This window comes from Phytophthora infestans, genomic scaffold, assembly GCF_000142945.1.
Source record: "Phytophthora infestans T30-4 supercont1.75 genomic scaffold, whole genome shotgun sequence".
Classification (NCBI taxonomy): domain Eukaryota; phylum Oomycota; class Peronosporomycetes; order Peronosporales; family Peronosporaceae; genus Phytophthora; species Phytophthora infestans.
In genome coordinates this window covers 169,274-307,723 of record NW_003303684.1, presented here as the reverse complement: position 1 = coordinate 307,723, position 138,450 = coordinate 169,274, and the positions used below count along the sequence as shown (strand labels likewise).

Below are 138,450 nucleotides of genomic sequence, written 5' to 3'. Positions count from 1 at the left end.
ATCGACTACGTGCCCTTCGAGACGTCGAATGCGCAGGAGACGGGCTCCGTCGCGAACGCTGTCGGCGCGAGCCGCCGCGAATATCCGCTTGGGTGAACTCGGAGAGTGAGCGCTTATACTTCTCGATCCAAGCGTGTTCGGTCGGCATGAGCGGATAATCGACAATATGCTGATCCCACTCAGCTTGCGTCGGGCGTCGCCCGATGTCACACGAACTGCAACCTTCGCGTACGTTTACATAGCACAAACGGTCTTCGGTCCAAGCGTCGTCGCAGACTTTCAGGCGCAGATCACCGAGTGAATGCTCGGCTTGTAAGGCTTCGCGATCACCAAGCCAGCCGACGACACTTTCTCCAGCCTCATGCATCCGATTCCACCGTCGGATGAATGCGCACCATGATCTCTGCAAAGCTTCGTACGTCGCGCCGTCGAGTGTTTTGTTCCGGAGACGCCTGAAGCGCCGAAAGTGGTCCTGCATGGTGTCCAACTCGTCGCCCCGGACAAGTCGTACAGCGCCCACGGCTTCATATCCTCGTTCATTACGCCGGGCCGAACCCCAAGTCGACTCACGCTCTCAGGTGCGATATCAGCGGTCCACCCATTGTTCAGCGTCGTCGCCGACGCTGGAGCCGTCCGCGTTGTTCCGCTTCCTGCCTGGTTCGCCGCCCCCGTCTGCTGCGCCATGTTGTTCTCGTCCGCGCAAGTTGTATTGTGCTGCTCCTGGGCTTCGCAGGAGCTCCCGCCCGTCAAGTTCTCAAGCGTTCTCTTCTCCGCCATTTCCCAGTTTTTCCCGATTGTTCTCCGAAGCGCACCCCCGTTAGGTGATTGCTGTCTTAAGAGGGGGGTGATGTAATGGGCTCTCCCAAGTTGCATATGTAGGTAGTTTTATAGGTTCTTTGTAGTGGTTCACACCATTACATAAGTAGGTAGATTTGCATTACAAAAGTACTGTATAACATATGTCCATCCGGACACCACAACTTTCAATACAAACTAAAAAACCTCAGTAACTAAAATTGGCCATACAATTTGCAAATCATTCCCACCTAGCGTTACCTACGCATCTCCAGCTTCACCAATGCTGTTTTCGACGATATCATCGCTGTCGTCTACCGTATCTATGATCACATTCAGAGTCTCGAGACGTGCCACCACAGCACTTGTTGTATCCATCGTGATATCGGCGGACGTAGAGATGCTGTTGCGCTGCTCCTCGCTCTCGGTAGCTGTGGAGTGAGTTGAACTGCCACAACTTCGAGCCTTTAAGAGACCTTTAAACCCACTCCGTACTACTCCCGCCCCCAATTCTCGCCATGCAGTTGTCGCCCAAGTAATGGCAGTAGCGCGAGTGGGGGCTATCATCTTGAACGCAGCATCTGCACTGCTTGAGCTGAACATTCTAAGCTGCGTACTCAAATGATTGACCCATTCCTTTCTCAGTCGCTGCTTGAATGGTCTGAACCACGAGATATCCGCTGGTTGGCAAACCGACGTCAGTCCTGGTGGAACTTTGAGTAGGAACACATTGAGTGTGTTGGCATAGGCCTCGACTTCCTCCGTCCAAAGGCCGGAGAAGTCATCCCACAGTAGGAGTACCGGTTCGTCATCAGCTCGACTAGCAAAATGAAAATCCAGCCACGCAACGGATAAATCCGAGTTCCACCACGCCGCGCTGTTTCCGTAAATTTGTACGCCTAAAGACGCTGTAAGAGACTGCACCTCTTTCCACAGAGTTTTTCCAAAGCCATGTTGCACCGCAGTATTGTAAGCAGCAGTGTCAGGGTTCGCAGATGCTTTTGTTTTCATCACAAAAAACGGTGGATACTGCTTGCCGTCCGAATCCGCCAAAAACATGCCAGTAAAACGATCTTTATCTTTCCCCCCGCATCGGACTTAAACTGTTTTAGCACCCTTCTTTGAAATCGTTTGCTTCGGCAGATACTCGAAGCAGACGCCGCTCTGATCAGCATTGTAAATCTTGCTAACGTTAAGGTTGAGCCGCGTTTGATCTACCGTTGCCCAAAATTCAGCGGCTTCTTGCTCCATTGCACTCGGAGCTTGTTGTCCTTGCCGTGTTTTTGCCCTTAACGTCAGTCCATGACGCCCGAGAAAACTTTGTTGCCAAACCCAACTACCTTCAAACACCCCCTCTGCGACACCTTCGTCCTCTGCCACACTCTTTGCCCTTAGCTGCAACATCAATCGCGAGACAGGAATACCTTCTTCGCGCAGCGAATGAACCCATTCAACCAGAGCTTCCTCGCCTATTCTTAATATTGTGGTTGCTGAGCCTTTTTTTCGTGCCGACTTGAGCTGAGCCCCAGTAGTTGCTGACGCCATGCTCTCGATAATTGTGCGGTTGTTCTTCCACTCTAAAATACGCTTCCGTTTAGATTCGAGACTTGTATCTGCAAGATGGCTATAGTACTTAGCGAGAGTAGCCTGCATGCCATGCTGTGAATAGAAGTTTATTACGTCTAACTTCTTGCCGAATGTTTCACAGTCCCGCTTGTACGCGTTTGGACGCCTGCCTAGACTTCCTGGAGATGCCTTGCGTCCCCGCGCCATGGTCTGGAGTGTTTCTGGAAATGACGAGCGGCGCCTCCCACCATCCATCAAGGCTTCGCACAAAAACAGCACTGCCCGGATGAACAAATGGCTAACTGTAAAAAACCTTATTAAATTCACCTTCGTTCATTGGTAGAAAAATGGTGTCCGGTTGGACATATCGTCCGGATGGACATATGTTATACAGTAGGTGCGGCAGCACACGAGTAGCGTGTGCTGAACTGCCTTCACCTTATTGGTTGAAATATGGGAAGCCAGACCCATAATCAACCAATAATGAGTTGACGTGTATTTGAGTGGCCAGGGCAAGCTGCCCTGGACCTAAATAAAAACAGAGTTGATTTTCCTTCAGACTAAGTACTTGGTTTCAGTATCGCTGAACTTGTACGCTTCCTCATCACTACGTGTAAGCAAGTAACGGACACCCCAGGCCCGTTACACTATCGTTCTTACTACTGGTATCTAACACGTATAATGCAGTGTCTACTTGTGTGACAAGGTGCACCAAGGACATTACCCACATAACAAACAGACTTGCTTCTCCATTTGGCACCAACTTTGGCGCAATGGAAGCGAGCGCCCACAGCCGCGCCACGGCCGCGGTACCCAGCTGAGGGTCCAACCAAAAATGCGGACGGGGGGACAAGGGAGTCGTAAAGAGGAGGGACGGTGGGACGAGGAGGAGGCCGTGTGGGTTTGGTAATGAGGGAAGTGATGGTGGTGAAAATTCTGATAGTGATCAGAACGAGACAACGGAAACTGGGGGTGACGATGCGGTAGAGAGAGCACCAAGAGTAGAAAACAGTGAAGCTGCGTAAGTAATAGCCTAAATGACTTGCTTTTAGCTAACATATGCAATACAGAAATTTGCTTTCGTAGCCGTTCTGCGCGTGACTCCGTGAAAAACGATTCATTCCCAATAAAACAGCCATTTGCACATGCACGATGTCGCGTATAGGCTACGGAATCTACTCACCATGCTGGATATAAAGCATGTGGGTCCATAATACGTACCATTGCAGAATCCTGTACAAATATACAGACACCGATCTTTTTTTTCCTTTACAAATTTTTCGTTAAGACTTTTTTAACATGCTTGATATCAAGCACGTTAAAAACAGTCTGTACACTAAAGATTTCCTCTCGTAACGGAGGGGTTGATGGCTGCAGTCAAAGAAAAATATACAAAATTACAAAAGGCTACTTAATCGCGACTTTGTTTAATACGGTAGTGGACGATCATACATTATAAGAAACGTTGTTCTGCCTGGTGCATTTGCTAATTACTTATTTAATTGAAAGTTTTGATCGCTCGCGATTCTTGTGCAGTTAAAGACTAATTATATACCCGCCTTACTCTAAATTGGCTAAGTGACGCTTCTGGTTGTCACTCTTACTGTCCTCATCGTGATCGGCTCTTTGGTTTTTGAGACGCCAGTTGCTGATTTTTTTGTTGACTCGATCGCGGTGAAACTCGCACACCTTGTGAAGCGCGCCATTGACCTTCGTTGCACGAGGATTACTGCATTTTCCGCTTCGGTAGGTGCTCTCACCGGGGTCCTTGCTTACCATCATCTTACTTTTGCTTTTGCGCATTAATTTTCTCTCGCGTCGATTTATGCGATCGCGGTGAAACTGACATAGCTTGTGAAGCTCATCGTCACGCTTCGTTACGCGAGGATTCCTGCATTTGCCAGTCTTGTATGTGCGCGTATCAGGAATTGTGTCGACGACAACCGAACGTTCATATAACTGCGTGTCCTCTTGTTGGTCGTCGTTGGTCTGATCTCCAACGTTTGCACCTTTGGCTTGGCTATCAATCAAATCGTCACTTTCGATCGCAGCGTTTGAATCGCAGCCACTTCATCGTCACCTTCGTTGCTATTGGAGACGTGGTCGCCAGAATCCTTTGACTCCATCGCATCGTTTCTGTTATTGCTCGCAGTGTCAAAACCCGGGTCACTTGACTCATTATTCTCTGCATCCAGACGCCGAGCACGTATGTTGTCCGCCCGGTGCTTCTGTGCTTCCTCTCGTCGAGTCCTCGCAGCGAGAACGAATTCTCCTCTCATCCGACGCCTGTATTGCCGTTCCAAGTTCACCCGCGCTACCTCGGTGACTTCACCATGGCTCCACAACACACATAAGCGTCGGACATTAATAGTCATAGCACGCATTAGGATGCCGGCCTCATTGTCGGTGACGAACTCCACCTTTTCGCTGTGTCTTGTACGATAGTGACTTGATGTCGGTCGATGCACATCAGGCTGGCCAGCGTTGGCAGCCGAAGACGGTCGAGGGAGAATCCATTGCGAACAACGTGCTCTCCTTCCAGGCGCTCTGCCATTCTCCAAGGGATGCTCACGATAACGCTCCTCAGCTGCATCACTAAGCCGCCATAGGGAGCCGAGCTCTCTTGAGCTCGCTGCGCACTTCCTTCAGTCTTTCGAAGAATGACCTCGAGGTATACCCAAATTTCACTAGATAACAGCCGCGATATACTTCGGGATCAGTGCCAAGCCTACCCAAAGCCCAATTGCGGTGAACACTAGTCGTCCTGACGAATTCACTTGGGTTAAAGATAAGACACAGTTGGTACACTCCAAAACCTCAAACCAAAACGTAAAAGGATCCTCACAGCACTGCGACCAATACGTTGGGCCATGAGCAAAAATAACGGTACCAAAAGAGGGTCATCGTTATCGTCGATAACATCGTCGGGACGAGGATAGTCCTCACCACCACCTGCCACCGCTATGTCCTCCGGCACAAGTAGCTCTTCAGCTAGAGGCGGGACGTCATCTTCATCGGCACTACCAAAACCAACATTGTTAACCTGCGTGTCGCCGTCGGTGATGCTAATAGCGACAGTCTGCTAGCGTAGTCTGGAGAGCAGTTCGCGAGCTGGCGCGCTTAAGCGTCTTTCGCGAAACTCCCCTAGCCTTGCACGGAGTAAGGCAGACAGTCGGGCTCGATCCGCACTGCTAAGGCGGATCTCTTTTGGGATTTGGGCGCTCAGAAGTCTGAATTCGGCGTCCATAAGGTTTGCCTTCAGATCGGCCGTCCTACCGCGGCTCAGCTCGTTGGAGCTCGTGCTTCTTTCGCTGCCCGAATCGAGCTCGTCAGCGCTGTCAGCCCAGTCGCTTCCACTGTCGAATAACACGTCGGCCCTTTCTCCGTGACTGGAGGAGGCAATTTCAATGCCAGCAACATCGCCATCACTTCCTGATTCGAAGGACGCGTTGCTATTGAGATCGTCACTCACTAAGTAGTAACCGATATTTCTGCCGATATCAGCTCTATCGCTGCTTGAGTCGATTGCGGCATCAGTGGTTGACGTCGTAGATCTGGCCAGTCGAGAGATGGTACATATCGAAGAAAACGGCTTGCGTGTTTGGAGGCAATTTGCCAAGTGAATTTGATTTAGATGAAAGATTTCTCGCTTGGAAATAGAGAACGCACAGACACACTGCATCTCGAGCAACCACATTGCGCCTTTCTTACAAACGTCAATTATCGAGCGAAAGTGGCTGGCTCTAGACTTTACAGTCAACTATCGAACTGTGTAATCGTTGACCCTTACCAATAGACTTGATGTAAAATTATTATAACTCATGACCCCTTTAAGAAACCATGCAATCTGATTCGGATTCGAATTCTTTTTCATCATCTGCAAGGTGTCGTTCGAAAAAGTTGGCGCTGGGGTCGCCTCGGTTTCGATACAATGTCGCTCGCTCTCATGAACAGTTGGTAGTAACCATCGACCAAGTCGAGCGCGCTGTACAACCTACAACCTACCATATTGCTCTGCAGAATATCCTTGCGGGGTATCGGCATTTGCGCCGGGATAGTGGCCGCATTTAGCTTGTTAAGAGCATGAACAATGCACCACTTTGTGCTCGGCTTTCTGACACAGAACATGGGTGTCGAGTGCGAAGGCTTACTCTCACGCACCATCCCTGCCTCGTGCATCGCACGAAAGAATGCGTCAATGACGTCACACTGCTCTCTCGGCAAAGGTCATTGTCTTGTCACGCATTACTTGGTTCCAGGAAACAGGTCAATCTCATGACACACGCCTCGATCCAGGGTAGGCCCATCGGTGGGTCTTTCGAGTCAACGTCTTCATACTCCTTCACCACAAGATAGAAGGAGTCCGAAGGATCTTTTAGGATCGCCGATCCACTTCTTGCGCTCAGCGCCTTCTTCGTGTCCTCTTGGACCGCGTCGTCCACGACGGCCGCAGGTCCCAGCAGGACCACCTCGGCTAGATCGCCTGCCTTCAAGGCTTCGCCAAACTCGGCAATGGACATAGTCCAGCTCTAGCAGAGCGTCTGCAGTGGGCAGAGTGTCAAGGCTGATGTCGCCTTCGACCCCCCCCCTTCACTCCGTTCACGAGTGTGTACAGCTGCTCACAGCAATGACGTGGAGCCTCCCGGCTCGTCACGTTGGACACCTCGTCCGACGTCGAAGACGTCACAGACGCCCTGCGTCTTCTTCTCCTCTCCCTCCGTAACCTAGCATGGCCAGGTGAGGGTGGTGTGGCGACATCTCCATCACCACCACCGGGTGCAGCAGCACCATCACTCCTCAAAGCAGATACAGTGTCTCGCAAGACACTTGACTGAGAGCCAAGATGTCCTTGACCCTCACACAGTGAGCTAGGTGTCACTTCACATGCATCTCCTGCGCCGCGCACATGATGCCTCGACTCGCAGTCGACCGCGACCCTCGGGCCACGCAGCGGTAGGTCATCGACCAGACTCGTACCACTCAGTGGATTCCGCGGCACTCAGCGCTCGTCCTCACCAGGACCCAGCAGTTAGTCATTGACCTGACCTGCACCGCTCAGCGGATAACGTGCCGCACCACTCAGGGCAAACAGCAACCTCGTTGCTAGCAATTTCTGACATACCAATGCCCAGCACTACGGCCGCCTCGGCCTCGTGCTCGCACCAGAAGCGCTTCTGCTTCCTAGCAGGGGTGGGTTCATGACTCACCAAAGATCCACTAGGAGCAGGATGCGACGCACTCAGCGTTTTCGACTTCCAGTCGATCCATGGCTCATGGCGCTCCAGCCATGCCATGCCAAGGGTGAGGTCATACCTCGCACCCAGGTCTAAGACCAAACAGCGTTCCACGCTATCGAAGTTCTCAAACTTCACTCCAAGGTCGACAGAGACCGTCGACACAGTTACCAGTGTCCCCGTCGCGAGACGAACAGAGATCGTATCTCTCGTCGGCACTTCCAGTGCCTCAGCATACAGCTGAATCTTTTCCAGGGTGGAGCAACGGGTGTAGTTTCCCGAGGCCTCTGAGTCAATCAAGACCCTCCATGGCTTTGCAAAGCCCTTCACATTCGTTTGAACGACCAGCAAGCCCGGTTTGCACACACTCTTCTCGTAAGAGAGCTCAGCTCTTCAAGGCTGGGCCCCGTTGCCCTCTACCCCCTCGAGGCACTACAGAGCTCCGTTTTTCCCCAGTAGGCGCGGGGCGGCCTACTGGGAGTTGCCCTTTCCCGGTGATGACCCGGAGGGTTTGCTCGCCGGAGCCTCGCGCTTCTTGTGCAGTGGGCAATATGCCCTCAAGTGCTTAGTACTATTGCACACAAAGCATCGGCGGATGCCGGCACGCTGCTCCGAAGCGAATAGCTCCGCTTCTTCATCTTCAGCATAGTTGAGGTCCATCGGCTCTGGACCGCTCGAAGAGCTTGCGCTACTAGCGCTCCAACCAGGTCGAGCCGACCTGAAGTTGTGCTCGGCATTTGATGCCACATTCACCGCCTCTTCGAAAGAGTTAGGGTGTACACGGAGCACTTCCGTTCGAGCTGCGCTCACACGAAGTCCCTCCATGAAAACGGTCACGCTGATCAGTTCCGGAAGAGGGTCCGCCGCCATTCCGGCGATAAGAGTTCTCAACTTGTGGACATAGTCCAATACCTCCTTCTTACCCTAAGGAACTTTGACCGGATACGGTACGCCTGATTAGGCGGCGCGAACACGCGCAAAAGCTGTTGCTTCAGCTGATCCCAAGTGGGAAATTCAGCGTCAACAGACGTGCCGCACGTTAGTGCCCATTTGCGAGCGCGACCTCCAAGCCTGGAGAGAGCCAGCGCGCTGATGCTCAGAGTGGAGCAGGGCCGATCCCATGGCCATCTCGACCTCACGGGTCAAGAGAAGGAGATTCTCTTTATTCTTCCCCTCGAAGGTTTTTACGCTCACTATGCGCGGTTTCAGTCTCATAAACCCTTCACGCGTCATCGACGCCGCCGCCGTTGCGGCGCTCATCTTCTCTTGGACGTGCTCCAAGAGCGCGTTTTAGTAGCGGGAAAGCGATTCCAGCTTGGCGGTGACCGCCTCAGGCCTTGCGATACAAGATGAGCCACGCCCTCCGGGTCAAGCAAGGACATAAGCGTCCTGCTGCGCCGGGGACAAATTCGCGAACACGGGGTGCTCCATCCTCGCAGAGGATATAGTCAACCGACCCAGGAGCGGGATTGACTACAAGTGCTACCAAGTGCAGCAGGGCTGCTGTAGCTTTGGCGTCAGAGGAAGCCGTTCGACACAAAGAGTAATAAATTAAGTTCCTTATCGAAAGGAACTTACAGCCCAAGACCAGGGCAAAGTTAATACCTTAACTTTTATGCTTCAAAACCAAAAGTGTTTTATTTACTAATATTACGGCCAAGCCGCCTAGGGGTAAATGTACCGGAATTTACGGGGTTTCTGCAACCGGTGTAAAAGGTATCTTCAAGTCAAAACCGTAAAAACAGCGGAAGGCGTAAAATCTCTTACAATATACTCCTGTCCATTTGAACCGCCGCCTTGTCCACGATATTGAAAGAGAAGGCGCGCGTTAGCTGGGACACTGTTTTGATGCCAAACTGGCTAAATTTGCTGGTGCTGCAGACTTTTTACGGACCAGTGGTTGCAGAAAATTGATCGGTTGCAAAAATACCGTTAATTCCGGTATTTGTTTAACTATCTAGCATAGTTAAACTTGATCAAATGCATAACGTGTGGCTTTCAGCCAACGTACTGAGAGACCTTGTTAGCTAACCGACTATGTACTGAGAGTTTGTTAACTCTCCGGGTACTTCGGATCCCTGTGTGCTCCACACCATGTAACCCCCTTACATCTTTGCAAGCCGATCTTCAACGAGAATGACGATTGTGGAGGTTACTACCGCTACCGCTGCGGCGACGAAAACAGGATGTCAAATGTGGCAACACGAACCCATTCAACCACATTAACAGTCAACATCCTGATTATGAAGCTACGCTAGACAGTTATTAAGGCGGCAGCAGCGCTTCTGTCGTTTGTCGACAAAAAGAGCGTCAACATATTTGGATGGTTTGAGTGAGCTGTGTGTGCGAACTTGCCGCTTTCGCTCTGTGAGAATAGCCTGTCGCAATACTACACGTCTCTAGAGCCGATATGTGATAATTTCTCAATACGTTACATGGTAGCTGTCTACAAGGAAATGCTGCGCGCGATCAGTGACTTCATCCCTTACAAAGTTGGTATCGTCTTTGACGGGTGGACTTTCATAATCGAACATTATTTGGCGGTCTTTGCTGCTTTCGGTCATGATGACAAGTAGGAGACTGTGCTGCTGGCGATGGTGCCTCTCTTAGGCAAGAAAGCCTGCAGCAGTGACCTCCATCATGATGCTGATCCGCATATCGCCTCCCCCAAGACAATTCTAAAGCAGTGAAGCGGCACATTAAATGTGTCCGCTTTGTGGTAGGCGGTTAATGTGCCGTCAACGGCAGTATCGCGTCCAAACTGGGGATTCCGTTGGTCGGTTGTGCCAGCCATCGACTAAATCTCACTATGAACAATATCTGGGTGAGTATGCAAACGTCCTAGACAAGATAAACGAGCTGATAAAATTTCTGCGTGATTCAGTTGGTAAGGCTGAGGTAAGCAAATTAGTATTTGAGTTTTATTCCACATACTAATTTATACTAACCTTAATTTATAGTATTTAGACAACAAACGTCACTTTAGCCAAGTGACTCGATGTTCCTCAACATTCTCCTTGGTGGATCGCTATTTCAAGCTCAAGCCCTTGTTGGACTCCGCCGATGACGATTTAGCAGCGCACATGTCATCGTCGCTGGAAGAGAGGCGCCTACGCGCAACGCTGGACAACCTATAGGAGATCATGTTTGTGAGCAAGAAGCTCCAAGAGGAAGGTAACCGAACAATGGCAGATGTTCGTGCTCTGTTTGACAGCCTCATGGCGAAATAAGCATATCTAGGTAGTTATCTTGCTCCACAGGCGCCCACCTTCAAATTTGCGGTATTCGAGATGGCCTGTATACAAGCGCTGAATGAAGAAGCTTATCTATTGGAGCGAAGCTCCGCCGCATCTCTAGCTTCATTGGCAACACCAGGCTTAAGTCAACCGGTGCCTATGGCAACCAACAAGGCAAAAAAAGCTGAGCTTTGCTGAACAATCCTCAAAAATCGGAAGGTGGCTGAGCGACAGTATCCGAGGTAAGCGCTTTTAATAGTGTGATTTATCAAGCCTAATTCGCTTTCTGTAAAGATATGAGCTGGTGCAGTACACTCCTCCGACGTCTAATATAGCTTAGCTCTTTTAGGCAAGCTGGAATCGGTCTGTCTTCTGTACGGCAAGCTAAGGCGCCGGCCCAGCTCGAAAACGTCCTATTTCGCAAGATGAACCGCCGGTTTGGAACGTGAAGACGATGAGGACAGCCGTATGCAGATGTAAGTTTGGTTGTATGCATAACGTATTACAGCTAGATCGAGGATTCAATAATGTATTTCATGCTCGCTCTTGCCTGCACACCATTTTTTTTCCTTACCTTCCTAGAATAAAATTGCAAAATCTATTCTAGGAAACTGGCCACAGGACAGGGAGCTTCTGTTGCCGTGGCTATGAGAGCTGCAAAAACGGCTAGTTATGTACTGCGACTTCTGGACGTGCTTTTTGACGATTGCTTTGTAAATTATTTAAGCATACTGGGTACTGTGACTCCACGGACTGAAAACATCGCGTGTGGACGCTCCTTACCGCTCGAATTGCTCTGTGTCGGTCAGCTTACACACAGCGACTGTAGCACAATAATAGGCCGCGTAACTAGTTAGTTTGCACCGAGCCAAATATCACATCTTCACCGAATTTCATGCTGGACTTGGCATCACATGGTATAACACATGAGCGAAAGAAAGGAACATTCAATTCGATGGTCACCCTAGCTTTTCCCGTCATTCTTGAACTTTTCAGCTGAACACAATATCAAGTCAGATCCAAACATTTCCGCTATCTCGTGCATCTCGGACAACACCTGGGCAGTTATCAAACACTTGGCTTAGTGGTGTGAGGACATCTTCACTTGCATCACCTGTCCCACCTAAATCAGACAAAGAGGATAAAAGGCACCATCGTTTCTTTGCCCTGTACGTCTCTTGAGCACGTCAGCGCTTCTGTTTGAGCTTAATTCAATATCGAGCTGATTGGCGGCTTCCGGATGTCTGACGTGGTATTTTTACTTGGTATTTACTTGGTGTTGTATGTGGGCCCGACAAAGACCAAGAAGCTCGCTAAATAAACACAACTATCGCCAAGAACCTCAAGCGCTCGGGACTGATTAGCCAAATCGCGTTTGGACATCTCTCCCGAAGTAGATTAACATCAGCGTGTTTACTGTGAGCTAGGGTTTATCCGGTAGATCATATTAAAGAAGAGGCGAGGAAGTGGAGGAGCTTGAGTAGATGAGAGAAAAAAAGCGATGTGATTGAATTTATAAGTCTGTTTTCAGCGAGTTTCCTGGGCACCATTGCTTTACCTTTCCTGTACAAGGTGATGTATCGACTTATCCAGGATTGGGTACAGAATATATTTTGTATGGTAAGACATTTTGTACAATGACTTGTACGCTATGTCACCAATTAGGACAAATCATTGACAGCCTCTCTGTGTCCCAAGTTGGGGACAGTTCTTATCCCAGCTGGTGCAGTTGATTTGATTTCAAGACGTTGAGGAGTTTGACTAAAAATTACTACTTCGAGGATAATCGACTGTGTCTTGCGGTAGTGAGTTGTATGTCTACACCTTTCCGAAGGTCGCAAAGTTCTTTACCGTCGTGCAGCTCTAGTATCAGTGAATTAAGCTTGCTTTATCTTCCGTATTGTTCTCGTTGAGTGCATTAAGTGTTCATTTCCTGATCTTTCAACTTATGCACAGGTGCAGTTTTCTTCTGATTTGTATGCAAGTATTGAAGGCGTTGATCAAGTGCAATCCTCAAGGAAACGAGACTTAGTGCGATGCGCGCCTGACGCTGCAGTCTGGGCTAGCTCTGAGTGGACTTGATTCACTCGGTAGCGAATCGTCTCCACTGGTCTCAATGACCTTGAGCTTTGTCATATTGATCTACTGCACTCAAGCTTTTCTGCTATGGTTTATGTGATTTGCACAGTACTAAATATACTATCTTTTGTAAGCACAGATGCCTGTCAGTCTTCGTACATCAATTTTGTGCCAACATCAAGAGATGCTGCCGGACCGGTACTCAATGTGCGACCTCTTATCAATCAGCAGCGCTCATCAGACTAGAGATTTCATCACCCCAGCCATGTTGCGGCCTATTTTGGCTCGGTTGGTAGAGGTGAGTCCAAGTGTGGATCATGGCCATCCACGCTACGGTGCCTACATTATGGATGCGTTGCAGAAGGGCCTGCAGAAGCGGCAGAAACAGCTGATTTACCTGAACACAAGGTCGGGGTTCAAGAGCAGACCCAAGCGACCTGCCTCCATCGTGCGGAGTCGAAAAGCGGCTCTGCTGACTATAGGTAGGCGGCCTGGGCAACGAGCAGGTACATGGCATTGTATCGCTCGTGCCTGGGTTGGTAACAAGTTTGTGCTCATCGATTCCGACACCTATCACTTCTTCCCTAACCGGGAGGAGATTTTGACTAATTTCTTTGCGACAATAGATGGGATATACTCAATTGAGGACATTCCTCGTGCTAATCTTTAAGATTTAAATAATATGTATATTGTAACGGGCCTGGGGTGTCCGTTACTTGCTTACACGTAGTGATGAGGAAGCGTACAAGTCCAGTGATACTGAAACCAAGTACTTAGTCTGAAGGAAAATCAACTCTGTTTTTATTTAGGTCCAGGGCAGCTTGCCCTGACCACTCAAATACACGTCAACTCCTTATTGGTTGATTATGGGTCTGGCTCCCCATATTTCAACCAATAAGGTGACGGCAGTTCAGCACACGCTACTCGTGTGCTGCTGCACCTACTTTTGTAATGCAAATCTACCTACTTATGTAATGGTGTGAACCACTACAAAGAATCTATATAACTACCTACATATGTAACTTGGGAGGGCCCATTACATATATACTCTTAACAAAACTTGATGTTGTATAATTTTATTTTTATTTTTTTATTTTTGTATGAGTGTCTTACATAGGGACCCTCTTAGATTTATAAAAAAAGGCGTTTTGATAGTGCTTTTACAAAAATGTCTGCTACCATTGCTTTGGTGTGGCAGTATTTAATTTCATATTCTTATCGCTCTACTTTTTCTTGTACAAAGTCTTACCGAATGTCAATGTGCTTGCTTCTGCCATGCAGTTCTGGGCTGTAGGAGAGTTTAGTACAGCTTTGATTATCCTCAATAGAGTAAGAACATGTGACCTTTCGTGTTTGAGCTCTACTAAAAGAAGCTTAAAGAAAATAACTTCTTGCATGCAGTGACATAGGGCTATGTATTCGGCCTCTGTTGTGGACAGAACTACGGTGTGGTGCTTTCTCGATTGCCATGAAATTGGGCTTCCACACATATATGCGATATAGCCTCCCACAGATCGTCGTGTGTCTGGGGAATTGGCGTAGTCTGCGTCGGAGTATGCAGTGAGATAATGCTTTGACTCATACTGCTCTAGATTTTGCATTCCGCCAAGGGTGATGCCAAGGTTGCGCGTACCGTTCCAAGTAATTAAAACCTCTCTTAACGGCATTCCAGTGAGGTTTGCCTGAGTCTACGAGGAATTGACTGACTTCTCGTAGAAAGTATGCGAGATCAGGTCTAGTTCCCATCATTAAGTACATAAGGCTACCAACTGCCTCTCTGTACGGGATCGCTTTCATCTCATCTTTTTCTTCTGGCGTTTGGGGGCACATGGCCTCCGTCAGCTTCACACTGGGATCAGCGGGTGTACCAACCGAGTGTGCATCAAGATGAGAGAAGCGATCCAGGACTTTGGTCGCGTACTTCTCTTGGTGGATGAAAATGGTTCGGCCGTACGGTTGCGTACGATTGACCAGCCTAATATGTATTGAGCTTCACCGAGATCAGACATTTTGAAGCGCTGCTTGAGAGCGTTCTTCATGTTGATAATGATGTCAAGCGTAGAAGCAATGATGAGAAGGCCGTCCACATAGACTAGAATGTAGTATGTAGCTCCATCCACAACCCCAATGAAAACACATGGTCTTTAATGAGTTTGTGGAATTTTATGGTGAGGAGGAAAGAGCACAGGGTAAGATACCAGATCCGAGGCGCCTGCTTGAGACCATATAGGCTCTTCAAAAGCTTGCAGACTATGTGCTCTTTTCCACTAACAGTAAACCTTTCAGGTTACATCATGTAAATTTCCTCATCGAGGTATCCGTTCAGGAAGGCGGTTTTAACATCCATCTGATGGATCTCAAGGTCAAGGAGTGCTGCAATCGTCAGTAAGAGTCGCAGCACTTCCATGCGGATCACCGGAGAGAATATCTCATCGTAGTCAATGCCATACTTTTGCAAAAAAACTTTTTATTACTGGGCGAGCTTTATAGCGGTCAATACTGCCGTCTCCATTGTATTTTACAACGAGTACCCATCGACACTATAGGGCCCTTCTCCCTGTCGGTAGTTTTGTGAGGACCCACGTTTTGTTGTCAATCAATGATTTGTATTCGCAAATGGCTGCCTTCTCCCAGTGCTGAGCTTCTGGTGGTTTCTGAGATTCCAGGAACGTCTTTGGTTCAGATATGTGTCTGGTAGCCAATAGAGCGTAGATATGAGTGAGGTGCTCTTTTCGTTCGTTAATGTCGAGTGGATCATCAAGTAGACACGAGTGTTCATCCGCGCTCTAAGCGCTCGTGTTGTGTTTGACTTTCTTTACCATTACCTCTGCGGCAAGCGCATTGGCGCTGCGTTTTAGTAGTGAGGCGATCGGAGGAGCAACTGTGGTGTTGGTAGCGACGGCGGTAACTTCGGTGCGGGGCCATTTTGGCCCGAGATTGTTGGTGTACTGAGGAATTCCAATTGTGGGAACTCGTCTTCTCTAAACATAACATCCCTGCTGTAGATAACACGATTTTCTTTCGTGTCAAGGAGTTTATATTCCTTTTTGTTTGATGGGAGTCCTAAGTACATGCACTTCTTAGCACGTGGTTCTAGTTTTGTGCGGTGTATCTCAGGGATGTGAGCGTACGCAGTGCACCCAAACACTATGATGCAGTGCGCGGATGGTTTTCGCTTGAACCCTTTCTCGTATGGGGTGACCTTATCGATTACTGGGCTGGGAGTAATGCTCAGAAGATCAGCGACGTGTTTGACGTATTCTCCCCAAAAGAACCTGCGGTAGGTTATTATCAATGAGGAAAACCCTGGTTCGTTCGAGTAGTGTGCGCATGCGCCTCTCCGCAACTCCATTTTGCTGGGGCGTGTACGCATTTGTAAATTGTGCGTGCGTATTGTACTTCTGAAAAAAAAGTTTTCCAAGTTTCTCATATTCTTGGGCATTGTCGCTTTAAAGATGTCTAATTTCTTCATCGTGTATGTTCTCATTGAACTGGAGTTCGCCTACATCGGCGCGAAAAACGTTTTGTGTTTTCTTGCGAAAATCTTCATAGCATTCGTACAGCTCAGACTTTCGTTTGATAATGTAGATGAACATGTACCGTGAGTAGTCATCGATGAAGATCAGAAAATATTGGCACCCCGAAAGTGTGGAAACGGGTAATGCACCCATATCGGAATGAACCTTTTCAAGAGGGAACTTTGCCCGTTCAACGGTACGTTTATTGAATGGGTTACGATGGGCCTTGGCGTATGTGCGTGCAGGAAGAACAAAAGTAGTCTTCCTTGGAATTAAAGTCCTTCAGGCCCATGTCCATGACAGTGCTGGCTTTAGCCAGATCCTGCATAATGTGAAAGTTAGGATGACCCATTCATCTATGCCAAAGTAGAACATTAACAGGTTTACCTGAAGTGGCCACATGGGCTACCTAACTTGAGGTTGCCGGGTTCGCTTGAAACTGGTAGAGTCGAGTTCCTTCACCAATTTTGACTTCAAATTTGGTTCGGCTAGCGAAGAGCAGAACGCACTTCTTAGCGCTGAAGAAGTTGATTTTGAAATCATCTTCGACGGCTTGGCGCACGGAGAGTAGGTTGAACTTCAGCTGGGGCGCATACAACACGTTGGTCAAGGAGATCTCTCGTTCCTTTCCCTTCGTGTCCTTGATTGTCATCTTGACATTATCAGTTCCTTTGATCGGAATTGGTGATTGCCGCCGACATTGATTGACTTGCTAGCACTTGGGATCAGCTTCTCAAACCACTTCGGATTGGACGTAACGTGGCGAGTGCAGCCCGAGTCGACAGTTCACACTGGGTCATGCTCCGCATCTTAAGCGGTGAGACTTACAGCCTCTGTTTCTTGGCTGAGGTCCAGTGTGGTGATGGCAATGGTTCCATACTCGTTGTTGGAGTCGGTGTCCTTGCGGCGACCGTAAAATTCATTGTGACTCTTGGATTTTTCAGACGTATTCTTCTGGTTGCCGCTCTGGATTCTGTTTCGATTGCTGCTCCGCTTGCTCTTGTAGTCATTCCGATTCTGATTTCGTGACTTGCCGCCGAAACTGTCCTTGTAAGGATGCTGTCGAGCTTGATCGGACGAAGGTTTCAGCTTAAAGTTGGCGGGGAGCACCGCTCCTGCCTTTACCTGACCATTTTGTAGGTGGCGCTATAGAACGTAGCAATCGTCAGTATCGTGGTTGGTGTGCAGGCAGTATGTACAATTCATCGTTATGATGAGAGCCTTGCTCTCTTGAAAGGGAGCTGGAATCAAGGTTGGTTCGGGTGCTGCCTGTAGGGCCTGCTCGTTTCGGGTTTCCCTCGATTCGGATGCTCCTTGTTTGAGTGTGTAGCGATTTTTCGCCAGCTCATGCAGCACCTTGGCCTCGATGTGACGCTTCTGCTCTTCGTAGGGAATAAATTTCCTGCTACCCTTCCAGACCGATAGTTGCTGCTTCCATTTTCCAGGAAGCGCATAATACAAGCAGAGTGACTTCCGTTCGTCACTGAGCACACTGTTTGTGGCTTCGGAGGCAACCTTCATGGCGGATTCGATGTCAATTATGAACCCCGTAATGACTGAACCTTCTTCATACCTCATTGCCGTCAGGTATGATAGCACATGATACGGATCGACGTGGATGGCAGCACCTTCGTACTTGCTTCAGATCGTGTGGAAGATCTCAAACGCACAAGTCTTGTCCTTGACCATAATAACATGTTGGTCATCGATGGTCTTGATAAGGAAAGCCTTTGCTTTTGCCTCGTTGAGTCGAAGCTTTTTCGAGCTCAGCCTCTGGCTTTTAGCCTTCAGCCTCTCTGCTCGCTTCAGCTCATCCCGCTTCTGAGCAGTGAATGACTGGATAACGGGGGGATTCTCCTGCCCCATTTCCACATCACCGTCGTCTCCGGTTGTGGGTGCATCTGACTTGCGCAGCTGGCATCGGAGGAGGACTCTCTCGGTGAGGAGCCCACCATTTCGTCGGCCTTGGGAGCACCGGCAGCGTCAAGCGCGGCGGACATATTGTTCATGTCGGAAAGTGCCGGGTTGAGTTCTTCATCGGAGTCGAACTCGTAATTGAATTCACCGGTGTAGTCGATACGCTCGACGTAGCCGAGGAGGTTCTTCCCTTCGAAGGCAGCAGTGACGAGGTCTTCCAGATGAAGAAGTTCCGGCCATTGAGGCGCGGAAACTCGCGGTCATCAGCGGTGGAGGCTTGCGTTGAGCTCATAACCTATTGAAGAAGAGGCGAGGAAGTGGAGGAGCTTGAGTAGATGAGAGAAAAAGGAGATGTGATTGAATTTTATAAGTCAGTCTTCAGCGAGTTTCCTGGGCACCATTGCTTTACCTTTCCTGTACGAGGTGATGTATCGACTTATTCAGGATTGGGTACAGAACATATTTTGTATGGTAAGACATTTTGTACAATAACTCGAACGCTATGTCACCAATTAGGACACATCATTGGCAGCTCGAGTACCACAACATGTGAGCGATCTTTCTAGTAACGACTCAAATCTATGTGAAGCCTAGTTAAAACCAAAAATTGTCAGGAAGTTTTACTGTCATCCACGGTACTATTGAATTGTGTTTGAAACACATGCTATGTGATCTACACAGAATAGAGCGAGAGTCTGCTGGCCACCCACTTGGCGAGGCATACAAAGTTTAAGTGAGTGACGGGTCCTGAGCGCGGGTTTGATTTCTCCTCCAGGCATCCAAAACCGAACAACACGCACACAGAGGAAGACCGCGGAACTCGATCGTTCCGCCTGCCTTTCCTTGCCTCTCGCCACATCTACGCGCCGTATACAACAAACACTTATCAACCATGGCTGACGTGGAGGACCGCAAGCCGACGTAAGCCCTCCGAAACGGTCGTTTAACTGCAGTCCCCATCGCGTCATTAACGGTCTTGTGAATCTGTCCGCTTAAACAAACAGTGAGAACGTCGAGGAGGCTCAGGAAAACGAGCAGGTTCAGCTTAATGAGGGCGACATCGAGACCAACTGGGACGAGGTGATCGAGACCTTCGACGGCATGGACTTGCGCGAGGACCTGCTGCGCGGTATCTACGCGTACGGTTTCGAGAAGCCGTCCGCCATTCAGCAGCGCGCCGTCAAGCCTATTCTTCTGGGCCACGATTGCATTGCCCAGGCTCAGTCCGGTACCGGTAAGACTGCTACCTTCGCTGTGTCTATCCTGCAGAAGATCGACATCAACCTAAAGGAGACCCAGGCTCTGATTCTCGCCCCTACGCGTGAGCTGGCCCAGCAGATCGTGAAGGTCGTTGTTGCTATTGGTGACTACATGAGCGTTCAGGTGCACGCTTGCGTCGGTGGTACCGCTGTGCGCGATGACATCCGTACGCTTCAGCAGGGTGTGCACATTGTGGTCGGTACCCCCGGCCGTGTGGGTGACATGATCAACCGTCGCGCTCTGCGTACCGACGAGGTCAAGATGTTCGTGCTGGATGAGGCCGATGAGATGCTGTCTCGTGGTTTCAAGGACCAGATTTACGAGGTGTTCCGATTCCTGCCCGAGAAGGTGCAGGTGGCGCTATTCTCGGCTACGATGCCTCTTGACGTGCTCGAAGTGACCCATCGCTTCATGCGCGAGCCCATCCGTATCCTTGTGAAGCGCGACGAACTGACGCTTGAAGGTATTAAGCAGTTCTTCATCGCTATCGACCGCGAGGAGTGGAAGTTCGACACGCTTTGCGATCTGTACGAGACGCTGACCATCACACAAGCTATCATTTACTGCAACACGCGCCGAAAAGTGGACTGGCTTACCGAGAAGATGCAGTCGAAGGACTTCACGGTGTCGGCCATGCACGGTGACATGGAGCAGCGTGAGCGTGACATCATTATGCGGGAGTTCCGCTCGGGCTCGTCGCGTGTGCTGATCACCACGGACCTGCTGGCTCGTGGTATCGATGTGCAGCAGGTGTCGCTGGTCATCAACTACGACCTGCCCACGAACCGCGAGAACTACATCCACCGTATCGGTCGCTCGGGTCGTTTCGGTCGTAAGGGTGTGGCCATCAACTTTTTGACGCACAACGACGTGCGATACCTGCGCGACATTGAGCAGTTCTACAACACGCAGATCGACGAGATGCCCATGAACGTCGCGGATCTTATTTAAGAGCCCCTCGCAGGGGAACGTTCCTCAGCGCTGCTGCTGCGCTGCCGAGTCGTCGCTTTGTGACGACTGAACTTTGGAGATGGAACGGCGAAGTAAGTGAAGAGACGACGGTGAAAGTGTGTGGCGCACGCGGGGCCAACCGATGTAGAACCAAGTGCTAGGAGCAGTAGGGGGAACGGAGGGGGTCGACGAGAGTGGTGGAAACGAGAGGCGGAAGAAAAAGAAGAGCGACCAGGAAGAGAGTGAGCGAGCGCGCTAAAGAAAAAAAAAGAGGAAGGGGGCTGTGTGTCTTCTTGTTTTGGTTTTTGGGAAATCTTTCATGTGCTTAGTGTCGCTGACGTGCATTCGTGTTGACTCAATTTTATCTTAGTAAACGTTATCATTTTTGGCTGGCCTCGGTGCTTTACCCCAACAACATGGCTTCATGATATCAGGCTGCATAAAGAACTCTCCCGAGCGAAAGCTGAAGCTACTGTACAGCGGCAACAGGCTTCTGCTGCAAGCCGGTATTTTTAACACCGCAATGTGCAAACACACACCGTGCGACGAGAGCTCTGTATCCGCCGAACCCATGGCGAGTTGGTGAAGTCCAGCGTGATGATTTGTCGTGCGGTCTTTTAACCAATCATAATCAAGAGATACGCCCGACACTCGATATTCTTCAATTCAGCATTCTCCACCAGCAACTGCAGCCTTCCCCCTCTGTCCTCTTATAACCATGAGCGAGACCGTGCCTAAGCAGCCCGAGGAGAGCATTAATCTGTATGAGGTACTGGGTGTAGAGAAGTCGGCCAGTGAGCTGGAGATCAAGACCGCATACCGTAAGCTTGCGCTCAAATATCACCCGGACCGAAACGCCGGATCAGTCGAAGCTGCCGACAAGTTCAAGCAGGCCAGCGCCGCCTACGCCATTCTTAGTGACCCCAACAAGCGCCGCCAGTATGACGTCGCAGGTGACAGCGGCAAGGACATGGAGTTCGAGAGCGTGGATGTCGAATCCATGGGCGGCTTTGGACGCGTCGTGGGTGCGCTCTTCACCAAGATCGGTATGCCTATCCCCACGCAGATCTCGCAGACTGTGTTGTCTGCTGCTCGTGACCTGTGCGATGAACGCAACAACTCGACGCAGCTACCGCAAGTCACTCAAATGGTCTTTGGAATGGAACGCCACGCCAAGGTGGACAAGCAGGACGCACACTTCTACAAGCTGCAGGTGGATAAAGACCGCGAGTCCGTCGTCTTCATGTGCCGCTCGGCCAGTAAGAGCAAATTCAAATTGGTTCTGTTCGACCACCACGGAGCTGTGCGTATGATGCAGGAGTCGGTCAAGAAGGCGCGCTGCACCGCCGCTGACATGTATCTGTCCAGCACTGTGGAGCTCATGGACCTTAATCCCGAATTGTGGCCTGGAGCCAACAGCGACTCGGAATTACCCGAGATTTTCAGTAAGCTGTCTCTCTTTGAAGTGCGACGCACTGTGCCACTCGAGAAGGGCGAGCACTTGTTCTGTGTCTACGGAGACAACTGGCTGTCGGCTGTCAAGTACTCGATCAAGTGCTTGAAGATCGACGAGCAGTCTCCAGCGCTGCGTAACATCCAGCAGAGCGAACACGAACTAGCAGGCATTAAACACGAGCTTGACGGTCTTCAGAAAGAATATGTGGCTGCAAAGAAGGCGTTCGAGGAGGTTTGTGCACGTGTGGAAGCCAAGCAGATCCGCACGGAGGAGCTGTTGCAGGAGCGAGAGCAATCGTACGAGGCATTCCTGGCTGGATGCGACCCCAATCAGACTGTTGGTCCTTTCGACGAAGCACGTGGCTCCAACACGTCGCAAAATGGACAAAAAGGATCGTCGAACGACTCCGCCAGCCCTGCGGGTGGCATTCGCAATATCTTTGGCGGCTTCCAGAACCGCTTTTTCACTGGCAAGGAACGTACGGGCTCCATGGACTCGGCCAGCAACGCGACGTCGCACAGTCATTAGTGAGTGCAAAAGTAGATGCAGTGCAAGTCGACGGAGCAAGATGAAAGCTAACGTTACAGGTAGCAGTAGGTAGGATACGCTCAATTAGTGATACGACATTTTTAGAATTTAGTAGTTGACGCTGGTTTATGTTTTGCAACCTTTCTAAATCTTTAATTCTGATTCAGAAAATCTCTTTAGTAATCATCCAGAAGCCGTATGCGCTTGGGGTCGATGGGGTCGTCAAGTTTCTTGGCCATGCAGTAGGCGTGCGCGATCCAGGGCACAAAAGCTGCGGCAAATAAAAACTGGCCGATAAAGAAAGCGGTGCCAAACATGGGCAGCTCGACTGCAAGCGCGTTGTAGAACTTGGCTAGTTGCGTCATGCGGCAATGTGTCTGCAGCCCTCCAGACTTGGCTGCAGCTGCAGCGGCGTTGGCTGCCTCCTGTAACGTGCAAGGCACAACACGCCCCGAAGCGTCCGCGAACATCTGGTGGCCGAAAGTAGCGTACTGTGGCGCAAGAGTGAGCAGCGCAAACAGTCCCACCATAGCAAGCTGCATCAACACCAGCGACAGCATTGTCATCGTGGCAGCAGAGGTAAGGCGCGGCTGCAGGCGTCCAAGTCGAAAGCACAAAAACTGAAGACCGTGGCGCATGAGTACAATCAACGAAATCGTGAACAGGTACACGAAGAGCACTGCGAAGACCACATAGTCCAGCGGAAAGACGCGCGACGCAAGCACCAACAGCAGATCCATCGGATTAGGGAACTCTGGAGCGTTCAAGAGGAATCCACGCTCGAAATTGGAGTGTGCCATCTTGTCGATGCTTGTGATAAGCATAGAAACCACGATCAGCAGCGACAAGATGATCAGAACGACGCCAATCGGGATTTTCCAGCAAGATAACTTGCCGGTTAGAGCGAATTTCTGTAGATTGGCATTCAGCACCTCGCGACGTTCTTCCAGAAGCTTTTCACGCGTTTTTAACTGCGATAATCGCTCCTGGTCAGCTCCGCTCATTTGCTGTTCGACTACGTATCGCTGGAGTATTGTCTCTCTTGTTTGTTTCGTTGCTTGAGTCTCCATCGCATTCTCTTGAAGTAGATCTTCAAACGTCGCCATGTTTTCATCAATGCTATGGTCTTCCATCAGCAGCCCCACCAACGGCACACTAGCTAATCCTCGACTGCATACGAACAGCCAAAGGTACATTCCCGTAAGTGCCAAAATGCCCACTAATAGTCGTAGAAAGGTCTCTAGATCCGACGAAAACTTGAGTAACGGCCTTAACCAGTCGATATCAGAGTTAGCAGGCTTGCCGCAAAGCAGTACCACCATGAGCATGACCAGCAGGAACGAAAGACCTAATAGGAAGCACGCTGTGCGCTTAGTAGCGGCATATAGTCGGTCTCGGGTAGAGAACTTGAGCGTCAAGTGTGCAATTTCCGTTTGTTTGGCGTAATTGAAAGCCAGTGGCGCGCCTACGAAGGAATACAGCGCCAAGGCTGCAAAATATACCTGGTACATCACTCGAAGTGCCCGAATATTCGCTGGCACATGTGGTAGCGCATTCTCGAGTAAGTAAACGTCCACAGGGGCCGTGAATAGGCACAGCAGTGACACGTAGAGCGCCAAAATGCAGACACAGTTGACGAAGCGCGAAGAAACGGTGAGCGGCGCCGCACTGAGTGTGGAGGTGCCGGCGAAAGCTGCGAGTGACGAAGACGCGCCGTTCTTGGGCTGCGCGTAGAGAATAAGCGCCGTACTGAGGAGGAAAAGTACCAGCGCTACGCTGGCGTACAGTATCCAGACGAGTATCGCCGAAGAGTCCATGGGGACCGCGCTCATGGCCCGAGCAGTTAGGAGAGAAGGTGTTCCGCTTTGAGATTTTGGATTGTCAGCTTGATGTGGCATACACAACCATATTCTGTAGCGTGGGTTTGGTAAATGAGATGAGAGACGGAAGCCTCAGCTATCGGAGATTCTGTGCGGAGGCAGATCTGCTACAGAAGCGGTCACATGAGATAGCGAGCAAGCAACAAGTAGGGAGCGGCAAGGGTGTGGCGACGTGGGAGTGGAAACACGGAAACAGACAGGTGAGCAGCGTCACAAAGAGGATGACGAAGTTGGAAGGGTTGCTTTTTGATTTTGTTGCAACGTCGTAGCACTTGGACGGAGACTCGTATCTCGTCTCTACGGGGAATGCTAGGCAGTACCACTCCAACAGAGATACTGACATTGCGGAAACTATCATTGAGTTGGATGGAGATATTGACGAGCTCTTGCAGGTGGGTAGGATCGAGGTGGTAAATCACTTCAACCTGATAACGAAAGTATCTCTACATCATTGCAATGCGCAGCAATTGTGTCTGACTGACACCTATATTGCGGTATTTCTTAGGACAATTGGACGAGTGTGGATGAAGCCCAGACTATGGTGCAGCAATCCAGGAATGTTGAGACAGCGTTGCTCGAATTTCACATCGTCTATCACACCATCTACCAGACACCAGTGCTGTACTTTCGAGTGCAGGCTGTCGATGGAACACCGGTGAACAGCAACATAGTCACGCGTGACTTGCAGTTCCCTGGTTCCAACGGGCGATCTACATTCGTTGCAATGGAAGAGCATCCAGTGCTGGGCAAGCCGTTCTCGTGTTTGCATCCATGTGAAACTGCAACAGCCATGCAGCTTCTTCTGGCCCAACTCCAAGCTAGATCTACTGAAGCTTCATCGTATACGAACGTACCTCAATATCTCGTGAGCTGGCTCAGCTTGGTACAGCCGCTGACAGAAATCTCGCCGTTAGACTATTATTCCGTATGATAGGATTTTGAACTAATGCTTTGAATTTAGCGCCATTTTTTAATAACACATAAATGACCAGCAGGGAAGAGGACGCACCTCGTCCCCGCAAGAAGTACGCCTAGCTACACTGCACAAACTTGTCGCTATTGCCTGCTGAGCTTACGTCAACGTTGTATTCTACCACCCAGACCGCGAATTGGAGGCATCCCGCCGCTAGCGACAGCCAGAACCAAGTTCGCGTTTGGCTCGCGCCTTCCTGACGCTGGTACGAGCGCTGTGAGGGGCCACGGAGAGGCTAAACTTCATACTTCCAGTCGGACGCGTCACGAGCATGACGTGAGGTCTACGTCCAGAAACAGGAAGAGAAGAAGGCCCACATCACAAGACGAGGACGAAGCGGTATTCGACGCGAAGGCTGCGAATCGATCCCTAAGTGCTCGTCAAGGCAGCCACCTACCTGCACCGACGAAAGTATCAGGTCTGTTGAGCGTATCTCAGTTGCGTACGAGATCACCTTCGAACCCGGCAACCAGACACAAGATTCCTGTCAAGAACAAGAGATCGACAGAACAGCACGAACCGGTTGCAGATATGGGTGAGTGCGAACGAAATTGCATGCTGAAGCTTCAATTCTGACCTTGGTCTTGTGATGCGGTGAAGAGTCCACAGAACCTGAATTCTGGATTGCGCGCCGTCAAATGGTTGAGGCAGCGATGGTAGAGATGGACACGCTCGAGTACGTTTGACGCTCATTAAATGACAAATTCTGTCAACATGTAGATGCAACGTGCTGACTCGGGTTATTAATGCCAACGACAGGAATCGGATTAACGCGATCATCTAGCAGAATGGTAGCCTGTTAATTCTCGTAAATTCAGTGCTGCATTGGTCTTCATCAACAGCAATACTACCAAAATGCATCAAACCTAATGAGTAGCATACATGTGATTCTTCAATCGTCGAGAGCACACATTCACGCTAGCCTCATGCGCTGTCCATTGGGTGGGCAGACTGATCACCTTGTTATTATGGTTGGCTCGCAGAAATACCAATTGGCGCTGCAGACGAATCCACTAAGGTGCGTACAACAATATTATTGAGCTAGCAGTATTGAGGACTCGTGCTCTGTATATTACTGCGACCAGGACGAAGGCAGTGACGTCTGCAGGGGTGGCGATGTTAGGGGAAGTTCTTGGTACGATCAATCGCTAAACGCCTCGGTGTCACTGCACTCAGGCGCAGTACCGCATTCTGACGTTTAGGTCATGTGCTGAAGCATAACACGCTGCGGGTATGACCACAGATGCGTCTGCAGCTGTCATGGCTTCATAACGGAGTGTTGACATCTTTGATTTCTTGCACATGTGCACTGTAAAATGTAGGGCCTGTCACTTCGGCAAATGCTTGCGTTCTTTGCATTTGGGTGAGATTTTGGCTGAACGTCTGCTACTTGACTCATGTGTTTTGTTTGCTTGAATTCTAGTGGTATCATAACTGGTCCAATGCTGCACGTCTGGTACGGGTATCTCGAAAATCAACGCGTGACCAAGGAGAAATTGGTACCTAAAAAGGGTTAAGTGCAGATGATTCCTCATGTGAACAACAGCTTAAACGACCACCTTACATTGTACAGACTCCCAACAAAAACTACTACTGGATCGCCTTCTCTTCACTCCTCCAATGGTGGCATTCACTCTTTTCTCGGTATGTTACATATTTGTGTTGCCATCTATGCCAATCTCAGAGGTTCTTGTCTTCTCGTCGCAGCTCGGTGTTATGCGTGGCTCAAGTCCCAAAGCCTCACGCGAGAATCTCTCTCGTGTCTATTGGGACGCACTTCTGATGAACTGGAAATTGTGGACTGTGACGCAGTGGCTGTCCTTTAAGTATGTCCCGCCGCAGCTATGGGGTACGTTTTTAAATTTCTTCTGGTGTTGAGACGTCTCACTCTTGTTTTTTTTTTCCGTTGGGAACAGGCAACTGTGCTGCGCTTTGGTGGAATTCGTACCTGTCGCTCACTCAATAATATACTGGGAGAGACTGTACATGACACAGGAATTATCTTGTGTCTCTGAAATGGCTACATCCGATGCAACTACAATGACCATCACTCTTTTCTTTCAAGTCGCAGATGGTCTTCCCGAAAACACCAATCCTACATTGTTCGATACAATCCTGCAAAAGTCATTGTAACAGGAAATGTGATTTCACGCTCTCTAATGGCTGCACTCAATAAAGAGATCTCTTTTCATCAACTTTCTATATGATAGGCTGAGTGGATGCCACAACGCGGTCGCAAAACCATTCCATTTTCATTGTGGCATTCCTTCACTTGCCAACAAGTGCGCAGCTGATACTTCGTGACCTCCCGCCCCACCCACCCTCACCAAACCATGGCCGAAGCGGTGCCGTCGCTGGCTGCGCTGTGTGTGGCGCGTTTGGCCATGGGCGCTCCACAGCGTGCACTGCTCAGCATTCTTCGGTGAGTTTTCCGCTAACTTCTTAGATCTAAATGTGCTAAGCGATGTCTTTATGCAAATGGGCAGTCGTCTTCCCGAAGAGCTGGTGCTGAAGCTGTTAGCCGACATGATCGCATCAAAGACGCTGACGGACGACCGTCTCGCCGCCTTCTTCATGATCTCTCGTCGCGTGCTCAACCTGTCAGGCTGTTGCGCAATCCGTAACTCGATCCTGCGCCAGATCCCCTTCCGTTGCCCGGAGCTGGTATGAATGCAGTTCTGTAGACTGGCGAAGAGACATGCACTGACTTGTTGGATGATATGCAGCGCTGCCTGGATCTGTCAAACTGCCCTCAAGTCACCAATACGGTGATCCGCGCGGTGCTGCAAGGTTGCTCCAACCTGCAGACGCTGCAGCTGGATGGATGTCGCCACATCACCGACGCCGCGTTTCAGCCGGATCATTCGCCATTTTACGTGCTGCACGCATGCACGTCACTAAAGGTCGTGAGCTTCGCACGGTGCTCGCAGTTAACCAAAGACCTCGTCCTCTTTCTGGTCAAGGCCTGCCGATCACTCATTGATATTAATTTTTCGCGCTGCAAGGTGAGTCTAAATGAACGAAAGAAATCCTGGACGGTGGCTGACAATTTCTAATTATTTTTTTTAGCGCATTGACGACGACGCGATCCACCTGTTGCTTCGCTCGGCCACCGACCTGCAGCGACTGAACTTGTCGTTTATGGACATCTCGGATAAGGCGTTCACGACAGAGCCATCAGACCAGCGCAACGGCTTCTACGCCATGGGTCGGGCCTTGCGCGCCATTGACCTCACACAGAGCAGCATCACCGACGTCACTTTATTTGCTTTGGCAAAACACTGCCCGTACCTCGAGGAAGTGAAGCTCAGCTGTTGCAGTGAGATCACCGACGTGGGCATCGAAGCGCTCGTGCGCTCTTGCAGGCACCTGCGCGTGTTAGACCTGAACAACTGTGCACTTATCACTGACCGTGGTGTGGGTATGATCGGGGCCTACGGTCAGCAACTGGAACGTTTGTACTTGTCGTGGTGCATGAATATCACCGACAAGAGCGTCGTGGAAGTTGCTCGCGGCTGCAAGAATTTGCAGGAATTATTGCTGGTGTGGTGCACGCAGCTTACAAATGCGTCGATCGACGCTTTCCTGCCTGATGGAGACGCGACTTCCGAGGCAGCATTGAGGGTGCAAGGTCTAAAGCTAAACTTCTGCGGGTGCAAGGGGATCAGCGCCACTCAGATAGAAATTGCTCGCTTAAAGGGGTTGGAGATCGTCACCGGCACCTAACGCCGTAGCGCCGGTGTTCCCCCTTCAAGCAAGGAAACCCGCAATTTAGATGATCCACTGGCGTATAGGTATCTATTTAATATGCACAAAGTGCTTGAGCTATAAGCTGTTGCATTCCAGTTGCCTTTTCAAAAGATGCAGACAAAAATCTGTGACGTTGTATCTGAAATAGAAATATTGCTAAAGGAAGCTCACATTTCTAATGCTGGACTGGCGTCCCCACGTGGCAATTACTTTGAAGCTCTCGATCACAAGTTGTGATTCACAACATGTCTTGGCGGCGCTTCGATCTCAATGCCAAGGGCGTGGAGGGCATCCAGGAGCGCACCATTGGCGGGGGCGTTGTGACGCTCATGAGCTGCGTGGCGGTAGCCTTCTTACTGCTGTCCGAGCTTTCTGTCTGGTGGACTGTGAGTGTCACGCATCGCATGCACGTGGACACTGACCCAGTAAGTTTTGTTAGTAATTGCTGCGAGAATAATTGTATCTAATGCTCTGATTGTTACTCGGGAAGCAGCAAGACTTCCCAATCAACATCGAAGTGGATGTTTCCTTTCTCCACGAAGCCTGCAAAGGTGATATATTGATGTCTACAAGTGGTGGACTCAATGGATACTGAACAATAATGCGTACTACCGGTATTGACAGAGGTGGCGATGGACGTGAGCGACTCTAAGGGCCACAAGGAGATTATGCTCCAGAAAGACATCCAAGAGGAACCTTATGGAGAGAATGGCTGCAGACTTTATGGCACAGTGCAAGTGCAGAAGGTGGCAGGCGACTTGTCGTTCGCTCACGAAGGCTCGCTCACTGTCTTCTCCTTTTTCGATTTCCTCAACTTTAACTCTTCCCACGTCGTCAACCATCTGCGCTTCGGTCCGCAAATCCCAGACATGGAGACACCTCTGATCGACGTCAGCAAGATCCTCACAAAGAACTGTAAGGAACCACTGTCTGGTCGAGCGTTGTGGCGGAGCTAACGGTGACTATTATGTGGTTGTTGTGTAGTGGCAACATACAAATACTTCGTGAGTGTCGTGCCAAGTCGTTATGTGTATCTGAACGGCAGGTCGGTCACCACGTTCCAATACTCTGTAACTGAGCACGAGACGAGTTCGAGGGGTCCGAACGGCCAGGTGTCGTTCCCCGGTGTGATATTTTCCTACGAGTTTTCTCCCATTGCTGTCGAGTACATTGAATCCAAGCTGTCTGTACTACACTTCCTCACTAGTACCAGTGCCATCGTGGGAGGCGTCTTCGCTGTCGCACGCATGATCGATGGTGCAATCTACAGTGTCTCCAAGAAAGTCGATTAGATAAACTTACGTCGGCAATATACAGCTGCCACAAGTACACTGAATAGCTGGATATGTTGCCACTACTTTTGTCGATCAAAACACCGAATTGCAGTTTTGTTTCATGCTAAAAAATCGACACTAAACACCGATTTGTACATTTTCACAGCGCATTATTCCCACTTTTACACTATCTTCTGCGCATTGTTGTATGGTACCTGCATCGCGTTTTTCCTTACAGCATCAAGTCGCTGTTGCAGTTGCTCCTCTCGCGAACGAGCTGCCTTCTGTCCGTCTGATTCGTCGTCTCCTACCAGATCGTCATGGAGTGACGACACTAGCGCCATGGCTTGTTGATCAGGTAGCTCATTAACCACAGCAGCCACATCGGCGAGAATTTCTTGAGCGAGATTCTTCTTCTGGTCGCATGTATCAAACACAATGACAGCATAGGCTAACGCAGTTTTCTCCACGACACGGACAACTGCAGCTAGAGGCAAAAGCCCCAGCACATACAAGTGGAAGCTCGCACCGATATATGTGCGGAAAGAGTGGATGCCACTCTGGTTACACTCTTTTCCACGGTATGAGTGCTGGTTCAGGGGTTTACTTGTGGCATGGTTGCGAATCACGTCGTGGATCAACACAGCCGATACGGCATAGAGATGAGGATCCTTCAGCAACTCCTTGCCCAGATCGATGTCACCTTGGCCGTTGTCACCCACGAAGACAAAGCGATGTTCTGCAAACACGCGCTTGAATCGGACGAAGTTCTGACCACACAAGAAAACTTAGCACTTAAGAGGAAGCATGTGTGTGAAGCTTTGCGCACCCGAAGTTTTCCAGATGCAATGCGTTGTGACCCCCACATATTGGCAAAGCGACCCATTAAGACTGGCAGGATAATACCGTCCGTTAAGAACAAAAGAAATAGACCGATTTCGGATTGTTACGTACGTGTAAAGTGCTGGAAACCGCATGCACGAAGCTCTTGTACCGATCGCTTGCGAAGGAATTCGGGTCTTGCAGTAAGGAAGGCCACGCGCTGGACATCTTTTAGTTTCTTTGACCCACCAGAACTTCCAGTTTCTAGCTCGTCGTCGTCATCGCTGTCTTCGTGTTCGTATCCACTATGCCAGTCAGCTGTGTCAGCAGAGATTGTAGCTGAACGTCGAAGTAATTCCTGTGCAAATTGATGAACGCCTGGATACACTGTCAGCTCTGGGTAGCGTGTGTCGAAAAGGGCGGCCAGCATCGTGTCGTCGATATCACTTTAGAAATCATTCGACGATAGGCAGTTAGGTTGACAGCAAGTGCGAAATTAGCGAGAAAATACGCACCACAACAGCTTGATCGGTGCGGAAAAATTCGGTGAATTGCTTAGTGCCGCTGCTTCTGCCTCAAAATGCTTTAGAATTGCCTCACGCTCACTTTGTGACCGAATACGATGGTAGATCAAGTCAAACATCGGGAATTTGGTGTCCACCTTGTTCTTCAATTGCAAACACGCCATATTCCTTTTGGCGTAGAAGCAGTCCCGAATGCACGCGACGACGTCAGGCTCTGCCGCATACTTTTGCAAGGACAAGATGATCGTTGCCAATGTGTTGACACTTAGCACTGACAACTCCAGTCTCGTACTGCAAAAATGTGCAAAGTGTTGCGCCTTGACCTTCGAGTTGAGAAGTCGGTGCATGTCGATCACCTTAATGAAAGCCTCGGTTTCTCGCGGAGTTTCGCATTTCGCCAACTCCGCGATCGTATCAGTGTATAGCGGAACCTTGCCAGTATATCTCACCCCTGCCCACGCAGCTCGTTAGTAAAAAACCTTGCAAATAGCTTAAGCAATCATTGCAACATACGAGCTTTACGGTCGACAGCCAACAGAGCCTCGCGTTCCCCGTCCGAGCCAGAAACAGCGATGTGCGGCCGATGTGGCGCCTTGAATGACGAGCGCAGCATGCGTAGAGGGTCCACGCCGTGACAAAGAAGCACAGCGCAGAGGCACAGCAGCAAAATAAACACGATGATGAACGGAAGCGACAGCTCCAGCTCCCGCGTCGCGTTCATGATCTTTGTGTCACTGCAACGATTGTGCTGGAAACGGTAGAGTCGCTGCTAACTTTTTTTTTTACTTGAGCAACGTAAAATGAAAGTAAATTATTTAAATTACATTAGATAGGTAAGAAGTATGTGGAGCGTAGCTACTCGTCGCTGGGCGGCGCGTGCTGGTTCTCGCCACACGCAAGCGTCTGCATTGGTTTCGCACTTCTCAACGTCTGGAGAGTCGAAGGACGAGAAACTAGAGGCACAGGTGAAGAAATGGCAGCAGCAGAAGCCCGAGGATAAAACCAAATTCTTGTCCGTGCAGGTGGACCGCTCAGCGCTCAAGCAGCCGGGTGGTGCGCTGGCCAGCAACCTGCCCGTAGACTTGCCACAGGGCAAGAGCAAGGAAAACTCACTAGTGCACGTGCTACGCTCCATGATCGAGGTCAAAGGACCGCTTACGGTGGCCGAGTTCATGTCCCGCTCTCTGAGCCACCCGGACCACGGCTACTACATGAAGAAGGACGTCTTTGGCAGTCAAGGAGACTTCACCACTGCGCCCGAGATTAGTCAGATGTTCGGTGAACTCATTGCGGTCTGGTGCGTGGCAACGTGGCAACAAATGGGTATGCCTAGCCATATCAAGATCGTGGAAATGGGCCCAGGACGAGGCTCCCTCATGAGCGATTTCTTACGAGCTGCCAAGTCATTCCCGCCGTTCTACGACGCCATTGAGATCCACATGGTGGATATTAGTCCAGGTATGACTGCTGCATGGAGAAAATGTGATAATAGTGCTAACGTTATTGCAATTGCCATCGTCCAGCAATGCAGAAGATTCAGCAGGAGACGCTCAAGTGCGAGCCGGTTGAGGACAAGACAGCACCGGAGAATACAATGCGGCTTCCGGATAACGGACCCACTGTTCGCTGGCACGCAGACTTTGCCAATGTGCCGCATGGCCCGAGTTTGATGATCGCACAGGAACTGTTTGATGCTCTGCCGGTGCATCAGTTCGAGTACACGGACCGGTACGTTTCAAGTGTATTTTCAAGATCGTGGTAGTATATCTTGACGGTCTATTTGTTTCATTAGTGGCTGGCGCGAGCGCTTGGTGGACATTGACTTTGAGGACGGCGGCGATCATTTCCGGTTCGTGCTGTCGCCTGGCCCGACACCGGCGACGCGCGTGTATATTGGACGCGAGAAGCTGTTTGACCCGTCAACTGCTCTATCACACGTCGCTGAGACGCATATCTCCGGCGTAGAAGATCTTAAGAAGATGCAAGAGACGGTAGTGCAGCGTTTGGACGTTGCAGACGTGACTGGTACGCCGGTACACACGCCCCAAGCTCAGGTCGGTGACAAGATCGAGATTTCGCCTGTTAGTATCGCTCTGGTGCAGGACATGGCCAAGCGTATCTCGCAGTCAGGAGGTGGAGCGTTGATCGTGGACTACGGCTACGACCACCCGTCCGAGCTCAGTCTTCGAGGTATCAAGAACCACGAGTTCGTAAGCGTACTACGCGAGCCAGGCGACGTTGATCTGAGTATTGACGTGGACTTTGCGACGCTGCGGCGGTTCGCTACTGCCGAGTCGAAGGTCAAGAGCTACGGTCCAGTCGGCCAAGGCACGTTCTTGAAGAATATGGGCATCGAGCACCGTCTGGCTATGCTGCTTCAGAACACCGCGTCGGAGAAGGTTCAACAGGACTTGTTCTCGTCCTACGAGCGTCTCGTGGAGCCTGAGCAGATGGGAACAATCTTTAAGGCCATGGCGCTGACGCACACAGACGTCGGCCAACCTGTGGGCTTTGAAGAAACTCCGACAGAGCAATAGAAACGTGCAACTAGAAAGAAAAAGAGAATTTAAAAAGATTTTGCGCCAAAACAAAGTCGTAATTTATTTGGTTAGTAGCCTAAAACCACTAGAGCACCGTTCCATACAAAGCGATCTGCTTACAGCTTAAGAGGGCCACGGTTGGGGCAGTACTTCTCGTGGTTGCCATCGGACTTGAGCGAGCCGTTAGCACGCATCTCAGCGTACACCTCACGCTCGTACTTGGTGAAACCCCACTTCTTGGAGCCCAGCACTTTCTGGCGACCAGGGAATTTGAACTTGGCACGACGCAGAGCCTCCACGACCGAAGGGCCGAACGAGTCCTTGGAACGCACCGAGATAATAGGCTGACCAATGGCCACACGGGCAGCGACACCCGAGGGCTTACCGTAAGCGTGACGCATACCGGTCTGCAGTCTATCGGCACCGGCGCACGAAAGCATTTTGTTAATACGCAGAACCTGGAACGGGTGGCAACGGATGCGCATGTGGAAGTTGTCCTTGCCGCAGTACTTGGTCAGGTAACGGTTAGCAGCAATACGGGCAGCCTCAAGAGCCTCCGAGGAAAGCTGCTCCTTCTCGTCAGACACCAAGTGGCACACAAAGGGGAAGGCGTCGACCGAAGCCTTCTTGTTACCGACATCGTAGATGCGGATCTTCGGGTCGGGCACACCACGGCAGAAGCGCGACTTAATGAACGGCTTCTTGTTCTGGAAGCGGTAACACTTAGCAGGACGGCGACCCATTTAGACTTATTTGGCAAATTCCACAATGAGCGACGGAGTAGGCAGCTTCTTCAAAGGAGCTCCAACCACTCAGTTGGAGGCACTTCTTCGTGCTAGATTGGTTGAAAATCGATGAAAAGAGAAGGGAAACGATGACAATTGGCGGAAAAAGAAAAAAATTGATTAAGTCATCACCTGCTCTGACGCAAACGTACGCGACATGATTGGAAGAAATCAGAAAGCTGACGCCACCTGAGATTGGAATGTCCGTCTTAAACGTGAGTGAAGCTCGCTGAAAACTAATACATGTACTGTATGTGCACAATTTTGAAACGGCCCTAGACCGTGCGTGTCTTTTAGAGAATTTGTGCAATTACATGTAATACATGTACCGTATAAAGACTGTGAGATTTCACATTAGACCCTACCTACCAATTGATGAGCTACTGTGGCATATATAACAATTCTAAAAAACTAACTGTGTATTTAACGAAATATCCACAAAATGATCAGTTACCCCTGCCCTGAATGGAGCACTTTCCAAATATTTTGAGATTCATTATTGCTATCTGAAACACAGTAAATTGTCAACAGCTTCTTTGCTAGATCGAATGGTCACCAACCAATCTGTTGGTTGGTAGACAGCGCTCTGACGGGAGCGCTGGGCAAAATTACGAAGTCTCATTCGGAAACCTACTGCAAATGGCTCGAAGTACCATCCCATTCCTGCTGCAGAGCTTCTGCGGCGTCTCACCGAGGACAACGCCTTAGTCCACGACGATATCGCCCAGAAGGCGGTGCTACAATGCTGCGTGTGGTCCACCCCAAGAAAAAGCCATGCAACGGCGAGTTGACGTCGGATGAGCTCGCTCGCTATGCTCGGGTCTCGTCGGATAGAGTGCTAGTGGAGAACTTTTTTGGGTGCGTGTGCCTCCTGTGTATCAAGTTGAGCGAGTCGAACGACAACTCGCTCAACTTGAACGTGCTTTGCATTCCACACTGACATCAACACACTCCGGGCTAACGATGACCGGTTCTACCGGTCCGTGATGGGTCAATACGCCTCGATGGCGGAGCGAGAGCGCTCAAGACCTGCATCCATCCAGCGACGCTATCTTCGTCGCCGTGACGCACGCTTGGCTGCTGACCAAAACATCCGAGCGAGGATGTCGTTCTCGCCGTCGTTCTCACCGTCGTTGTCGTGAGCAAACTCGCAGTAGGGTTTTGAGGAGACTTAGTGAGACAGTAAGCGTAGCGAAATAATTAGTTTCACAGTTTAATCGCAAATATACTAATGACTGAACAATACCTATCCATTAGAGCTCGCCATCGATGAGCTGATAGCTGAATACCTACTGCTCAAAAGGACAAGCTAATCATATTTGACTCGTTCTATTGCAAACCAGAGCTGTGATTTAGTGAAATATCCACCACTTGGTTTTGTCACCTTTTGAAAACAAGTAAGCTATTGATATAGATATTTTAGGACGTATTTCGCCATGTTAAAGATAGACTCGTCTCTAACTCACGACTCATACAAGGTATAATATGCATTATAATAAGGGCAACTTGCCTTTCCGAAACGGTTGGCAACGGCCAACCTGTTCTGTGTTTTAGGCAGCAGTATAGATTTTTCTAGCTTAGTTTTCTTCTAACTGCTCTTTAAAGTTCACACTTCTTTCACCAACTCTTCGAAAGTCCTTCTACTCTACGCGCTAAAGCTTCCCCGTAATAGGTTATGAGCCCAAGCCAAGCCTCAAGTGATGACTTCCCTCGACTTTCCTGCTCAAGGAGCTACGACGTGTGGAAGACCCGAGTGACGGCATCGATTGATGGGAAGCACCTACTCGGTTTCGTCACGAAGAAATACTACGACAGGTTGAGCAGCGACGAAGATGACGAAGAATCGTCCGACAGCGAGTGGTCCGATGTCGAGGATGCACCCAAGACCTCGCCTCCAGTCGAATTTAACTCCGAGTCCGTCAACTACGAGCCAACCTCCGAAGAAGAAGATGAAGAAGAAGAATCCGGCAGCGAAGAAGATGCCAAGACCAGCAAGAATCCCAAGGCACCGTCGCCAATCGCTCGTTATCGCAGCGCAAGGTGCAGCGCCGAGTCAAGAAGGAGAAGTGCGTGCCACTGTCGTCCGGCCGCCTTCGTCGCATGGAGGCACAGACCAAGTCGTTCCTGATAAAGACGATGGACGACAAACACATTCTTCTGGTAAAGAGCTTCACCACGGCCTATGACATCGTCCAAGCCATCTGCAAAACGTACGAGGGTGCCGAATTCCATGGCGACCCGTACTATATCCTGCATTTCCCCACAGAGGCCAAGTACGAGGAAGGCAGTGATGTGAACGAGTTCTTCCTCGTTTTAGAAGACCGCGTCCAAGGCGACCGAATCGGTCCTCACAGATGGCCAGAAGTCTGTCTACCTGCTCAACTCTATGCCGGCGTCTTGGAAGGACGACCTTCGTATTTGGAAAGGTAACTGGAAGAACATCCCGTATGATGATCTAAAGACGAGCATCGAGGACATAATCCGCAAAAAGGGGGCCGAGACGCGCTACACTCTGGCGTCTGGTACCCCCGAAAGCCGCACTACTAAGAGCGAGCGAGCTCTCATTGCTCCAGCCCAAGCTCCGGTATATCCCGTGTCGTCTGAGCAGGTGTGCAGCTACTGCCAGAACCCCGCCACGAAATTCGCCAATGTTGCAGCCTACAGAAAGACCTGCTAGATGGCACTGCCAACGCTGGGACCGTCCTGCCAGCGAACGTTGAGTTTCGCGACGATAACTCTAGCCGGTCCCACCCCTACGAACGACGTGACAGCAATTCGGGGCGTGGTCTCGTGTGTTGGCAGAAAGGCGGGCGAGGTCGGAATAATGGCGGACGTGGCAACAACAATTGCGACAATAACAGCAAGGGACGCCAGCCTTCTCGCCGTGGAGATGGTGGCTACGACCAGTCTCGTCGTGAAGACGCTCGCATCGCCTTCGCCACGGTGGTCAAGCTCATGCCGCGGGCCATCAAGCTTACGGCTCAAGCCTCCTCCCCATTCGACTCCAACTGGACTGTTGAATCCGGGTGCACCGGCCACGTCACTCAACATGCCGAGTGGTTCATCTCCAAGACCGATGCTATTGGAACCATCACGGTTGGTGGTAAGTCTGAGATCCCCATTGAAGGCACCGGTGACGTTGTGCTTCAGGTGGCTGATTTCAAGGGAGGTCAACGCCAGCTAAAGACTGCCTGATGTGCTTGATGCATCCCAACTGCACTACAACCTTCTATCGGTTGCTGTAGCCGTAGAACATGACTTCCGCTTTACGTTCCAGCGAACTGTGTGCACGGCGCAAACCGACCAACGTTTCAATGTCAAGGCGAAGAAGTCGGCTACAGCGAAGCTATACCAGCTCACGGCCTCTCCGGTTCAGAAGCAAGAAGCTCACGTGGCCACCTCAGATAAGCCCACTTTTATTATGTTCTTGCACAAAAGACTTCGCCATCCTAACATTCGTGTCTTACAAGCAGTCACCAAAGACCCAGCATTCAAAGGAATCGACGCTAACACCGTATTTCCCAAAGGCAGTTTCTTTTGCTCGGTATGTACTTACGCGAAGTCGCACCGCGCTGAATTTCCTTCTAATAGACGTATTGAACGTGCTTCACAACCTTTGCAAAAAGTCCATTCTGATATTTTTGGGTCACTCCTCGTTCCTAGCCTCAGTGGCGGTCGCTACTTGTTGTCTCTATTGATAACTTTATGCGCTACATGTTTGCGTACCCTGTCAAGGCTCGCAGCCAGCTCTACTCATGCTACGGAGACGTTAGGATTAAGCCCCGAACATCTTTCGCTCAGATGTACATACGCTAGAGTATCCGGGATCCACCTCAGACATGGATGTTCAAGTGCTGCAGGCTGATAATGGAAAGGAGTATGAGAAGCTGAATCGCATAGTCTTTAAGCGGTACGGAACACACGCGCAATTTACAAATGCTTACACACCACAACAAAATGGTGTCACCGCGCGACGTATGCGTACGACCATGGAACGCGTCCGTCCTTCTTACTTGATCCAAAGCGACCCAAGACACTATAAGCTGACTGTATTATTCACGTGACAACACTTCTTAACATGACACCCAGTGAAAACACGTACACATGCAGTCCGTACGAGCTGTGGTACAATCGTAAACCAAGCGTTCAGTACCTGAAGGTCGAAGGGTGCGCGGCGTACGCCCACATCAATGACAGCTACAGGAATAAGCTAGATGCACGAGCAAAACTCTGTCTATACCTCGGTATTCGAGCCAGAAGAAGGGATATCGTCTCATGGACGTTTCGACACGAGCCATAGTTTACAGCCGTGACGTCGTCTTTCAGGAAGACAGCTTTCCAACCCTTGAGAATATCGACGACACACCCGATCTATTGCCGCTACCCGCTCATCTGGCTGGCACTTCCCCGTCTGGTGACGTCCAATACATGAACCAGTCAATCCCCAAGGGTCGGACCATACAGTCCCACCCCAAATAGCACCTACAGCGACGCCGAATCCGCAGAATGATGCCACTGACAGTGGCGAAACCATCTAGTCTTTTGTATCGGAGTCGCCTTCAACACCTCCAAATCCCCCTGCCAAATGCCCTCGATACGAGGAAGCAGTTAATCTTACAGAGCTTACATCAGCGGAAGATATATTTAGGAACATAAAGAGCGAACAACTCAAGCACTTAGCCCACTTGCTATTCGGAATGTACCTGAGCCTAAGTCGTACAAAGCAGCCATAAAGTCTTGCTACGCTAGACAATGGCGTATTGCTTCCGAGTCGAAATTTGCGTCCCTCATGGCGAATGAGACGTGAATTTGGGTTCCACCTCCTCATGGCCGCCATGTTCTTCAAAACCGGTGGGCCTTCGTTGTCAAGTACACTGGCACGGGTGAAATCGACAGGTTTAAAGGCACGCCTAGTTATTAAAGGCTTCCTACAGCAGTATGGCATCGACTACAATGGAATCTTTTCTCCTGTTAACAGGATGGAAGTCCTTCGACTCCTCCTGATCATAGCTGCATTGCTAGGCTACGAGGTCCAGCAGATGGACGTAAAGACAGCTTTCCTTAATGGTTTTCTTTCCGAGGAAATATTTATGGCCCAGCCCAAAGGCTTTGCTGCCGCTGGTCAAGATAATCTCGTCCGCAAACTCTTAAAGAGCCTCTACGGCCTTAAACAAGCGCCTCACACTTGGTATCCGCCACTGTGTGCCTTCCTTGAGAGCCTCAGCTTTCACAAGCTGATCAAAGATAGCTGTGTCTTTATGGCAATTTTGATGGCCAAGTATGCTACATTGCCGTCTATGTGGACGATCTGCTTATCATAGCACCCGCCGTAAGCCTCGTATGCCGTATTAAATCGGCCCTGAAACAGAGCTTTTTAAAAACAGATTTAGGGGAGGTAACGTACATTCTCGGCTGGTCCATTGAGCGGAACCGTGAAGCCCGAACGATATTTATCCACCAGCAAACGTACGCCACAAATGGCCTCGACAAGTATAAACATCTGGTTTCGTACCCTACTGCGATGCCCTCAGATCGCAGCATCAAGCTCACAAAAGCCATGAAGTCTCAGACCCAAAAAGCGAGGGAGGCAATGAAAGACATTCCGTACAGAGAAGCTTTAGGCAGTCTAATGGACGTCATGACTGGCACTCGCCCCGATCTGTCATGCTTCGTGCGTGACGTCAGCCGATTTCTAGTAAACCCTGGAAATGAACACTGGAAAGCAGTGATAAGAGGCCTAAAATATCTATCTGGCACGACTGACCAAGGTATGCTACTTGGTGGATCAACGTCAGCTGATGCTAGTAGCCTAGCTGATCAGTTGACAGCCTACATAGACTCTGACTATGCTAATTGTCTTGACACTAGGAGGTCCGTTGGCGGATACGTCGCAATGATCGGGACAAGTCCCATCTCATGGCTTTCGAGGAAGCACCATACTGTCGTGCTCTCGACCACTGAGACTGATTACATTGTCTTATGCCGTTGTATGCAAGAGGCATCTTCCTCAAACTGCTACTCAAAGAGCTAGGTTTCTTGACAACCAAAGTTAATGTTATCAAAAAGGACAATCAAAGCTGCATTAAAATCGCTAGTAATCCGGAACTACACGGACGATCAAAGCATATTGACATTCGTTACCATTTTGTTCAGGAAAAGGTAGAACGAAACGAATTCAGCGTCGCTTACTGCAACACTGAGTCAATGGTAGCAGACATCTTTACCAAGTCACTTGACAAGCATCAGTCCCGAATTTAAAAGGCAACTAGGAATGCAATTACTCAGTGAATTAGATCAATAAACACGGTCTAATACATTTTCATTTCACAATATCAATGAATCACATGATAGTGTGGGCTTTCCCCTACAATAGGTTTATTCACTGTATTCTATAGGTTTTACTCTCACTGAGGTTTCCCTGGTGCACAGCCACCGAATAAGCTTATTTGTCAATACCAATTTTTCCCTGCAGGTGCTAATTTCACAAGAAGGCAAGAATCTCATTGCAGTTGTATTATCGGAAGGCCTAAATCTGAGGAACATGTCCATGCATAATGGCCATTAATGGAAGCCACATTTGTGTTAGCCTTTAGTTACAAAAACTAGTATTAAAGTGTGGAGGCATACATTTTATTCCCATACATTATGCATTTTCAACCGCGGTTGAGCTCCCATACATTATGCATTAAAATAATTTACATTAATTAACCCCTCCGTTACCAACGTCGTAACTTACGACTTTGTTAAGGGCGAAAGCCGTAAGTTACGACGTTAAATGAGGCTTAAACAGCAAATGGCTAAAAAAACGGATACCATAATGAAAGCAAGTTAAAATTTACGAGAAAAAATTTAAGCTGGGAGAGGTCAAATCTGGACCGGATAAAGAAGAGGTGTGTGTGCTGCAGATCGCTATCATGTGATGAGTCCTCAGGTCAGGTCAGTGTCTGGTGGCCATTCCAGAATTAGCCAGCATGGCAAAATCCGGCCAAGCGCGGCTACCATAGAGACAGCGGTCGCCGATGCTGTGCGGGCCGTTGAGTTCACGCACCTTTGACGGCAGCTCCGGGCAGCGGGCTGGACGTCTAAGCGCCCTTCAGGGCTTTCAAATAAGCGGAGGTACTCCTCGCCCAGCGGACAGTCATTCGTTGGTATGTCTAGAATCCTTTATTTCACCGGCAGTATCACTACTAATGTCTACGCAGGTGAATGTGATGTAGTAACCTTCGAGATTGAGTCCGGGCTCTCTGTGGATAGCAGTGATGACAGCGGTGCGGAGGCCGACGGAGGTAGTGTGGTCGACGGAGAGATTGCAGCTGACGCGACGGTGACGGCATCCCAAATCAGCACGTCCATCATGCTATCGGCGAACACGATCGAGGACATGTTTGGCTCGAGCAGTGAATCCGACATCGAGGAGACACCCTCCCCGGTCAATGATACAGCAGATGCTAGCAGGGTCGCAGTGGGCGACAACCCTACGATACCGCTGACGACATCCCGAGCGTAGACGGAGAAGCTGGACTGAGTGTGGAGGATCGCAAGAGTGCTGAGGACAATGACCGAGTCGTCGTCGCCGCAAGTGACGTAAACGTGTTAGCGGCTGATGAACTGTCTGGGATATGAGTCTGTTGAATCAGATGTGAGTGACGAGAGGGACAGCAGCGGCGAAGAAGCTATCACGCGGAGGGAGTATCCGAGCAGTGCCGACGAATCTGAGGAAGTAGCAGCTGGTATGGACGCTGCCTTTATCCAGACCTTGGGCGGCCACTTGGCCCTGGACGCTATAAGCATGGAGGCCCTTCGTGAGATGGAATGGAGTGCACCGTCAGCTGAGCTCGAGAGTGGCAGATCAGAGTACCCTGGGTTGTCGTGCGATGTGGCGTCGCCAGTCCGTGAGCTACAAGATCTGGCAGACTCTCCGATGCTGCCCTTTTTCTATTTCGTGCTAAAATCTCTGTGGATTCGTTTAGCGAACGAGACCAATCACTACAAGAACCAGACTGTGCATATAAGAGATAAACGAATAAAGGCCAACCAGCGGAAGCGTGGTGTACCAACACCAGAGAGCCTGAAGCAAATTATTCGTCGGAGCCCAAGTATGAAGCGCACGAAATTTTACACGTTATCGGGCTACTGGTCGCGAGGATGCTGAACCCGATGACGCGTCGCTTCTCACGGCACTGGGGAATGACGGGGGATGGGGCGTTTCCTGCTGGAAACTTCGAAAGGTTTATGGCTCGCAATCGATGCACTTTAAATACTGAGAGACCTGCACTTAGTCAACAACGAGGCGCCACGGACACGAGACAAATTGTGGAAGCTACGGCCTGTTGTGGACGTTCTACAGGCGCGCTTTCTTTCCGGTTGGTCGCTTCCAAGTAGGTTCTCCTTTGACGAAGGTGTACTTACAGCAACTTCAAAGCGTAATACTACTCGAATGCTCATGCCGGACACACCCCGTCGATACGGGACGAAGATGTTTATGGTCTGCGACTCTATCACCGTCTATTGTCACTACTACGTATCAAAGTCGTTACTTACGCCATGCTAATTTGTTTGTGTACGTAACGTCGTAACTTCCTACTTTAGATTTGAGGTGTATGTGGGCAAGCGAGAAGCTGGTGATACGGGTCAAGAAGCATTTGACAACAAGCCCGGAGCTGTAGCGGTGGTCCGTAATATGAAGATTGTCCTTGGCGATCGTCCACAGGGATTCCGCATTGTCGTCATCGACCGATTTTATACATCGGTAGCGCTGGCTATCCAGCTTCTCACAATGAATCTACGTATTGGGAACGATCCATATCGAGCGTGTGGGGTATGATAAGCGCATTGTCGAACGCCGCAAGCCTCGCCCTCGTTGGATTGAGCGTGCCTTCTTCGTTGCGAAAGCGAAGGCAGGCATGGTGCGGGAGTCAGAGTCCCCGCACTCGACGCCAGCTTTCTGCGTTCGGAAACCGAACTAAAAGTGGCGTCTACTTCATGCTTATAACAAGCTGAGCAACGCGACGGTACCGGCCCAAACACCAATCTCACGAAAGGATGTGTTGTTAAGCAACATGGCCGGGAGCGTACTGTACAGTGCGCTGGATTTTGTAGACGGATAATACCAGATCCGGATGCTAGAGAGCGACATCCCGCTCACCGCGGTGAGCACTCCAAGCGGCATGCTTTAGGAGTGGCTCATCATGCCGCAGGGCTTGTCTAACGCCCCGGCGACGTTCAATCGCCTGGTGACGCAATTGCTCCGCCCTTTGCGTACCTTCGTACAGACGTACTTCGACGACATATTCGTCCATAGCCGTGCCGAGGGAGGCAGGACGGCCATGGAGGTGCATCTAGGACACCTCCGTCGAGTGTTGGACGTAATGCGAGCAAACAAGCTCTACGCCAACATGGACAAGTGCGTTTTCGCGTCACCAGAGATTAAAGCTCTCGGTGGCTTCGTAAGCAACGTGGGCGTTCGGGCTGACCCAGACAAGGTCAAGGCCATAGCAGCAAGGCCAACGCTTCAATCCCAGAAAGATCTTTGAAAGTGGTTGGGCTTGGCCAACTACCTTCACAAGTACAGCTCAGGGTACGCAGGCTTTGCGAAGCTCTTGTCGGGTCTCCTTTAGAAGAACGTCGACTGGCGCTGGGAGCAAGAGCACCAAGATGCCTTTGACAGCATCAAGGCCAGTCTCCAAGAGGCCCCTGTCCTGGCCCTGCCGGAAGAGACGAAGCCGCTTAGCGTCGTCTGCGATGCCTCCGACAACGCCATCGGGTGTGCACTGCTGCAGGCCGACACTGCTGGCCATGAACGAGTCATCTCGTTCCAGTCCAGGCAGCTCAAAGCCGCCGAACGGAACTACCCTGTCCACGACAAGGAGCTCCTGGCAATGAAATATGCCCTTGTGAAGTTTCGTGTTCCTTCTGGGCTCCCGGCTCTTTGTGATCTACACAGACCACGCGTCCTTGAGGACGGCGACTAACTCGCCTCACCTCTCCCAAAGGATGGCGAGGTGGCTGTCCTTCTTCGCGGAATACAACTTCCGCGTCGAATACAAGCCGGGCAAGCTCAACGTGCTTGCGGACGCCCTCTCTCGGCGTCCCGACTATGAGCTGGCCCACATCACGCGGGTGACAACGGATCTATATGATCGGATACGCATGGCGTATCGGGACGATGAGGCTGTCGCGCCTATCGTCAAGCTCCTCTTTGCAGGAACGAGCGCGAAGTCCGACTGGCCCTCGTCGCGACAGCGCTCTCGGCTCCACCGATATGTGTTGAAGGATGGCCTCCTCTATTACCGGGTGGAGCCCAATGAACCTCCACGGGTGGTCGTACCCAACGACGAGAATTTGAAATTCGATATCCTCGCGGAGGCGCACGACGCGCCCTCCAGCGGCCACTTGGGCCGCGAGAAGACTTTTCTGTCGGTCTCTCAGGCCTTCTGGTGGACTCACATGTACAAGTGGGTCGCTAGATACGTTAAGACATGTGACACATGTCAGCGGGTCAAACCTGCAGGGCACTCTTCGGCTCCACTAAAGAGCCTGCCCGTACCGGCTGATTGTTGGAAGTCGATGAGTCTTGACTTCATCTTTGGACTTCCCGCCGCCGGACACGACAACACCGGAATTTTGGTGTTCGTGTGTCGGCTGAGCAAGATAGTACATCTTGCTCCAGTTCCCGTCACTGTTACGGGTGAACAAACCGCAAGGTTGTTCGTCGATGGCGCGTTCCGCTATCACGGTCTCCCGGAGACGATTGTCCCGGACCGAGACCCGCGGTTCACTGCTGCATTTTGGAAAACGCTGTTTCCTTAACTGGGAACTCGTCTGCGGATGTCCACTGCGGATCATCCACAGACAGACGGCCAGACAGGGCACGTCAATCGAGTGCTCGAGGACAGTCTGCGCAGTGTGTGCGCGGTAGCATCACGTACGTGGGCGACGCAGCTTCTAGTTGTTGAGTTTGCGCTCAACAACGCGGTGCACGCGTCCACGGGGTTCACGCCGTTCTACTTGAACGGCTTCCGTCACCCCAGAGTGCCTCTCACTCTTCGAGGAGACACTGACTCCTCTATTCTAAGTGGGGGAGAGGCTCGGAAAGGCCTCCCTCCCAGGTCTCGGATGTGAGACCAGTTTCGCTGCGGAAACAAGTGGAATCCTTTATGGATACCAAGCAGAGTGATGTCAGCAGGGTCCGCGATGCCATGGCAGCGGCCCAAGATAAACAAAAGGAGTACTCCGACAAACATGGAAGAGGAAACTTAAGTGTATTTAAAGTGATGGAATTAGCGTTACTAGACACGAGGAGCCTACCTCTTGACACTATCAGCTCTGTCGGCAGCAACAAGCTGAAGCACCACTTCATCGGCCATTTGCAGACCTGGCCAGACATGGTACGTCGTACACCATCGATCGGCCTAAGTCAATGACGACGCACCCGACGTTCTATGTTGGACGTCTTAAGCGGTACTTTGATCCGCAGGGGGTTGCTGACTCGCAGACCCACCTTGGCCCAGCTCCTCAAAGCGAGGGCCGGTCACAGTCGTCGACGAGGGCGTCGGAGCAGGCACCCAAGCCTCGGTCGGGACGGCAAGGCTGCGGTCAAGACCGTACGCGGGAGGAGCTCCATACGAACGGAACCCGGAGCCATACGCCGAGTACGCTGAGTACGCCGGGTACGCACCATACGCGTACGTCTGGGAGTGCATCGAAGGCGGCTCCGGACGTGGCAACAGAGCCTCGATCCGTCGGATCATGCGGAAGGCGTCGTCCTTATCGGACGAAGAGGCCCGGCGATCCACCCGCAGATGCAGGCTCGCGACCTCACGCTCCAACAGGTCTAGGCGGCCCGCAAGACGAGCGAGCTCGCCCTGATTCCCGGCCTGGGCGGCAGCATCACCGCCAGCCCCCAGGCCAAATCCAATCTCAAGCACGAGAACACGTTGACGGAGGCGATCAACCTCAGGGCCCTGTGTCGGACCCGCAGAAGATGCCCTCGGACGTGAGTGGCGTTCAGGAGGCGACGAGTACTCGTACTCGTACGAGGGCACCTCCGTTCCTGCTTGAACGGAATAGAGAAGTCCACTTCCACGTGGAGCGGATCCTCCAGGAGCAAAGGCGTCACGGTAAGCGACAGCTCCTCGTGAAGTGGAGGGGTTATGCTCACTCCGAGAACTCGTGGGAGCCGATTGAACGGCTCCTGATTGACTGCCCGAAGGCTGTCGCAATCTGGGAACAGAAGCGGCGGCAGCTTCATAAGTAGTCCGGGGCTTCTTGCCCGAAGGGGGTACGGACGTTGAGGACACTCCGTACCCGCGCTCATCATGAGCGCTAGAAGCCGCGCGCTTCAGGATGTCCCTTGACACCATGCGCTTGCTGACCAAGTGAGCAAACCTCACACGAAGATCACGCTGGTCCAGGATGCGGGACAGCAGCTGATCTTCATGGAGTTCCCGTAACTCCGTGGGTGAGTACTTAAGAGACTTCACCCATGCCCACAACATGTCCTCACAAGAACTCCAGGTGGGACAGCTCTCGGGCATAACCCAGGGGTATCCCCAAAGTGGATAGAGACCACTCCGGGTCTTGGGCTTCTTACGACAAGTCGTGAAGTCCTTAAGAGGGATGCGGTGTGGCGCGAGAAGCACACACCGAGCAGCCTCCAAGTTGTCAGCGAACAACTGCTCCTTTTGAACAAGGGCACGTTCGTAAATGCCCCTAAGAGTGTGGCCGCCCACAAGACCACGAGGAGCGACAAAAGGCTCTAGGAAGAGGTCAGCCCCAGAGCTCTCCTCGGGAGGCCAATACCCTCTTGAGTTGATGGCAGCTCCCTGGCTGACGGGTGCCACCACCGAACCCCCGCGCACACGTTGGGCAGCTTGGAAGTCCTCCTGCTGCTGGTCGAGGTCATTCGTGACATCCCGGGGCTCAGCGATAGCACCCTCCTCCTCATCTTCCCCGTCTTCATCCGAGGAGTCGACGAGGCCCCGAGCCGAGTCTCCTTCTCCTCGCGGAGTGAGGACTTAGAGGCCGTACTCTTCTTTAGGGGCTTGGCGCCTTCGGCTTTAGAGACCCTAGCACGCGCAAGACCCTCGGCAAGCGAGAGACGTTTGCGAGAATTCATTTCCTTATCGCCACCAGCTTTGGGAGTGCCCTTAGCCTTGACTGCCGGGCTCTCAGAGCGCACAGACGTCCTGGGACGGTGATCATCTTGATCACTAGCGAGCGACTGCACGCTGTCGTCCTTGTGCTCGCTGGGCACTGGGCTGTGCGCTCCCGCAGAGCCCGCAGGAGCATCGTGCGTGCTCTCGGACTCGGCTTCGTCCTCACTGCCAGAGTCGAACTCACGTTCTACTAACCGACGGTTCGGACGATTGTTTGGAGAGGCCGAGGGTGACGGGCTGCGGCACTTGCTAGCTCGCTTGCCCACAGCCTTGTCGCCTGATGAACCGATCGCCTCGGAGGCCACCCGAGTAGCCTCCATAAGTACAGAGCCTTTGCCGTGAGGCTTAGTGCTCTTGGCTTGCGCCTTTCCGGCAGCAGTCTTGGAGCGTGTCTTCGCACCGCTCAATGCAGTGCCACGAGGCATGGCTAGCGGTCGAAGTGGAAGACCTAGAAGAAGGGCGCACAGACTGCTGCTCGAGGCTCTAACTGTGAAGTGAGCCTCTGCCGCGCTCGCGCGGCCAAGTCGATGGTTTTCGACTTTGAGAATGAAAGATTGTGACGAGCACCTCTTCATTCTGATTGGTCGGTAAACCGAGCCAAAGTGGGGGAGGATGTAACGGGGTACGTATCCCTAAGTGTACCCTGGTAACATGAAGTATGACACGTCATACTTCGGGATATTTGGTACAAAGTACCAAGGTCGTCAAAGCCAACCATTGGTTGATGACATTGCATTTCTATTGGTGACTTATAGTTTGTATAAAATCCAAGCTTTATCTACCTATTAATATACTCCGTTTACATTCTACCTTAAATAGGTCACTTCGCTCTCTTTAGGTAAAGAGGGGACCTGTGAACTGCCGTTCACTGAGAGTTTGTAAGCTCTCGGAAGCTAACTTCCTCTAGCGCAAGGTGCTGTGTGACCCCGTCACAGAAAACCTGAGATCTATGTGTCTCTTAATATGGGCTACTCTAGGGGCGCGTGCCGTCTGCTAACTTCCTGGCATCTGAAGGGTTCTCGCCTGTGTTAGATCGAATACTCAGCGTGCCTGAGAAAACTCATCTACTTGCAGGTATCAGTTTCCAAGAGCTGTTCGTGCACCATTCCATAGTATTGTCGATTCTGCAAGAGATTTCCGCTTCGATCAAATCTATAAACGGCTCCGCAACCGCTCGGTAGCATACTACTGGCTAAAAGAGGAAAGATGTGCTCGCTCGCCAGCAGCGCACAATTGGCGAAAACGGAGCTGGCCGCCACTAAGCAACATGCTCACCCAAACCCAGTGTTCCACTGCTTGTCCGCGTTCTACAATCTTGGCTACATTCACCAGCGGCTCGCTCATGTCTACAACAAGGACGTAAGAACCATCGGTAACTGGATACAGGTCTACGAGGACACAGGAACATTTCAGCGGGCGAACACAGAAGTGGACAGGAAGTTTACATCAGCGCATAGAGAATGGCTCAACAACTATTATCAGAAAAACCGCTTGCCTACTTGGACGAAGCACAAGCTGCTTTCACTGAAGCTCACCACATTTCGATTTCAAAGTCATCCGTTTGAGGCATTATCTACCACTTCGGACTTACTTGGAAGGTCCTTGAAAGACGTGCAATGCATATTAAAGAAAGCGATGTATTCAGATTCGTTGAGGAGCTCAGTACTGTTAATTGGAGTCATCAAAACCTTGTCTTCCTAGACGAAGTATCCTTTGATAACCGCGGAATGATACGAAAAAGAGGATACTCAATGAGGGGAGAAAAGGTTGCCGTACGTGGAGACTTTCAGAGGAAGCCAAGGATTTTAGTGCTAGCGTTTATTGGAGCTAACGGTTTACTCGACTACTACGATACACAAGGAACGTTCGACAGGTTGAGCTTCGTGAATTGCTGCAAAGATTTCGTGTACTCAGCACGTGGGCGCGTAAATCAATACCCGGGATCTAACTCGGTGTGGATTCTCGATGGAGCATCAATCCATCGCCATCCAGAGATTATACACTACCTGCGAAGTGTCGGCGTGGTCCCTATTTTCTTGCCGGCGTATTGCCCATTTTTTAATCCCATTGAATTTCTCTTTGGGTACGTGATGGAGGCTTTTATGCGACACTATGACGAATCTAGTGGCCGGGACCTGACTCCGTTCGCTGTGAAGACGTTCCAGCGCTTTGAATCGTTCGACATAACACGCGTGTTTGAGCACTGTGGTTGGATGAAACAAGGCATTTTTAATCCAGTCGGGCCACTCTCTAAGGAGAAACGACAGGTACCAGACATTTGGGACGGTGAAGCTGCCGTGAAGATGAGTTAGGATTTGTAACGCACCAGTAGTAAGGCTACTGAGTATCCTACAATTTACTATCTACTCTTCATGATCGATGTCAGCAATGTTTTTAATCTGTGGAACAGGATCGATGACATCACTAGGTGAGGGAGGCAGTAATTCGTCAATGAATGCCTCGATGATTGTCTTTCTGTCAGCTAGTCGATTCTTTTGTGCTTCAACCCGTCTTACTAATGCGTCAACATCACGACGGATTTGCTCATTATATGCAATAGCTGCGGCAACACAGTCCAGTGCGAGCCGAGATGATCGATTGAGGTTTGAGATGTGTTGCTCAAGACGCGAGTCCGCTGCGTTTAGTAAATATGCTACGTGCTCCGGAGGTGGATCTGAAATTGCATCAGTCCATGTCGATCGATTTAAGTTACGCGTGATAGAGTTCGCCCACATGCGCCAAACAATCGCCGACCCTTGAAATGTGCTCCCCCAGTGTTGCTGCAGTTGGACAACCACATCGTGCATGTGGTGCTCTCCGCAGCTGCACCAGCTCGATCGGTTTCCGGAGGTTGAATGCACGCCTCTTTAAATTCAATAGGTCTTGCGCCTTTGTTATTGCGAGGCCAAATTCGTACACAAGAAGCTGTACAGTGTGGCGGTGTGTACTTTTTACCCACTGTGCCCAAGCGTCTTCTGCCTTGGTGCTTTCGATCATGTGCCTTTTGAATCTGAATTGCATGAGTTTATGCCATTCTTCCTGGAAAGTAGTCTGCAGTGACCACTCGCCATTCGTCTTAACTGCCCGTCCTTTGATGTGACTACGAAGCTGTTCGAATAGAGAAGTGATAATGTCGTTAAACGTGGCTCCACACACGGTCATCTCATCTAGCGTGACGCCAGATGCATCTCGCTGGTCAATTGTAGCCTTGATAATTGGCTGGACCACCAGCGTTAGCTGCCGACGTTCTTCTGAGTGCGCTGCGCTTGGCGACCGTCGAACTGGAGTTTGTGCCCGCTCAGGATACGGAGAGACGCGCGTATGAGGCGTCGAGCTTCGCTGTGATCTCAGAGCTGTCGATCTGGCTGGTGTTGTTGCCTCTCGCTCGCTAGCACTAGTCGCCTCCATGTCTCCAGTCCTCGGGCTTGGGCTCGCCACCTCGACGCCCCCCCTGCTTGGTCTTGAGCTCGCCTCCATTGCACTCGTGTTGTGGTTGCTTGCAGGTTTCTCTCTGGGAATCTGGTCAGATACACACCATTATTTGGAATACCCTATAAGATAGGTAGGGCGAAACTCAGATCGAAACTCCGGAGCGGTTCAATCGGAAATTTTGACTAGAACTCACAATAAAATAGGCGTACTTAAGCGCGAGGGCGACGACACAGATAATTTTAGTGTATTTCATTAATTTAACACAACATGGTATTTTCTTTCTATCTTAAGGTATTTATATTCATTATATAATGGCTTTTTGGAAATGGTATATTCATACTCGGCTCATTAGTAGAAAATTACGGAAATTGAAACACCAGGCGGACCCCCCTTGCTCTGACATAAATTTTCAGATTAGACGGGTACTTTTATCTGTGGTGCACTGAAAGTGACAGTATTCTTGGCCACGCGACGGACCTGGAGTCAGAACTCTACTATTCTAACGACCGAAACACTAACAATGCGTATCAATCACACCCCTCTCGACATTTTCTCCGGCTGCCACTTTACAATGCTTCAGTGAAATCCCGTCATTAATTCACAATTAGCTCCTGGCGGCAAATGTACATGAACTGGCATCGCAGCAGCCAAATGGGAAATGTATTATTACATGTAACTTCTGCCGTGTTTCTGATAGCTTTACATCTTGGCGCAGAAGTTCACGCCCGCCTTCTTGTCTTCTTTTTCTGTATGTTTTCACCGTATCTCAAAGGGGATTCCTCAGTGAAAACCATCGCGGGTGTCTCTTGTTTTCAGCTTCAATCGTCGCTTACTTGGGCTGGTGCACGCGGCCCATGCGCGTGGGTTTCTGTCGCCGTCCTTCGAACGAGCGCTTAGGCGGCTGTCGCTGACGAAAACTATCCTTCTTCTTGAGGCCCTGTGGCCGCTCTTCTTCGTCATTGATCGTGCGTTCATGGTACTCGTCGTGGTGCATACGCTTCTGCTCCAGCACCTTGACGGTCTCGTGTAGATGCACTGAGTTCTCCACGTCGTTGATGAGGTTGTTGATGCGCTCCATTTCCTCCAGGTGGTGGCGCTCCTTGGTCGGTAGCTTCATGGAGTTAAGCGAGTCCGTGTGTTCGTACTCCTGCAGCAGTACGAATCCGTTTTCGCCTGGCTCGGCCGCCACCGGCATATTGAAGTGGAAACGGTTGTTCTTAGGGCTCCAACGGAGACGCGGGATCGAGTCCATTAGCATGCTGTCGCTGTCGACCATCATGGACATCGTCGCCATTGTGGAACGGGTAGAGGGGGAAAGTTGCTTGATAAACTTGGCTTGGGCTTGTTTGTTGCGCTTTGCAGAGTGAGATGAGACTTTCGAAAAACAGGAGCTGTTGAAGATGAAACAAGCTTTCTGATTGGTTGCATTTTTATCTTGCCTACCAAAGAAACGAAACATTTTCAGGATTTTATTTTTGAAGCGACGGCAACAATAACTTCAACTTCGGCGTGGCTACCGCGATCTGTCGAGGCAGCACCGGTGCGCTGTGCGAGGCACTGAGCGCTTCTGTAGCGACTACAGGGGCTGCCACGACGAACTCTGTCTTGGTGGCGACTTGGTGCCAAACTCGCGCTGGCGCGAGCTTCACACTGCCGCCGATCGCGGGTTTCTGGGAGCTGCTGCTCCTCTGTGGAGTCTCGACTCGAGGACGATCGCTTGCAAATTGATCGGTAGCAGTTGCACTATTAGAGATGCGATCTGATGCAGCAGTGAGGAAGCTGGAGGCGTCAGTGCGCGTTTGCAGGCCGGCGTCCAAATCGGTCAATGGCCGACTGTCGTTGCGTTCCAACCTGTCTGCAATACCCAATTGCGCCTGCATCGCCCGTCGGATCACGTGCCAATCGTTAGTGTCCGACAATTGAGGTGCATTTAAGGTACTCTGCTGTATGCGAGGCTTCCGGACCTTTAGGTCGTTGAGAGACGACGATCGAGTCGTCGTCGGTTGGTTGCTTAGGACATTGTAAGGTGCACTCAGCCTCATTGGGCTCCATAGACCTCTAGGCTGGCATCGCTGCAGAAGAAACGAATTAGCAGCACAATAATTCTGGGCTGAAATATGGTCAGGTGATGTGAGCACATAGTTGGCGTCCAACGTGTCGTTCGTACTGAAGATCTCGACCGGTTTCGTCTCTCTTGACGACGGGATCGAGCTGTTCTGCTCGCGGTTCATGTCTTCCAACATTTCAGCCGTCACAAAATGGTTGGGGAAACCTTGATTGCGAGCAGCGCCATGACGATGAAACGCTTCACTGTCTCGGTGCAACTTGCCAGTTCGTGTGTTGTTTGAATTGCTTGCTGAGATCTCCAACGCTTGTTGCTTTGTAAGGTACTTGACGCGCCATACAATGCTGGAGACTCGGGATAATTGCTCCATAGCGAGCGTAATCGAACGAGACGTGTTTGTGGGCAATACACCTACGACCAATAGTCCATCCACAGACGAGAACTGGATCTTCACGAACTGTTTCGAGTTAAGTTCGATCCAGTCTCCAGGCTTCGGCTTCCGTCTAGCTGTGGTTTCTGTTGCCGCCACTCGGTCCTCGTCTTGTGGCATTGCATTACGTTTCCATTTTGTATAGAGGCCACTCCTAGCTTTTGAGGAGTGGTACACAGCCTTGTGCTTGCAAACGGCAACATTCGGAATAATTACCTTGCGTCCATTATGAGAGGCAAGACTTGTTGACGCAGCCTCAGCTGCTCGGATCAAAGGTACGAGATCACGGAAAATAGCCTCCCGCTTCCCTTTCCCTTTAAAAGTTATCGTCTCCAGATCGGGGAACGAAGCGACATTGGACAACATCTTAATGACCCGGCGACACCGTATCGTCGTTGCTTGTGGGTCAAAGTCACTTGTCGGGTTTACAGAGGGAAGGAGGGTCGCAAAAAGCGGTGGGATAGCTCTGAGGAGTTCACTCTCGTCCTTAAAGTCAGGATTCTCCACTTCTGGCTTGCCCTCCTCCCGCATTTTCTCTTCTCTCTCAAGCGAAACTTGTCGAGCGATAGCGATCAGTGCCACCAGCGCGTATGGAGGGAGATTGATAATATCTCGGATAGCTTCGGATGAAAACTGGGGACTATCGAGGTGTTTAATTGCCAAGGCTTCGGATAGGAGTATCTTCGGGAAACGAAATTGAATAAAAGCAGCTAATAGGGCGATGACTTCAATCCGTGTACGACGTGAAAGTGCCAGCACCTCGTCCAGCCATATCTTAGGCATCCATCGCGAATTTGGCGCGTGCTTGGAGGGTGAGAAATGGCAATGCGAATTGTGCAGCGCGCATTCAGCATTGTGAAACGAAACGATAGCGTTTAATCTTCTCAAGTCCAGCAACTCGGTCGAGTTTGCACGTCTATGGGCGATATCAATGAGCCTTGCGCTTGGTGTCAACTCGGCAGTGTCTTCCTTCGCAACCCATACGTCAGTCGCAGAGCCAAATTTAAGGTCCACTAAGGATGAAGATCTATGGGGTAGGTCGAAAAGGTTTAATACGAAGTCATCAAATTCTTCGATCGATCGTTGTCTTTCATGTGTAGAAACGAAATGGGTATCGAGGATCCACACATTTGGTAGTAATGCCACTACCTTTTTCCGATATTCCTCAATTGTGTTGCCTTTGAGCAGACCATCATTCCCAGCTAATCGCAACTCCAGTAAATGCTGCTCTCGTAGGCAAACTAAATCCTTGAAACAGATGCGATTTCGCTCGAGATATAAGAAACCCAACGCCCGAAAAGAAGTCAACGCGTGGATATTCTTAAGTAGATTTCCATTGAGGTCGATTCGCCACAGTTTTTTCAGCTCGATAATCCCTTCGAGGTCTTTAATGTGGTTGCAGTCCGCATATAGTGACTGGAGCTTTTCACACAGCTCGAGATGCTTGATACACTCGATATCCGAGTTGGAGAGGTGAAGTACCAGAAGATCTGGTAGAGGTGCCTTGGCTCGTGCGCGGATAAGCGCAGCTTCGGGTGGTCTCATTTCGCTTACGCACTATGTAAGGTCCAAGTATTTTTAAGTAGCCCGATGGAAATTTCGTGCTTTATTTATCAATCGTACTTCGAAAACGTATCAGTGTTAACTTCGTTATCACACGTGAGTTCAACGCATGTCTAGCTGGCAAAATTAAACGCATCGATACTCTGTCCTTTGCGCGGCACAATAGTCGGACCAAGACGATGCGTTTTTTTTCTGGAAGTCTGACTCGTTGCAGCTCTAGCTGAGACCATGTCCAGAGCGGAGGTGGCTATTCGGTGCAGCTGCTCGATCGATTCGTCAGTACCTGATGGTACAATAGTCTCGCTTTCAGTTTGCTGAAGGACAACTTTGGCAAGTTTTTTCGTCTTCTTGTCAAATTTTTCGACAAATCCGATCGTCAAGTCGTTATGCTGGTTTGTTCGAAGAGCAAAAGCGTGACTCCACATTTCATCGTAGTTAATATTGGGGCCTTTGTCACGGGCAGAGAAGCTCATAGTCGGTGTTACATGCGGAGAGAACGCCGGCTGACTGCGCACTCGGATCATCGATGATAGCGCTGTGGCTGCTGCTGGGGCAGTCTGGGCACGTTGTTCATCTGTTCGTCGTGCGGCCTCTCGCTCCGTTAGCTCCATGCATCTTGACTTCCACTTGTTGCAACGTTTCTACAAAACAAAAACGAAAGAAGGTTACTTGAAGCTGCATAACTGTTAGGACAAGTCGGATGGGATACCAACCTGTGCTAGTTCATGTAGCTTGTGCAGATGTTGGTTGTCGTGGCGAAGGTCTTCAACCACTTTATTTGTGTGCTCTTTCCATTCCTGCTCCTCTTTATTCACATCTTCCTTGAGTTTGTCGATTGTTCGTGAAGCTGTAAGGTGAATTTTCTTCATTGCGGCCACCTCTTGTAGTCGAAGGTGACTTTCCTGCTCCAATATCTCGTTCTCTACTTTCTACGGTATCATGTCAATGAGTAATATTCGTACGGCTTCTAGTATGTACGCACCATTCTCTGAAAGTGCTTTGCCTGCTGTGTAAATCGATGCATCAGGTTGTCAACACCGATGCTCTGCAGCTGTAACTCATCTTTGAGTTTAGCATTCGCTACTAAAGCGTTCTAGTAGTAAGTAGCAGAAGTTTTGGTCTAAAAGGTCTGAACCCAACAAAGATCAGCTCATGCCAACGCACCTTACTTTCTTCCGACATAGCGTGGAATGCTTTCTTGAGGTAATCTGCATCGAGCTCTTGAAGCGCTTTCCGGAATGTCTACAGACAGTGTATAAAAAGACTGTTTACATAACAAGCCCTCGACCTCGTTTGTGCAAAATTTTACCTTTTCTAGTGCCATTTTGTGGTTGAACATGTCCAGACGCACTTTATAAATTTCTTCAGCGTGCGTCTTATTCTCCTGCTCCATCTCCAGCATCAATTGTTCCACACGATCGCGCAGCTTGCCATTTGCAGCTTCCAGTACGTCGTACGCCTCCACATGAAGTTCCAATTGGCAAACCTGACGACGCAGTACTTCGATTTCGTGATCAGCTTGATGTTTCTGCGTTGCGTGCTCGTCTTCCAGTAATCGCCGCATTTCTTGGTGTTTTTCAGCTTCACGTTGTAGCAGATTCTCCATGGCGTTGATCTGATCCTGTTTGCTTTTGTTGTCGCGTGTCATTCGTTCGATGATCTTGGCTTCTTCTCGCAATTGGGCCTCTGCCTCCTCTACTCGTTTACGAAGTTCATCCGTATGAAAATCATGGTTAAGGACCCTACTAACGTTATGTTTAATAGCTCGATCTTTACACCATGCAAGTGATAATTGTAGAGTGGTGAAAGGATATTCATTCGTGGCGATAGCTGCACTCGTAGTCGACGCTGATGGCTTCTTACTTCTACACCGAGCAGGTTAAAGATTAGTCAAAGTGACGAAACGAAGAGCAAGTCGAAAGACCCAACACGAGGAGGAGCCTAGGAGCTCTACTTGCACACGCACTTCTTTTCGGGGCCCATGCTGGAAAGTGTCACGAATTAGCAAATTGCCAAGAGCACCGACGAACCCCAAATAGTTTGTCGTTTTACTAGCACATTTATAGTAGACGCTGCCACTGGGTGTTATGAATTTGTAGCACTTAACCTTTTACTGAAGTATCAATCGATATGGAAGAATATCATCTTATCCGACTTCTCTAAAGTTTAGTATCATCATTAATGACCAATCATGTATTATTTGTTTTGGATAACCAATCATATCCAAGTAATATGTCAGTGCTGGCCAATAAATGCAAAAGGGGTTAGGTAGGTCATCTAAACCCCACATCGGTCCGAGGGGCATGGAAAGTATGCTAAAAAATATTATGATGTCGGCGTATCACACGCATATTTTCATTTTATCCGACCGGTACATGCGACTAAATTAGCGCTTTCTAAAAACGGTTAATCAGCTGCAATTTGTAGGAAGCAATAAAGTCACCAGGCTGGCAACACCAGCTCTACGGCGAGGGTTGACGGCAAAGTGGTGGATCGGCGTTATTTTATTAAGCGACTCTATAAAGACGTACTACGTGTATTAATACATGCAACATCCTCCACGTATCAGTACCACCGCTAGTAGATACTACGTATTACGTATTACGGAGCTTACTTCAATGCAGACTTCGTACAAGTACCGATACATGAATTGCATTTTCTTATTACCACAGTATTATCCTGTACACATAAGTACTCCCTGTCGCTCCGCCTTGCCTTATCCTCATGCAGCGGCATCCGGCTCCTGTTCCGGGCTATGGCCACCTAGCACCGGCTCCGAACGCTGTTCTCATCCTATATGCAACACTTCCGACTGGAGCAACGCCACGCTGATCCGCACGTATCCTTCTTGCCCTTGGTAGTCGCATCCTCCTTCTCCACGGCCCGCTTATTGACGTTCCAAAGTCCCTACCGTGAGCTTCCCCACCGATGCACCAGAGCTCCGTCGCACCACAGCTATGCCGAGCGACGCGCCGAACACGTCCATCTTGCTCATCATCACCGCGCCGCGTCGCCCTCTCTTCACCGCCAGCCACTCGCTTCCGCCATCGCTGCTGTCTCCGCTGCTGGTCACCCGCCACCCTTCTACTGTCGTCGCTGTCACCACACTTGGTCACCGCCACCCTTGCGCCCGTCTCCACGCTCGCTTGCCGCCGTCCTCACTGCTGCCACCATCTGCACGCCGGACTCTTTTTACTCATATTATAAGTCTTACCTTTGTGGCCCACAGCATCTAAACTTTAGATTTTATATATTTGTTTTGAGGGTTATTATTATTTTGTACCATCCATTTAGTACATGTCCGATAAGATCATTCGGTCCGATAAATTTTGGTATGGAAGTGCATTGATAGTGACGAGAGCGGAAAATGTTTGTGTGTGTGATGGATAAATTTGGTATGTATCTTGCGTTTAAGAAGGTAGAGAGAAAGATAAACCAAAAGCTCTCAACACTGTGATGCAGTACTATCGGCAAGACAAGCCCTGGCCGCTCAATCAGTTCCCTAAGCACCGAGCTTCATTGGAAGCTCAGTTGCTGAAAATGGGGAAGACACTAGACAGCTTCTGTCTCAAACGAGATGGTGGTGGGCTCGTAGCGAAGGAACCACCTTGTACGAAAGATGATTCGAAAAGAATGATGGTGTTTTTTCCACTTATGCTAACTCATCAAGATGCTGCTTTACTATGTCCTCTTTGGAACTTGTTCGGCCGCGCGTCTGACCTAGCCATAATCCGCAAACAACACATGTCAGTGGACGCAGGCGACATTTTCTTTCTGCGCTTGGTTCGCGTGAAGACGTCTGAGAAACATTGGCTATCGCTCTTTCCTGACACGGAATTAGCTATGAGTTCCTTGCTCTCCAGTGCGCTCGCCTTGATTCTCCAAGCCGCAGCTCTCGTCAGCAGCCTCGCAGAACAAACAGGATTATCAAGCTCCACGCTCTCCCGACATCTCGCTGATCGAGCTGCTGAACGCTCCGCAAGACATCACTGGTCTTGCCGCTCCAGCAGCCCTGCCACGCGCTGTCACGACCCCAACAGTATATGCGCACGTTATCCGGGTGCTAGACTGTGTGATGCCTGCTACTGGTGTGGATGCCGCCTTGACATTGCACTCATTTCAAAGAAGAGGCGCTAAACACGCGAACGGCTGCGACAAGATGATGCACGTTGGATCTTCGTCATAAGCTCCTAAAATCTAAGGACGACGAACAAAGGGTTAAATTACATTATCAATACAAGCAAAACATACCACAAGATAGTGAAAATAGTCAGCGGATACAAACCCAGAACCGCGGTGCCACTGCAAGTTTGACTGGCTTTCACACGCACACGCGTAAAACAATGGATCCGATACAGCGTGTCCTGTTTGCTACTGCGTTCAGCTCAGGACTGACAGCCTAAACATCAACAAGAAGGTAATGGATGTCCTCACCGCACGCATCTTCCGACACTTTCCGCCACCTAAAGACCTGAGCTCCACAAGTTCACCTGTGAAGACCATCGAAGCGGATGTTGCTCACGCTGGGTGCTCATCAGCCGAGCTGCTTGCATGGTCCTCGCACCTGGTACCTCCATCCACTACCTGTGAAGACACCAAGACAGGTAATGCACCCTCCCACAATGACGATGAACAGCCAGGAGAACCAATCGAGAACCAGAAGGCCGTCGACCGCCAAGCGACTGTGATTAATAACGTTATGGAGCACATCAAGCGGCAGAACGCTCGCATAGACGCACTCGATGAGAGGCAAAACAGCAAACTTACGCAAAAAACGAAGCTATCCAGATAAAGATACAGATGAAGTTAGTACGCTGAACAAGAAACAGCGGGGATCTCCGCCCCACCTTCATACCACGTGGCTTGAGTGGTACGCTCAAGATCCACGCTGGTACGCACTGGTGCCAAAACAAAAGCTGTCGAGAGCAAAGTTGCTGGTGGTCTTCATGATTTTTTCTTGAAAACGGCTTCTCTCTTGATAAACAGGCTGACGACTATCGTGACTGTGTTCTTGAGGTGAAAAAAAAACAGAGAAAGACGTACTTGTCTTCCTGGACAGCGAGAAAAATATCAGCTCGCGTGGGTCGAGCACCGTCCTTAAGGTGAAAGGGTTAAGCCTTTCGTCACCAGGATCTTATAGGTCTGTGTGGACCCGTAAGATAGTAAATAGACTGACGCAACTGGCAGAGAGGATGACTTGTGAGACTACAAAAGTTTACTGTACTGAATTATAGGTCTTGATAGACCCATATAATCATCAGCACAGTAGCAGACGCAATAGCGTGAGCTCATTGTTGGACCTCCTACAATCCATTTCTCCGAGCCCCCTCCTTCTCTTTGGCAATCCCTACCGTGCCTGCAGACCACTGCCTCTCGATCAGAGATGAAAGAGACTGGCGTACCGAGATGACGATAGATGATGTCAAACAAAGATCACCGCTGTATGGTCGGCGGTTGTTGAAGCTGCAACCGGAACAAGATGTACCATCGTACTGAATCTATCGATGAAGACGATAATACCAGTGTGACCATGGGAATAACGCATAACTTGAAATGAAGTCCATATTCACGGACGTTCACGCATCCCGAGCAACGGGGAGCGGACAAAACGGATCCTGCTTGGACGGAGCAGGCTTAACGCGCTGACATGCTATGCAGGGGCGCATCCATTTCCGTACCCACATGCGCATGGGGGGACAACAAAACAGCTCGAGACAGTGCTACAAACGTTTTGTCGCGCCCGAGGTGGAAGCCGCTAGGTGTATCGTGGAGCTCATGTAGGATTCAAGCTCGGAGATCACCATCGAGCGGAGCGACGATGCGCGGGCCATCATCGCGATCCACGTGACATGTCAGCAAACGCCTTCCATAGCTTAACGGCCGATGCGAGAGCGGATTCGCGGCGACAGCCAGCGCCGTGCTTTGTCCGACAGAGCCTGCCGATTACTGGAACATCTCGGAACACGCTTCAACTGAATCGTAGGCGATGGTTATAACATTGTAGAGTGGCCGATCGCTGCGACTTCGACCGCAGCAATGCACACAGCGCAGTCGCCATCGTCCGCCGTATCACCAATGGCGTGGCGATCAGTGTGTGAACCGGGATCGTAGTTCGGCCGACGCGAGAGCAACGTCGGCATAGATTTTAGTTTTGCCAGGATTGTAGTGCACGACAAAATGTCGCTTTTAGAACAGCGAGAGCCAGCGAGCCATGCTTTGAGAAAAGTGAGGACACTTCGTCGCAGTCCGCAGAGAGGCGTGATGCGTGTAAACTGCAAGTGTATGTTCACGCAGTAGATACACGCTAAATTTGATGAGTGCGTAGCACATTGTTAGTAGTTCCTTATCGTGGACGGGATAATTATTCTCCGCTGGCTTAAGCTGGCACGACTGGTAGCTTACCACCGGTTTGCGTCCCTCATCGTCGTGCTGCATGCGCACACAACCGATCGCGTTGTCGCTGGCGTCACACACCACGTGGAAAGGCTTTGTTTGGTCAGCTAGCATCAGCACTGGAAGTTGTTTTTGACCGCGTCGAAGGCAACCCGGTGCTCGAGACACCACTATCACGAAGCGTCTTGAGTAGCTGCGATAGCGGGTGTATGGTCGATGCGAAGCTCTTTGGGTAACGACGAAGGTATGTGGCGAGTCCGAGCCACTGACGAAGTTGCTTCTGACCCTGTAGAGGCGGCGAAGCGCGAATAGTCTCTACCTTCTCCGGGCCAGCATGAACACCGTCCTTGCATACATAGCTTCCGAGCACTGAGATCTTGGGAGCGCAGCAGATACACTTCTTCAAGTTGGGCGTAGACCTTGTTTTCTCGCATCATGGGAACACTTGCCGAAGGTGTTGGAGATGAATTACGACGTCAAAAATGCTGTTCTTGGCACGACAGTGAATGCGGATATCCTTGAAGTAGCTCGGCGCAAAGTCGCGGAATGGGCGGAGTTGATTGGAAACCATTTGATTAAATCCGTTGCGGCATCCCAAGCCATTAACAAAACATACCACTGGGCGTGCGGACAGCAGTAAGCGGCACGTCGGCTTGCGCATCATAATTTGTAAGAAGCCGTCCATCAAATCGATCGTACTGTACTGAGTACTACCGGACATGGTGTACCCTTCCGCGGAAACGGCGTCTGCGCAGAAATAGTGGCATCATTGAGCTTGTTAAAGGTGGGGACGATGCGCCATCCCCCCGTACACAGTAGGCTAGCCTAGAGTGTAGGGACATATATTCACGGACGTGGCCAGTTCAACGTCGGCTCTCAAACCGTCGTCGATAGCGTCGCCTTGGTCGACCACTGCCTCGTCACGCAGTACTTAGCACCGGGCGTAAGGCCGGTTCACCATCATCAGGTTTGGAAAAAAAATTCTCTGACGAGGTCGCAACTGGGTTGCGGGACACCTCAAGCGCTGGTAGCGAATGATCTGCAGATTAGGCTTCTCGAGATGATTTAGATACCGCTTGTCGTGGGCGACGGGACTGTATATCCGACGCAGAAGCTTCAGCGTCCGGTGTGACCACTGCGACCGACGCAGTGGTAATAGGAGCAATCATACAAATTTGCTCCCGTTCCTCACACTTCAGCTCGCGACGAAAGTGTTACATCGAGAGACCGGGAAGCTGCGTGATAAACACCGCGTCTGATGGAAGACGAACATTTTCGACATCGCGCACGCGCGGAATGATATCATCGCCGTCAATTGGTAACACTGAGATCAGTTGGAGATTGTGATCGTCTGTCTTTCCCAAAGGTCCAACGGACTTCCATCTTCAGTATATAATGGAGATCACCCACATATATTGCCTTCAACTAAACTATCAGTCCCCTGTCACGAAACATAATTGCTAGGTCATCCTCATAGACCACTTCAATGATCCATTGCTCTCCCATTTTTTGGACATTCTTTTTTTGCATCGGACACAAGATAGGCATGTGAATCATCTGTGGAGGACCTTTTACCAGGACTTTGGTGCTGACTTAAGCCCATAAATACTCTTCTTAGGCTCGCAAACTAGCCCTTCATGGCCTGCTTGTATATACCCGGAGGTTGGTGCATATACGTCTTTTGCTCTTCGTCCATAGCTCCATTGAGGAAGATCGTGTGCACATCCAACTAATGGGCATGGCAATTTAATACGGCTTCTATTGCTAACACAAGTCGAAGCGACTCAAACCGAGCTACTGGTGAAAACGCTAAATCGCACTTCACCTTAATTTCCTGATGGTTCTGTTTACGACTAATCGTGCTTCAAACCTCTATACACTCCTTTCTGTATTTACTTCATCTCAGGTACCCAGTGACATGGCCGTGCTTTTTGGCCTGGTGGTAGCGTGCTGAGCTTCCCTGTTCCGTGTTCCAGTAAGGACTAATATTTCAAATACTGTGGGTGTTGCCACGGCTTCCTTTGTGGTCCTGTTAACGCTTCTCTAACACTTTTGGAAATTGATTACCTATTGGCAATGCTATCGACCGCAGTGACCTTAGCAATGGTCGTTTTAAAGCATCCGTCGTCCTCAAACCCTACTGGACGTTTTTGGCTCCGATGTGGTCGTACTTCCCTAATACCACCTTCAAATGTTCTCTCATCAGATCACGCTTAGCTTCCACTGTCTGCGGCAACAGTTCTTATAGTTTCTTGGCTCCCACTCTTTCACTGTCTTCTGCTACGAGTGCTCCCTGTTATCCCCGAGAAACGCTTGTGGTGCTTTACCTCCGTGAAGATGTAGCTAACAAGAATATCCCGTCTTCCTCAGTAGCAGTTCACTTATCATACTCTGTACCGAAACCGCTTAATGGTGCTTGCACAGTTTGCTCTGTAAAACGTAACCAATCTGGCTACTGTGTGCTTGTTATTGTAGACATCTAGAAAACGACACGTTTTAACTCTGTTGGTCTTATAGCTGTTAATGAAGTGTGGTGTAGGGATTTCCAGATTTGGCCATTCGTCAACCTACTTTAGACCAAGAATCGGCTCGGTCTGGTGTCCCAGGACTTAGGAACAAAGGATCACGGTAAGTACTCAGCGATCTGTCCGGGTGATGTTATCCGGATGGCCGCTGAGCTTAACGGTCGCCTGAACCCAGCGGAAGGGTCGGTAGAGATCGGAAACGACTAGATTTCACTAGATATTTGTGAAGATAGGGGAAGGGGAGCCGAAAAGGCTCCCAAAAGATAACAAAGCAAAATTTTCCTAGTCCAAGACACATGTACACTCTTCCGGTAAGTCCCTGCATAGGGCTGGATTATGGAAGCCGTCGATACTCGAGAGGCATAGCTTGTAGGGTATTGACTGGTAACGCCAAGAGATTAAGTCGGTTCGGGTAGGACAAAAGTCTCGCTAGCGTGAAATAAAACCCCGCGAACTTAGCGGGCCGGTACGTCGGATAGCCTGGGTGCTGTGACACTTCTATCTGAGCAGCCGATGCGCTCGGTTACCTGTAAAAACACTCGCGCGCCGTCGTCGATCCTTTGGTGGAGGGCACAGGATTTTGTGAACGAGCTCAGCCGAGAATAATTCGGCAGAGCCTCTGAAGTGCTCTGACTTGGCTAGTCGGAACTCAGTGGAAGCGAATCACCTGTCTGTCCCGGCTGGGCCGAACCGCGAGGGGACAATCCTCTGCGCAGGCTAAACAAGCGCCGACTTAGCTCGGCGATTTGTTGTGGTTTGTGTAAGGAATCCACATCTGACGGTATTTGTGTGTTCTACTACACTACAGAAGCATAAATAACTGTTATCTAACATAACAATAAAAATAAGATGTAAAACACCCTTTCGTTCTCTCAGAGATCCCGAGAAACCAGCGCTTTATGGCTCGAGCTGATACCTTTTTATCCTTCCTGGCAGCTTCTTGTACGTATGCAAAGCACAAACCTACCAGACCTTCGTATTGAGGATCACAGCTTTTCTAACTCCTATGGTTTCCTATTCTTCGACCTGCTCTTAGACATGCAATTCTGCTCCTATGTTTTGGTATTTCAGGCTACCACTTAGCCGGCAAGTTAGCATCTCTAAGCCCCGCACACAAGCCATTTTCATCTGACGATCTCTTTCACCGCACCGCTTTCTTGTAGAGTATATAGAATCGACGTCTGAAACGTCCCATACTAAACGTTTTTAGAGCCGTGTTCACAAATTTAGTGCCCCGTCTGATCGAATCCTTCCAGTTGTGAGCTCTCCCTCCCGTTCTAAGTGTAGTAGCAGTTTTTTTTTCACATTTGGTTGCACCGTCTTTTTTTGTGGACGGCATATGTCCAACACCATGATGTCTGATTATCAGTGATGCTGCGAAAGTATCTTATTAATTTGGTAGTACCATTCACACCAGGCGTTCGCGCTGATCAATTCTTATCCATATGTATCGGGCAATATCACTGACTGTCTCAGGCTTTAATCGTATTCCGGTAATCGCATTGTGCGCATCTTCATTTTTATGCATGTATGACAGAAGAAATGGTACTTTATTCAGTGTTGTCCAGCTGTTCTTAGTCACACCTTGGATCAGATTCCTACTCATGACTCCAACCAGCTTACTTTTGTTCACATGGACCAATTTATCGTGCCATTCTTTGAGCGTAGTTTCCAATCGTGTGTTTCTTGTGCCTTTAATGGTTTGTCTTTTACTGCTGTATATTAGCTGACCCTTAGTGTGCGGCGTTTTGAATATTCACTGCAATAGCCCCAAACACCAGTTTGTGCCACCACAAAACAAATTTGTACCATCCTGTGGCACTCTTTACTATTTTATATCTACTTTGCTTCAGCCAAAACTCGCTCTGTAAATTAGCATTTGCGTATGGCACCATGTTATCAAAATGAAAAAATAAATGATTTTTCAGGACCCAAAAATGAACTGAGTCAACATGTGGATTACCAAGTTAATCCCCCTCTCCAAATATGAGGCTAAACCTCTTGCTTGACGGCTTGCGCACAAACAGCGGTGCGTCTGTCATTTAGGCCGGAGCCACAGCCAAAATCAAACACCAATTCAAAACGTGTTATGTCAGCCAAGTCTCTCTGCATTAAATCTGGGTACAAACGCCTTACCGTGTTTTTGTATGACCCTCGAGACCTCTACGATGCTTCCACATGCTTCCAGAACAATACGCGCTAGAGCACTTTCTTTCACAAAAAAACCGAACTCATCTTCATTGTCGTTCGTGCGGTTAGACGACAATGATGATAGCGGAGTTGAAGATACCGGAAGTGACTTCACTACCGCATCCGTGTCTATCTTGGCTTGCTCTGACGCCCGTGTCCAGCCGCCATTTGATTGTGTATCATCACCTGTCGCATATCGTGGAGTCGATCCTTTACCACGATGATACTCGACCCTCTCCGCCGCGAAGTCGCGGCGCTCGCCACTGCGACGGTAATATCCCTCCTCATTGTTAATATCTTGTGCGTGACTGGAGCCAATGGATAATAGCTGAGAACCTCGGTTTATCCTGCTCACCGAGGTTCCGGACTGTGTGGCGGCGTGCGAAGCAAGCCTCTTAGGTGTAGGAAGGTCCACCACGGGGCGCCTTGCGCGCGCGTGTAATCTTGACGCGCTCGCTGATATCTCGTGATCACACTGTGCTTGCTTTCGGATAACAGTGTCTCGATAAACTAGACGCCCCCATTCAACATCATCGGGCCGCGACATTTCATGATCTTGACAGCGTCCACAGCATTCCCAATAATGAGCGAAGCAGCTGTCCCGATGGGCGTCCCACGACAAGTCACAGATGTGCAAGGCTAGTGCGCCAAACAACATGCGTTGATGTGTCGCTTCATAAAACGCCAACGTTCGCACAAGCAACGCTCCAGATTCGGCGTTCCACCGCGTCACGAATGCAGCCCAAGCTCGATCAAGCGATGGGCGGTGTACGACTAAAGCGGCGTCAGGAGAGACGGAGCGAGGCTGATATGAAGGAGCTCTTTCACCGCTGGAGATCCACGATAAGCTAGCCTGCCACGATGACTAGCCCCGAGACCGCGAGGCCTTTCTAGCACTTCGTAAACAATGGTGACCCCCCCCCTCCCGCCCGCCGCGTCCATGCTGTCGCTCCTTGCGCTCTCCGAGCTCGATTGCAGAATGCCGAGCTCTCGCGTTCCCGCGAATATTTTCAAGATTCTTCTATTTCCGTGTATCTCACTTTAAAAAGGGATGATGTGATGGGTCTCCGTCACGTGGTCGCCGTCGTGCTATCAGGATGCCCATCGGATCTAGTAAGTCAAGCGATCTCACTGTTTACGTTCGCCTCAATACATTCAGAGCTAACTTACATCCCTACCTCCAAGTCGCAAGTGTTCGTCGGTAACAGTGTCTTCTAGCCTGTTACAGCACGAAGATCGTCTGTCACATCCCCCTGGTGCTGTGGGGCTCAACAAAGCCCAATTATCGTGGTTTCACTACGTGTGCACTTCGAGAGGCTCGTAACGAATAATCGGCCTCTATTCGCTTCGACTCTTCCGTAGTGCACAATTACTTCTTCAGTGCTACTTTGTGACTACTATTTGGCTGCATCGTTGGAGATGGTTCTGTATGTAAAATTCTGGTCATTTTGCGTAATTTGAGAAGTGTGTCCTGCAAAGTTAACAAAAGGAGGGGGTGAGAGTCTGGTCTGAGACGTAGCCGAGCTAATGCATGCGGATTAAGTTCCGTGTGCGGAGCACGCAGGCTTAAGGACCGTTCTTAACCGGGATCGCGATCCCAAAGTCGAGCTCTGATTGGTCACTTTCATCCCAATTATTTCCGAATGTGTAACCCAGTGTACCCCCACACGATCCGAGTCTTGGATCGCGCGCTGGGCTGGATCGCGCGGGATCGTGGATACAGAAATGAAGTTACCGCTGTTCATGGAGCGTTCTCTTGACGATGGCTCGCGCCGTCGACGCAAGCTTCGTCTCCGCATGCTAGCCGCTGCTGCTGTGCTGGCCCCTGAAGAGCGAGACGGGTGTGTCGTGCGTCACAGGTTGAATTGAAATGTGCACAAGCAGACATTGCTGTTGGAGGGCCAATTTCAGCGCTGCTACCGCATGAAGGTGGAGTCCTTCGAGCGCTTGCTGTCCTTTGTTCGGCCCTCGCTAGTCCGAGACGAGCTGCAGTCCCGCCGTCGAACCGGAGCAGGCCCGATCACACCCGAGAACATGTTACAGATGACAATTGCGTGGCTTGCAGGGAGTGGCTATCAAATGACGCGCTGTCTTGGCGGTACGTCGGCTCCTGGGATGTACCACGTTATGCACGACGTGATGGACGCCATTTGCAAGTGCCCAGAGTTGCGAGTCCGCGGGCCCACAGAATCACAGCAGCGCATGTTGGAGTTGGCTGACGGATTCGCGGCCATCAGCAAAGACAGCATTTTGACTGGGTGCGTCGGCTGTATCGACGGGTGGCTGTGCGATATTCGCGCCCCAAGCACCAACGAGGTTCCGGATGTCTCGTCGTTTTTCTCGGGTCACTACCAGAAGTATGGCGTAAATGTCCAAGCAATCTGCGACTCGCTGTCATGCTTCACGGCCTACTGCTTCAATTCACCAGGAAAAGTCGGAGACTCTATTGCTTTCAGTAAGTGGGAGTTAAGCAGAGCAATCATGGAGATGCCAGCAGGGTTCTACATCATCGGGGACAGCGCGTACCCGCTCTCTGACTCGTTGTTGGTGCCGTTCAACAAACTAGAGATCAAGAGCAAGGCACACTCAGACTACAGCTTTTATTTAAGTCAGCTTCGCATTCGGATTGAAATGGCGTTCGGCTTGTTGGTCAACAAGTGGCAGATCTTCAAGCGGCCACTCGTGGTCGACTTTGTCAACGTGAAAAGGGTAATTAAGACGTGCATGAAGCTGCACAATTTCTGTATTGATGAACGCACCAAGTACCAGAGCGCAGTTACGTCACTACATGCAGTTACTACCGAGTATCACAGTTTACCAGAAAGCTGGTACCGGCCCACAGACAACACCACCGAGACTGACACCTTGCGGCATGATGCGCTGGGACGTATCCTTCGTGATGTCGTCATGCATCACATTCAAAACTTCGATCTCCGTCGTCCTCGAGCTCGTTAGGAGCTCTCCGAGGTTGTCGTGAGTGCTGCTACTGGATTCCGTGAATGACTTCGCACTCAAGTTCGTTGATGTGGCGTTCCAGTGTTTGCTTCTTTGCATGTTGATTGGCTAGGGCTTCCCCGATTTCTGAAGCATCGATCCCCTTTGAGATGAATTCCTGACGCTTCGCCAAGAGATCCTGCGTCAAGGTGTTATTGCGGTCAAGCATGGAGTACAGAGTAGTGAGTTTCTGAATCGCCCGCTGCTCTTTAATTAACAGCTTCTGCTCATTCCACGTGTCTTCCTGAATTGCAGCAGTCTCCTTCGCCTCACTGTCAAGCAGCTCGTTCACACGATCAAGAATATCTGCTGACTGGGAGCTTCTTCGCCGCTTTCGGTTCACGAGCTGCATTGTCCCCCTCTGACCTTCCTTCGTGGAGTCGTCCTCATCTTCCGGGTAAAGGTTTGCAGAGCAAAACTCCCGCCCACCCTGCCGGTGTTCACACCATTGGTCCAGATAGTAAACGTCTGCGCGACCTCCACAGAAGTCCCAAAAATCGTGACTACCTTGCCCAGATACCTTTGACTTGGCTTCTGCCTTGGCGAAGTTACTGCTCACCTCTTTCCACATTCTCTTCAGCTTCGCAGCTGAATGCACCATCTATAATGACGCGGTGATGCCCTCAAACATAGCGTCGTTGGAAATCAAAGTGTTGTATTCGCCGGTGTCGGAACCAAACACTGCCGCAACGTCTGTCAAAAACGATGAGCCCCCTTGGTCGATCTCCTCGCGCGAGAGTTGATTTCCCGTGGCAAGGAGCGCCTCGTAGAACCTATCCGAGAAAAGCACATTCAGCAATCTGAACATGCAGCCCTTGGTGCGCTTGTCTTCGTCGCTCTCACCTTTTGATCGCTTGCGCTGGTGGCGCAGCAAGGATTCCACACCATCTTTGTTCGTGTCCCACGCTTCGAGAATGTTGGCGCGATCGTCCTTCTTGGTGTTTTTGGCGACGTTCAGCTTTCGGGCTGTGGACTCCAACTTCAGCTGCTCAAGACTCCAATCGTGGTAATTCTCCGACGTAGGAGGGCGCATAGGCCGCTTGAGCGACCCCAGGTCTATCGTCACGGTCCACTTCGAGCTCACCGTGGCGTCCGTGGCGCCTGCTGAAGCTGCAGTGGCGGTGGCGGCCTTGCTTTGGTTGGTGCGCGCCATGTTGCTTTTCGGCAACTTGATGCTGGACTGGTAACGGATCGCAATCCCGTTAAGAACGGCTGGGATCGCAAAATGTAGCCATCTCGTGTGGACGGTAGTCTTCCGGATCGCGATCCCCCGGTTAAGAACGGCCCTAAGACCAGGACCAAGCATGGCATACGCCTGCTCGGCCCTATAGCGTCAACGCCTTGGAAGGTTTGGTTTGGATTAAGGGTGATAGAATTTCGCGTCCTCCCTGAATTCAAGCTCTTACCTTAAGCGCTGAATTAAGTACGATGTTGAACTTAAACGCTGTCAGATATTTATTAGCGGAAAAAACGTTCTACGTAAGTACTTATTTAATACTTCGTAAGTTAAGAAAAGTACTTAAAGCTGTAGTGACATGTCACTAAGTCTCTGTCACCGATGGCGGACGGCGTTGCGCGGATGCGCGACCTGCTCGCACAGAGCCTGCGTGCGTCGGAGCCGCAGCGCTCGGCAGCCGAGAAAGACTTGCAGCAACTGCAGAAGGTACCTGTCACCGCTCAGTTCCTCGCTGCACTACTGGACATGTGCGTAGTCGCTCCCAATGCCGACGGAACGCCTCGTAACCTTACACAGCTGGCGGCAGAGGACGCGGACGTGCGTCTTCTTGCAGTTTTATGGCTCAAACACTATCTCAAGACTCAGTGGAGGGCACGCAAGACCACGAACCTTCTGTCGGACGACGAACGCGCCCATGTGCGTGGCGTTTTATTGTTCGCGGCGCTACACGAGCCACAGCAGACAGTAGCATTGCACTTGGCGCTGATTATCGCCACCATCGCGCGCGCCGAGTTTCCAGCCCAATGGAGCTTCGAGACATTATTCCCAATGATGGTACAGCCGCTGAGACGAGCTAATGGAACTGTGGACGTGCCTAGAGAACGACGAGGAGTGGACGTCTGCTACCGCGTGGTCAAGGAGCTATCAGCCAGACGTCTCATGCAACACCGTAAACAATTCGCTATGCTCAGTGTGGAATTGTTGCCTCTACTGCTTCAATACTGGACAGCAACGGCTACACAACTGAATAACTTCTTACTGAGTCAACGTGAGGCTGCTACATTGACAGCGTTGACAGCTACAGGTGCAGAGCAGCTCAACGTGCTAGTGACGACCACGAAAATCATCTCGACAATGTTACTTAACGCGTTCAGAGACCTCTCGGCATTGCAGGATGGAGAGCTCATTCGTTCAGCACTAGTGGAGTTCTACACCCAGTTTGAGAGACTAGTGAAGTTCCGACAAGCTTGTCTTGCTCGTATTGGACACACAAGAGCTGCAGATGTGGAGGAGGCGATGCTGACGCTCGACAAGTGCATGCACCGCATCGCAGCCATCGTCGTCGGTGTGCAGAACTCGTATCCGATGGAGTTCCGCGAGTACTTGTCGCCGTATCTTACGCTGTTCTGGAACGTCCTAAACGCATTCACTTCTGTCCACTCGACAGCGCTTCCAGCTCCCAGACGACTTCAGATCGATGCGCTTCAGTTCTTTGCTAATGTATTGAGCTGCAGATTGTACAAGAACGAGAGTCTCTCGGGTCCAGATGGCACTACACGGATCATCACGAAGGTTATCACGGCTACAGGAGACGTCGCATTGACGGACGCTATGGTTCTTGAAGCACAAGCAGCTGTGCAGATGTTCTTCACTCAGACTGAGGACCGCTTTGCAGCTATGTTGAATCTAGTAGTGATGCACTACATGACGCTGACAGCTAAGGACCTGGACGAGTGGCACAGCGACCCAGAAGCTTATTGTGCGCTCATGGAAAGTCTGACAGCGAAAGAGTCGGTGCGTGCGTGTGCTGAAAATGTGTTCCTGACTCTGGTGCAGAACTTCCCGGACCAGACGATCCCAGCACTGACGCAGATCACGTCCAGTGCCTCAACTTATCTGCTAAAACTTGGTCGTGGCCAGGTGTCTGCTGGTAATGACCCACGGATCCTCGAAATGGACGCTGTGCTGTTAGCTATCGGCTTGGGCTGCTACGATCTCCACGATTGCTTCGAGTTCGAGCCCTGGTTTCTGACCAATCTCGTACCGATTCTCGTCCACCAAGATGCTGCAGTGGGCTCGTTCCAGGGTCTGCCCGTTCTGCGCTTCCGTATCGTTTGGCTCGTCAGTTGTTGGCTCGCCCAGCTATCTGCAAGTGTACGCCCGCCACTGTACGATGCGTTGCTGAACCCGTCGGCTTCATTCCACCAAGCAGATGCCGACGTTGCCCTCAAGCTGCGCGTTATTCAGACGCTCGAGTCCATGGTGAATGACCGGGGCTTTGAGCACGATGCATTCGCCCCCTTCCTGCCGCGAGCACTGGAGTGTTTGTTCGTTTTCTTCCCACAAGCTGATGAATCCGAGAGTAAAATGAAGGTATTGGGCTGTCTGGAGGCGATTATTCAAGCCTGTGGTGCTCAGATCGCCAGCTTCTGCCATCAGATCAGTGCTCCGTTGCCTGCACTTTGGACGAACGAGAGTGACGCGAGCAACTTGGTGCGTGGGAAGATCCTGCAGCTCTTGGCTACACTTCTTTCCAGCGTGAAGGACGCATCATCTGTGGAGACTGCCAGTGTACAGACATTGCTGGACATGTGCGTGCAGGTGATCCGCTTTGCAACGGATGTGTCGAATCCGGACGAAGTTTTCTTGATGGAAAGTGGCCTGGAGCTGTGGAACGAGACGCTGGAGGTGGCTACAGTGTACACGGAAGAGCTCCATCTACTCTTTGGCAATGTGTTGCGTTTAATGGAGCGAGACTACGAACATGTAGCGCTAGTATTGAGTCTATTGGAGCACTACTTACGTCTCGGCAAGGCGCAGTTCTGGCAGACGTATCACACGAACATTTCGGGGCTTTTACAAAGTGTCATGGGTAACGTCAAAGCCGAAGCTTCGCTACAGATCGCCCAAGTGACGGAGACTATCGTCGCGACAGTTCCCATTGATCAAGTGACTGTGTTCTTGCCAGTAGTGAAGACTATGGTGGAAGCTTGTGTCGTTTTCCAGCACGGAGGGTCCAAACACGAACCGGACAGTGTGTTGGCTGGCTATCTGAGTGTCGTGGCTCGACTGATGATGACGAATTTGGACGTTACGTTGAAGAATCTGCTGATGAATGACCTTGCGACGTTGCGTATGCTTGTAGACGCCATGCTCACGTTGTTCTACACTGTCGGGTCGTCCCCGTTGACTCTTGTACGACGAAAAGTGTGGGCGGTCGCCTTGTGCTCGAGTTTGATGTTGATGGAGCAGAACATACTAGAGAAGACTGGACAGATCTTGGAGATTTGTGTCGAAGTGATAGAAGACGAGCGAGAGGAGCAAGCGCAGAAGCAGAAGGCAGCTGCCAGTAGCGACCAAGATGGCGGAGTGTATCGCGCGTTCCAAGCCCACCACAAACAGCAGCAGACAGCGAGCGAAGAAGACGTCCCTATATTAGTGTTAGACTTGAAGAGCTTTGTCTGTCAGAGACTCAACGACCTCGCAGCGAAGCTTGACATGGACCAGCTGCTGCAATCAGTAGACTCGACGGTACTGCGTAAGTTCCAGTCATAATTTTTTGTTGTTGGCATAATTATAGGGACTCTCGGCCTATAAAAAATAATGAAACTATTCTTCTGCCGCAACTCGCGCCAAATTTACTTGTCGTCTTCAATTCGAAGACGTGTGGACTAGTAACATTTTAACTTTTACCGGAAAGAGCAGTGGCATGCAGGAGCCTCCAGAGCTATTGGCTTACAGGGCTCTGCAGGCGGTACAGCGCGGAAATGCGGAAGAGTTATCAAAGTTAATCCAGGCAGGAGCAAATGCGCATGTCATCAACGCGGTTGTCAAGACGGGCACAAGCCCAAATGGACGCCCCGATCGTGTACGTTTGCAACTTTTTTGGTTTATTTTGCGTTTGAAACAACTGACGTAATGTGCTGGTCGACAAAGGAGGCAAAGGGAGATCTTCTTTATCACGCGGTGGATAAGGAAAACGTCGAGCTGGCTAAAGTTCTGCTGAGCAACGGCGCAGAAGCTAACGGCTCGAAGAATGATGAGGTTTGTTGGTGGATCAGTGAACCGCTTTGGTCAATTGAGGTATTTAAGTTGTGCTGTGGTTTGTTGTAGAGTCCACCTCCGCTTCGAGCTGCGGTGGTGCGCAATAATCTAGATCTGGTTACTTTACTTTTGAAACGGGGCGCGCATGTGAACCGAACTTATACGATCACGACCGGTTTCACTAAACTCGTACGGCATCTTTAAGCTGCTATATAGTTGACTGCTATACTCACGTGCGTTGGTCTTGGTAGACGATGACTGTTTTGTTCGAAACAACTTCCGACGCCATTTACAAAAGTCTTTTCCGAAGAGGAGGGGATGTAAATATCCGAGACTCCAGGGGTGACACGCCACTACACGTTCATGCGGAACGCTGGGATGCGACTGCTGTTAACGGGCTGGTAGAATACGGGGCGGACGTGAACGCGCTTGACAAGGTACAATGGACTTCACACTCTGAAAAGTGAACAATCATAATCATATTGTAACTTTGTAGGAACATCGCACGCCATTGTTGAGGGCAATACAGCAGTGGGGATTTCGAGAGGGTTGCCAGGAGGAGGAACATTTCATTGATGTGTGTCATATTCTCATGAGTCACAAGGCAACACCTCCTCCGGACTCCATTACGAGCGAGGCTGAAAATTCGGAACGTCTTGCTCGACGCTTACGGATTGTTAAGGAATGGGTAAATCAGCGCAATGTTGGGATGGTGGTGCTATCACATATACCCGTGGAGGTTTATCGTCGAGGTGTCACTGACATTGCGAGGTATTTTGCAGCAAATACGCTTGTTCCTGTTGCAGTTGAACACAATGAGTATCGAACCGAAGTCCTTCCGGAAGTTTCCCGGCGGCAATCCAAAACTGGAGTTGCAGCGTGGAAATCGGGGGAAGAGGTGCTACAGCGTCAGGTAGAGATCCTACCTGCTCTGAGCCGTTCTCCAAGCCAGCGAATACATGTTTCAAGTTGCGAAGATGTTAGCACGTTACCAGGATGTCCGGAACCCGAACCAATTCTGCGAGATTTGGAAATTAGACTGAAGAAAGGTGGCAGTTCTGCTTGGTTAGCTCAGGAAGACGAAGGCTCTCTCGGCAAATCGAAGCCAAACCAAGTCGATACCACTGCCGTTCAAGATGCAATTGAACCCATTTCCAGTGCCGTAAAAGGTGGTGCTGATAGCACACCAACCACAGCCAGATCTAGCGTTAGCGATGCAAGGCCAGCACTGCCTCCACTAGCAACTCGGTCCGAATCGCCAGCAGTAGCCCCATTGCTACTGTACCGCCTTAAGATACTGCGTGCAACTGGCCTCCGTCGTGTACACAAGTACCGTAAACAGAGCCCGTACTGCATCTGTCGACTAGTTCGTGGCGATGGCGACGTACTCACCCACGTCCAGACATCGGTGCACCCTGGAGGCGGGGAAGACCCAACATGGGGAGGTCAAGTCTTCGATCTGGCACTCACACCAGAGAATACGCGAACATGCACGCTGGTGTTTGTCCTCAAGCACTCGGGCATGATGACATCTCTTAAGTATGAGCATAGTACTTCACTTTCGTCTTATTAGAATCTAACCCTTTGCCTCTTTACTTTGCATTCTACAGCGAGCGGATCGCCACGGGCATGATGCCATTTCCTTACATCCCCGCTGGCCACTCGCTGACGCACAAGTTGCTGCTCTTGAACAATGACCAACCCGCTGGACGCCTGAAAATCTACATTGAAGCATACTAATATGGCTACATTTTCACAAGTCACATAAAACTGACATTTGGTACACTGTACCAGCTTCTAAAAGAAATGTTAAAGATTTCTCTCCCCCCCCTTTTTAGAATGAAAATAGCAACGAAGGACTAAGGATGCGGCGCTCGAGTCTGCGACCGCGGCAGATCGACATCCATGCGCGCATGCGGGTCATTCGCGAGGAAGATGATCTGGACGCCGATGACGACGGCACTGGGGGTGCGTCCCAGCCTCACGCGACGTTCCAGCAACTCGTGGCGGTAAGAAAACCAATAAATCTTCTTTTTTGTAAAACAAATATTTTTACATTTTAAACGTCCTAAAAATAGAATCTAGCAGCTCGTCAGAAAGCTGGAAGTCAATCTAAGCGCAACAAGAAAGACATTCCAATTCCCGTGATCCTGCCAGTGCCCAGCTACGACATTTCCGTCTCTGCAGACTTTGAAGTCCCCACCTCCTACGTGAGATTCCAGTCTCTACCCAGGGATGAAGATGCTGCAACATCTGAAGCGTTAGGTCCCGAGTCTCAAGACGTTGAAGTGGATCTAGACCTAGAAGACATGCGGTGGCTGCGACGTCATCCCAAATACGGTGTCGACGGAGATCCTAGATATCAATTATCACAGGAACGCTTCGCTCAGATGCTGGACGCTCTGGAAAAGGCGTCAGCATTGCTAAACCCCAACGTCATGACCCTGGCAGAAGCCGAAGATGTCTTCGCCAAGAGGCTGGAGATGCGCAAGACGCCGCTCAACCGCGTGACGTGCGACGTTTACGCATACTGGGCCGCCAAGCGTCAGCAGCTGCGTCGTCCGCTATTGCGACGCTTCTGGCCGCAGACTCCGCTGAACGATACGAACCCTCACGCGGTGTTTCGACCTCGTGAGAAGGAGCGGTACAAGCTACGGAAACATCGCAAGAACGATCTGGAAGGATTCCGCAAACTGCAGCAACTTCGTGTGGACTTTGAACGTGTCCGTCGATTGCTCGACCTCGTCCGACGTCGAGAACGAGCCAAGAGACTGCAATTGGACTTTTTGGACGAAATTCGACGTCAAGCGGAGCATGAGCTCACGCATCGAGGACCCAATGCTGGTGTGCGTAAGCCTGTTATTCCAGTGGATGAAGAACGTGAACGTCACAAGAAGAAGAAGAAGAAAAAGAAGAAACATCGCGAGGTCGAGAATGGCAGTGTGACAGATGGTGCAAGTGCTTCTGGTGATGCAAAATCTGATGCGAAGCCAGGCAAGGCTGGAGCTGTAGTTGAAGGACCTCAAATTGCACCGACGTTTATGGAGTACGACACGTCGGCGAACTTTGTGATGGAGGATACGACAGACACGGACAGTTCTCCGCGGAGTGGCCCAGTGTACCCGTCGTACCCTTTGTCTCCGCCTCAACTGATGGCGGCGATATTCCAGCAACCACCCAAGTACAGATGTCGTGGACGCATCGGTCGTGGCGGGAGGTTAGTCATGGACCGAATTCCGGTCCCGTCTTCGCGGTATTATGGCATTACCGAGACGAACGCACCCACACTGAAGTCTACGTCGCTGGTGGCCAGTGCGGTAGTATTGGGGTCAGCAACACCCGACCACAGCGTAGCCAACTTCCCCGGATCAGAAGTGGGTATCGCTGCCAACCACGGAGCTGTCCTCGTCCAGGAGCTGTCGGTTCATCCACTGATGCACAAAATGAACCAGATGACGTCCAAGCGACTGGATGAAATCTACGGCATGAGTGACAGTGAAGACGAGAGTCTAGAACCTCTGTCGTCGTCAGTGTACGAGGTGCCCACCCGCAAAGCGACAAGTGGTGGGAAAGGGGTGCATTCCACAGGACCTGGACGGAAGGTCAAGTTCACGCTTGATGTCTAGGACGACAGAGTGCAAGCAGAACTATGCAAAGAAATCCCACACCCGAGAAAGCGCCATGAGGAGTGTTTTCTGTTTATTTCTTTTGCAGGCGTTTGCCAGTGAGCTCGGAGAACGGACGCACAATCACCTGGAACACAAATCACACGACTCGATGAGTTTCTGACTGTAATTTGTTCTGAAAGCTTGAGATACTCACAGTAGACGAGGCTGTGCGTGTAATGATTTCCCCTCCAGATCTTCGTTCTAGCTGCGCTGCAGTCTTGGGACGTCTACATCAACTAGGTACGTTAGTGATTCTTCTCGACAGCAAGAGGCTACAGCACGTACTCGTCGTAGAGACCCAATTGTCTCTTGCGGAAAGCATTCGGCGTGATCGCAGGACCATAAATCACGTGCTCGGAGAGCTGCACCTTGCGTAGTGGGATCCGATTCCGGCCATCGTCGAGGTTTAAGAACGTGGGCTGTCGAACAACCCAGTCGTTGTGATCTGGCTGTGGACGTAGAAGCTGCATCTGCAACTGTTGTCGCTGTCGTCGCCGTCTCTCCAATGCGGAGGTTGACGCTGCGAACATTTCCTGCAGAATCTCCATGTTGATACCGAGGTCATTGTAGCCATCTGGTGTTTGTGAGGATTCGGGCTGCTGGTCATTGAACGCCATTTGCGTGGACTGTTGGTTGTGATAAATGATAGGAGAGCTCGTAGGAGAACGTGGCGGTGACCCAGGACGATGAGAAGTGGGAGAACCTGGCCGTGACGGACGCTCAGGAGACAAGCTCACGTCTTGAGGGGCTTGTGCGAACGGAAGGTGCTGGTCGCATGATAAACATTTTAGCGGCGACTTCGTGAGGTACGCTGAGGGTGGATGTACACCACCACTGGATTCAACGAGACTACAACATGCACGGGCGTAAAAGTCAGTCGTCTTGCTACGATTGGAAGCACTCGATCGTGGCTGTACCTTTGCAGACGATCAATCTCGGATCGATCAGCTTTCTGTCGTAAGTCGTGACTCAGTTTGCCAGTCGTGGTGTCCAAGTCACGTGTAAGGCGATCGGTCTTTGCGTGGAGGTCGTTGGCGAGGTGTTCGAGCATCTGAGCGTTCGGGAGGCCTGTCATCCGGTACCGTAAGTCTTCTACCGTGTCTAGAACGCGCGACGCCGAGTCTGCTGTCGAAGTCGCGAGCTGAACCAGACAAGAAATGCTGTTTGTTATCGCACAATTCGACAGGACGGGAGAGTAACGACACGAACCTGATCTCTCAGATCCTGGACAAGCCGCAGCGTGTCTTCTTTGCTTGGACACGCACTCAACTGCGTTCTAAGCCCCAGCTCCGCCTCTTGCTGTCTCCAAAGCTCCTTCTGGAGTTTGTCTAGGCCCGTTTGATGCTGAGCGAACGTCTGTTGGAAATGTTCCTGCTGGAAATCAATCGCGTCCAATAGGTTGGCAGTGCCCAATTCCATGCAATGTATCGCGTCCGCTAGGAATCCAACAGCAGGCAATGGGAACTCCTCGTGTTCAGTAGCTGCTGCTCGATAGGACGAGTCAAGTTTGGCAAGAAGCTGTCGAAGCGTGTACATGTTGTTCTCCTGCTCAGATCCGCTTGATGGATGCTGCAGCAATTGCAGTGCGCGATCGACGGCTTCATGAAGTGTCGACATAGCGGGAGATCTCACGGGGTGGGAATCAAGCTGCGACTTAAATTCCTGAAGATCTCGATGCAACGTGGACAGGGTTTCTGGGTTAACGCCATAGATGCAGTTGTCTGCTGCTGTCTTGAGCCATAACGCGCCTGCTTGTTGCAGTGCATCAGCAGACACAAATCGCTTCTCTAGATCGTCCACGAGACTCATTACTTGGACCAGATCTTGTCCCTGTGTGCTCTGTGCCGTGTTAGTAGCCGTGTGGCTGTCCAGTTTTCGATCAATCTCTTGCTGTAGAGCAGCAAACGCAGCCACACGTTGCCCTTCTTGTTGACGACGCCATTGCTCCTCTCGTTGGTGGTGAAGCTGGAGCTGCTCTTGGAGCTGACTCTCGAGAGTAAGAACCAACGTTTGGTGGTTCTGCGTCGCGTCGTCCTGATGCTGTCGCCACAGCTCCATGTGCTCTTGATGACGATGAGAGCGCGATTGAAGCAGAAGTTCGTGCATCCGACGCATTAGTTCTTCTTCAAGACGCTTCTGTTCTCGAAGCCTCTCTTCTTCTTGTCGCTGTAGATCCTGGCAACTCTGGAAGAAGCTTTTCCTTCGATGGCGAGAACCCTCTGGTAATGGCTGGAATGCAGATATATCTGCAGATAGCTGGTCTCTCTCTTCATCGCTGTCTTCATCTTCTTGCTCATCTTCTTTGGTTGCACCGTCCTGATTGTCTGGAAGCGTTCGACCTACCTCCTCATTCTGTTCCACAAGTGGTGAGCTCTCAGCTTCTTTAGTTGCTGATGACAGCGTTTTGGTCTCTGAAGAAGGAAATTGTGGTGTCTCTTGCGAAGATTTTGACAGTGTTGCGACGGTGGCAGTTGTTTGGTTCGGTTCCAATTGAGTCTTGGCTTCGTTTAGTGTCGAGTTAAGTGTCGTTTCTAGTGAAGTCTCAGCGGATTCAATGGGTATTTCGTCCGAGATGCTCCCATTCGCTGTGTTTTGGTGTAACTTTTCGTCATCGTGTTGCGCTGCTAGCTGCATGAGAATCGCCTCGTTCTCCGTCAACACATCTGAGATGGATTGCAGCTCTGTCTGCTTGGCCTGGACCGTTTCTACGGCGTTATTGCTCCCATGAGGCTGGAATAGTACTTCCAGTACCATGTTGAGTTGGCGGGACAGCGTCATGATGTGGTATTCGAGCTCTTCCCTTCTACAACCGCTATGATCCACGTGCGTCACATCTGGTTGAGTAGTTAAGGATATTTCAGCAGCGGAAGTTGGCGGGAGTGAAGCGAGGGCGGCGGAAGCGGCTGCAGCTGCAGCTGTCGCTGCCGTAGCCGCTGAAACCTCTGCTGCTTCCGCTGTGCTGGCATCGATGCGCTGGTTCACCAAGTTGAATTTGTTGGTGACGTCTGTGCGCATCAGCGCTACGCTAGACTCGATTACGGCCATGCGATCCATGAATGCCTTGACCAGTGAGTCATAGACTGTTCCCTGTGACACGAAGAAGGCCGTGACATCGCTCTCGATGGCGTCAAATAGCGGCATCTCGGCAGCGAACACAATCCGTCAAGTGTAGCCATGTCATGTTTTCGCGTCTCTTCGTATCAAAATGTGCACCACCTCAAGGTTAGTGAAGTCTGCCACCAATTGTACACAAATGTGACAAGAGGCTGTCACATTTCGTGGGTAAACATTTCTCTTACTGAAATCAAGTCACATTCCAGCAACGTCAAGCTCATTTCCAACTCTGATATGCGGCTCGCACTGCTGTCTGCGGCCTGTTTAGCCTCTGTGTGCGTGGCTCAAGACGCACTACCGGTATTCCACGAAAGCGTAGGGCTGCAATGTTCCCAGAGCACTGACTGCGGCTACGTGCTTGCGTTGTCTTGTATCTCCGGGTGCGTATCATTCTGCCAACCCGATGCATTGCTTATCATTTTGTGCTTGTTCCACTGCAGCAAGTGCGAGTACTGCCGTCCTGATGGTGACGATTGCAGTGCTGACGGGTCTAAGCGCTGCCAAGTGGCGGAGACTCGGGACGAAGATACGGGCGAGATGCAGACTCAATACGCGCTCAACTCCGAAGGAGAGACTGTGCCTGTCGCTTACTGCATCGAGAAGAATCTCTTCCACCCTTTCACGTGGAAGGACATTGTAGCCACCATCATCGCTCTGGTGAGTACAGCACTGGGATCTGGATGTGGCGTGGGCGGTGGTGGGCTGCTTGTACCCATGTACATCTTCTTCTACGGACTGAGTCCCAAACACGCCATCCCGCTGTCCAAAGCTACAATCTTCGGCAACGCAGTGTCAGCCTACTTCTTCAATTTTAACCGGAAGCACCCGAGTAAGTCAATTCATTGGGGTTAAACCGAAAAGCGCAAGAAAACTGACAATTTTGTTCCTGCATTGCCAGTGAATGCCAAGCTGCCACTCATCAACTACCAAGTTGCGGGTGTTATGGAGCCGACCACGTTGATCGGAGCCATCTTCGGTGTCATGATGAACCACATGTTCCCGGATTGGTTGATCCTGGTGCTTCTGGTCTCGCTGCTGTCGTATATCACGTACAAGACGGTCCTCAAAGGAAACACGGTGAGTCAAAACACACTAATCTCTGTTAGAACGCGCACTAACGCAGTATTTTTTTTGGCAGATTCGAGAGAAGGAGTCGAGATATCAGCGCGCAGTCGTCAAGTCAGTGCTCAAGGGCGGCCCTGAAGGTGGAATCAAGAAGCTTGGTCGCCAATGGTCCATTTACAGAGTACTCAATTTATATAATTTCTTTTTCTTAACTCTGAAGCGCAGTAAACTGACTCATTCACTCCACAGCGATTCGATGTAGAAATTGCAGCCCGTCGCTGGCTCGCAAAGACCCGCCGTAACAAGAAATTGCGAGCGATTCGAGCTCAAGATGAAGCCGACTTTGCGTCCTTGCCACCTCTCCGTGAGCACCAACCATCAAGCTCTGACCCACTGTTAGGTGGACACGAGACACACGATTTCGGAACCTTCGCGTCGGACGATGATCAGATGCTGGAGAGACGTAAGGCTATCGAACAACGCGAGATGCGTGTGTTCCCGCTTAAGTACGTCATCCCATTGGTGCTCTCCTGGCTCGTGGTACTGATACAGTCGATGCTTCGAGGCGGTCACGGTGCTCCTAGTATCATCGGAATCACCTGCAACTCGGCAGACTACTGGATGTTGACGCTTCTACCGTTGTTGATCCTGGTTGCCATCACACTCTGGGTAGGACACCAGCTACGTCTCCAAAATCGACTCAAAGTGCTCTGCAACTACCCATTCGCCCAAGGTGACGTCCACTGGATCAAACGTCGTGTCCTTGTCTTCCCAGCGCTGTGTTCTATGGCGGGTGTGGCTGCTGGTCTCTTGGGTATCGGAGGTGGCATGGTCAAGGGCCCCATCATGCTGGAGATGGGGATTCTGCCGCCGGTGCAGTCGGCTACTGCCAATTTCATGATCCTCTTCACCTCATCGTCCACGACGTTGCAATTCGCGATCAACGGACAATTCCCCGGTCAGCTTCAGTACGATTACATGGCGTGGTTCGCTCTCATGGGCTGCATCGGAGGCTTCTGCGGCCAGAAAGTGGTGGCGTATCTGGTCAAAAAGTACCGACGCGAGTCGATTATGGTTTATCTGTTGGCAGTGACGATTGGTCTTTCAGCGTTGGCCATGGGTATCATCGGCTTGAAGTCGACACTTCGAGACATCGAGAAGGGCGTGCACCTCGGCTTCAATGGCATTTGTGACAGCGAATAAGGGCGTCCGTGGAGCATTTTTGACTTCTACTACCTTGTAGTTAGCAATCGAGCGGTCGCCATCTTAAATTCCCTCGCCTACGTGGTGGTGAAACCTTGTGGACGATCTCTGCTTGCCAAGTATGACGTCGGGCTGCGATTGGCTTTTAATCCTGCAGCCAATGTAGCCATGTATGTTTCTCCTTATTGCAAAAATCACCATTCTTATTCTAATTCTGACCTAGCGTTCAACCCGCTCCAGTATGAGACCGTGGCTGCTGGTGGCGCTGCTGGTTACCGCCACAAGTGCGGCCACTACGCAGACGGATCCAGCCCACGCGCCATTCTACGACACTGTCGGACTGGTCTGCAATAAGCGCACAGACTGCGGCTACGTCCCAGCTCTTGCTTGCCTTAAAGGGTGAGAAACACCGTCGGAATATGTCAAAAATGTGGTAAAAACTAATGCGCTGGATTTAAACAGCAAATGCGAGTACTGCAGACCGACTGCGCATGACTGCAACGACCACCGAGACGACGTTGACTACGTTTGTCAAGTTATTGAGGTGCTTGACGAAGTTACAGGCAAGACAGAGGCACAGCAAGGTCTGACATCAACTGGAGACACCGTCAGCGCTGCTTACTGCGTGGAGAAAAATTTATTCTCTCCATTCACATACAAAGACCTGATCACGACCTTAGTGGCGTTCTCCAGCACGGCATTGGGCGCAGGCGGAGGTGTTGGCGGTGGAGGCCTACTTGTACCCATGTACATCCTCGGAGGATTAAACCCGAAACACGCGATCCCGCTGTCCAAAGTGACGATTTTCGGCAGTGCTGTAGCCATGTACACTGTCAACTTCCGACGTAAACATCCATGTGAGTATTCTAATTGTTACTCTAATATTGATAACACTCTAACTGGATTTTTTTTTTTACGTATTATAGTAAACAAGAACCGCCCTCTTATTGACTTTGGCTTGGTGGGACTCATGGAGCCCACGACACTAATCGGCACGGTGTTCGGCGTTATGCTGAACCACATTTTCCCGAATTGGCTGATTCTCGTGTGTTTGGTGACGTTGCTCACGTTTATCACATACAAGACAATTCTTAAGGGGAATACGGTAAAGTTTTTTTATATTCTGCTATTGTCACCTTGTTAGCGCTAAACTGGTATGTTTTATTTGGCGAATTCGTATTAGATTCAAGACAAGGAAGACAAATATCGTCTAACCCTTGTCATATCCACACTCAAAGGCGGTCCAAACGGAGGTGGACGCGGCAGGAAATGGTCTATCTATCGGGTATGTTTCAAGATTATTTACTCGCTATCATGCCACTGATGGTGCTTACTTGTATTGCAGCGGTTTGACGTGGAGGTTGCTGCACGCCGGTGGCTCAACAAAACACGTCGACGTCGTAAAGTTCGTCAGATTCGAGAGGAAGACGAAGCAGATTTCCAGTCGCTGCCCCCTCTAAACGATCGCAAACCTACCAGTTCGGATCCCTTGATCCGAAACAAGCGCCAATTCGGAACCTTTTCCTCGGACGAGGACACACAAACCCAGAGACGCAATGTTATCGAGCGTCGTGAAGTACGCGTGTTCCCCTTGGAGTATCTTTGGCCACTAGCGTTATCCTGGCTGCTTATTCTAGTGCAGTCAATGCTTCGAGGTGGTCATGGAGCTCCAAGTGCTATCGGAGTCAAGTGTAACTCGTCGAGCTATTGGCTTCTGACGCTGTTACCACTTGCAGTCCCAATCTCAGTGTCACTACGGATGGGGTATCGACTTCGGCTTCTAAACCGCGTCAAGGTGCTTGGCAATTATCCGTTCGTAGATGGAGATATTCACTGGATCAAACGTCGTGTGTTGATGTTCCCAGCTGTATGCACCACTGCGGGTGTAGCTGCTGGTTTACTTGGTATCGGCGGGGGGATGGTCAAAGGTCCCATCATGCTCGAAGCCGGTGTTCTTCCAGCGGTACAGTCAGCTACTGCGAGCTTCATGATCCTCTTCACAGCTTCGTCCACGACGCTACAGTTCGCTATCAATGGTCAGTTCCCGGGTGAATTCCAGTTCGACTACATGGCGTGGTTTGCGTTTGTAGGATTTGTGGGAGGCTTCTGTGGCTTGAAATGTGTCGGGTACTTTGTGAAGAAGTACAAACGCGAATCGATCATGGTGTATATGTTAGCAGCGACGATCGGGTTGTCAGCCGTGGCTATGGGGGCTATTGGAGTAAGGTCGACGCTAGTAGATATTGAAAACGGGGTCCATCTGGGCTTTCTCGGTATTTGTGACAGCGAATAGTCGATACAGAAAAATGTTTTTTCCGATCATTTCAACAAGTTCGTCAGTCATCTCACAATTGAAAAAATGATCTGCCGGGAATCCTGAACTTTGCAGGTGGGACGACATGTAGAATGAAGTCTGCATGGTGGCACAGAAGCTGTCGAGTCGACAATGTCGAGTGGCCCATGACCACCCATTTCGTCGCGGCCGATGGCGACACCATTGTCGAGGTGGGACGAACGTGTGCCCATCCGTCAGGGTCTTGAGTTTGTAAAGACATCTACACAACCACATTTCTTCTCGTGAGTCAGGACTTGACACAACGTACTAGCTAAGATCTTTTGACATCTCAAAGTGAAGGCGCTTTCATTAGCTTGACGTGATGACTTTAAAAAAGAATAAAATTCAAAATCTGAGTGGCTTGCTAGCTCTTCATACTGAATGCTCATTGCATGGCCAGTTTACAGTAAAATAGCGGTGTCACAACGTGATCCCACCACTGTATTAGGGAGTGTGCCCACCGCATCCTCCCTTGTTTTCTAATGCTGGCCATCATCCGTCTCACTTCTAGTTTTGCCACGTCAAAGATGCGAGCCTCTTCACGCTGCCTACCGCTGTTGCTATTGACTCTATTGGCTACTGCGAGTGCGATGCCCAAACTGACGGAGCCCCAGGACGCACCATTCTCCGAGATTGTCGGACTGTCATGCTCCAAAGGATCCGATTGTGGCTACGTCCCAGCTCTCGCCTGTATCGAAGGGTACGAACGTCAGCGCTCTAAATCGAAAAAGCATACCCCTTTACGTTTTTATCCTCTTGTTTACATTGTAGCAAGTGTGAATACTGCCGACCAGCGGCTCATGAATGTGGAGACTACATTGGCGACGTGGCGTACACTTGCCATATAGTGGAGGTGCTCGACGAGTCGACAGGCGAGACAGAAACACAGCAAGGTTTGACGTCGGCTGGCGACGTCGTTCAAGCTGCTTATTGTGTCGAGAAGAACCTCTTCGCGCCATTCACATACAACGACCTTCTCACAACGCTCATTGCGTTTGCCTGCACGGCATTGGGCGCTGGTGGGGGTATTGGAGGTGGAGGCCTACTTGTACCCATGTACATCTTCGCAGGATTAAACCCGAAACACGCGATCCCGCTGTCCAAAGTGACGATTTTCGGCAGTGCTGTAGCCATGTATGTACGCCGTCAACTTCCGACGTAAACACCCATGTGAGTACTCTAATTGCTACTCTAATAGCGATAACACTCTAACTGGAGTTTTTTTTTTTACGTATTACAGTAAACAAGAACCGCCCTCTTATTGACTTCGGCTTGGTGGGACTCATGGAGCCCACGACACTTGTCGGCACGGTGTTCGGTGTTATGCTGAACCATATTTTCCCAAATTGGCTGATTCTCGTGTTGCTAGTGACGTTGCTCTCGTTCATCACATACAAAACCGTCTTAAAAGGCTTAAAGGTGCGTCAAGTCTATGAAATCAGGACTGTGGTTTTGACGATACTCACTCGATTTTATACTTTCAGATTCAAGAGAAGGAATCAAAACTCCAGCTTGCATTTTATCAATAATACGTTTAACGGTGGTCCAAATGGTGGCGGTCGAGGTCGGCGGTGGTCTATTTACCAGGTGAATATTGGTCAGTTTGTCATCGCTGCAAGCTGCACTAACGTAAATGCTGTTCACGCTTTATACAGCGATTCGACGTGGAAGTTGCAGCCCGTCGGTGGCTTGAAAAGACTCGTCGAAGTCGTAAATCGCGTGTGATTCGCGGAGAATACGAGAAAGATTTCCAGACTTTACCGTCTCTAACTGAGAAGAAGCCGACGAGTTCGGACCCTTTAGTCGGTGACAACCGTCGATTTGGTACGTTTCCGTCCGACGACAATGAGAAGACCCAGCGACGTGGTACAATCGAACGTCGCGATGCCCGAGTGCTGCCGTTCGAGTTCATTTATCCTCTGGTCGTTTCCTGGCTTATCATCCTGATACAGTCACTCCTTCGTGGTGGCCATGGCGCCCCCAGTGCTATTGGCGTGACATGTAATTCCTTGAATTACTGGGCTCTTACACTCTTGCCATTGACAATTCTCGCTGGAATTTCGCTCTACATTGGCCATCGTCTTCGCTTGTGTGAACCGATATATAGTGCTCAGTAATTATCCGTACGTGGATGGAGATATTCACTGGATCAAACGTCGTGTGAAGATGTTCCCAGCTGTATGCACCACTGCGGGTGTAGCTGCTGGCTTACTTGGTATCATGGTCAAAGGTCCCATCATGCTCGAAGCCGGTGTACTTCCAGCGGTACAGTCAGCTACTGCGAGCTTCATGATCCTCTTCACAGCTTCGTCCACGACGCTACAGTTCGCTATCAACGGTCAGTTCCCGGGTGAATTCCAGTTCGACTACATGGCGTGGTTTGCGCTTGTAGGATTTGTGGGAGGCTTCTGTGGCTTGAAATGTGTCGGGTACTTTGTGAAGAAGTACAAACGCGAATCGATTATGGTGTATATGCTAGCAACGACGATCGGGTTGTCGGCGTTAGCTATGGGGTTTATCGGACTTAAATTGACACTGGCAGATATCGAAAGTGGGGTCCATCTGGGCTTCCACGGCATTTGCGATAATGAATAAGAGCTATGGATGTATTAATCTAATACACGCCTATCACGACACATTTCTAGTATATCCACTGTCGAGATCTACGTTTCGATCTCACCAGCAGGATGTTCTTCGATAGCCTCTAAAAGTCGATGTTGTTGGAATCCACGACTACGTACACTGATGAGTTTACGGGACCTACCAGGTCGTAACGAGGACGAAGATCGAGGAGCTGGCATCACTTTATGTCGCTCCTCAGATACCGGAGGTAACTCATCTGCTTCTTCATGAACAGAGAACATCGACTCGTACGCACGTTCCTCTTCGTCACTCGTCAGCAGATCATGGTTCTTCTCGTTCGACTTGACAGCATACCAGGACTCTTCCTCCTGCTCCGACGTGTAGCTGCTATTGGAGTTCGGTGCTGCGTCTCGCGCCGATTGGAGAACTGCAAAGCCATCTGCGTTCAGTCCGTGCGATTGTACACGACGTTGCATGTCTTCCACCGGCTCGCGTCCGTCGAGGAACCACATCATACCGGTTTGTCGCTGCTCACGCTGCATTTCGGCTCGTATACGCATTTCTTGTACCCGGTCCATGTCTTCAGCAGGGTTGGTATAGTTGATGGGCGAGCTGATAGCCACGAGACTGCTACGTCTCATGTCGTCGTCGAATTCACTAGCAACGGTCTCTGCGATCGAGACGCGGCCATGAGCTCGAGTCCCTTGGCTCGACCAGTGACAAGAGAAGCCACCGGTATTGTAATTTGTCGGTTCTTCATCGTAGCTTTTGTAAACTGGTTCCGGATCGGATGCGAATTCAGGAAGACAACTCGTTAATAGAACCAGTATATGGGCTTGACGGTGGCGACGAGCCAATGCGACGGCAGCGTCCAGTGATCGACCGGTAGCGACCTGACGGTCAAGTAACACACGGACACACTCATAGTGGCCATTGATTGTGGCTACCGACAGTAGAGAATGCCCATCGAACGTGTACTGAGCCCAATCGTGCGGGTAGTGGTCCAGTAAGTAGGCCAAAATATGGTGACGACCATGCTCTGCAGCCACGAAAATGGGCAACGGAAGCTTGGAACTGACGTGCTCCATTGCAGCCTCGGAAAGGAGCTGAGTTGACGCCACGGAGGTCGGAGATTCTGTCGAATCGGTCGAGGATCTGGACGAGACTGAAGTCATGGGGACTCGACGTTGTTGCAGTCTCTGGAACGCCTTCCAGTGACCATGACGGACCACGAGGCAATACATGGCTCGACTGAAATGAGCGAGAACTTGAGGCTCTTCGAAGAACGCGTCCAGTAGGAGACTCAACACGTCGTCGTCACCGCATCGACAGGCCAATAGTAGAGCGTTGAGTTGGCACGGGTACGAGTCCCGACGCCGGAATCGACGTCGAGAGGTTGTCTCGTTCTCCATCCAAACGGGCGACGCACCTTCATCTAGCAAGGCGGCGACTTGTCGAGCTTTCCCTAAGGTTACGGCCTTGCGTAGTCTCAGCTGTAGACCACGAGAACCTTCTTCTTCACTTTCTTTGCGGAAGAGTTTACGCATGAACTTTGACACTTTGGTCATGAATCAAGACGAGGATGTAGTGGAGCGTTGCCACTGAGCGCGAGAAAAGCGAAATGAGAGCGTGGGTGTGTTTTGACCATTGAAAAAAATGCCATCAGCTGGCGAATGTGCTTTTTCGTCGCACGGCTACTCTATACGAGACTCGTGTTTCGTGGTCGAGTCTCTGGAGTCTCCACAACCGGTACCCTCAGCCGACGTTACGTGCACTTCTCCACCATAGGATGTTGAAGAGGTCTCTCTCTTCCGTTTGAATTACCGCGGATAATTTCCCGTGCTTAGTTTGTCATGGTATTAGTATCGGGAATCATCAAATTCTTTTTTTTGAGAAAATTAAATCATGTTTTATTAACATCGGGAATTTAGTCTCATTTCCCGAAGATAGAGTTGGTAGTTTCAGTCCGGCGTGGCAGAGAGCTGTATGGATCAAAATGGACATACAGGTAACGTCTCAAAGCAGCAGGTGCCGCAGAACTAGTCAGGGATAAGCTCAGATAGCAACTAGTCCACGCGAACTAATGACCGTCACGTGACGGCTCGCTCATTCAAGTCTCTGCCAGTTCTGCTTTTGGCTCTGCCTCTCTAAGCTGATGCTGCAGGGACCGAGCTTCGATTTCGCCCAGAAGGATACGCCGAATAAAGTGGTTGCTCTCCAGTGAAGCCGAGATAGTCGCGGCCACAGCAGCAGCCACACAACCCGCTTCCAGCACCCCACGGACGGGACTCGCACCCGGCTGTAGCCATGAAATTCGACGAAATGCCACGTTCCCCATACTCACCAGCACATAAGACGTAAGAATGAGGCCGATCGGCCGGCGACGCGATGGCGACTCGATGAAAATGGCAAGCGAGGGCAACGCGCCGCCCAAGAAAAATTGCAGTTTCCGATGCGTTATCGAACGATCGCCGAATTTCCCCATGTGACACGACAGGATCCAGCCCACGTAGACGAACGTAGTAAAATACGCAGTTGATCGTAGTAATTTGGCGACGAAGCGTCGAAGTCGTGTGGACATTGGGCTGGAGCGTACTTTGGCATGTCGTTGGGCGAATAACCACGTTGAGAAGTGCACGGGGAAATATAACCGGAAAGCTTCAGACGTCACGCGCAGCAGGAAGTCGCTGCGTGCGAACTGGTCGCAGGTCAGTCCCTTATGACGCGTGGAGCAGGGATTCGGATTAAGTCCGAGTTTGTACTGGTCCTGTAGCTCGGAAGCCATGGACTGCGTCAACAGCACATACTTGAGAATGAGACGCATGTGCGAACGCTGGTAGCTCTCCGGATGGAAGAAACCCGAAAAGTAGATCCATCCGACCGCTGTCATGAACGCAAGCAGCTCCAGTGGCTTCAATATAGACAACTCGGGGCGTTTCTCTATCAGATTGCGGACGAGTTGGCTCGCGGCATGGGTCGAAAGCAACGATAGAAGCGCCGGACGAGCTTTGGGCGACAGACACGCTGTTCCCAGTCCCGAAGCCACTGCAGAGGCCAGTACGGCCCCCCGAACGCGAGGTGTAGTGTTAATGCTGTCGGTACTGACGTTATTAGAGGCAGAGCGCTGTAGATACCGGAAGACGCCTGTGATGCATCATAGCACCAGTTAGATTCGATTTTTGTTAAAGCAATTCGAGAGTGCATTTTAGCTACGGACCGATGAAAATGGCAAATGCTGCAGCGTTGCGAGAAGGTTTGACCAGTGTCAACTGAGTCAAAGTTTGGCGTCGCAGTAACGTCACCAGTGCCTTCCGGTTGCTCACCAAGTTAACCAATACGGTGGCTGTAATTAGCGCGGCTGAGGCCCCACGAGCGGCATGATGAACCGGTGATACCATTACGTTGACAGTTGACGTAGCACAACGTGTGGACAACAAAACTGAGCGTGTCAGATTTAAAACAGTTTTGCCAAATTAAGAAGCTGTAAGTAGCTTGCAATTTGTCCTTTCAGCGACTTTTTTGGTCTAGATTAAGCATTTGAAACAACCTAATTGTGGAATTTAGACTCCTGATCAAGTTTGGATCATGGCATGTGTCGCGGATCTAGTGCGCGACTTTGAGTCGCTGCTAGTGCACAAGCATCGCTTCGCTCTCGCCGACGTCGTGACCTGCTTGCAGGCCATCATTCGTGACGTGGAGGATGTGCAACGTGCGCTTATCGTCGCGTTCTCATCGGCGGATAACGAATCCGCAGACGTTTTGGCACACATTTCAGATCGCTTGGAGCGTCTTGTGGCGCTGGTGCCATCATTCCTGGGCGAACGGGAGCTGTCGATACTGCTTAGTGCATTGCAAGAGCTCACTCGACTTTCCAGCGGCTTATATACAATTTCGAAGCTGCAGCAGTCGATAGAGTCGCTGTCCTACCACTCGAAAGCGCTATCGACTGCAGTATCTCGAGACGCGGCAGTCATCTTACTCCTGACGAAGAAACGAGACGTAAGTAAACAGTGGTTCGCCGTATGAACAGCAAAATCGATACATAAACGACATTTTTTGGTGACTATTGCAGCATTTGGCGAAATTTCTGGAGGACGGAATGCAAGTGCTGCAGAACTCGCATTCAAGACGAGTCGAGCAATATCAGGAGGCGATCACGCAGCTTACCGCCGAGTTCAAGCTGGCTCTAGAAGGTAAAACGGAAGCTTATTTTTTTTCATAATATAGGATTAGAAATGGATTTAATTTTTATGTGACTTCTAATACAGACGAGCATTTGCAGCGGGGCAAACAGTTGCACTTTGATATTCAGACAATCGAGACGTCCATGGCGACGATGCTACTGCCACATTTCGAGATCTGCAGGACCATCACCACTGCGTATGATACGAATCTACTATTTTAAAAAATTATTGTGCATTATTCTAACAAACTCGGTTTTAGAAATGCTCAGGTGCAGTCTGTGGGTTCTTCATTTTCTAAACCAGAGCGTGACGCCATCGTTACTTTCGTGCGTACAGCTGCAATGCTGAAAAGTGGGGACGTGACCTTCAGCAGGTACGTGAATTTATAGTATCATTTCTAAATAATACCTAACATGAATAAATCCTACAGCGTTCTTCAAGACGCATCGAAGTTTCTGGAGCGTCTCGCTCTATTCGAGCAAGCTGCTAGCAAGGTACAGTACCTTACTTGCTATAAATCGAGAGATATCAAACGCTTACATTACCGTAGGATGCGTTTCTGGTTTGCTCGAGTGCCTTGAAGCTGCAATTCCGGGAATCTCTTGACCAAGAACTCTTCCTCGCATATGTCCAGGACTGGGTCTTAAAACGCGAATCCTTGCAGGTTTAAAACACGTGTATCAGTGCTTTGATATGGTGTCTGATAAATTGTTATTGCTTCCTGTTTCGGCTATGTTAGCAAAACGAATCAAGCAGTGACTATCAAGCTTGTACCAAACATATTCAAGATTTAAAAGAAGCCATCGTTCGAGCACACGAACTAGCTCAAAGCAGGTAACTTAGGACATTATGAGTATATAAAAATTCATGTACTAACTGTGCTTTAGCCAGGATAAATTGGCGTTGGATGACCCTGCACGGGAGTCCCTAGCTCAAGAGGTATTACGCATAATGTAGCTGTATAAAGTATGGAGTCGACTATTAACATCATCTCTGCGAAACCAGGTGGCTCGCATATTTCACGACGAAGACGGCGTCCTAACGCGATGCGATTTAGCTTGAGTATTCCTTTGCCACTGTTAACGATCTGCAATCTACAAGAGGGTCTTGATTCGCGTTGGTATCTTCCATCAGAGTTGCAATGGCCAAGGCCACACACTCACTTGTAGCCTGGAATTGCGCGAGCCACCGGTTACTGTAACTTAGACACAACTTGGCAAGTCTCTGGGCGTTCGACGAGGACACACTCGCCGCTTCAAACTCGCGCATATGCAGCTGTTCGACCGCCAAGTTATTGTAGCACACAGCAGCAAGACAAAGCTTCTGTGCCGAGCCACCGCCACCGGCCTCGGATGTTTCCTCGAGTTTATTTTCCTCGATCATTTCGAGGATACTGGCCATGTATCTCATCGCTTCCACGTGCTTCATCTGGAACGAAAGCAGGTTCGCAATGTGCAGTCGACACTTCGCGAGATGAGACCAGCTGCTCTGTCTGCTGTGGATCTCGTGCGCTTTCATCATATACTGGAGTCCAGCATGAGGCTTACGCCGCTTGTAGTAGTAGTGCGCATACGTGTCATACAAGTAAGCCAAGAGCTCCGTCCTCGTAGTATTATCCACTAAAATGGAGTTGTCGATGAGATGTTCTGCCTGCTTCATCAGTTGCAGTCCGGTCGGAAATTTCTGGTAGTCGATACAGCGACTGGCAAAGGCGTTGCAAGTGACGACGAGTTGTTTCCAGAGCTTCGTCTCTAGCTCGTCCACTCCTCGAGCTCGAACTAAGGCGATCAACAACGACTCGAGCGTGGTGATGCACTGGGTGAACTTTTTCTTGGTCTCTAATTGTCGAACTTCTTCACACAACCGATGGTCGCATACAGACAAAGATTCTGCCATCGAATGTTGAGGTTGTAGCTGGGACAACCCGTCGGCTAGCGCACACCACACAGCTTTTACTGCTCCAGTGCCAGCGAACCAAATAGGGCGAGGAACTTTGGGCATATTGATAATTACTTTACCGTCTGCACGAAGCTGAGATGGCTCCCACGAGTAGTTTACAGCTGTCGGATATTGTCGCTGCTTTGTAGGTTTGAGAGTGGAGCTCTTGCCGATTACTGGGAGTGACCAGGATGTCTTCAAACGACTATTTGTTATGTTTGCTGTACCAGAATTGTGAAGTTGTCGTCTATCGCTATGTCCTGCAGAGCTTAAGTTGTCGCTTTGCTCCCTTGCAAAGCTGTTGGCGTTAGCTTTCTCGAGCGCTTTAGCTTTCACGGATGTTGCGTAGATTGTCAGTATCTGCCGTGCTAGTTCATTTTCCCATTCGTTGTCGTTGTCAGGTGCTTTAGAAGGAGGCTGCAAGAGCTCCAGATCGCATCGAATACCATCCGGAGAGGTCTTCTCTTCGATATCAACGTCATCTTTCTTACACTCTTCTAAATGCTCGACAGGCTGGTTGCCACATTCACGCTCGTTTTCATCTTTTTTCTTCGTATCTGAAGGATTTCTATCCGATCTCGGCTCGGAAGTAGCATATCGTTGTCGTAGCTTTTCCACGAAGCTGGTTTTCCCGTCTGTTGGTGGCTGTCTTACTTGCCCAAGAAGCACCTTAGACCGGTCGAGTATCGCTAGCGTCCGTAAATCCACTTTCTTGTATACCGCAGCGAATGCGGCGTCAACGGGGTCAGTGTACTCTGAATAATCTTCGTCGACTTGAACTCGAGATCTGGAATTATTGTGTCGATGATGCCGTCGCCGTTGAGCCTCTCGATTTCGATTTTTTCGACTGGCTGTCTCTTTATTGTGAAGAGGTGACTGTGATAACAATGACGTTGGTTCTTGACTAGAGGCTGGCAGCGCTTGTTCAGCTTCTTGGTCCGTCTGGGCTGGAGACGGGCTGCTATGTGCACTAACCTCAACTTCTTGACGACTTCGAATGATCGGCTTTATGGTAGAACACTCTATAACTTGGCTTTTACTGTACTCTTTAGCGGTTTGAGCTCTAGCTCCGTGGGCTGTACTGCGTACATGAGGATAATCGAGACCGCTATCTGCAAGAGAGTGCTGGACCAGTTTGTGTAAGTTTTTCTCGAGTTTAGAAGTAGACGTCTTCTCTTTCGTGCTTGGTTTCTTAGAGCCCACGGTGGCTGCAGCTAGCACCCCGGAGCGTTTGATACTGTCCAAGATCTGTTGGATGATGACTTCTCGCTGTTGTTCGAGAAACGAGGCTTGCTCTTCTCTCATTTTCTAGGTAGAATTTTCGTTAGCCCATTACAGAGATGCATATATCTCAAGTTGCAACAGCACAGACCTGGATTATCTTCGTTACTTCCTCTAGAGAGAGCGAACCTCCATTTGAATTCGTATCGGGACTAGCATCATTCATCGTGGAAGCACACAAAGATGAAGAGCGGTAATAACGTGAGTGATAAAAATACAGCTCAAAAATTCTGACGATTTACTAAATATTTGCAAATGATCATAGATTATAGAGACTTCTGAAACCACTGTCGTTCCTGGTTATTGTACCGAGTACTTTTTCAGGAAAATCTAGTTTATTGACTTCGCTGTAGATGTATCAACCGAACTCGCTTGCGCTTGTTTCAGTGCGTCCTAAAATCGACGCGCCTCAACGTCTCCCAACAGCATGCGCCGGATTAAATGGTTATCCTTTAAAAAGCCTGGAAGGAGCACGGACACTGCTGTTGCTATGCATCCAGCTTCCAAAAACCCACGAACCGAACTGACGCCAGGCTGCAACAACGGGATCTTCCGAGTTGCAACATTCCCGGCACTTACAAGTGCATACGAAACCAGAATCAGCCCAATCGAACGCCGACGTCCTGGAGATTCAGCAAATATCGCGAGAGACGGGATAGCGCCACTTAAGAAAAACTGAAACTTTCGCAAAGTCAGCGACTGGTCTCCGACTTTGCCTAGCAGACAACACATCGCCCATCCCAGATACACATACCCAATAGAGAATGCAGACGAGCGCGTCATCTTCTTTAGAAACCCTTTCAATTGGGTCACCGCCGGTCTCAAGCGCACTTTTGCATGACGTTGGGACAAGATCCACGTTGTCAAGTGCACTGGAGCATACAAACGCCAAGCCATTATCACGACACGGAGCAGAAAGTCGCTTCTCGCGTATTGCCCACAGCTCAGTCCTTTGTGTCGGATGTTACACGGGTTCGGATTGAGACATTTTCGGTACAATTCTTGGAGCTCATGGGCAACGTCTTGCTTCAACACGACACTTTTGAGAATTTGTGTCATGTGGGAACGCTCGTAGCTTTCCGGGTAAAAGAATCCCGCCGAAAAAATCCATCCACCACCTGTCATGAATACCAGCAACTCGAGAGACTTCAGGAAGTTGAGGTCCGGATATTTCACTAAAAAGTCGTTGAAAAGCTGGCTCGCGGCATTGGTAGACAGGAGAGACAACACGGGTGGTCGACTTGTCGGCGCCATCCATAGAGTGCATATCGCTGCTGCCACTGCCCCGGCAGGTACCACCCCAGTGGGCATTGTCACATTTCGAGTAAGATCGGGAACATTTTCGTTAGATTCGCACTGGACTCGAGCCGAGGCTGACCGCTGGAGATAGCGGAATATACCTGTAACAATGACTGTAAGAAGAAAATAGGGACCCGATCACATTTAAGAATTACGGACCGATAAAGAGTGCGAGTGCAAAGCTGTTCCGCGACGGTGTTACAAGTTTGAAACGTGGCGACAGTCGAAGCCGAAACAGCGCAAGGATCGCGGTTCGGTTGCTCGTTAAATTGGTCAGAGCAGTCAGAGCCACCAACGCGGCCGAGACACCGCGAATTGCATGGGGTGTGGGGGAACTAGCGGTCAGAAATGCCTGAAGGTGCTGCGTCGAGTCAAACATGACGTTTTTTACGTTGCGGAGTTATTTAAGGAGTGAGCAAGTCAGTGTATTGTCTTGACGATGTGCGAGCGCGGATCGCGAAGTTTAACTCATGGACGTGAACATGCAAATCCTGGCTCACGTGTTTGCGTTACACATACAGTATCGACGGAAGATATGGCCCGTGATGGTTAACCAATCTTCAGCAAACAACTTGACAGTTCTATATTGAAAATTGTAAAGGCCGCGCTTACACTTCTTTTGTAAAGTCAGTGCGTCTACATGTATAATATTGGCTTATTGTATCTCTTCCTTCGATATGTGTACTGTACCTGTACGAGTGATGCGGCATCTGCAAGGATGACAGTCGATAGATTCTTGAGCAGGACTACTTGTACCTATCCAAACACTTCAGTAAGGCTAGATCAGGTTGTCGAAGCCACGCACTGTGCAACGGCAAGCAACAACGGCAAGTTCAGGTCTGCCAATCGCCACTACACAGTGAAATTCGTGGCATTGCAGTGGACTTTCAAATATATTGCTACAAGAGTTAAGCAGAGTGTTATTGCCATTCACACAGTTTTAATTCAAAACTTTTGAAGCGCCTTGGTGACTCCGAGTGGGAAAGCGACATAAACCCCGCCGTTGTCTTCTACACAAACGCAATGGCATGCACGCGACACGGCGTTTGCAGAGACTGTGGTGCCGCAAGATCCTCCAGTCGAATATGCAGCCATCTCGAGGTCTCAAAAAAAACACAGTCTTGTCAGCGGAAATACTCCTTACAGTCACTTGAAGAAGATGCAGCACTTCAGTGAAATCGAAACATACGTCTATCAAGTCTATTTTGTAGTCCTGGACAAGATCCTCTGCTTCAACTATATAAAGTCTAACAGATATATTCAGTTTCACAAATTCAACGCTTATTTTAAGACCGTTGCGAGCCTCCTTTAATATTGGCCAGCACAAGTCAATCTCCTTCATCCTCACCAAGTCAAACCTAATGGAGCAGGAGATCCTCGCCACAGAGGAAGAGCTAGCCGGTAATTTGCTCTCAATCCTCTGTATCTTTCTACTCTCTTAACTCACGTTCCCTTCATTTTTAGACTTCGCTGCCGGTAGCGTCACATGCATCTCACCAACTCTGGAGAAGGTTTTGCTGGAAATGCGCCTAACGGGCGTGCCGTGCTACGCCTGGGCACATCTCAAGGTGCTTCTATTGGCCAAACTGCAGCTGCAACTCGACACAATGGACGGCGACGCCGCCAGCAAGGGCCGTCGTGCCAGTGTCACGCAGCTGCTCCAGACCTTCGAGAGTCCGCCCTTCACGCTGCAAAGACTCACCGAGATCATCCTAGAGCCGCATCGCAGCTACCGTAGTCTCCCCAAGCTGCTTAACGCACTGGAGAAGCTGCTAGCCGTGAGCTCTACTATCCAAGTGGTGGATCCTCGCACAGCCCAAGCCATCATGCAACAGTTCCAGAACCCGGGACCACTCGAGATCGACTCACCTATTGCTCGGCCAATAGTAGACGGCGACGTGGTCACTCGTGTGCCCTGGACCGGCACCGAAGCTGCTGCCTAAAAGCGTAGACAGCTTACCTTTTTTTCTATTTCTCCTTAATCTAAACAACTTTTTTAATACACTAATACAAATAAAATAAAGAAATTAATTTTTGCTCGGATAACTCACTGCGAGCATAACCCAAATGGCCACAGTGTGTTCCGCATACGGGAAGCACCGTACTGCAAGCGCGAACTGCGCCGAGCGAGCGTGGAGCGTCAGAATGTCGGCTACGAGCGGGTTGGACGCCATAGCTGTTAGAGCTTCATCCGGAGACTCGATAGAGAACATGGAGGGCACACCTTGGAAAGTGTGACCTTCCTCAACAAAATTTGTGACGCTTTGTTGAAAAAAAAGATTGTCCACTTGAGTCACGCCGTACAGACGCTCCAGTTCGTACGAGTTGAGTGCTGGCAGTAGGTAGAAGCTCAATTCTTCGCTCCAACGGGTCACGAGACCTTCAGCTCGTCGACGAGTAGCGATCGCTCGTCTTAAAGTTGCTACCCATTCTTGCTCTAACAAAGAGGCTGAAGACACATCGGGCGGTAGTAGAGCAGTCTGTGGCTGTCCAAATGGAAGATCTGCGATGAGGTTCTCGTCCATACGTTTCCAACACGTCTCGTCTTCGAAATCGAAAGAAGACTCAGCGAGTTTCCACGCTCGTGGCTGCAAGTTGGCGAAGAATTGACGATGATTGAACACGCAATCGATCGCGCAATAACCTCGTCGTCTTGGTGCTCGAGAGTCATTTACTGCGAACTTCTCGCCTGTCACAGCCTCCCACAGTAAAACATCAGAAGAGCTAGACGGTTGCGTCAGTCCTGCCTCAGTTTTTTTTCAAATGATAATAATATCCTTACCTGCTTCCTCGTGTGAGGACCCAAACATGGCCAGCTTCCGTACTTCCTCGGTCTTCATAGCTACGTTGAGACCCTCGAGCGAAGCGAGATGCACTTTTACTGGCAGAAATCGTGCCAATGCAGACGAACGCGTCGAGTCCGCAGCCTAAAAGCAGCGACGCAAGTAAAATCTGACAAACACATAAGTAAAAAATATACGTATAAAATATAATAAAAATAACTCACTGCATGATCTTGAGCGTCCCCCTTTCGAGCCGATAAAACAGTAGCAATAGATCGCCACGTCTCGTCTGCGCCACCTCCAAGAAGCGCATTGGACTCATACGGGAGCAAGCCAACGAAGCGAGCGGCTTCACTTGGGCTTCTCACGGCCATGGGAACACGTAGTGGAGTTATAAACTTACAGATCATCCGATAGCGACCTTCTTCGTCTTCAGCGAACATCTTGACAAGACGTTGTCGAGACCCCAGCTGTGCTAATAACTGCGAGTATTCATCGTCTCCTTTCGGTCCCTTGACGGGCTGTCGTTTGTCTTGGCGAGTTTCACTTCGGAACTCGTCCCACCACTGCTTCGCGTACTTGTAGAAGGAATGATTGCTCGCATTACGCTGGATTGCTTCCTTATTAAGGAACGACCGAGCTTCATGAGCGATACTTGGCGTGCGTTTACAATTCAGTAGATCAGCGCGAATGTCTAAGCTCCCAACGGGTTCTTTCATTATCCCCGTGAGCTGAATGGGGAAGTGAACAAGTTGCAGCGTCGAGCACAGTACTCGTCTCCAATCCATCCGATAAACTGCTAGTAGCTCGCTCGAGAGTTCACGCCATTGAGCGGTACCATTGCTATTTCTACTCTGTAACTTTTTCGTAACTTTGACCAGGTTTAACTGTACTGGTTCCTCCACCAGACACAGCGCTTCCCACGGTGCCATGACGTCGACGGCGTAGCTGGCTCCACCTCGGGTTCTAGCAGTTCGCGTTCTCTTCTTCTCCACACGGAAACGGAAATGCTCGTCGAACGGAGGATCGACGCAACATCGAATGTCTCGTGAAGTCTGACGTTGCGTTTGAAATGTTACATTCACGCGGAAAAAAGTTACAACACTTCCAACTGGACATCTCTTTTCATCCAATCCGACGTCGTCCTGGTCAGCGTTCTTGGTATCCTGCTCGAGTTCCACTAATTGGTCGACAAAGGCCTTCCCTGTAGACAGCCGTAAGTAAAGGAATACATCTCGGTCGTTCTCCAACGCTTCGTCGTCAGCTTCTTCGTGGTTGGTAGATTTTGCAGGTGTCGCCAACTCCATCGATCGAACTGTAGCCAAAAGCTGTTGCACGACTTCGCTCTCTAAGACATCATGGATCAGTTGTTCTTCGCTCGATTGAGTAGCTTCTTCATCGACAGGATCCTTTTCAGTATTAGGCTGTTGCTCTGTGTCTACGTCCTCGTCAGGCGACGTAACTTTGATCTTTGAGTTGACCAAATCTCGGATCTGTTCATAGATTCCTTGCTCATGCAGTTTGGCATCGATTGCAGCTCTTAAGGATCGGATCTTCTCGTTGTTTGTCTCCTTCGCATCGGTTATCTGCTCGTCCATTATTGGCGACGCGTCGGATATAGATCTTATCAATGACCTCTCGCCTCGAGCGGTCGTTCACCTGTTCGGTCCCGTCTTTCCAGCAAGATGGACCGTCACGAGCTGCCACCGATCGTAGAACCGCGACATGGCTCCTCCCACCGTCACAACCCTCGAAGTGAATCCGATCGCCTGCGAGTTATGGAGGAACGGATGGATCAACTGCAAGTGGATATGCACACATCGCATCGAATGCTTCGTGAGTTGAGCTCACTGGTGCATCGTCAACTTCAGGTAACTTAATAATTCAGTTCGTGTCAATTACAAGTATTGTTTTTTTTATGAATGTTGTGAACATTTTGCAGCTCACAAATTCCAGGAACAAAAGCCGGAATCTCAGTGAGAACAGTGCGCCTATGGGCTTCAATATGTTCACGAATGGGCCTCCGTTGGGCACTTTAGGTGGCCTTGAAGCGTTGAGACTTGTACCCCCAGAAATGCCACAAGCGATTAACACCGCAGTCGACGCCTTCAATGCTGCAGCCTCAAAGCCTACACATAGCGTGACACCAAAGGCGTCAGTGGAAAGCACGACACATACGCTTAGTTCTGTACCTGAGACCTCGCTGTCTATCCAAAATGGTCCTGAGAGCAATTTAGTGCCTTCAAATGGAGCCACCGATGACTCTGCCCAACCACCAACACCACTTCAGCGACGTATCATGAAAATTGTCCAATTGAGCAAAATGAAGGCTGAAAAGTCAAGTTTGTCGGACGACGATGATATTTTACGTCGGTTCTCGGTCAGTTCCATGAATTTAACGAAAAGTTCTGTGGCTGTCAGGAAGCGAAAGAACAATATTTTCAATGAGAAACAAGGGAATGCCAGTGTTTCGCCCGAGGAAATCTTGAATGCTCGCAACCTCGAGGGCAAAGTGCAGCCATACACACTACACCACAACTCACGACACCGACTCGTCTGGGATATGATCGTTATGGCGATAATTGTGCTCGATCTCGTGTTCACACCTTTATCATTGGGCTTCAACTACGACTCGAAATTTCTCGACTTTTACAATATTTTGGAACCCGTGATTTTCACAATCGACTTTTTCGTGCGCATGTTTTCTTCCTACGTCAACGACCACGGCGATCTCGTATCCGGTCCACGACGTACAGCTACGAATTATCTAATGAGTGGCTGGGCAATTCCAGATTTTCTCAGTTGGTTCCCATTCGGGCTTCTCACAAAATTTAGTCACAGTGACGCGCTCGGGTTTACCAAGATTATTCGGTTAGCCAAAGTGAGTCATCTGGCGTATCGACTCCATTCGGCCAAAAAAGTCGGTCTTTTGCGGTTCCTATTGTTATTGGCTCTAGTTCTCACAATCGCGCACCTATTGACTTGCTATTGGAGCTTCGTAGCTGTCGAGTGGCGAGCACATCTTGAAGATGGGGCCTTTGTGCCTAAAACCATGTTCGAAGAGTACAGTCTCTGCTGGTCGCTTGTGATCGGATGTGTCAATGCCAGTCCTCCTGTCATGTACTCACCGATGGAGTTGATATCCGTGGCTTGCTTCATGATCATCGGTAACATACTCCAGGCCAGTGTTTTCGGAGCGGTGGCTGCACTTATTTCATCCATAGATGAGAATGAGGCGGCGTATAGTAAAAAGATCGTTGCGACATCGGAGCGGTGTCGCTTCCTAGGTATCCCTGACGACCTGGCAAGGCGAATTCGTGGGTATTACGAGAATTTGTGGCGAGAGACGAAGAGTGTCAGCGGCGATGCTGACGCCTTTATTAACGAACTTTCGCCGGCTCTTATCTGTGAAGTCAAATTTCAACTTTATCGCGATATGATCCGAAGAATCCCCTTCTTGTCCGCCAAGACATTAGCTCCTGCTGTGATCGAGGTGCTGATTCTTCATCTACGTACGGTGATTTACATGCAAGACGACGTGCTTATTCGAAAAGGTGAATTTGGCGACTGGATGGGGTTTATCGGGTCCAAGGGAACGGTTGGCGTATTGGATCCGAATTCAGAAATTTGCAAAATTCTTTGCATCCTTCGGAAAGGAGACTACTTTGGGGAGATGGCGTTGTTGCAGCATACGAAGCGATCAGCGACGACAGTGGCACTTACGTGGGTGCAGATTCACGTGCTCTGTCGTCAAGATCTAGACTACGTTAAAGAAATGTATCCAACGCAAGCGGAGATCCTCGAAAGCGAGATTACCCTATACAAGAAGATGACGTCGGCGACTGAGCGGTGGTAGCAATGATATTTTTTTTAAACTATATGAGCTGCTAGTATATTTAACATTTACCTTTTCTGCGCGAGTCACAAAGATACTTAAGAGCGGACCAAACGACCAATAAATGTAGCACTAACAGGAATAGCTATCTGTTGTCCGTTTTTGGTACTTCTGTCGTTGGTTTCGCAATACCTTAGATTTGTCTCGAAGAGTGCTGTCATTGTACTCTCTCCGCTTCTTGTTGCACACTTAGCGCCATGGAACACGACACAGAAGACCTCACTCTACTTGCCTACATGGAGCAAGAAGAGCAACAAGCCACTGCTTCAATCGTACCGAGTCAAAACGGTGGACATCAACCTGGTAGATTGGAGGAACGACTGGACGAAATGCAAACTGAAATCCGAGCTACTCGTCAAATGATGCGGGAGCTGAGCATGCTTGTACATCGACAACTTCAGGTGCGTTTGTATAGTTTTCATTAAATAATTTGATCATGTCAAACAATTTTTTTTTATTAGACAACGACCACCCCGCTACACAGAAACAGGAGCCTCAGCGAAAGTGCGTCTCCTTCCAACATCGCAGTACTGGGTAAAGGTCCATCACTTCGATCCTTAGTAGCTAATGGAATTGCCCCAATGAGTTTCTTACCGTCAGATCCCCCCGCTACAGCTGACAATACGTTGAGTTTTCGCACGGAGACGAGGCCAGGGACCCATACAGATCCACAAATTAGTCGCGTTGATAATTTGTTACCAGATCCAGAGTCGCCTCTTCCTAATCCTCCGGTACCGCCTCCTACATCGAAAAAGAAGAGCATTGGTCTGGCAGTCCTGAAACCGGAGTTTGCTGCGTTGCGTAGGTCACTTATTCGAGCGCAAGATAGTCGGAAAAGTAGACCTGATGCTTCGAATGAAGCCGTGGTACCCCACGTTGTACCAGTAAAGCCAGACGAGTCTCCAATCAGAGATGCCGACGCAAAAGTCGTCACTAGGCGCTTCTCCATTACTTCCAGCTTACAGCCAGCGCCGGGATACCAAAAAAATCGGCTGAAAAGTATGTTCGCTAAAGCACAACGGATGGACGCAACAGTGTCACCCGAAGACATTCTGTCAGCCCGGAAGCGCGACGGAGAACTCGGTCGATTCACACTCTATCACGACTCACCGTATCGCTACATGTGGGACTTATTGATCATGGCAATGATCCTTCTTGATGTGATTCTAACTCCATTATCGCTCGGGTTCAACTTCACGCCGCCCTTTATGACTGGATTGAATATCTGTGGAACAATACTTTTCGTGATCGACTTTATTGTCCACTTCTTCTCGTCGTACACTGACGAGCGTGGAGATCTCATTTCGGGACCTAAGCGGACAGCAATGAATTATTTACTTAGTGGTTGGGCGATTCCCGATTTCCTTAGTTGGTTCCCGTTCGAATTGTTGGCGTCATCAAGCAAAGGGCGAGTTCTCAGCTTTACAAAGATTTTTCGACTGGCAAAAGTGAGCCAGTTAGCAAGAAAGTTTAACTCCGCCAAGAAGGCAGGCATCCTGAGATTTATCTTACTGCTAAGTATCGTTCTTACCATCGTTCATTTACTGGCGTGTTACTGGAGTTGGGTGGCCCAAGGGTGGCGTGCGCACCTACAAGACAACACCTTTGTACCCAGATCGCTGTTCGATGAGTACGCGCTGTGTTGGTCGTTAGTTGTTGGGTGCTTAAACGCGAGTCCTCCCCCAATGTTCACGGCTTTAGAGCAAATCTCCGTCGCTTGTTTTATGTTGATTGGCAACATCCTCCAAGCCAGCGTCTTCGGCTCCGTTGCCGTGCTGATATCGTCGTTTGATGAGGATGAAACAGCGTACAATAAAAAACTCATTTCGACGTCAGAACGCTGTCGTTTTTTGGGCATTTCGGACGAATTATCCAAACGTATACGCGGCTACTATGAGAATCTGTGGCGAGAAACAAAGAGTGTTAACAGCGACGCAGATTCTTTTATCAACGAGCTGTCTCCCGCTCTGATCTGTGAAGTGAAATTCCAGTTATATCGCGATATGCTCAAGCAAATCCCCTTCCTTTCGGCTAAGACTTTAGCGCCAGCAGTGATCGAGATGTTGATCCTGCACTTGCGGACGGTCATTTACATGCAAGACGACGTGCTGATCCGCAAAGGAGAATTTGGCGATTGGATGGGCTTTATCGGCTCCAAAGGTTCCGTCGGTGTGCTTGACCCGACGACGGACACTCGAAAGATCATTCGAATTCTGCGTAAAGGCGATTATTTCGGAGAGATGGCGCTACTGCAACGTGCGAAACGATCCACAACTGCCGTTGCGTTGACGTGGGTGCAGATCCACGTACTGTGTCGAAATGATCTTGACAGTGTCAAGGAACAGTACCCGACTCAGACGGAGATTTTGGAACGAGAAATCAACAAATATATGCAGTCAAAGGTTCGCTACAAATAGAAAAAAGTATTTTTTAGTGTTATGTTAATACATCTAAAAAAACTTGGGTCTCCGGTTCCATTTTCACTACCAATAGTACTTACAATACTATTTTCATCCGTTGCGCTCACTGCTGTGGCATCTCACTCGACCACGCACGATGGAGCGCACGGGTGTCGATGAACTCGAGGAGCAGTGTAATGATATTTTGCCCAAGCACAAATGTATAAGTCCAGAAGAGTTTAGACGGATGGAAAGACGTCTTGACGAAGTGCAAAGCAGCATCCTAGCAACCAATAAAATGCTACGTGAACTGAGCACCTACGTACACCGACAACAACAGGTCGGTTAGATCATTTTGGCCGCCATTTTGCTTAAATTATCTAATTTATTTTAATTATCCAGGCGGCGGAGGTACGAACGCAGACTCGGCGTCTCAGCGATAGTGCGTCTCCTTCAATGCTAGCATTGGGAAAGCCAATTGACAGCTTAGTAGCCATCGATGTGCTAAGACCCGGACATTTAGAGGAACCCCAAGATACCGAAGCTACGATTTTATCCGATTCTGGCTCCAGACCACACGTTGGTACTTCCCACCCCCTGCTGAAGAAGTTAAGTATGCCAATTGCCATTCCAGACCCTTCATTATCTTCCGAGTGGCTTGCTAAAGTCGAGGTGCGTCCTACCACTCCAAAAGAGAAACCCCGACTCTCGTCCAAAATTTGGATTCCATTCCCAATCCGGAATAAAATCATACCCTTTACCAAAGCACGCAAGCTAACCAAACTGGCCTCCGTCGACCGCGACTTAGTCAGTCGACGCTTTTCCGTCAGCTCGATTAACTTGGCTAGATCTCAAAGTATCGCGATCACCGAATCGCAGAACAGTCACGAGGACCCGTGTATCACTCCGGAAGAAATCATGTCGGCGCGGAAACTGGAAGGGGAAATGAACCGCTTCTCTATCCACCACGACTCACCGTACCGCACAGCGTGGGATATCTTGGTCATTATTATGATTCTACTGGATCTCGTGTTCACGCCGCTCTCTTTGGGGTTTAACTACAAGTCCAAATTCCTGAGCTCCTACAGTACTTTAGAGTCGATGGTTTTCTTCGTAGACTTTCTCGTTCGAATGTTCTCTTCCTTCAGTGATGAGCACGGCAATCTCATCTCCGGACCCAAACAAACCGTGATGAATTACTTAAGTAGCGGTTGGGCTTTACCGGATTTACTAAGTTGGTTCCCCTTTGAGCTGTTTATGCGAACTAGTCACAGTGAAGTTGTGGGCTTTCTGAAGATCTTTCGACTAGCTAAAGTAAGTCACTTGGCTCATAAACTCCACTCGGCGAAGAAAGCGGGTATCGTGCGCTTTGTTCTGCTTCTCGGTCTTGTATTGACGATCTCGCATCTACTCACTTGCTATTGGAGTTGGGTTGCTGTCGACTGGCGAACACACTTGGAAGACGGTAGCTTCGTGCCTAGAACGCTGTTTGAAGAGTACAGTTTGTGCTGGTCTTTAGTAATTGGCTGTGTGAATGCTAGTCCTCCGATAATGTACTCGACGATCGAGCTTATCTCCGTGGCGTGTTTCATGCTGGTTGGTAACATTCTCCAAGCCAGTGTCTTCGGCGCGGTAGCTGCGTTAATCGCATCGATCGATGAGAACGAAGCAGCGTATAGTAAGAAAATCATCTCAACTTCCGAACGTTGTCGCTTCCTTGGGATCTCCGAGGAACTTTCGAACCGTATCCGAGGATATTATGAAAATCTGTGGCGGGAAACAAAAAGTGTCAGTGCAGATGCCGACGCGTTTATCAACGAGTTATCCCCGGCTCTAATCTGCGAAGTAAAGTTCCAACTATACCGAGATATGCTCAAGCGCATCCCCTTTTTATCGTCAAGAACATTGGCTCCCGCAGTGATCGAAGTGCTCGTTCTACACTTACGTACAGTCATTTACATGCAAGACGACGTGTTGATCCGGAAAGAGGAGTTCGGAGACTGGATGGGGTTTATTGGGAGTAAAGGATCTGTGGGGGTATTGGATCCCAATTCGGACATGATAAAGATCATCCACATCCTTCATAAAGGCGAATATTTCGGAGAGATGGCGTTGCTACAACACACGAGACGATCCGCGACTGCGATAGCACTGACGTGGGTCCAGATCCACGTGTTATGTCGACAAGATCTTGACTATGTCAAGGAACTATACCCCACCCAATCTGAGATTCTGCAAAGCGAGATAGCTAAGTACAAGCAGTGGACTGCGCAGCACTCCAAGTAGTTTTTTAGACTTCCACATTGTAGACACGCACCGAGTTGTCTCTACTTGCTGCTGCCAGCACGTAGTCTTCGTTACTAGTGGGACGCCAAGCTAGACGTGAGACTGCTGCGGACGGCGACAGTACCCAAGGAATGTCACCCACTGGCGTGCAGACTACTGCGCCGTTTCTTGAGATAGCAAAAAATTGGATATCTCCAGTCTCCAGACCCACAGCAAGTAGATCGTTAGTCTCTGTCGTTTTGTATGGAGCGAAGGCTACTGCAGTGACAGCAGCATCAAACGTAATTGGGTCACACACCCGAGTCCACTTCCCTCCAGTCTGAGACCATAACGAAACTGACTGATCCCGTGACCCGAGAGCAAAGATACGTGAGTCTGGAGACCAGGAGCAGCTCCAGATAATTCGCTTGTGCGCCTTCACATGCTCCACCAGCGTAAACTTCTGGTCCGCATCTTGTCGCTCGTAAAGACACAAGTGTCGATCCCTGGACACTGACAATAGAAACTGGTCGTTCGGAGAGAACGCCAGCTGCACGACTGAGCTCTTGTGGCCCTCAAGTGGCGGCTGTGCTTCGCTCCAGTCCGTCGTGTGCCATAGACGAACCGCTGCGTATTTTTCTTCCCGAGACTTGCACGCAGACGCTATTAAGTCTCCAGCATGGGACGACGTCACACTGAGAAGCTCATTGCCGTGACCATAGAGCTTACGTTGTTCTGGCCACAGCGTCTTGCGACTCAACCGGTCACCTACCGGTAACGCTACCGTGTTGCTCAGTTTAGCGTACCCATCGTCACTAATAGAAGACGATTCCGACTTGTTCGTGAGACTCAATTCTGGAAGATAAGCATGTTGTACGGTCCGAGTTCGCTCCGCAGTGTCTTGGCTGTTCTTCTCCGGGGATTTCAGTCGATCAACCAGTTCCTTGACCTCATCGGGAGCCTCAAACACACGTAAGATCTTCTCGTCTGCCCCGCTGACGAATAAATCATTGGCTGGTCGTACTCCCAGCACGAAACACCCGCAGTTGATGTCGTAGCCGTGCACTTGTGCTCTCGATATCTCGTACCATTTTTGTGTACATTTATCCTCGCCTTCAACTACATTTAAAGGTGCCAGTATACGTGTCGTCTGATCCAGTGACACGGATGCTAAATAGTCCCCTTTAGGCGACCAAGAAAGGTCCGTGACCTCGGCACAATGACCGTTAACTGCGATCGCAGGTAGAAACAGCTTGGATGGCGCTGGCTGTTGCCCCCAGCGCTCCAATTGTCCACCGAAGCCCAGTGAGATCAAGTTCAAGCGTCCGTCACGAGCTGGCAACACTCCAGCAGCCAGCAGACCGTTGCCTCCCATTTCCCCGACCCGAAGTGACGGAGACCATGCGCCACTTTGGTCGTCTAGTGTGGTCCACACAATCAACGTATTGTCCATGGACGAGGACAATAACGAAGACCCATTGTCCATCCACTGCACAGACGTGACCCAATCTTCGTGACCGACTAACAGCGCGTCAAAGCTCACGGTATACGTGAAATTGCAGCCGTGAGCCAGGAATCCTTCTTGCACTTCTCCAGATGTCGCAGTAGCGTCTTTAAGACGAGTCGTAATTCTCCATAGTCGAATCCGTTGATCTTGTGACGCAGATGCTAGAGTTACCACCTCACCAACGTCCGTCTTTTGTCGATCGAAAGCGAGACTCCGGATCCAGTCCGTATGGCCCTCTAGCTCCAGTAACTTAGTTACTGTATCGGTCACTTCAAATAGATGCACCTTGCCGTCCACTCCGCCTGCTGCCAAGAGCACCTGGTCTCCTACTACCGTCACAGTCACCGTTTCCATGATACTCTTCCTGCCAAGCTCCAGTCGACGTAAGAGCGTCACTTTTTCTCTCTTTTTCTCCTCATATACAGCCAACGATCCGTCCGAGAAGGCAGCGACGTAATTTTTACGTTCTTTGGTCTCTGCGATGGCGACTGCAGCCACCGATAGCGTCGGCTCGGTGTCCTGCAGCGTCTGGACCTTCCAGGGTCCTTCAGACGCCCTCGTCCACACGAATACGCGGCCTTGTGAGTCGCCTGCAATTACGCGGATGTCACTAGATTGATCATGAAGTTGCAGTCGAACACTCGTGAGTCTTGTGGTGTCGGTTGTCGCTTCTTGGTGCTTTAAAGTCTCCACCACCTTCAGTGGGGCTGAATGAGAAGCATACTCGACGCTGCTTTGCAGCAAGCACACTACGTTCTTGCTAATAAACGCAGCGCAGTAGCTTCCGCATGCAGAGGGGGGAGATGCATTGCCGACTGCCACTGATAACGCGTTCGTAGCGGCGGTGCAGCCCGCCGCCACATGTGCCAACGCCACCTGTACCATCAAATATTGCTAGCAGAAATGCTCTAACAAAGTATTTTTTTGAAATAAGAAAGAGAGCACAAAATTTGTGCTCTCTTTTTTTAGAAAGACTCTTTTTCTAGCTTTCTAGTCTCGTTTGTGATATTTTATCAAATCAGAATTCTTGATTTCGGGATTTTTGGCGTTCGAAGGATGGAGCCAAACTTTCGGATTCGCGGTAGCTCGTTAAAAATATTTTTTAGTTTTTGTCCGGCTATTTCTAGATTCGTAGCAGGCGTTCGCTCAGTGAAAGTTGAAATGCCCTTGAGTGCTATCGCTCCTGATGGGTGTGTCGGCCCCAACCTTCAGGATCACGTGGTTGCATCTCGAGTGCTTAGCCAAGTCCAGCACCTCACAAGCTGTACGAAAATCTCCGGGCTCAGCTTTTATTCTCATGAACGAAGAGCAGCACTCTATCATTACTGCCAGACCACGTCACTTTTACGCGTCCTGTTAGTCTGTGTCATCACACCACTCCCCGCTCTACTCTTGGCAATAATTGTTGAATGCGTACCGGTACAAGACCCATCACAAGGCTGGAAAACGAATTATGGCACGTGGCTTCCACTGTGCTGCATCCTCATCTCAGCTTCTATTGGGTCACTGTACCAGATTCAAGATTCCATCCTGGTGCTGTCGCATTGCAAGGTTTTCTGCATTGGCTTTGGAACTGGAATTGGAGCGATAATCAGTGTGATAACGCTATCCGCTTTTTGGGTTTTCCCACTTCCCTTTTGTTTTGTTATTGCAGCATTTCCATTCGAGATCTTTCTTTCAATTCTGGTGCTAGTGTCACTTCGTCGAAGCAGTTCACCTCTTTTCTCTCGACCGAATACGGCACTCAAGCAGAAACTCTATCTCGTTCTCGTCCAGCCAGTAATGGCGTGTGTCAATATCATTTTCAGCGTTGTATTTACAAGATGTACACCGATGCAGCAGTTTGGGCTCTTCGTGTTTTTGCCAGTGATTAAACTTGCGTTTAAACATTTAGTTGCATGGATCTTCAGACAGTAAGGAGACCATTCCAGCCGCCGTGGTCTTTACTGTGGATGTTTTTAACGGGTTGTATGTAGCGACAAGCATTCAGTCGTCGCGGTCCTGGTGGGCTTCTCTCTTAATGATAGCTCTGAATGTATGTCGAACGGTGCTATCGCTTTGGGATATTTGTCGCGGAGCGAGTGAACTTGAAAACTTGAATCATGAAAACCACATATCCACTGCAACAACTGGCAATATTAAACACTACTCGGTGCATCTCTTTCGGTCGATATGATCTCACAAACGCGTCGCTCCTTCTGCCGCCGACTCAAATATCCGCTCCGCAGACGCAACAGTGCAACGACAGCGACAGTTCGTGGGTATTATTCTGGTTATTTACGGCTGATGACGGAGCCAAGCTAGACACGAAGGCGCGGAAAATGTTGTTCCACATGGAGTATTTGGTGCTGGTTGAATACATCGAAAGTGTCATTCCCACTATATACGTGGCGTATCTGTCGGTCCTCACTCAACTTCCAAGTGCCAAGTACTACCCTCACACACAAAAGCTTACCTCTAGCCAATTCCTAACCAACGTTGGAAGCATTATGCTTTATGCCTCGATGGAAATGCTGACTATTGTGTTGCTTCAGCTGGTTTTGCGACGCAAATTTGGCTTTTCACTGTTCTACCAGCTGGCTTTTGTTCTGGAGACCGAGATGGGGGTGCTTCAAAGTCGGCTCTTTGTGTGGATAACTCCATTACTGCAATTAACGCTGGTTCATTATGGTATGTATGAATGCGTCAGTGATAAAGCGAAGTATTATGTGTTGTATCACTAACTATTCTTTGTATTTTTTTCACTTGGTAGGGATTGATTTTGGCTTTCATTTTCAGTGGATACGCCATCACTGAGAGTAACAATGAAAGAAAAACTTGACGTCAACGCGAGCATCTCCACCGGTCAGTAAAACTAAACGTATTGTGCATTTCAATGTTTCTGTCCTTTTCACTTAGCCTGATGCTCGATTTATAATAAATAGAGGTCGTTTAGTTAAAGCGAGGTCTTTTAAAAGCACAACTACGACACTCAAATCGACTGGTAGTAGAGACCTTTCGCAGCTCCTTTTGTTATTTTCAGCGAATCCCGGCTGCCACAGGATTGCCTAAATTGATTTGCATTCGAGAACTTTCGCAGCCACGCTTTCTATTTAGTTTCAGTCTCAATATTACAACTGCTAACTCACTGCCAGCTCTGCACCTTACGACATGGAAGAGAACGCGCCGTTGAGCTTGCCCCCTGCACAACAAAATGATCAGGAGAACCTCACAGTGGGTGGGTCTTTCGTACAGCCCGCTGGTCCAGCTCGAAAGAACTTTACGACAGCCGATGATCTGATTTTACTGCGCGCTGTCAACACGATCAAGCCGTGGGAATCCGCGGAAGGTACAGCGAGCGGTATAATGAAAAGCTTTGACAAGATTGCAGACATCTGCAATGAAACGGCTGGTTTCGTGCGAGACAAGCAAGGCCCAGCGCTGCGTACGCGCTTTGATAAGCTTATTCGTCAGCATCGCGACGCACAAGTAGTTTCAAGGAGGTCGTCTGGAACGACGGAAGAGTACAACGAGAGAGACGTGCTCTTGCAAGACATTGTCACCCGTATGGACGACTGGAAGGAGCGTCAAGATAGCGAAAAGCAGCTCCAGCGTGCCAAAGATAATGGCATTGAGACGTCGGGTGTCTTAATGCGTCGATTGGCAATGGGAGAGCTGGTGGAAGAGCTGCAATCCGACACAAATTCCAACAGTGATGAAGGCAACGAGGGACAAGACGAAGGTGCAAATGCAGGCACTTCCTTATGTGGTAGTCTGAAGCGTGGGAACACGGCTAGCAGCGGTCGCGCTACCAAAGTGGGAAAGATAGAGCGAGTAGCAGCCGTGACTGATGCTATCGCGATGACAATCACCGAGATGAATAAGGGGAACCCTGAGAAGTATGTGTATCTTAATAGTCGCTTACAATTTGAGAAGGACGAGGCCAAAAGAATAAGAGAGCACGAGTTAAAACTGGAACAGCAGCGTCAAGAAGCTGAGCGCGCACGTGATGAGCGTATGCAAGCTGCTGAACGTGACCGCGAGAAGTTTATGTTGCAGCTACTGGAAATAGCTCTCGGACGTGCAAAAGACAAACAGTAACGGATTATAAACAAACGATACGTTTTGTCATTCTTCATTTGCGTTAAGGTAGCTGTCTACTGATGGTGGAAGTAGATAAAAGTATATAGATATCTGGTTTCCTGTTGGTTGAAGACATGCATGAAGGTTAGATAGTAGCACTCCAACAACGAAAAGCTTTCCAACCGCGGTCTGTCGGGCTCGCAGCTTTTTATCCCAATTCAGGAATGACCATAGCATCTTGACACGCCCGAATCCCCACTCTACGGCCTCGCGAACACTGCTCATACGCGAATTGAAACGTTTCATAGCTCCATTTGATCCAGGATTTTCGAATGAACAGCAAACGTACTGACTGCAGCCATACGCCGGATCTCCGTAAATTACTTTTCCATTGAAAAGCATGGATTCATCATTTTTAAAGACATCCAAAATACCACTCATGCTTAACATCGTCGAATCATGCCGCCTGCCTTCCACGGGACCGAATATGCTGACAATTATTCCATCTGGAGCTGTAACTGCTTGCCAGTTGAAGCAGTGGCGTCTCGGATGACCATTATACAGGGATCTTTGTAGGTTCTCGTATGGTGACGTCGGATTCCTACGAGCGCTTAGTCTGGATACATACTCCTTAGTTCCATCCACAAAACCCCAGCAACGTGCTAACGGGGAGCCCTTGGCTCTAATTGCTTCGCAATACCTCTCAATACGGGCTGCAACAATACCATGGTTGAAATACAGGAGAGCCTTGTATTTGTTGTACAACGTATCCGCTAAGTGGCGACAGACGCGCGTGTACGCCCCAGGTGATCTGCCGAACTCATTAGCTACTGTATACAGCATCGATGGCTCCTTCAGCCTTCTGCACAGCATAGCAAGCGCTTCAACGGTCGGAACAGCGTCACGCTCTGGGGTAATAATGACTGGTTTCGGTAAATGCATTTTGGTCGCTAGCAATCGTAGCTGAGGCATCGTAAAATTAAAGCGTGTCCGTGCCGTCACGTCGTCCATGGAGGGGTCGAAGTGGTTGCTTGTGTTGATCCGAGGAGGTGGGTCTCGAAGACGGAAGCAATGACTGGCGATGAGGAAGTGCATTGTGCGCAGGAAGCGCTTCCGATTACCCCGTGCAGCAAGCAACAAACAGCTAATGATGACAAGTGCTTGCTCCGCTGTGAGCTTCGGTGCTATGAAGACCATTGACGAGGTTGGATGGTGCTAGCTGTGAAGACGAAAGTGAGCTCAAATCCGAGTTGAGCAAACCGGCCAGTTAGCTCAAACGCAATTCTGTTTGAGTATCGTGTTTGAGAGGCTCACCCTAGAAACTCAAAAAAAGACTGAAACTCAACAAAAATAAGGTTGCGAAAGGTCTTTAGTATGGTCGCAAGACTGAAACAATAAGGAATTGACGGAATGGCGCCACCAAGGAGTGGACTTAATTTGACTCAACGCGGGAGAACTTACCAGAGCTCGGGATCGGTGTAAATCGACCCTTTTTGCCGTTTTCAAAATTTGTTTATCTGTGATCGAATTACCATTTAATGGTGATCGAATTACCATTTAATGGTAATTCGATCACAGATACATGTAAAACAAATCGATGCCTGCCTCTTCCAATTTGATTTTTACGCGTGGTTTAATGCTTTGACCATGCTCGATCCTGGCTATAAACAGATGGACACTCCATCTGCAAAGCACAATAAATCAATATAATTAAATCGAGCAGAATAGCTTTGCTCAAGTGTCAGAAAGTACGGCAAATTACTAGTTTGCTTCGTCTCAAATGGTTTTCCGTGGTGCAGCGCAGTTTGTTCAAGCTAATCAAGTGTAACGTACCCGTACATATTACCATATTCTACTAAAAACGACTAAAGGAGTGGACACGAGAGAGTAAACACGTCCTTCAAGCTCTAGTTAGCAATAGTCACTTTTAATTTTTTGCCAAACAATATACAAGCTTCCTCAATCGGTTACATTGTAGATCTTGAAAAGTCCGAGCATCTACTTGTTTTCCTCTATTTCGACTATCGAGCAGAGACCCATACCGTTAGGGAAGCGACCTGCCCGCCGCGGTCGCTTGTAGTAGTCATCTCACTCCTCGCCCGCCAGCAAGTGGGATTTCAAGCAATGGTGCAGCACCAATACGCTGCTACCAAGGCACTCATCGACACGCTCGCATCGACGCCACCAGCGGTCCGTAAGAATCAACCTCCGACTAACTACGGCAGATAAGGAGGCAGTGCACATTTCGTTTTTCTAAACAGTTTCTGCCCCCCCCCCTCCCCGATGTATATCATTTGTGATAGCTAGTGGCTTGAAGTTACGCGACGGAAACGATGGAGCCCACCACCCTGTTTCAATATGCGACCACCGTAAAAGCGTAACGGGCTGCGTACTCAGTGTACGCTTCTGCACGTCTCCCGCGTCATGTTGGTTTGATAAGCTCGGTCACCGAGTCGGTGTGTTTTACACATACTGTGAAGGTCTCCATTCCCATTGTACCACAGCATGAGCGTGCTGAAAAGTACGTTGTGTAAAACTTCCATAAGCTGACGAGTTGCAAAATTAGTGGTTTCTGTAACGTTGCCACGGTAGCTTTAACATCACTCGATAGCGAGCACGCTCTCCGCCGTTGTGTTCCTCCGTCATTGAAAAGTGATAGTCGGCGTAATGTTGTTCCAGGGCGAAAACCCAAAGCTCGGAATCCTCATCTACCTAGCCCAGGCGAGCCGATCGCCGTAAAGATGATGCCATACTAGTAGTAATACAATCATCAGACCTCTTTATTAGCGGTGGATATTAATATTAAGCTTATTATGGTATGAAATGTAACGTGCGTTAAAAACACCCATTGTAAATATATTATAAATGTTAAAAACGCTTACTACGAATTGGTTCTGTGGAAATCGGCGAAACCGGATCAAGCTTTTTAGCACGTAAACTGCCCTCAAGTGAAAACTTTGTCAGTATTCTTTGCGCTCCCAGCCGAAAATTAAAAATCTGACTCAACTGTAGCTGTGTTTGGGAACGCCGTTGCAAGAACACCACTGTTTTGCATTGTACTTTCTGCCAACGAGCTTCTACCCACCGGCGAAGTCCGTCTTCTCATCCGTGCAGCCGTTTGAAGCCTTATTTTTGTATTTCATTCTTCTTGCGCAGCCACAATCCATTTTTCTGGTCCTATACCATTTTGCGTAGGCGTTTACATGGTCAGAGGCCCCACGTAAATTGCTAAGTTTACTGACCTCTTCATGTTACAGGTTGAGGAAGCTTGTGTAATGCTTGGCAAACTGAAAAGTGACTATTGTTAGATAGAACTTGAAGGACGCCTACACGCTCTCGTGTTCACTCCTTTAATCTTGTTTAGTCGCTAAAGTCTGTCCCGTAAGCTTACCGTAAAGTTACCGTAAAGTATACCTTTTGTTGGGACTGTACTTTTTTACATGTCCATAAGCGTTCGTACTAATATGTACGGATACGTCGCACGACTTTCTTGTGAAAGAAGGTGCTTATTTCGCCGGGCGGTTTGGAGCGATGTGGTCGACGTTCGTGCAGCGACAGCACGTTGCTGAACTCTGTCGGTCCTCTTTAGCTGCGGCAGCTCTTTGTCCTGCGTGATCGAAACAAAGCGTTAGCTGGATAGTCTTGTCGAGTGTCGCCGGGGAGTGCCCTCACAAATGATTTGCGGTAGTCGGCTTTAATCCTTTTTTGCATTAAGAAATGCAGGTTCAGCTGGCTGATTTACACCGTGCATTGGATAAGCAAAGTTAAAAACTCCGCCACGTAATCATGAAGTGACATGGTCTGACTAAGCACAAACAGTCGAATACTCGCTGTCAGGTGGAAGGAATCGCTTGCACATGACCGCTTTAAAATCCGCTCAGGTCTTCACTTTTCCTCTCGCATCACATTCCACCAAAATCATGGCGTTACCACTTCATAAGGGTCATCTCCTAGATAACATGATATCATTGTGACAAATTGGGGTGACCCCTCCGTCATTTGAAGGTGATAGTCGGCGTAATGTTGTTCCAGGGCGAAAACCCAAAGCTAGACAACCTCGTCTAGCTTGCCGTAGTGCGTCGGAGGTTGATTCTTACGGATCGCTGGTGGCGTCGATGCGAGCGTGTCAATGTGTGCCTTGGTAGCAGCGTATTGGTGCTGCATCATTGCTTGAAATCCCGCTTGCTGGTGGGCGAGAAGTGAGATGGCTCCTATAAGCGACTGCGGCGGGCAGGTCGCTTCCTTAACGGTACGGGTCTCTGCTCGATAGTCGAAATAGAGGAAAACAAGTCGATGCTTTAACGCTTCAAGTGCTACTGTGTAACCGATTGAGGAAGCTTGTGTAATGCTTGGCAAACTGAAAAGTGACTATTGTTAGCTAGAACTTGAAGGACGCCTACACGCTCTCGTGTTCACTCCTTTAATCTTGTTTAGTCGCTAAATTCTGTCCTGTAAGCTTACCGTAAAGTTACCGTAAAATATACCTTTTGTTGGGACTGTACTGTTTTACATGTCCATAAGCGTTCGTACTAATATGTACGGATACGTCACACGACTTTCTTGTGAAAGAAGGTGCTTATTTCGCCGGGCGGTTTGGAGCGATGTGGTCGCCGTTCGTGCAGCGACGGCACGTTGCTGAACTTTGTCGGTCCTCTTTAGCTGCGGCAGCTCTTTGTCCTGCGTGATCGAAAGAAAGCGTTAGTTGGATAGTCTCATCGAGTGTCGCCGGGGAGTGCCCTCACAAATGATTTGCGGTAGTCGGCTTTAACCCTTGTTGGAAGTAGAAATGCAGGTTCAGCTGGCCGATTTACACCGTGCATTGTATAAGCAAATTTATAAACTCCGCCACGTAATCATGAAGTGACATGGTCTGACTAAGCACAAACAGTCGAATACTCGCTGTCAGGTGGAAGGAATCGCTTGCACATGACCGCTTTAAAATCCGCTCAGGTCTTCACTTTTCCTCTCGCATCACATTCCACCAAAATCATGGCGTTACCACTTCATAAGGGTCATCTCCTAGATAACATGATATCATTGTGACAAATTGGGGTGACCCCTCCGTCATTTGAAGGTGATAGTCGGCGTAATGTTGTTCCAGGGCGAAAACCCAAAGCTAGACAACCTCGTCTAGCTTGCCGTAGTGCGTCGGAGGTTGATTCTTACGGATCGCTGGTGGCGTCGATGCGAGCGTGTCAATGTGTGCCTTGGTAGCAGCGTATTGGTGCTGCATCATTGCTTGAAATCCCGCTTGCTGGTGGGCGAGAAGTGAGATGGCTCCTATAAGCGATTGCGGCGGGCAGGTCGCTTCCTTAACGGTACGGGTCTCTGCTCGATAGTCGAAATAGAGGAAAACAAGTCGATGCTTTAACGCTTCAAGTGCTACTGTGTAACCGATTGAGGAAGCTTGTGTAATGCTTGGCAAACTGAAAAGTGACTATTGTTAGTTAGAACTTGAAGGACGCCTACACGCTCTCGTGTTCACTCCTTTAATCTTGTTTAGTCGCTAAATTCTGTCCTGTAAGCTTACCGTAAAGTTACCGTAAAATATACCTTTTGTTGGGACTGTACTGTTTTACATGTCCATAAGCGTTCGTACTAATATGTACGGATACGTCACACGACTTTCTTGTGAAAGAAGGTGCTTATTTCGCCGGGCGGTTTGGAGCGATGTGGTCGCCGTTCGTGCAGCGACGGCACGTTGCTGAACTTTGTCGGTCCTCTTTAGCTGCGGCAGCTCGTTGTCCTGCGTGATCGAAAGAAAGCGTTAGTTGGATAGTCTCATCGAGTGTCGCCGGGGAGTGCCCTCACAAATGATTTGCGGTAGTCGGCTTTAACCCTTGTTGGAAGTAGAAATGCAGGTTCAGCTGGCCGATTTACACCGTGCATTGTATAAGCAAATTTATAAACTCCGCCACGTAATCATGAAGTGACATGGTCTGACTAAGCACAAACAGTCGAATACGCGCTGTCAGGTGGAAGGAATCGCTTGCACATGACCGCTTTAAAATCCGCTCAGGTCTTCACTTTTCCTCTCGCATCACATTCCACCAAAATCATGGCGTTACCACTTCATAAGGGTCATCTCCTAGATAACATGATATCATTGTGACAAATTGGGGTGACCCCTCCGTCATTTGAAGGTGATAGTCGGCGTAATGTTGTTCCAGGGCGAAAACCCAAAGCTAGACAACCTCGTCTAGCTTGCCGTAGTGCGTCGGAGGTTGATTCTTACGGACCGCTGGTGGCGTCGATGCGAGCGTGTCAATGTGTGCCTTGGTAGCAGCGTATTGGTGCTGCATCATTGCTTGAAATCCCGCTTGCTGGTGGGCGAGAAGTGAGATGGCTCCTATAAGCGACTGCGGCGGGCAGGTCGCTTCCTTAACGGTACGGGTCTCTGCTCGATAGTCGAAATAGAGGAAAACAAGTCGATGCTTTAACGCTTCAAGTGCTACTGTGTAACCGATTGAGGAAGCTTGTGTAATGCTTGGCAAACTGAAAAGTGACTATTGTTAGTTAGAACTTGAAGGACGCCTACACGCTCTCGTGTTCACTCCTTTAATCTTGTTTAGTCGCTAAATTCTGTCCTGTAAGCTTACCGTAAAGTTACCGTAAAATATACCTTTTGTTGGGACTGTACTGTTTTACATGTCCATAAGCGTTCGTACTAATATGTACGGATACGTCACACGACTTTCTTGTGAAAGAAGGTGCTTATTTCGCCGGGCGGTTTGGAGCGATGTGGTCGCCGTTCGTGCAGCGACGGCACGTTGCTGAACTTTGTCGGTCCTCTTTAGCTGCGGCAGCTCTTTGTCCTGCGTGATCGAAAGAAAGCGTTAGTTGGATAGTCTCATCGAGTGTCGCCGGGGAGTGCCCTCACAAATGATTTGCGGTAGTCGGCTTTAACCCTTGTTGGAAGTAGAAATGCAGGTTCAGCTGGCCGATTTACACCGTGCATTGTATAAGCAAATTTATAAACTCCGCCACGTAATCATGAAGTGACATGGTCTGACTAAGCACAAACAGTCGAATACGCGCTGTCAGGTGGAAGGAATCGCTTGCACATGACCGCTTTAAAATCCGCTCAGGTCTTCACTTTTCCTCTCGCATCACATTCCACCAAAATCATGGCGTTACCACTTCATAAGGGTCATCTCCTAGATAACATGATATCATTGTGACAAATTGGGGTGACCCCTCCGTCATTTGAAGGTGATAGTCGGCGTAATGTTGTTCCAGGGCGAAAACCCAAAGCTAGACAACCTCGTCTAGCTTGCCGTAGTGCGTCGGAGGTTGATTCTTACGGACCGCTGGTGGCGTCGATGCGAGCGTGTCAATGTGTGCCTTGGTAGCAGCGTATTGGTGCTGCATCATTGCTTGAAATCCCGCTTGCTGGTGGGCGAGAAGTGAGATGGCTCCTATAAGCGACTGCGGCGGGCAGGTCGCTTCCTTAACGGTACGGGTCTCTGCTCGATAGTCGAAATAGAGGAAAACAAGTCGATGCTTTAACGCTTCAAGTGCTACTGTGTAACCGATTGAGGAAGCTTGTGTAATGCTTGGCAAACTGAAAAGTGACTATTGTTAGCTAGAACTTGAAGGACGCCGACACGCTCTTGTGTTCACTCCTTTAATCTTGTTTAGTCGCTAAATTCTGTCCTGTAAGCTTACCGTAAAGTTACCGTAAAATTTACCTTTTGTTGGGACTGTACTGTTTTACATGTCCATAAGCGTTCGTACTAATATGTACGGATACGTCACACGACTTTCTTGTGAAAGAAGGTGCTTATTTCGCCGGGCGGTTTGGAGCGATGTGGTCGCCGTTCGTGCAGCGACGGCACGTTGCTGAACTCTGTCGGTCCTCTTTAGCTGCGGCAGCTCTTTGTCCTGCGTGATCGAAAGAAAGCGTTAGTTGGATAGTCTCATCGAGTGTCGCCGGGGAGTGCCCTCACAAATGATTTGCGGTAGTCGGCTTTAACCCTTGTTGGAAGTAGAAATGCAGGTTCAGCTGGCCGATTTACACCGTGCATTGTATAAGCAAATTTATAAACTCCGCCACGTAATCATGAAGTGACATGGTCTGACTAAGCACAAACAGTCGAATACGCGCTGTCAGGTGGAAGGAATCGCTTGCACATGACCGCTTTAAAATCCGCTCAGGTCTTCACTTTTCCTCTCGCATCACATTCCACCAAAATCATGGCGTTACCACTTCATAAGGGTCATCTCCTAGATAACATGATATCATTGTGACAAATTGGGGTGACCCCTCCGTCATTTGAAGGTGATAGTCGGCGTAATGTTGTTCCAGGGCGAAAACCCAAAGCTAGACAACCTCGTCTAGCTTGCCGTAGTGCGTCGGAGGTTGATTCTTACGGACCGCTGGTGGCGTCGATGCGAGCGTGTCAATGTGTGCCTTGGTAGCAGCGTATTGGTGCTGCATCATTGCTTGAAATCCCGCTTGCTGGTGGGCGAGAAGTGAGATGGCTCCTATAAGCGACTGCGGCGGGCAGGTCGCTTCCCTAACGGTACGGGTCTCTGCTCGATAGTCGAAATAGAGGAAAACAAGTCGATGCTTTAACGCTTCAAGTGCTACTGTGTAACCGAGTGAGGAAGCTTGTGTAATGCTTGGCAAACTGAAAAGTGACTATTGTTAGCTAGAACTTGAAGGACGCCTACACGCTCTCGTGTTCACTCCTTTAATCTTGTTTAGTCGCTAAATTCTGTCCTGTAAGCTTACCGTAAAGTTACCGTAAAGTATACCTTTTGTTGGGACTGTACTTTTTTACATGTCCATAAGTGTTCGTACTAATATGTACGGATACGTCGCACGACTTTCTTGTGAAAGACGGTGCTTATTTCGCCGGGCGGTTGGAGCGATGTGGTCGCCGTTCGTGCAGCGACGGCACGTTGCTGAACTCTGTCGGTCCTCTTTAGCTGCGGCAGCTCTTTGTCCTGCGTGATCGAAAGAAAGCGTTAGTGGATAGTCTCATCGAGTGTCGCCGGGGAGTGCCCTCACAAATGATTTGCGGTAGTCGGCTTTAACCCTTGTTGGAAGTAGAAATGCAGGTTCAGCTGGCCGATTTACACCGTGCATTGTATAAGCAAATTTATAAACTCCGCCACGTAATCATGAAGTGACATGGTCTGACTAAGCACAAACAGTCGAATACGCGCTGTCAGGTGGAAGGAATCGCTTGCACATGACCGCTTTAAAATCCGCTCAGGTCTTCACTTTTCCTCTCGCATCACATTCCACCAAAATCATGGCGTTACCACTTCATAAGGGTCATCTCCTAGATAACATGATATCATTGTGACAAATTGGGAGTAGGCCCCTTTCCGGCCAATTAGAAAGGAGAAATACTGAGGGGGTAAAAGTTTTTTTACCAGGGCCCAAAACCCACTAAGTTAGAAAATCCTTTTGTTTAGCTTTGCCGATAGGGGCGTGGAGAGGTTGTATTTTTCCCGACCGGCTGGTGGCGTCGATGCGAGCGTGTCGAATTGGTGCCTCGGTAGACAGCGTATTGGTGCTGCATCATTTGCTTGAAATCCCCGCTTGCTGGTGGGCGAGAAGTGAGATGGCTCCTATAAGCGACTGCGGCGGGCAGGTCGCTTCCTTAACGGTACGGGTTCTCTGCTCGATAGTCGAAATAGAGGAAAAACAAGTCGATGCTTTAACGCTTCAGTGGCTACTGTGTAACCGATTGGAGGAAGCTTGTGTAATGCTTGGCAAACTGAAAAGTGACTATTGTTAGCTAGAACTTGAGGGACGCCTACACGCTCTTGTGTTCACTCCTTTAATCTTGTTTTAGTCGCTAAATTCTGTCCTGTAAGCTTACCGTAAAGTTACCGTAAAATATACCTTTTGTTGGGACTGTACTGTTTTACATGTCCATAAGCGTTCGTACTAATATGTACGGATACGTCACACGACTTTCTTGTGAAAGAAGGTGCTTATTTCGCCGGGCGGTTTGGAGCGATGTGGTCGCCGTTCGTGCAGCGACGGCACGTTGCTGAACTCTGTCGGTCCTCTTTAGCTGCGGCAGCTCTTTGTCCTGCGTGATCGAAAGAAAGCGTTAGTTGGATAGTCTCATCGAGTGTCGCCGGGGAGTGCCCTCACAAATGATTTGCGGTAGTCGGCTTTAACCCTTGTTGGAAGTAGAAATGCAGGTTCAGCTGGCCGATTTACACCGTGCATTGGATAAGCAAAGTTAAAAACTCCGCCACGTAATCATGAAGTGACATGGTCTGACTGAGCACAAACAGTCGAATACTCGCTGTCAAGTGGAAGGAATCGCTTGCACATGACCGCTTTATCATGATATAATTGTGACAAATTGGGGTGACCCCTCCGTCATTTGAAGGTGATAGTCGGCGTAATGTTGTTCCAGGGCCAAAACCCAAAGCTCGAGATCCTCGTCTAGCTTGCCGTAGTGCGTCGGAGGTTGATTCTTACGGACCGCTGGTGGCGTCAATGCGAGCGTGTCGATTTGTGCCTTGGTAGCAGCGTATTGGTGCTGCATCATTGCTTGAAATCCCGCTTGCTGGTGGGCGAGAAGTGAGATGGCTCCTATAAGCGACTGCGGCGGGCAGGTCGCTTCCCTAACGGTACGGGTCTCTGCTCGATAGTCGAAATAGAGGAAAACAAGTCGATGCTTTAACGCTTCAAGTGCTACTGTGTAACCGATTGAGGAAGCTTGTGTAATGCTTGGCAAACTGAAAAGTGACTATTGTTAGTTAGAACTTGAAGGACGCCTACACGCTCTCGTGTCCACTCCTTTAATCTTGTTTAGTCGCTAAATTCTGTCCTGTAAGCTTACCGTAAAGTTACCGTAAAGTATACCTTTTGTTGGGACTGTACTTTTTTACATGTCCATAAGTGTTCGTACTAATATGTACGGATACGTCGCACGACTTTCTTGTGAAAGAAGGTGCTTATTTCGCCGGGCGGTTTGGAGCGATGTGGTCGCCGTTCGTGCAGCGACGGCACGTTGCTGAACTCTGTCGGTCCTCTTTAGCTGCGGCAGCTCTTTGTCCTGCGTGATCGAAAGAAAGCGTTAGTTGGATAGTCTCATCGAGTGTCGCCGGGGAGTGCCCTCACAAATGATTTGCGGTAGTCGGCTTTAACCCTTGTTGGAAGTAGAAATGCAGGTTCAGCTGGCTGATTAACACCGTGCATTGGATAAGCAAAGTTAAAAACTCCGCCACGTAATCATGAAGTGACATGGTCTGCCTAAGCACAAACAGTCGAATACGCGCTGTCAGGTGGAAGGAATCGCTTGCACATGACCGCTTTAAAATCCGCTCAGGTCTTCACTTTTCCTCTCGCATCACATTCCACCAAAATCATGGCGTTACCACTTCATAAGGGTCATCTCCTAGATAACATGATATCATTGTGACAAATTGGGGTGACCCCTCCGTCATTTGAAGGTGATAGTCGGCGTAATGTTGTTCCAGGGCGAAAACCCAAAGCTAAACAACCTCGTCTAGCTTGCCGTAGTGCGTCGGAGGTTGATTCTTACGGACCGCTGGTGGCGTCGATGCGAGCGTGTCAATGTGTGCCTTGGTAGCAGCGTATTGGTGCTGCATCATTGCTTGAAATCCCGCTTGCTGGTGGGCGAGAAGTGAGATGGCTCCTATAAGCGACTGCGGCGGGCAGGTCGCTTCCTTAACGGTACGGGTCTCTACTCGATAGTCGAAATAGAGGAAAACAAGTCGATGCTTTAACGCTTCAAGTGCTACTGTGTAACCGATTGAGGAAGCTTGTGTAATGCTTGGCAAACTGAAAAGTGACTATTGTTAGCTAGAACTTGAAGGACGCCGACACGCTCTTGTGTTCACTCCTTTAATCTTGTTTAGTCGCTAAATTCTGTCCTGTAAGCTTACCGTAAAGTTACCGTAAAATTTACCTTTTGTTGGGACTGTACTGTTTTACATGTCCATAAGCGTTCGTACTAATATGTACGGATACGTCACACGACTTTCTTGTGAAAGAAGGTGCTTATTTCGCCGGGCGGTTTGGAGCGATGTGGTCGCCGTTCGTGCAGCGACGGCACGTTGCTGAACTCTGTCGGTCCTCTTTAGCTGCGGCAGCTCTTTGTTCTGCGTGATCGAAAGAAAGCGTTAGTTGGATAGTCTCATCGAGTGTCGCCGGGGAGTGCCCTCACAAATGATTTGCGGTAGTCGGCTTTAACCCTTGTTGGAAGTAGAAATGCAGGTTCAGCTGGCCGATTTACACCGTGCATTGTATAAGCAAATTTATAAACTCCGCCACGTAATCATGAAGTGACATGGTCTGACTAAGCACAAACAGTCGAATACGCGCTGTCAGGTGGAAGGAATCGCTTGCACATGACCGCTTTAAAATCCGCTCAGGTCTTCACTTTTCCTCTCGCATCACATTCCACCAAAATCATGGCGTTGCCACTTCATAAGGGTCATCTCCTAGATAACATGATATCATTGTGACAAATTGGGGTGACCCCTCCGTCATTTGAAGGTGATAGTCGGCGTAATGTTGTTCCAGGGCGAAAACCCAAAGCTAAACAACCTCGTCTAGCTTGCCGTAGTGCGTCGGAGGTTGATTCTTACGGACCGCTGGTGGCGTCGATGCGAGCGTGTCAATGTGTGCCTTGGTAGCAGCGTATTGGTGCTGCATCATTGCTTGAAATCCCGCTTGCTGGTGGGCGAGAAGTGAGATGGCTCCTATAAGCGACTGCGGCGGGCAGGTCGCTTCCTTAACGGTACGGGTCTCTGCTCGATAGTCGAAATAGAGGAAAACAAGTCGATGCTTTAACGCTTCAAGTGCTACTGTGTAACCGATTGAGGAAGCTTGTGTAATGCTTGGCAAACTGAAAAGTGACTATTGTTAGTTAGAACTTGAAGGACGCCTACACGCTCTCGTGTCCACTCCTTTAATCTTGTTTAGTCGCTAAATTCTGTCCTGTAAGCTTACCGTAAAGTTACCGTAAAGTATACCTTTTGTTGGGACTGTACTTTTTTACATGTCCATAAGTGTTCGTACTAATATGTACGGATACGTCGCACGACTTTCTTGTGAAAGAAGGTGCTTATTTCGCCGGGCGGTTTGGAGCGATGTGGTCGCCGTTCGTGCAGCGACGGCACGTTGCTGAACTCTGTCGGTCCTCTTTAGCTGCGGCAGCTCTTTGTCCTGCGTGATCGAAAGAAAGCGTTAGTTGGATAGTCTCATCGAGTGTCGCCGGGGAGTGCCCTCACAAATGATTTGCGGTAGTCGGCTTTAACCCTTGTTGGAAGTAGAAATGCAGGTTCAGCTGGCCGATTTACACCGTGCATTGTATAAGCAAATTTATAAACTCCGCCACGTAATCATGAAGTGACATGGTCTGACTAAGCACAAACAGTTCGAAATAAACAAAAAACCCCTCTCTCCCCGGGGGAAAGAGAAAACCTCTGGGAACATGCAACGCTCTTTAAAATCCGCTCCCCAGGTTCTCTCTCTTTTTCTCTCGCCCATTTTCTATCTCCACCCAATACTTGTGTCTTAACCTCTCCCAAAGGGGTCCATCTCCTCAAAAAAAAAGTATATCATTGTGACAAATGGGGTGACCCCTCCGTCATTGAAGTGATATCGGCGTAATGTTGTTCCAGGGCGAAAACCCAAAGCTAGACAACTCGTCTAGCTTGCCGTAGTGCGTCGGAGGTTGATTCTTACGGACCGCTGGTGGCGTCGATGCGAGCGTGTCAATGTGTGCCTTGGTAGCAGCTTATTGGTGCTGCATCATTGCTTGAAATCCCGCTTGCTGGTGGACGAGAAGTGAGATGGCTCCTATAAGCGACTGCGGCGGGCAGGTCGCTTCCCTAACGGTACGGGTCTCTGCTCGATAGTCGAAATAGAGGAAAACAAGTCGATGCTTTAACGCTTCAAGTGCTACTGTGTAACCGATTGAGGAAGCTTGTGTAATGCTTGGCAAACTGAAAAGTGACTATTGTTAGCTAGAACTTGAAGGATGCCTACACGCTCTCGTGTTCACTCCTTTAATCTTGTTTAGTCGCTAAATTCTGTCCTGTAAGCTTACCGTAAAGTTACCGTAAAGTATACCTTTTGTTGGGACTGTACTTTTTTACATGTCCATAAGCGTTCGTACTAATATGTACGGATACGTCGCACGACTTTCTTGTGAAAGAAGGTGCTTATTTCGCCGGGCGGTTTGGAGCGATGTGGTCGACGTTCGTGCAGCGACAGCACGTTGCTGAACTCTGTCGGTCCTCTTTAGCTGCGGCAGCTCTTTGTCCTGCGTGATCGAAAGAAAGCGTTAGCTGGATAGTCTTGTCGAGTGTCGCCGGAAAGTGCCCTCACAAATGATTTGCGGTAGTCGGCTTTAACCCTTGTTGAAAGTAGAAATGCAGGTTCAGCTGGCTGATTTACACCGTGCATTGGATAAGCAAAGTTAAAAACTCCGCCACGTAATCATGAAGTGACATGGTCTGACTAAGCACAAACAGTCGAATACTCGCTGTCAAGTGGAAGGAATCGCTTGCACATGACCGCTTTATCATGATATAATTGTGACAAATTGGGGTGACCCCTCCGTCATTTGAAGGTGATAGTCGGCGTAATGTTGTTCCAGGGCCAAAACCCAAAGCTCGAGATCCTCGTCTAGCTTGCCGTAGTGCGTCGGAGGTTGATTCTTACGGACCGCTGGTGGCGTCAATGCGAGCGTGTCGATTTGTGCCTTGGTAGCAGCGTATTGGTGCTGCATCATTGCTTGAAATCCCGCTTGCTGGTGGGCGAGAAGTGAGATGGCTCCTATAAGCGACTGCGGCGGGCAGGTCGCTTCCCTAACGGTACGGGTCTCTGCTCGAAAGTCGAAATAGAGGAAAACAAGTCGATGCTTTAACGCTTTAAGTGCTACTGTGTAACCGATTGAGGAAGCTTGTGTAATGCTTGGCAAACTGAAAAGTGACTATTGTTAGCTAGAACTTGAAGGACGCCTACACGCTCTCGTGTTCACTCCTTTAATCTTGTTTAGTCGCTAAATTCTGTCCTGTAAGCTTACCGTAAAGTTACCGTAAAGTATACCTTTTGTTGGGACTGTACTTTTTTACATGTCCATAAGCGTTCGTACTAATATGTACGGATACGTCGCACGACTTTCTTGTGAAAGAAGGTGCTTATTTCGCCGGGCGGTTTGGAGCGATGTGGTCGACGTTCGTGCAGCGACAGCACGTTGCTGAACTCTGTCGGTCCTCTTTAGCTGCGGCAGCTCTTTGTCCTGCGTGATCGAAACAAAGCGTTAGCTGGATAGTCTTGTCGAGTGTCGCCGGGGAGTGCCCTCACAAATGATTTGCGGTAGTCGGCTTTAACCCTTGTTGGAAGTAGAAATGCAGGTTCAGCTGGCTGATTAACACCGTGCATTGGATAAGCAAAATTTATAAACTCCGCCACGTAATCATGAAGTGACATGGTCTGACTAAGCACAAACAGTCGAATACTCGCTGTCAGGTGGAAGGAATCGCTTGCACATGACCGCTTTAAAATCCGCTCAGGTCTTCACTTTTCCTCTCGCATCACATTCCACCAAAATCATGGCGTTACCACTTCATAAGGGTCATCTCCTAGATAACATGATATCATTGTGACAAATTGGGGTGACCCCTCCGTCATTTGAAGGTGATAGTCGGCGTAATGTTGTTCCAGGGCGAAAACCCAAAGCTCGAGATCCTCGTCTAGCTTGCCGTAGTGCGTCGGAGGTTGATTCTTACGGACCGCTGGTGGCGTCAATGCGAGCGTGTCGATGTGTGCCTTGGTAGCAGCGTATTGGTGCTGCATCATTGCTTGAAATTCCGCTTGCTGGTGGGCGAGAAGTGAGATGGCTCCTATAAGCGACTGCGGCGGGCAGGTCGCTTCCCTAACGGTACGGGTCTCTGCTCGATAGTCGAAATAGAGGAAAACAAGTCGATGCTTTAACGCTTCAAGTGCTACTGTGTAACCGAGTGAGGAAGCTTGTGTAATGCTTGGCAAACTGAAAAGTGACTATTGTTAGCTAGAACTTGAAGGACGCCTACACGCTCTCGTGTTCACTCCTTTAATCTTGTTTAGTCGCTAAATTCTGTCCTGTAAGCTTACCGTAAAGTTACCGTAAAGTATACCTTTTGTTGGGACTGTACTTTTTTACATGTCCATAAGTGTTCGTACTAATATGTACGGATACGTCGCACGACTTTCTTCTGAAAGAAGGTGCTTATTTCGCCGGGCGGTTTGGAGCGATGTGGTCGACGTTCGTGCGGCGACAGCACGTTGCTGAACTCTGTCGGTCCTCTTTAGCTGCGGCAGCTCTTTGTCCTGCGTGATCGAAACAAAGCGTTAGCTGGATAGTCTTGTCGAGTGTCGCCGGGGAGTGCCCTCACAAATGATTTGCGGTAGTCGGCTTTAACCCTTGTTGGAAGTAGAAATGCAGGTTCAGCTGGCTGATTAACACCGTGCATTGGATAAGCAAAGTTAAAAACTCCGCCACGTAATCATGAAGTGACATGGTCTGACTAAGCACAAACAGTCGAATACTCGCTGTCAAGTGGAAGGAATCGCTTGCACATGACCGCTTTATCATGATATAATTGTGACAAATTGGGGTGACCCCTCCGTCATTTGAGGGTGATAGTCGGCGTAATGTTGTTCCAGGGCCAAAACCCAAAGCTCGAGATCCTCGTCTAGTTTGCCGTAGTGCGTCGGAGGTTGATTCTTACGGACCGCTGGTGGCGTCAATGCGAGCGTGTCGATTTGTGCCTTGGTAGCAGCTTATTGGTGCTGCATCATTGCTTGAAATCCCGCTTGCTGGTGGACGAGAAGTGAGATGGCTCCTATAAGCGACTGCGGCGGGCAGGTCGCTTCCCTAACGGTACGGGTCTCTGCTCGATAGTCGAAATAGAGGAAACCAAGTCGATGCTTTAACGCTTCAAGTGCTACTGTGTAACCGATTGAGGAAGCTTGTGTAATGCTTGGCAAACTGAAAAGTGACTATTGTTAGCTAGAACTTGAAGGACGCCTACACGCTCTCGTGTTCACTCCCTTAAATCTTGTTTAGTCGCTAAATTCTGTCCTGTAAGCTTACCGTAAAGTTACCGTAAAATATACCTTTTGTTGGGACTGTACTGTTTTACATGTCCATAAGTGTTCGTACTAATATGTACGGATACGTCACACGACTTTCTTGTGAAAGACGGTGCTTATTTCGCCGGGCGGTTTGGAGCGATGTGGTCGCCGTTCGTGCAGCGACGGCACGTTGCTGAACTCTGTCGGTCCTCTTTAGCTGCGGCAGCTCGTTGTCCTGCGTGATCGAAAGAAAGCGTTAGTTGGATAGTCTCATCGAGTGTCGCCGGGGAGTGCCCTCACAAATGATTTGCGGTAGTCGGCTTTAACCCTTGTTGGAAGTAGAAATGCAGGTTCAGCTGGCCGATTTACACCGTGCATTGTATAAGCAAATTTATAAACTCCGCCACGTAATCATGAAGTGACATGGTCTGACTAAGCACAAACAGTCGAATACGCGCTGTCCGGTGGAAGGAATCGCTTGCACATGACCGCTTTAAAATCCGCTCAGGTCTTCACTTTCCTCTCGCATCACATCCACCAAAATCATGGGCGGTTACCACTTCATAAGGGTCATCTCCTAGATAACATGATATCATTGTGACAAATTGGGGTGACCCCTCCGTCATTTGAAGGTGATAGTCGGCGTAATGTTGTTCCAGGGCGAAAACCCAAAGCTAGACAACCTCGTCTAGCTTGCCGTAGTGCGTCGGAGGTTGATTCTTACGGACCGCTGGTGGCGTCGATGCGAGCGTGTCAATGTGTGCCTTGGTAGCAGCGTATTGGTGCTGCATCATTGCTTGAAATCCCGCTTGCTGGTGGGCGAGAAGTGAGATGGCTCCTATAAGCGACTGCGGCGGGCAGGTCGCTTCCTTAACGGTACGGTCTCTGCTGGATAGTCGAAATAGAAGGAAAAACAGAGTCGATGGCTTAAACGCTTCCAAGTGGTTTAGCGTGTTAACCGTTGGGAGGAGATCTGGTGTTATTGTCTGGGCCAACCGAAAGAGTGAACTATTGTTAGCTAGAACTTGAAGGACGCCTACACGCTCTCGTGTCCACTCCTTTAATCTTGTTTAGTCGCTAAATTCTGTCCTGTAAGCTTACCGTAAACTTACCGTAAAGTATACCTTTTGTTGGGACTGTACTTTTTTACATGTCCATAAGCGTTCGTACTAATATGTACGGATACGTCGCACGACTTTCTTGTGAAAGAAGGTGCTTATTTCGCCGGGCGGTTTGGAGCGATGTGGTCGACGTTCGTGCAGCGACAGCACGTTGCTGAACTCTGTCGGTCCTCTTTAGCTGCGGCAGCTCTTTGTCCTGCGTGATCGAAACAAAGCGTTAGCTGGATAGTCTTGTCGAGTGTCGCCGGGGAGTGCCCTCACAAATGATTTGCGGTAGTCGGCTTTAACCCTTGTTGGAATAAGAAATGCAGGTTCAGCTGGCTGATTTACACCGTGCATTGGATAAGCAAAGTTAAAAACTCCGCCACGTAATCATGAAGTGACATAGTCTGACTAAGCACAAACAGTCGAATACTCGCTGTCAGGTGGAAGGAATCGCTTGCACGTGACCGCTTTAAAAAGCGCTCAGGTTTTTACTTGTTCTCTCGCATGACATTCCGCCGAAACTATGGCGTTACGAGCTCATAGGGGTCACCCCCCCAGATGACATAATATCATCATGACAAATTGGGGTGGCCCCTCTGTCATTTGAAGGTGATAGTCGGCGTAATGTTGCTCCAGGGCGAAAACCCAAAGCTCGATATTCTCGTCTAGCTTACCGTAGTACGTCGGAGGTTGATTCTTGCGGGCCGCTGTTGGCCTCGATGCGAGCGTGTCGATGTGTGCCTTGGTAGCAGCGTATTGGTGCTGCAGCATTGCTTGAAATCCCGCTTGTTGGTGGGTGAGAAGTGAGATGGCTTCTCCAAACAAATGCGCAGTGCTACAACAGGAACCGCAAAATGAACAAGACTTCCAACATCGGACTAGTGTTGGTGCCGATAGTGTGGCCGTTGTATTACCGAGAATGGTTGGGCCTTCTTACAGAGCTACCCCAATAGTCTGGAATTGATTGGGGGGGTGATTGTTTGCCAAACTACAGCTTACAAAACTAAAACTTAAGAAGTATTAGAGAGACGAGAAGAAGCACTTCTTTAGAAATAATACTAAATTACTGGTCTATTCTTATTTTTGACCACCTAAACATCTAGACCATTTGGGACAACGAGGCCAAAGACCATCTAAATGACCTGGACGAAGGCTAAAATAGAGGTCGTCGCCCCCTGCTCATCATCGGAGCTAGCTTGATGCTACTCTGTCACTTCATTTTAGTCTTTTGCTTCTAACCCTCAGCTCGGCACACTTGGAAACCATGCAGACGATAGACGCATGGAATATCTACGTATTCATCTTTGGAATCTAAGCTGGACGTCGTTGATATGGGTTGTGTGCTCGGAGATTCGGCCGGACAAATTTCACTCCATTGGAATGGGTCTTACATTTGGCACGTTTTGGATGAATAGTACATTAGTCAACCAGACGCTTCTCTCGGTTTCCTACTCCTCTAAGGCTGGAAACGCCTTCTTTCTTTACAGTGCACTCACGGCTACTTCGCTTGGATTCGTTTACTTCAAGATTCGTTGAGAGCTCCATTTCTTGATGTTGCAGCTAACGACGCTTACTTGACGTAGATTCCAGAAACTACCGGGCTCCCGTTCGAGCAGATTGGAATGCTTTTCTACGCGCAGACGGCCACACTTCCTCTTGTCAACACAGTGTCGATAAACTACTGGAGCTTGGATTTTTAACTTGCAAACTAAATCACTAAACTAATTCGAACGCTAATTTCCCTTCAAATGGAATCGTAAGCGTTGAAAGATAGCGGGCTGTCGACAGCGCAGCAGTAGCTCGAGGAGCTCCAATGCATTCGCAGCATGTTTTTCGACGAGCTAAGGGTCGATGAGGCAGCTTAATCAGCACTTGAGGAGTTTGTCGATATGGACAATAGAACCGGCAAACGCTCACGTCCTGCAAGCCAAATCTACTACATGCTTCACTACATGGTGTTCAGCAGTAGTCCTACTGATGACAAACCACCACGGATCCATATTTTATCTTGTGTTTTGCAGGATCTAGCCTTTGGTCGTGGTCTGCCATCTTTGGCACTCGCGTGTCGTCTACGTCACCCAAAAGCCGACTTAATGCTATTCGAGGTGAATCGAGGAAGAAAATACATCAAATGCAGACAATCTCCAAATACTGGCCTACGACGTCCTGAATTCTTAGTAACATACAGAATGAGCACATATTAGGGCAGACGAAACGGCTAATGCTTGTCATACAAGCTCATAAAGCGGTCCTGGGTGACGAGCCGTTCCTACTGTGACCAAGTTTCCATCAAAACCACTACACGTTCTGATTTGTAGCAAGATGGCGAGATTGTGCTGTAAAATATTGTTTAAAGGCACCGGCTGTCTATTAGTAGTTACATGTAGTAAGTAGAAAGCTATTACTAGCCATTCAGAGCTAATATAATATAGGTATTATAGTATCTCTGCTCTCCAAACTACTAGCCGGTATAGAAGTTCTGTCGTATTTCGGGGGGGGGGTTAATTAGTATAGTACCATTTGCCGAAGCTACTTGTCAATTCCTGCCTGTTGTCCGTGCCGAGCTCGGTGTAATATTATCGCAGATGCTGTGTAATAACTGCTGCTGCTACAGCTGCACCAAGGCGCGGAGAAACACAGTCAATCAGGCTTGATATTTCATGCTGAGAAAAATACATATTTGGCAACCAAACTTGCAACGATAACATGGGATCTCATCGTCACCGTAAATTGTTTGCTATCCTCGGGCTGTTTTATTTGAGAATAAAAATAGCCGAAAGATATTCTAGCCTATCCTTCGAGCGGAATGCGAGAAATTGGTTGGCAGAGCTGATATTCTAGCGAGGTAAGTTATTGTCGAGGTTTCCATAGCTACACGGTCGTTGGGGAAAATGGCAGTCGATTATGGTTTGGTGTTGGCCCTCAGCACGGTCTTGTAGAGACAGCGGGCTGATTCCCTAAAATACTAAATATGTAGTATATATATAACTAAATCTAGGGAGTGGTGTGGTGGGAGCTTTGGTCTTGAGCAGAGAAACCGAAACTGAGTGGTGCTGGAGTCCGCACTACCTTCACGAGATAGGCATACCCAAAACCTTGGCTTGAGCTGCGCTGACTTGTTAACTCCCTCTGCCTCCGAAACCTCTATTCCTGTTACCACAAATGCCAATTTCCACAGCTACACGGTCGTTGGGGAAAATGGCAGTCGATTATGGTTTGGTGTTGGCCCTCAGCACGGTCTTGTAGAGACAACGGGCTGATTTCCAGGGGCAACACCTCTGACTTCACTGGAGGTTGTGTAGTTGCTTGGATCCGCTGATGATCCTAGTCGACAGAGTGGCCACTAATTCCTGGCACAATCTTGTGTACTGTTTGAAAGGATCCGATGCCCAGCGACCGTGAAACTGAATTGTCAAAGTGTCAATGCCTGCGGGATACATGTGCGTGCCCCTCCTGCCCTGAGTGAATGCGCGCTGTACACCCTAGGGTCATTTCCTGTACTTGCCGCCGCTTGTCGGATTGCTTCAGATACTTGGTGACCCGAGACGCACTCAGGAACGCCATCTTCATTAGTGTACACTGCCGCGGGAATATCGGCAGGAAGTGAACGCCTTGCCTTAAGCAGGCACAGAGCACCCAGCACTGGGCACACGAAGGGTGTCCCGAGCGTCGCAGAAACCGTCTTGTAGGGTCTCCTTGTTGGTTCGTCTTTGATCCGGTAAGCCGAATGTACACTGCCGACGCATCCTTCGCCTCAAGAGTTGGCTGATCGCTCGAGTCAAGAACGGTAATGTCGTTAGCCTTCAGAGCAAACCATGCAAACCTGTGGGAGCTCACCGCTGCGATCTCGGAGCGTCTCAGAAGGAAAAATAAAGCCAGACACAGTACCCCCCAAAGAGCTTGGTGAAAGGGCTTCTCCATGTGAAAGGAGTGAAAGCACGTCTCCAGCAACTGGATGGAGACCGGAGCCTTGTTCCTCACCGGCGTGTCGAGGCGACTAATGCCCTTGATAAGCATGCGAACCTGTGGATGGTCAGACGGGAAGTGTAGGCCCGCGGCAGCGAAGAAATGTCGAATACCCGTAAGCGTGGCCGTAATTGTTGTACTGCGCACTGGTAGGCCGGATTCATAGCCTTCGCGAAATCCCAGCAGTGCGAAATCGGTAATGTGCTGAATGGATGCGCATAAGGACATGGGCTCGAGTGTCGGATGAATCCCCCGACGGGAGCACCAGACCAGCCACTTTCTCAGGGCCCTGGCATACTGGCCGAAGGTGGACTCTGCAACGGAGTGCGCTCGGAGATGGAAAGCCATATCCGCTCGTGATCGGCCGACGTCACGTTGGGAGAAACCTGACACCAGTCACGCGTGAGGCAAGAAAATAAGTTAGCAGCTGAGGCGTCGTCAGTACTTCGCGAGCCGGCGTCCGCAGTCGTGTTGTCTGACCCCGGGGTGTGAGACGACGAGAAACGAATATTCCACTTCACCTCCCAAATACCGAGAAGACGGATAAGTGTCTGTGCGCGTGAGTTTGTGGCTACCATTTTGGACTGCCAGCTCACTGCCGACATGTTGTCGATGCGGAAGTGCACATGTACTGGTCGGGATGCTGCCCGCGTGCCGTAGCGGCTCGACCAGGCGGCCCCCCACGTGTGCGCTGCCATAGTTGCCGACAACAATTCCCGATAATTGATGTCGAAACCCACAGATGATCGATCTTTGGTTCTCGAAATCAACGCCCGCTCCTCATTAGAAAACCGGTAGACGAGAACGGTCCTCTCCGCGCGAACGAGAGCACACAACCCAGTGTCGGAGGCGTCCATCTCAACCACGACGTCGGGCTGGGGATGGCGTCCAAAATAAGCCAGTGAAACACCATTCAATACAGGGCGGCCCAGAATATGTAACCACCACAGCAGATCCTGCCGCATTGAATCCGTGACAGATACAGTTTGCCACCGATGGAGGTGGCGCTCCTGTTGGCGGAGGCGCTGAAAGAAGGAACGAGCCGGACGAATGCACGTAGCCACATGACGAAGGCACCCAAGGAGTGAACGGTACTCCGAGCGACCTAGCGTGGATAACTGAAGTGCCGTAGTCACGATACGTTTGGCTTTCGCGATCTTGGTTGCTGGCATTGAAATCAGACCCTGCGAGGTGTCAAAAATAAGGCCCAGCGCCTTTTGACGTTTTCTTCAGCGGGTGAACTTGTCTTCGTTGATGGCACGAGGCCCCAAAACGGTCAGCATAGCGTAGCGAAGGGACTGCCCAGCGTCCTGGTAGCTCGAGCCCACGTCGGCTGCGACATTAATATGGTCGTCCACCCAGCAGTAGTTGAAGAAACCCGTTGGGTTGTGTGTGTTGGTAGTATGACCGTGGACGTGTGCGATAGCCCCACCGACCACACCGTAGTCACCGGGGGATCCTGACCAGCCGAAAGCTGCCGACATGTCGATTACGAGCGCGGTGTCGCGGTCGAGGCACCCGCCAAAAAGGTGGACTGAGTTGCTGTGGATGCCAACGTGTTTGAAAGCCGACGCAACGTCACCAGCTAGGACAGCGATATCAGCGCCCGGGAACTGTACTTCTTGCCGTGTAATCTCCATGGCAATCGCATCGCAGTGAACGAAA

General features: G+C 49.7%; 30 protein-coding genes across 30 annotated transcripts; 17 read left to right on the top strand and 13 right to left on the bottom strand.

Annotated features, from left to right (window-relative positions):
- Window positions 1-19,237: 19,237 nt before the first annotated feature.
- Window positions 19,238-20,556, top strand: PITG_19129 (ATP-dependent RNA helicase eIF4A, putative; the record flags this gene model as incomplete). The annotated part of the gene is made up of 2 exons (XM_002997398.1): window positions 19,238-19,266; window positions 19,350-20,556. 2 exons carry the CDS (start codon window positions 19,238-19,240, stop codon window positions 20,554-20,556), a joined length of 1,236 nt encoding a protein of 411 aa, XP_002997444.1.
- Window positions 20,557-21,237: 681 nt separating this feature from the next.
- Window positions 21,238-22,637, top strand: PITG_19128 (uncharacterized protein; the record flags this gene model as incomplete). Its single annotated transcript, XM_002997397.1, has 1 exon — window positions 21,238-22,637. One exon carries the CDS (start codon window positions 21,275-21,277, stop codon window positions 22,538-22,540), a length of 1,266 nt encoding a protein of 421 aa, XP_002997443.1.
- A 264-nt stretch (window positions 22,638-22,901) lies between these two features.
- On the bottom strand, window positions 22,902-24,414 carry PITG_19127 (uncharacterized protein; the record flags this gene model as incomplete). The annotated part of the gene is made up of 2 exons (XM_002997396.1): window positions 22,902-22,932; window positions 23,033-24,414. 2 exons carry the CDS (start codon window positions 24,370-24,372, stop codon window positions 22,902-22,904), a joined length of 1,371 nt encoding a protein of 456 aa, XP_002997442.1.
- Window positions 24,415-24,476: 62 nt separating this feature from the next.
- PITG_19126 (uncharacterized protein) lies at window positions 24,477-25,351 on the top strand (the record flags this gene model as incomplete). Its single annotated transcript, XM_002997395.1, has 4 exons — window positions 24,477-24,620; window positions 24,690-24,713; window positions 24,783-24,827; window positions 24,968-25,351. 4 exons carry the CDS (start codon window positions 24,477-24,479, stop codon window positions 25,349-25,351), a joined length of 597 nt encoding a protein of 198 aa, XP_002997441.1.
- Window positions 25,352-27,726: 2,375 nt separating this feature from the next.
- PITG_19125 (uncharacterized protein) lies at window positions 27,727-29,119 on the top strand (the record flags this gene model as incomplete). The annotated part of the gene is made up of 4 exons (XM_002997394.1): window positions 27,727-27,815; window positions 27,880-28,057; window positions 28,120-28,398; window positions 28,463-29,119. 4 exons carry the CDS (start codon window positions 27,727-27,729, stop codon window positions 29,117-29,119), a joined length of 1,203 nt encoding a protein of 400 aa, XP_002997440.1.
- A 243-nt stretch (window positions 29,120-29,362) lies between these two features.
- Window positions 29,363-30,500, top strand: PITG_19124 (endoplasmic reticulum-Golgi intermediate compartment protein, putative; the record flags this gene model as incomplete). The annotated part of the gene is made up of 4 exons (XM_002997393.1): window positions 29,363-29,568; window positions 29,637-29,694; window positions 29,768-30,058; window positions 30,128-30,500. 4 exons carry the CDS (start codon window positions 29,389-29,391, stop codon window positions 30,433-30,435), a joined length of 837 nt encoding a protein of 278 aa, XP_002997439.1.
- Window positions 30,501-30,783: 283 nt separating this feature from the next.
- PITG_19123 (uncharacterized protein) lies at window positions 30,784-32,110 on the bottom strand (the record flags this gene model as incomplete). Its single annotated transcript, XM_002997392.1, has 4 exons — window positions 30,784-30,833; window positions 30,947-31,187; window positions 31,412-31,544; window positions 31,755-32,110. The coding sequence occupies 4 exons, from the start codon at window positions 32,108-32,110 to the stop codon at window positions 30,784-30,786; spliced, it is 780 nt and encodes a 259-aa protein (XP_002997438.1).
- Window positions 32,111-32,605: 495 nt separating this feature from the next.
- PITG_19122 (uncharacterized protein) lies at window positions 32,606-34,103 on the top strand (the record flags this gene model as incomplete). The annotated part of the gene is made up of 4 exons (XM_002997391.1): window positions 32,606-33,221; window positions 33,287-33,491; window positions 33,556-33,973; window positions 34,083-34,103. 4 exons carry the CDS (start codon window positions 32,606-32,608, stop codon window positions 34,101-34,103), a joined length of 1,260 nt encoding a protein of 419 aa, XP_002997437.1.
- A 111-nt stretch (window positions 34,104-34,214) lies between these two features.
- PITG_19121 (60S ribosomal protein L10) lies at window positions 34,215-35,062 on the bottom strand (the record flags this gene model as incomplete). Its single annotated transcript, XM_002997390.1, has 1 exon — window positions 34,215-35,062. The coding sequence occupies one exon, from the start codon at window positions 35,044-35,046 to the stop codon at window positions 34,420-34,422; it is 627 nt and encodes a 208-aa protein (XP_002997436.1).
- A 17,253-nt stretch (window positions 35,063-52,315) lies between these two features.
- Window positions 52,316-53,032, bottom strand: PITG_19119 (uncharacterized protein; the record flags this gene model as incomplete). The annotated part of the gene is made up of 1 exon (XM_002997389.1): window positions 52,316-53,032. The coding sequence occupies one exon, from the start codon at window positions 52,870-52,872 to the stop codon at window positions 52,507-52,509; it is 366 nt and encodes a 121-aa protein (XP_002997435.1).
- Window positions 53,033-53,984: 952 nt separating this feature from the next.
- Window positions 53,985-55,717, bottom strand: PITG_19118 (uncharacterized protein; the record flags this gene model as incomplete). The annotated part of the gene is made up of 5 exons (XM_002997388.1): window positions 53,985-53,987; window positions 54,074-54,249; window positions 54,415-54,486; window positions 54,556-54,673; window positions 54,728-55,717. The coding sequence occupies 5 exons, from the start codon at window positions 55,715-55,717 to the stop codon at window positions 53,985-53,987; spliced, it is 1,359 nt and encodes a 452-aa protein (XP_002997434.1).
- Window positions 55,718-55,848: 131 nt separating this feature from the next.
- PITG_19117 (uncharacterized protein) lies at window positions 55,849-57,553 on the bottom strand (the record flags this gene model as incomplete). The annotated part of the gene is made up of 6 exons (XM_002997387.1): window positions 55,849-56,376; window positions 56,449-56,664; window positions 56,718-56,828; window positions 56,900-56,977; window positions 57,045-57,433; window positions 57,514-57,553. 6 exons carry the CDS (start codon window positions 57,551-57,553, stop codon window positions 55,849-55,851), a joined length of 1,362 nt encoding a protein of 453 aa, XP_002997433.1.
- Window positions 57,554-71,395: 13,842 nt separating this feature from the next.
- Window positions 71,396-74,569, top strand: PITG_19115 (importin-like protein; the record flags this gene model as incomplete). The annotated part of the gene is made up of 2 exons (XM_002997386.1): window positions 71,396-72,244; window positions 72,305-74,569. 2 exons carry the CDS (start codon window positions 71,396-71,398, stop codon window positions 74,567-74,569), a joined length of 3,114 nt encoding a protein of 1,037 aa, XP_002997432.1.
- Window positions 74,570-74,723: 154 nt separating this feature from the next.
- Window positions 74,724-76,798, top strand: PITG_19114 (uncharacterized protein; the record flags this gene model as incomplete). Its single annotated transcript, XM_002997385.1, has 7 exons — window positions 74,724-74,882; window positions 74,951-75,058; window positions 75,128-75,247; window positions 75,310-75,495; window positions 75,555-76,045; window positions 76,265-76,597; window positions 76,669-76,798. 7 exons carry the CDS (start codon window positions 74,724-74,726, stop codon window positions 76,796-76,798), a joined length of 1,527 nt encoding a protein of 508 aa, XP_002997431.1.
- Window positions 76,799-76,923: 125 nt separating this feature from the next.
- Window positions 76,924-78,684, top strand: PITG_19113 (uncharacterized protein; the record flags this gene model as incomplete). The annotated part of the gene is made up of 4 exons (XM_002997384.1): window positions 76,924-77,067; window positions 77,137-77,998; window positions 78,071-78,370; window positions 78,431-78,684. The coding sequence occupies 4 exons, from the start codon at window positions 76,924-76,926 to the stop codon at window positions 78,682-78,684; spliced, it is 1,560 nt and encodes a 519-aa protein (XP_002997430.1).
- Window positions 78,685-78,998: 314 nt separating this feature from the next.
- On the bottom strand, window positions 78,999-81,867 carry PITG_19112 (uncharacterized protein; the record flags this gene model as incomplete). The annotated part of the gene is made up of 3 exons (XM_002997383.1): window positions 78,999-79,575; window positions 79,644-79,867; window positions 79,936-81,867. The coding sequence occupies 3 exons, from the start codon at window positions 81,865-81,867 to the stop codon at window positions 78,999-79,001; spliced, it is 2,733 nt and encodes a 910-aa protein (XP_002997429.1).
- A 207-nt stretch (window positions 81,868-82,074) lies between these two features.
- Window positions 82,075-84,108, top strand: PITG_19111 (uncharacterized protein; the record flags this gene model as incomplete). The annotated part of the gene is made up of 5 exons (XM_002997382.1): window positions 82,075-82,220; window positions 82,281-82,669; window positions 82,739-82,917; window positions 82,979-83,086; window positions 83,155-84,108. The coding sequence occupies 5 exons, from the start codon at window positions 82,075-82,077 to the stop codon at window positions 84,106-84,108; spliced, it is 1,776 nt and encodes a 591-aa protein (XP_002997428.1).
- A 219-nt stretch (window positions 84,109-84,327) lies between these two features.
- Window positions 84,328-86,099, top strand: PITG_19110 (uncharacterized protein; the record flags this gene model as incomplete). The annotated part of the gene is made up of 5 exons (XM_002997381.1): window positions 84,328-84,507; window positions 84,571-84,965; window positions 85,035-85,213; window positions 85,454-85,975; window positions 86,055-86,099. The coding sequence occupies 5 exons, from the start codon at window positions 84,350-84,352 to the stop codon at window positions 86,097-86,099; spliced, it is 1,299 nt and encodes a 432-aa protein (XP_002997427.1).
- A 2,564-nt stretch (window positions 86,100-88,663) lies between these two features.
- PITG_19109 (uncharacterized protein) lies at window positions 88,664-89,038 on the top strand (the record flags this gene model as incomplete). The annotated part of the gene is made up of 1 exon (XM_002997380.1): window positions 88,664-89,038. The coding sequence occupies one exon, from the start codon at window positions 88,664-88,666 to the stop codon at window positions 89,036-89,038; it is 375 nt and encodes a 124-aa protein (XP_002997426.1).
- Window positions 89,039-89,106: 68 nt separating this feature from the next.
- Window positions 89,107-90,945, bottom strand: PITG_19108 (uncharacterized protein; the record flags this gene model as incomplete). The annotated part of the gene is made up of 2 exons (XM_002997379.1): window positions 89,107-89,694; window positions 89,803-90,945. The coding sequence occupies 2 exons, from the start codon at window positions 90,592-90,594 to the stop codon at window positions 89,107-89,109; spliced, it is 1,380 nt and encodes a 459-aa protein (XP_002997425.1).
- A 191-nt stretch (window positions 90,946-91,136) lies between these two features.
- PITG_19107 (uncharacterized protein) lies at window positions 91,137-92,424 on the bottom strand (the record flags this gene model as incomplete). Its single annotated transcript, XM_002997378.1, has 2 exons — window positions 91,137-92,170; window positions 92,244-92,424. 2 exons carry the CDS (start codon window positions 92,422-92,424, stop codon window positions 91,137-91,139), a joined length of 1,215 nt encoding a protein of 404 aa, XP_002997424.1.
- A 187-nt stretch (window positions 92,425-92,611) lies between these two features.
- PITG_19106 (uncharacterized protein) lies at window positions 92,612-93,880 on the top strand (the record flags this gene model as incomplete). The annotated part of the gene is made up of 9 exons (XM_002997377.1): window positions 92,612-92,735; window positions 92,802-92,856; window positions 92,942-92,946; window positions 92,988-93,025; window positions 93,099-93,219; window positions 93,295-93,406; window positions 93,470-93,583; window positions 93,641-93,704; window positions 93,761-93,880. 9 exons carry the CDS (start codon window positions 92,612-92,614, stop codon window positions 93,878-93,880), a joined length of 753 nt encoding a protein of 250 aa, XP_002997423.1.
- Window positions 93,881-94,263: 383 nt separating this feature from the next.
- PITG_19105 (uncharacterized protein) lies at window positions 94,264-95,211 on the bottom strand (the record flags this gene model as incomplete). Its single annotated transcript, XM_002997376.1, has 1 exon — window positions 94,264-95,211. One exon carries the CDS (start codon window positions 95,209-95,211, stop codon window positions 94,264-94,266), a length of 948 nt encoding a protein of 315 aa, XP_002997422.1.
- Window positions 95,212-96,170: 959 nt separating this feature from the next.
- Window positions 96,171-97,683, bottom strand: PITG_19104 (uncharacterized protein; the record flags this gene model as incomplete). Its single annotated transcript, XM_002997375.1, has 3 exons — window positions 96,171-96,260; window positions 96,949-97,003; window positions 97,184-97,683. 3 exons carry the CDS (start codon window positions 97,681-97,683, stop codon window positions 96,171-96,173), a joined length of 645 nt encoding a protein of 214 aa, XP_002997421.1.
- Window positions 97,684-99,067: 1,384 nt separating this feature from the next.
- On the top strand, window positions 99,068-99,751 carry PITG_19103 (uncharacterized protein; the record flags this gene model as incomplete). The annotated part of the gene is made up of 2 exons (XM_002997374.1): window positions 99,068-99,129; window positions 99,193-99,751. 2 exons carry the CDS (start codon window positions 99,090-99,092, stop codon window positions 99,669-99,671), a joined length of 519 nt encoding a protein of 172 aa, XP_002997420.1.
- A 4-nt stretch (window positions 99,752-99,755) lies between these two features.
- Window positions 99,756-102,109, bottom strand: PITG_19102 (centrosomal protein, putative; the record flags this gene model as incomplete). The annotated part of the gene is made up of 5 exons (XM_002997373.1): window positions 99,756-100,452; window positions 100,511-100,680; window positions 100,736-101,010; window positions 101,059-101,888; window positions 101,970-102,109. The coding sequence occupies 5 exons, from the start codon at window positions 102,107-102,109 to the stop codon at window positions 99,756-99,758; spliced, it is 2,112 nt and encodes a 703-aa protein (XP_002997419.1).
- A 213-nt stretch (window positions 102,110-102,322) lies between these two features.
- On the top strand, window positions 102,323-104,367 carry PITG_19101 (Voltage-gated Ion Channel (VIC) Superfamily; the record flags this gene model as incomplete). Its single annotated transcript, XM_002997372.1, has 3 exons — window positions 102,323-102,382; window positions 102,454-102,609; window positions 102,802-104,367. The coding sequence occupies 3 exons, from the start codon at window positions 102,323-102,325 to the stop codon at window positions 104,365-104,367; spliced, it is 1,782 nt and encodes a 593-aa protein (XP_002997418.1).
- Window positions 104,368-105,407: 1,040 nt separating this feature from the next.
- PITG_19100 (Voltage-gated Ion Channel (VIC) Superfamily) lies at window positions 105,408-106,823 on the top strand (the record flags this gene model as incomplete). Its single annotated transcript, XM_002997371.1, has 1 exon — window positions 105,408-106,823. One exon carries the CDS (start codon window positions 105,408-105,410, stop codon window positions 106,821-106,823), a length of 1,416 nt encoding a protein of 471 aa, XP_002997417.1.
- Window positions 106,824-108,497: 1,674 nt separating this feature from the next.
- Window positions 108,498-111,462, bottom strand: PITG_19099 (elongator complex protein, putative; the record flags this gene model as incomplete). Its single annotated transcript, XM_002997370.1, has 2 exons — window positions 108,498-108,572; window positions 109,123-111,462. 2 exons carry the CDS (start codon window positions 111,460-111,462, stop codon window positions 108,498-108,500), a joined length of 2,415 nt encoding a protein of 804 aa, XP_002997416.1.
- Window positions 111,463-113,727: 2,265 nt separating this feature from the next.
- PITG_19098 (uncharacterized protein) lies at window positions 113,728-114,657 on the top strand (the record flags this gene model as incomplete). Its single annotated transcript, XM_002997369.1, has 2 exons — window positions 113,728-113,905; window positions 113,948-114,657. The coding sequence occupies 2 exons, from the start codon at window positions 113,728-113,730 to the stop codon at window positions 114,655-114,657; spliced, it is 888 nt and encodes a 295-aa protein (XP_002997415.1).
- Window positions 114,658-138,450: the final 23,793 nt, after the last annotated feature.